General features: G+C 43.4%; 1 non-coding gene across 1 annotated transcript; it reads left to right on the forward strand.

The window, feature by feature from the left end:
• The first annotated feature begins 35,217 nt into the window (after window positions 1–35,217).
• Window positions 35,218–35,504, forward strand: LOC148685043 (signal recognition particle RNA). Its single transcript, XR_015951236.1, has one exon.
• The last annotated feature ends 108,675 nt before the right edge of the window (window positions 35,505–144,179 follow it).

Consider the following 144,179-nt stretch of genomic DNA (forward strand, 5'->3'; position numbering starts at 1 on the left):
GCACGTGGAGGGTATGGTAGGCTTGCTCTCTGATTCTCCAGGTGGCAGGACTAATGGGTGGGAACTGCAAGGAAGCTCAACATTGGAAGCAATTTCCTAACAACAGGAAGCTGCTCAACAGTGGAACAGACCGCCTTGGGAAGCGATGGAGATATTTAAGCACAGGTTGGATGGCAATTTGTTGGGAATGCTGTGGTTTCAGATTCTTGGATTCTCAGAAGAACATAAGAAAAGACCTGCTGGATCAGGTCAAAGAGCCCATCTTGTCCAGCACTCTTTTATCACAGTGACCAGCCAGATGTCCAGTCCTGGGGCAGGGGTATGTAAACCCATTAGTCTCTTCTGGTTCATTGGCTGTGTGGGATCTGGTTTAGGGTCCTTCTACCCTTGCTTTCCTTTGAAGAGGGCTCAGGTCTTATGTCTGGGCAGAGCAGGGCAGGGCAGAACCCTGGCAGCTAAAGACAGTGAAACTGGTTCTTGATGGTTCCCATTAACGTCTATGGGACATGATAGACAACTGCAATATGGGGCTTAGTTAAAAAGGGAAAAAACCTTTCCCCACTCTTTAGATATGTATGGCTCCCATGCATCCCCTTAACATAGCACTGCAAATGGGGGAGATGTGCAAGCTCACCAAAGCTTAACCTATTAATTTGGAAAGTATCCCAAATCTCTATGCTCCCAAAATGCAGTAAGGTAGAGTAATTTCTGTGAGCTAAACTGCTACTCTCTATTAGTTTGGAGGGGGCAGAATTCTGCAGGAGTGAAACCAGAGCATGCAGAGAGGAGCACCATGCCCTCTGTTCCTTGATTTTTGCCCTGCTTGCATTAGACCAGTTGCGTGGGTGTGCCTTGAAGGGGGTGAATCTAGTCATTATTCCCCAGCTAGGAATTTCATCTAAGCAGGAGAAGAATTTGGGCACTTGTGAAACATGCCCCTTATTTGAGACATGCTTTTATGAGCTCTTGAAGTTTTTTCCTTCGCCAGCATCTCTAGCAAAAACAAACAAAACAAAAGCCCTGCTGAATATCTCTGACACTGTGTTTTGTAGACTCCACTGACTGGGATCTTGGGGGGGGGGGAGATGAGAGACTACAGCAAATCCCTGTGTGCTCTGCAGAAATTGTAAAAACCCCACCCACTGCCAGTGGTATCCTGAAATGCACATGTCGTTTCTTCGTCCCCCATTCAACAACAAGCATTTCACTCCAATTGATGATATAGGCTTAAAATGAAATCCTAGACCCACTTATAACACACAGCTCACATAAAAACCAGTGGAGCTGCTGAACTCATTACACATATTTTAACAAATGAAATGAACATCAGGAGTAGCGTTAGTATTAAGGACTTGGATCAACCGGTAATCAGCTTGGGGTTTATTCTATCAATAAAGATCATGTTGTTGTTGTTGTTGTTTAGTCGTTTAGTTGTGTCTGACTCTTCATGACCCCATGGACCAGAGCACACCAGGCACTCCTGTCTTCCACTGCCTCTCGCAGTTTGGTCAAACTCATGTTCGTAGCTTCGCGAACACTGTCCAACCATCTCGTCCACTGTCGTCCCCTTCTCCTAGTGCCCTCATTCTTTCCCAACATCAGGGTCTTTTCCAAGGATTCTTCTCTTCTCATGAGGTGGCCAAAGTATTGGAGCCTCAGCTTCACGATCTGTCCTTCCAGTGAGCACTCAGGGCTGATTTCCTTAAGAATGGATAGGTTTGATCTTCTTGCAGTCCATGGGACTCTCAAGAGTCTCCTCCAGCACCATAATTCAAAAGCATCAATTCTTCGGCGATCAGCCTTCTTTATGGTCCAGCTCTCACTTCCATACATCACTACTGGGAAACCATAGCTTTAACTATACAGACCTTTGTCTCTGCTTTTTAAGATGCTGTCTTCGTTTGTCATTGCTTTTATCCCAAGAAGCAGGCATCTTTTAATTTCGTGACTGCTGTCACCATCTGCAGTGATCAAGAAGCCCAAGAAAGTAAAATCTCTCACTGCCTCCATTTCTTCCCCTTCTATTTGGCAGGAGGTGATGGGACCAGTGGCCATGATCTTGGTTTTTTTGATGTTGAGCTTCAGACCATATTTTGCGCTCTCCTCTTTCACCCTCATTAAAAGGTTCTTTAATTCCTCCTCACTTTCCCCCATGAAGGAGCAATAAAGATCATAAAGAGTGTAATTTCATGTGATCATTAAGTTCACACCAGGACAGAAATGTGTTTGTTGCCTGTGCTTAAAATAGACTCCTAACTCAATAGTGAAGGGACCACTGACACCTGCTGAACATCTCTGTTTGAATGAGTGGGTTGAGTAGGCATCAAAAGGGAACCGGTGGAAGCCCAAGATCAAAAAGTTGATGATAGTCCAATTTTATAAATGTAACTGAACAACAGCTCTCTGTGTATATGTATTATGTTTTCCCTTCCCCTGTTTCATCTCAATTTTCCTTCCCATTTCCTGAAAGCGCTTCCTGATTTCTCACCATAAACATCCTTTCCTTTTATTAGAGCATTTGACTAACTGTTCCTATGGTGTGAAGCCTTCCTCTGGCCTCTGCCAGAACTGTTGTACATTTCCCTACCTTTGATTATTTCTTCTCTTTGGCATCAGCAAGCTCGTAGCAGCTGCTTTTTAAACCTGTGCCAACCAGTAAGCGCTGTCAGTCATATTGCATATTAGGCAGGGATGGGTGAATCCATCCATTTTCTTTCTTTGCATTTTTCTTTTGTTTACCCTCGTAAGTTCAACATTAGTTTGTTGGGCTTTTTCTTTTCTTTCTCTCTTTCTTTCTTTCTTTTTGGTAAAATGTCCTCACTAAAATTCATTGGCATTTTACCATTCACATTTTTGCAAGCAATTTTTATTAATATAATGCATCTTTGCATGCTGCTGGCATGAATGTATGTGGTTTTACGCACATTTTGCCCTTATGCACATAGTCTCATTTGGTTTGCACTTTGTTTTGTGATGTGCAAATCCGGTAGGCTTGAATTAAGATGCAAAGTATCCCCGATATTTCAAAACCACAAGCAAGTTTTTTGTCCTCACGGGTGCTGGGCTGCATAAACCTCTTTCATGCAGGACATGACAGATGAGAAAATGCTGTGGGGCTGAGCTTGAAGAGTTTACCTTGGAAAGGAGGAGGAGGTCAGAAGCTTCCTCTTTCCCCTTGGAACAAGCATAGCTTCAGAAGGAGAATTTACAAGGCTCTCTATAGCATGGGGAGACCTCTATGCCTGAAGCTCCGGGTCTTTCAGAAGCATCCATCATCCCATGCTAGTTTTGGAACGGCCTGTGTGTCTCAGTGGCAGCACATTTCCCATGAAACTGCCTGCTAGAGATCCCTCTCTTCAAGGGGACCTTACAAAAATGTTGACACAGCTGTGGATGGGGCCAGGACAGTTTTCTAGGGGTGGCAAGGGGCAGTTGTCCAGGGCTTCCTGGCGTGTAGCTCTAGACAAAAGAACCAGTGGGGAGAAACAAGAGAATGAAAACGCGAAGGACCCAACTCAGAATCTTTATATTGAAAAGGTGCCATTACAGAAACATGGCAGGTGCAAAGCAAGAGCAGGCCTCCTTTACCCTTAGAAGGCAGCTCTATATAGGGAAGTCTTTAATGTTTGATGTTTCATTCAGTGGCGGAGAGCTGGGGGTGGGGCACACTGCCTGTGGGCAGGGGGCAGCCGCAATAGCACCCTACTGGGATCGCGCTGCCGGGGCAGTGTGCTCCCCCCTGCACTCCTCTTCCTCCGCCAGTGGTTTCATTATGTGTTTAGGGAAGCTTTTAATGCATATTAATGTAATCATTGTATTTTAATACTTCTGTTGGAAGCTGCCCAGAGTGGCTGGGGCAACCCAGTCAGTTGGGTGGGGTACAAATAATAAAATCAGTAGTTTTAGTAGTACTTGTGTAGGAGGGGCAATTTGGAGGTGATGCAGCCCACTGTGTATCCACTAACGGTGAGGTCTGCTATTTTTTGTGACAGATTAGCATGGAGTACATCAGAAAATGAGGAACATAATGGAGAAGGAGAAGAAGAGGAGGAGGAGGAGGAGGAGGAGGAGGAGGAGGAGGAGGAGGAGGAGGAGGAGGAATAGTTTGGATTTGATATCCCGCTTTATCACTACTCTAAGGAGTCTCAAAGCGGCTAACATTCTCCTTTCCCTTCCTCCCCCACAGCAAACACTCTGTGAGGTGAGTGAGGCTGAGAGACTTCAAAGAAGTGTGACTAGCCCAAGGTCACCCAGCAGCTGCATGTGGAGGAGCGGAGACGTGAACCCGGTTCACCAGATTACAAGACTACTGCTCTTAACCACTACACCATACTGGCTCTGCTTAACCAGCAGAGGCTGGTTAAGATATTTCTTTCCTTTGGTGGGGCTCCTACAACATGGCAGCTAGTACTACTGCAGCTGTTTAAATGGTAGCACTTCCTTGCAATATTTTTCTGCATTTCTAATTAATAAGGACAGGTTGCATTTCAGCTGTCTGAAGATTATATTTTATTTCTGAAGAAGCTGAACATGTTTACCAAGCTGAATAATCCTGTGGAATCAGGAGTAAGTACCACCGAGGCTAGTGGAACTTGCCGCCCAGTAACAATACATAGTCACACCACTGGGCTGATCAGGAATGTGAACCCAAGTCTCCCCAGCCCAATTCCAACATGCTAAGCCACCCTGTACAAGCCCACTATTCTATTATGGAATGTGCTAGTGCCCTTTGGGGGAAATACATAGCCATACACAGCCATACACAGTGCTCACTGGAAGGACAGATCGTGAAGCTGAGGCTCCAATACTTTGGCCACCTCATGAGAAGAGAAGACTCCCTGGAAAAGACCCTGATGTTGGGAAAGATTGAGGGCACTAGGAGAAGGGGATGACAGGGGACGAGATGGTTGGACAGTTTTCTTGAAGCTACCAACATGAGTTTGACCAAACTGCGGGAGACAGTGGAAGACAGGAGTGCCTGGCGTGCTCTGGTCCATGGGGTCACGAAGAGTCGGACACAACTAAACGACTAAACAACAACACACAGATAATGGATCAACACGTCTGCCTGCATCTCCCCACCCCCCGTAGGAACGTGGTTATGGCTTTAAAGAAGTTTATTTGAGCATGTTGGAAATCATCTCAAGATTATGAAAAATGTTTTCTGATGTCATGGTTGGCAGAGGAGAGAACATTTCTTTCAGCATATGGCAAAGCGAAGCAGGGAACACAAAAGAAGGGATAAGCAGAAGACCAAGGGGCTGCATTCTTTCTCCCCATGGTGACATCACTGTTAAATCCTCTACAAACCTCTTATTAAGATGGCACGATAAGGGAGCATTATTAAATTGTAATTAAATGACATCTCCTGGTATTAGTTAGTTCATTCCACTACGTTCCTTAGACTCTCATAACAGAAAGGTTTGTGGAAGAACTAAAATACCAGTTTCCCATGGAGGGCAAGCAAGGCCTGTGTCCGCCATACTTGGCACCATCTCAAAGGATCACGTTTTCATAGAAACTGAAAATATGAAATTGTCCTGATTGTTTTGTTACATTAAATTATTTTAGTCCGTTTTATTGCTGATGGGGTTTTTAGTTGTCAAATTGTTTTGAGGTGTTTAATAGGAAGGGAGTCATAAATGATTCCTGCATTGCAGGGGTTTGGACTAGATGACCCTCGTGGTCCCTTCCAACTCTACAATTCTACGATTCTATGAAATAGATGAATGTGTATGAAATAAACACACAATTTAGGAACACAGCAAGCTACCTTATGCAAAGCCAAACCATTGGTCCATCTAGCTCAGCGTTGTCATTGGGTGCTACACTTACCTGCGATTTATCCACATACTAAATCTTACAGATCTCCCGCAAAGTGAGAGACTCGCTCACCATCACAAACATTCAAAAATGACAAAGGTGACTTATAGGCCAGGAGGACTAATTTAATTCACTTTGTATTTAACAGCAAACCTATCAAATTTGCACTTTTCGACACAATATTCTGAAACCAAAATACAGACATCCTTGAAAATTCACACTTGCTGTGCAGTTCTCTAGCCAAGTAATGTGTGTAAAAATGCATGCACTAGGGTAAAATGCATAGAAAAGGGCATATTTTACTGAAAATAACATATGACCATGCATTATATTGCGAGAAACTGTTTCCAAGAATGCATTAAAATGCTGATGAATTTTCATGAGGATTTCTGATAGATGATAGATAGATAGATAGATAGATTTGTTGTTTAGTCGTTTAGTCGTGTCCGACTCTTTGTGACCCCATGGACCAGAGCACGCCAGGCATTCCCGCAGTTTGGTCAAACTCATGTTCGTTGCTTCAAGAACACTGTCCAACCATCTCGTCCTCTGTCGTCCCCTTCTCCTTGTGCCCTCAATCTTTCCTAACATCTGGGTCTTTTCCAGGGAGTCTTCTCTTCTCATGAGGTTGCCAAAGTATTCATAGATAGATAGATGATAGCATAGATATTGATAGCATAGATATTGATAGATAGATAGATGATAGCAAATTGATGCAGAAATGTGAAGAGGTGAATTTAAGATTGGGCAAATGAGAAACCTGAAAAACCAAAATTGGCAGATTTGCCCATCCCTAGCCAGGACAATATGTAACAGCAGAATCTTCCGTTTTAATGAAAATCTGCCCGTGGAATTTTCTCCTTGCTGTGCATTCTCACATATTCTGGTAAGGTTCTGGGGTGGGTGTATTAATAGTTGCTGTGTTTCACTGTTATGCTAACCTCCTGAGGATTTCAAGAATAGGCAAGTTAAAAATCTAGGTAAGAGAATGAATGAATGAATGAACAAATAATGTTGGCATAGCTAGTGAGTGATGGCCTCTCAACAACCCCCGTAGTGGAGGGTCTGTGTTGTAAAGGCACCACCAGGTATCAAACTGCATCTGCAATTAAAATCTTATGCTGACAAGGTTTGAATTGTGTATAAATATTTTGATAAGATAAGATCAGCAACTGGAGCAGCCATACTTCAAAGGGCTGTGCTTGGCCAAGAAAAAATTATGTCAAATGCTTAAGAAAATAAGTGGGAAATATCTTAGCCGACAATATATAAAGGTGTTTTTTCAAGGCAGAAGCAATCAAATGAAATGTATCAATGTCACCAGTTATTCTTTATGGTGAATTCTGAAGAGGCGAACCTTGGTGGCTCCTATAAGCCATAGTCTGCTGAAGGGAAGTAAGGCTACCTAATGGGGCACATTCACATAGCATAGCACAGCACAGGATTTGTCCAGATTAAGCTGAATCGATGATGATGACCATCAAAAGGTAAAGGTAAAGGGACCCCTGACTGTTAAGTCCGGTTCAGATGACTCTGGGGTTGTGGTGCTCATCCCGCTCTATAGGCCAAGGGAGCCGGCTTTTGTCTGCAGACAGCTTCCGGGCATGTGGCCAGCATGACTAAGCCGCTTTCTGGAGAACGAGACCAGAGCACAGAAACACTGTTTACCTTCCCGCCGGAGCGGTACCTATTTATCTACTTGCACTTTTGATGTTATTTGAACTGCTAGGTTGGCAGAAGCTGGACCGAAAAACGGGATTTGAACCGCCGACCTTCGATCGGCAAGCCCTAGGCTCTGTGGTTTACACCACAGTGCCACCCTTCTATGATGACCGTTAGTGAGCCACTAACTTTGGCTGTATGTTCCAAGTACGGAATGTAAGCTGTCACAGTTTGAAGGCTGAACCAGCCTATCTTCTTAAAAGGAGCTATTTTTCTTATCAACATTTTAATGGTGTTTTCAATCATAGAAGTACAGAATAATTTAAACAGGAGTGTCAACTTGAATAAAATATGGGGGGTAAGCCCCACCCACATAATTGATCACGTGATGTGTTACACACACACACACACACACACACACACACTATTTGAATGGCAATACCTATCAAATTTGGGGAGCCTGGACCCCTCAAAAAAATGAGGGCAGCGGTGAAGGGATCTTGGCCCCTAGGAGTTAGCTCCTATGCCTTTAAGAGAGTTTAGGCCAAACTATGTGACATTAAATGGGTCTTTGCTTTCAACATGCTGGGTTTTCTAAAATAAATAAATAAACAAACAAGGATGACATCAGTATAGGGAGCTGTTACTTAATAGCTTCAAATCAGGTGGTGTAATTTCAGCCTTTTTGCCTCCGCTGCGGTTCTGTGAGAAATTCCTATCTGAAGTAGGATTGGAATGAAATCCCCATTTAGCACCAGGGATTTCCCCAGAAAGCAATAGGGTTCAACCCTGCTCCATGCCTATACTGGTCACGTTAATTGACACAACTTCAGCCACCCCAGCTGATACAACTCATATACTTTGAAACCTTGCAAAGACATGCTTAATATCATATAAAAGTTTGGCGAGGGGGGGGGAATAAAATGGTGCAGATTAACTGAGGAAGTTAATATTATTTTAAAGGTTCTTTGGATGTTGTAGTTCTGCTTTACAGGCGTACATCCATAAGTTCCTTCCATAATGGCATTCATTCATTCGTTTGTTTGTTTGTTTGTTTGTTTATAGACAACAATCATCATGCAGGAAAGTCTGGTTCATGTGTTCGATGCATATACTGACATAGGCATAAGTTGCCCCCACACTTTGAATTTTCATTAATATACTTGCCTGTAATTTCGGGGGGGGGGACACAGGTGTGTGTGTGTGTGAGAGAGAAGAGAGAGAGAGAGAACACACACACACACACACACACACACACACACACACACACACACACACCTACCTATATTTCCAAACACGCAAGGCTAGTGTGTCATAGGGATGGACAAAATTTCACAAAAATGCAAAAACTTGACAGTTTCAGCAAGATTTCTCAACCACTTTATTGTAATAAAATCTCAAAGCAGTTTTCCAAAGAGAAAACAATAAAATTGCCAGTAAAAGTCCAGCCATTAAAACCAACTATTTTAATTTATTTAATAAGCATTCTAATCAGTGATAAACTAATCACCGGATTCCAACACATGTCAACCTTCTACATGTCCAGAATTCCACAATGTTACTTTCGGTGTCATTTGAAATTCAGAATCAACATCTGGCATCCACATTGAAGATGTGACCGCCTTGGTTTCCTACTGATTCAAGGAGATGAAAGATCACCAGATGCCAAACACTGGCGATGAAGTGACTAGCGAAGTACATGACCAATATGGTCAGGGAATTGTAGCACTTGAAGGAAAAGGAAGCCTTCCAGTTCAATACACTGATGCCCTCCATCAAATGAGCCCATGGTGTAAGTAGAAAGCAAGACATCTTGCTGGACCCAGCAATGTTCTCAAGGCCAGCAGACTACAGGCACCTTTGCAAACAAATACCTTCCCATTGTTGTCTTCCCATTACTGCAGCCTATGGCTTTTGACTCCAAAAGGCACTGGGAAAGTCAGCAGAATGGCTCAAAAGCACGTGAGCTGTCAATCCCGAATATCCTGGGATGACACGTTTAGTCAACTGATAAAGCTAGGTTGTGAGAACACAGTCGGCACATTAGCCAGGAAGCATCCCTAAATACTTTTCGTTTGCTATGAAACCATACCCTCTGTTCTTTCCCAGATGTTAAGCACATCTCTTTCCCTTGCCAGCTGTTTTAGCACATCTATGAATGCAGAAACCGTGTTAGGATACGTACGAGGCGCCTGATGCCAAAAGCATTATCTAATTTGTTAGTGTTTTATTATTCTCTCACAGCTTAAAAAAAGGAAACAAATGACCAATGGTTAGAAACAACAACAAAAAGATTAATTTTAGTAGCCAAAAATGACCATGTAATAGATATTTTATGTGCTGAGCATAACCTATGAGTCATAGTCCATATGGTGGTTTTGGAAGCAACATATATGTTGCTCTTAGAGCCTCTGGGATGAGTTCTCCAAGTTTTTCACATATAATCGATGGTGATTAGTAGAGGATATGAATCATCATGGCGCATAAGGGTGCCTGAGCTCATGTTTTAATGGTGAGGGATTCACACTTTTTTCCTAAATGTATTCTTTCAGGGCTCTGCAGCTTACAAGCAAATAAAAGGGCAAAATGGAAAGGGGAAAAAAGAATTACAACGCAGGGAGATTTGTTTCTATTTTAGATAGTAAAATGGGCACTCAATGCCTATTAATATGATTTAAATGGAGCACGACTAATGCAAATGAAGTCTGTTTCAGTATTTCCCTACAACATTAGGTGGCATTCAGTTGCATTTTTGCTCTAGCACAAGGAGATTTCACCTCCTCCTCTCCCAACGTGAGTCCTACACTCTCCCCAAATATGCTCTAGATGGTTGGGGGTGGGGAACCAGAACAGAATTAGGGGTGCACAGGGGGAGGAGAGGGGGAGCTTGTTCCATTGTGCAAGGAGAAATCATGGCAAGGAATGAACATTCTGCTTATTGCTACACTCAATACTAGTGGCACAAAACATATGCCCCTCAAACCACGTCCCCCTGCACCCCCATCCCCTCCACACAGGAACTAGGGTGGTGCTTATATACATGCCACACAAATGGAGATCCATTACAGATACTTCACAAAAATCAGATTCTTTGCAGTTTACAAGACAGAAGGTTTTTTAAATACATTATTCTAGAATAGTAGCTGAATAATGATGTAAGCATGTGGCAGCATGGCAACAAATTTGGGGAAAACTAACATCTATACATAGGGACCCAGGTGGCGCTGTGGGTTAAACCACAGAGTCTAGGGCTTGCTGATCAGAAGGTTGGCGGTTGGAATCCCTGCAATGGGGTGAGCTCCCGTTGCTCGGTCCCAGCTCCTGCCCACCTAGCAGTTCGAAAGCACGTCAAAGTGCAAGTAGATAAATAGGGACCACTCCGGTGGGAAGGTAAACGGCGTTTCCATGCGCTGCTCTGGTTCGCCAGAAGCAGCTTTGTCATGCTGGCCACATGACCCGGAAGCTGTCTGCGGACAAACACCGGCTCCCTCAGCCTATAGAGCGAGATGAGCGGCGCAACCCCAGAGTCGGACACGACTGGACCTGATGGTCAGGGGCCCCTTTACCTTTACTAACATCTATACAGAAATGCCCCTTCTTTTGGGTCTAATCTCGGCAAGGGGAAGGGACTCTTCTATGCATAGTTGTGTGCCCACGGGCGCTGCATTGGCAACATTTGTCATACAATAATGTTCCTTTAGCAAAGGTACATTTTCACTGTGAGAAATTTTCCCAAACATTTTTAACACCCCTGGGAATTATTACAAATGATCCATCTGAGCAAGACCTTCCAATATCACGTTAAGTCTCGCTTTGCCCAAAATTGATCACAGCTTCAGGTATATGAAGAGTCTCTTCCTTTAAATACCTGGGAGTCCATCTTAGTGAAGACCTAACTACAGCCCAGGTGGTTAGGAAGGCCCAACGGAGACTTCGTTTCCTTAGGGTCTTGTGAGAGAACAAGGTTGGACATCAACTGATTATTTCCTTCTATTGGTCCACGATAGAAAGTGTTCTCTCATACTGCATTACGGTGTGGTATGCTGGTTTGACAGCCGTGGATAGAGAGTCCCTATGGAGGGTGGTGAAGACAGCACACAATATCGTGGGCTGTCCCCTGAGTCCGCTAGATGTTATCATGGGAGACCGTTGCCTCAGAAGAGCGAGAAACATTCTCAGAGATGACTCACATTCTGGCCAGCACCTTTTTAATATCCTGCCCTCGGGCAGGAGATATAGAAGCATGATAAGCCGCACCAACAGGTTAAAGAACAGTTTCTACCCATGGGCCGTGAGGCTGCTGAATGGAAGACAGCAACATTGCAGCTGACATTCGGGGTTGGTGGTCGTACGACAGGACACAGAGTGTAACAAAGACTGAGAGATTGTGGGGGGGAGGGGGCTCGTTTAATCTCACTGTAAACAAGTGGTACAGTGACAATCTATTATAGCCACTAGCATATGAAAATACAAACACAAATGTGTGGTTACTGTCAACAATCTGTTGGGGAATTAGGCGCCTCCCAGTACATTTCCGAGCACAATTCAAAGTGTTGGTGCTGACCTTTAAAGCCCTAAACGGCCTCGGCCCAGTATACTTGAAGGAGCATCTCCACCCCCACCGTTCTGCCTGGACATTGAGGTCCAGTGCCGAGGGTCTTCTGGTGGTTCCCTCACTGCGAGATGTGAGGTTGCAGTGAACCAGACAGAGGGCCTTTTCGGTAGTGGCACCCACCCTGTGAAATGCCCTCCCATCAGACGTCAAGGAAATAAACAACTCTCTGACCTTTAGAAGACATCTGAAGGCAGCCCTGTTTGGGGAACTTTTTAATGTTTGATGTTTTATCGTGTTTTTATTATTCTGTTGGGAACCTCCCAGTGTGGCTGGGGAAACCCAGCCAGATTTATATTATAAATTATATAATAATAATAATAATAATAATAATAATAATAATAATAATAATATATAATATAATATATAATCATAATAATATATTATAATAATATATTATAATAATTTATAATAATTTATAAATAAATGATTCTTGGAGGCGCAGGTCAATTCTGTGTCCAGGGCAGCTGTTTATCAGCTCCATCTGGTACGCAGGCTGAGACCCTACCTGCCAGCGGACTGTCTCGCCAGAGTGCTGCATGCTCTAGTTATCTCCCGCTTTGACTACTGCAATGTGCTCTACGTGGGGCTACCTTTGAAGGGAGCGGCTGCCGAGACTATATAACACCGGTCTTGAAAGATCTACATTGGCTCCCAGTACGTTTCCAAGCACAATTCAAAGTGTTGGTGCTGACCTTTAAAGCCCTAAATGGTCTCAGTCCAGGATACCTGAAGGAGCGTCTCCACCCCCATCATTCTGCCCGGACACTGAGGTCCAGTGCCGAGGACCTTCTGGCGGTTCCCTCACTATGAGAAGCCAAGTTACAGGGAACCAGGCAGAGGGCCTTCTCGGTAGTGGCACCCGCCCTGTGGAATGCCCTCCCACCAGGTGTCAAAGAGAAAAACAACCAGCAGCCTTTTAGGAGACATCTGAAGGCAGCCCTGTTTTGGGAAGCTTTTAATATTTAATAGATCATTGTATTTTAATGTCTTGTTGGAAGCCGCTTAGAGTGGCTGGGGAAGCCCAGCCAGATGGGCGGGGTATAAATAATAAATTGTTGTTGTTGATGATGTTGTTATCTAGTATACCAGCATCAGTTGATAAGGTAGTACCATCTACTTGACACCAGTATGATGATTATTTATTGTTATATATTAAATTTGTTAGTGCTTTATTTTGCCCAAGGCAACCCAAAGTAACTTAAAAGTATCACTTCAACTGACTGGATGGGCAGCCGCAAGGTCAGGGCTGAAGGGTTGTACCAAAAGGACCACCAGGTTGGCTCCATAGGCATGTCTACATACCCCCCCACACACACACACACATACTTTGCCACCTCCCTGCCCCAACCCAGCCATCCAGGTAAGCTGTAGTGATGCTGTTATTGGGAGTGCAGCTCCACTCCACCATACCACTGGCGGCTGCATGACACCTGATCGACAGCACCATCTTTTGTCGAAACAGATGGTGTTTGAGTCTGGCGCAAATAAGGAGCTGTGATTTCCTTTTCTTGGTATAGGTTTCTTCCTACAGCAGCTACAGCGAGTATTAAATAGTTCCTAACCTCATACACTAGCTAAAGAGTTCCCGACCACTAAAAACAACACAAAACCTTGAGATTGACATTGGCGCACAAGCTATGTCTGTTGCAATGAAACCCCTGTCTGCTCTTTGACAGCATTGCACATGAAGAGAGCCAAGGGAAGTGCACAAGTCAACTGGGGGGGGGGGAGGGATTGTGAGGTTAACGTTTGAAACGAAGACAAACTTTTTATGATAATCATGTAAATGCACATGATGAAACAGTTGAAAAAGTAATTAGGCACAATGCTTTTAAAAACAAGAACCCGTTTTTACTAGTGTTGCAAAAGAAGAAGGAAACACATCTGAGTTTCAACTTGATATACATTATATAGGTTCACATAAGTTACCCAATGCAGATTGCTTAGATAATAAATTGCATGCAGTTAAAGAATCTGAATACTTTTTAAAAGCAATATGCTAGAAATTATATTAGAGAGTACACTAATCCTGTAAAAATTAGAAGCTGACCCCTCCCCTACTTTACATATGTCCTGGGTCTTCTCATATGCAGAAGTGGCTCACCAGGGGAATGGAACTTCTACACCACCTTCCTGGCAGCTGTGTCCCTGTTGCTTGCTGGGAGTGGGAGTGGCGAGGCAATGAAGAGTTCTCTGTGGTGCAAACCCACTGGCCATAGCTGCCAAGTACCCCGTTTTCTCCGGGAAAACCCCGATGTTACTTACCTTTTCCCGGTGGTCCCCCGTATCACTTCGTCTCCCGTTTTTCTCCGTTATTTTCTCCTGCCGGCGGCCATTTTTTTCTTTCCGATTTGCCCTTCTATGGGCACAAAAAATGGCCGCCGCCGGCTTCAAAAGTCACATCTACGCATGTCCGGAAGTGCATAGACACAACTTCTGGTGTCGGCGGCAGCCATTTTTTGTGCCCATAGATGGGCGGAGCGACACCGGAAGTTGCGTCGACGCACTTCCTGACATGCGTACAAGTGACTTTCGAAGCCGGCGGTGGCCATTTTTGGTCCCCATAGAAGGGCAAAGCGACACCGGAAGTTCCGTCGACGCAACTTCCGGTGTCACACGGCTGCCGGTCCCGGATTCTGCAGTCCGGGACTTGGAAGGTAAGCCACTGGCAGGAGCACTGAAGAAGCTCCACTGGTGCATTTGCACCATGCCAACCTCTCCACTACATCACCCCTCTCCTATCAGTAAGCAAGAGCCACCCAGCTACAAGGAAGATAGTGCAATGCTCATACGGCTCTATTTATTTGTAGATCTGAAAGTGCTTTACAAAACTAACATCTCAATTAGGGGTACTCAGAAAGTATTTCATGCTTTTTGTTTTTAATAATAATCAACTTTATGGGCTCCCATGGGAAGGAGGGCAGGATATAAAATGAAAGAATAAACAAATGACTTTTGTTTTACAAAGTGTTTCTCTGAAGATTTCAGCCTTGTGATACAGAACAGTTTTGTGCAATGTCACTGCATACCTTATGGTGGCAGCTGCCTACAGCCCCTTTCCCAGATGCAATGGGTTTTCATTGAGATTTTGATGAAGAAGGCATGCAACCATGTGCATCCCACTTGCATTTGGAAACAGTCTCTATTACACAGGACTCTGCCATGGTCCTTTCTTTATCTATTAATATGGCTGCAACATTTTGGCTTCTATCCAAAGCTGCAATTTCCACCAACTGGTATTCAGAAGCATCATAGCTGCCAAGTTCTCCCTTTTTTAAGGGAAATTCCATTATGCTGAATAGGCTTCCTCGCGAGAAAAGGGAAAACTTGGCAGCTATGAGAAGCATACTGTCTCCAATTGTGGTGGTGCAGCATAACCATGGATAATGACCACAGAGAGCCTTATCCTCCACAAATTTGTCTAATTCTCTTTAAAGCCATCCAAGCTGGTGACCATCTCTACCTCTTGTGGAAGCTATCTAGATGATGTCTGCAACCATGCCAGGAAGGCCATTCACCCTGTGACGTCTGTACGCCCACCACACACCCAACAATCTATGTTTCTAACAATCAAATCACCCACTACCAGAACTCCTCCACCCCTTGGAGACGTATCCTCAGCATGAAAGGATAGTTACTCATCCCCCAAGGATTGGGTTACTTCTAAGGGATTGTTCCCCTCTTCCTCAGAGTAGCTACAATTTCTTTTTTCCCATGAGGGATTTTCACCTTTGGGTACAGAACTATTCTGTAGGCTATTTTATTGCACGTGGTGTGCAAAATCAGCGAGCTTGCCAGAACTACAAACTAGGGCAGAACCTCAGGCCTGAAATCCAGATGTAGCCCTCTAGGCCTCTCTACCATTCACCCCAGGCCACATCTCTCATTGGCTCTGCTTCACATCCTGAGTGTTTTTGCATGGCAGGAATGTGTCCTTGAATTCAGACAATACCTCTTGTTTGCCAGAATGGAGGTTACGGGGGGATGTATGGAACTGGCATATTGTACAAAGGTTAAATTTACATTTGTTGCTCCACCCACTTGTGCCTCTGGCCCTGCCCACCAGTAGCATATCACCCTTGGAAGGTTTCCTAGAAGGTTTCCTTGGGCTGGAAAAGGTTCCTCACCCCGAGAGAAACCCTGGGACTGGGGAAGGCAAGCCCTTTCTCCTCACCTTCCCTAAATGGTGCCATTACAGAGTGGTTCAGGTTCTTGAGCTTTTACTGTACACTTATTTTTGGAAGTGTGTGTGTGTGTGTGTGTGTGTGTGTGTGTGTGTGTGTGTGTGTGAAGAATCAATTAAAGCTTTGACTGTAACTCTACACCATTATGTCATTGTTATGGAATCATTATATTCAAGAAGTCCTTCGTAACAGTTTGCTAACATGAAAGAGCAAGCCTCGGCTTGACGGTTCTTCTTTGCTGAACACCACCAAGCATCTGTTTGTTAACTCAGCCCTTTCTCCATGGGACTGGGAATTAGCTTAGGAGAGATCTGGAGCAAGGCAGGCCTTTTGCTTTGCATGGCCTGTCAGGCACCCCATGCTCCAAAGGAAGGATCGTCAGCTGCGCTGGAGAGCCGTGAGGAGAGCAGCCAAACTGAGTCTGCAGGCCTGTGAGGGACCCCCATGCCAAGAACAGCAATAAATAACCTGTTCCAAGCTGATCTCCAAGTAGCAAGATGATTTCCAAGCTCAGCAGGGGCCCTTTTCCTTCTTTGTCTGAAATAGTCCAACGGCCCTGGGATACCTCACGAGAAGAAGGGAGGGGGGGAAATCACCATACACTGAGCACAGCTGCCTGAACGGGATATTTAAAGCTGGCTCACTAATGACCTCAGTGTGAAAAAATACATTTCCATCAAAACAGCTCAAGAGTGTAATGCATGTCAGATTCTTTACACATTATAAAAGGCTCCAGCAATGGCAGGTTGTCCCTGATCATCTCCCCAATAACTGTTACAGCTCTATGCTGTGATTCGTGAATTTCTCCATCTGAAGAGGAAGAAAGAGAGAAAGAGAGAGGGGGGTTTTGGGGTTCCTGAAAACTTACAGGCCTCAAATGAACTTAAATACCAACATCTTTTGGCTCTCATTGTAACTCTGAGTATCAAGTTAGTTTCATATAAGCACTGTTCATTTCCCTTCCCTTTGCTGTCTCTCTACAGAGCTCTGGAATGACTGCCCGCCCTGGTCAATGATCTGCTCTGCACAGATCAAATTCTTACGCATGCATGAGGTCAGCAGCGGATGGTGTGGTGGAGCTGCTTCACTCACTTGATCGCTGTATGATGAAATCATTGCAGCATACCGTGATGGTGAAGAGGCAGAAGCAGTGGAGTGGGCACGGTGCAAACACGCCAACAGGAGTGCTGGGTCGGTGTGTTTGCACTGTGTACAATGTCACCACCACCAAGCTGCTTCCCCTCTTCATTCCAGGATGCTGCGAGTCGGCTGGACAGAGGTCAGGTGAGCAGCATAGTTCCACCATGCAGTCCACTGCTGATTTAGGGGAAATGAATGAACACATGGAGGAAGAGGGGCTGGCATTGCGCCCACTGTGGCCCTACCTTCAACTTCCATGCATTCATCCAAATAGCTGCTCAGAAGCATCACACGTATTATCTGCATAGTGTGTGCATGATTGTTGGTGTGTCTGCACCCCCTTGTACACAGGGAATAAGTTGACTGAATGTGCATATGCACCTATGCATACATACCCACATACATACATACTAGCCATGTGTTTATTCACTTTCCCTATAATGTCATCTCAACAGGGCTTCAGAGAATGGGGCTTTTCCATAGGGTTTCAGCAGTCATTTGCAGAACTCTGGAATGGTTTACTTCTGCCAATCATCATTTTTATGTGTAATTGAAGTATATTATGCTGATATACACACCATCAAACCAGCTCCAGAGCAGGTCCTGGGCTTCTCAAGGGCAGAGCTTGGTTGAAAATGAAATATCTTGTATTTTCAGTTACCAAAAATAATAATGATGATCCAGAAAAGACCATAATATAGCAATTGTGCACTTATTCAGAGCTAAGCTAAAAAGAAATGGAAGCAAATGAGTAATTGGTGAAAGGGAAATAAAGCCAAGATGAAATCTCTTCCAGGTGATCAGAGTCCCAGTGAACAGGTCAGCCAGCAGTTAGCACTAAATACTCAAGGAGTTTCCATCACAACTGAACATCACTTTCATAATCTAGGGTTCTGGCTGGAACCTAAAATGAAATATGACACACACACACACTGACACCGTGCCTTTAAAATAACACTTCTGTAATGCTTCTAATTTAAGCGCTGCTTGGAGAGAGTAAAAAATGGAAAATATCTTTATTTGATTCAGCTATTATGGCTTTTTTACATTATATATTGCATTCCCTGAAATAGACAATGAATTGCTTTCCATCTCATGGAATTGGATGGATACCAGTTGGTGAAATTAATTAAGTGCAACCCAGTGTATCCTATGGCATGATTCTTTCCTGCTGGTTCATTCATGGTGGAATATTCCTCCTTTTAAAAAACAGTACCCATAATATTTGCAGTGAAAACACCACTTTGCAGTATTATACTTTCAGCAGCTTTAATTTCAAGAGCTTGATCAATCCTTGTACCAAGTAAGCTGTAGCAGGTTTGAAGGGATGAATGGATCAGTCTAACTGCTATCTATGCCAATTCAACATGTGCTCATGTTTATTTCCATTCCATCCCAACTTACGTCCAAATAAACATGGTTAAAATCTGTCTCCAGAGGCTTCCGGTCCGTCGCGCCGGCGAAGAAGGATGCAGGGACTTCGAGCTCCAAAGTCCCTGGCCTCGTGGGGGGGGGGAAGTCCGCAGAGCGAGCGGACTCCCCACAAAAGCATCGGGAAGAGCGTTCTGGTGACTTAATTACCCAGCGGCCACTCCGATTGCGATTCCTCCACTGCCCGAGAGCTCAGTAGAGCGATCGAGAGCCAGCGGGAGTGGAGTCGCGGGAGCCATCTTGGGATCCATCTTACCTCCTTGAAGCGAAGCTCCGAGTCCTTACCCGGCAAGCGGCAGATTCTTCCAAGAAAACAAAAGATTTCTACAAAGTAAGTGAAATCTCCATTTGGACTTTTGGACTTTAAAAATATTAATCTGGAAAATAGGGAGAGATTCAAAGAAACGGAAGTCGATCTCTTCCTAATGGTTAATTAAGAGGCGCATTAAATATTCCAAAGCTGAAAGGAATACTTGTTTTTGTACCCAAAAGAAAGAATGACTTTTTACCCCTTCCTAAGCCCCGGAGCCGGCACCTGTTGAGGAACAGCAAGAGTGCAAAGGGAAAAAATTTTTGACAGCTGTCAAAGCTGTCAAAAGATAAGAAAAATTTATAAAAACTCATTGAAAGTTTAATTGGCTACAGGATTATATTAAAGGAGAAGCATTTGGACTTATGAGATGATTTGTTGTGGAAAAGTTAAAGACAATGGAAGGAGCAGCCAAGATGGAGGAGAGCGTTCGGTGAATGGAAATTTCTAGTGTGCTCTGTCCCCTAATCTCCTGCCTGCTTGTGGTCAAAAGAAGGAATGAAAACAATGTATTCACCAAGCTTCCAGGAGGCTGTGTTGAACTATTTGGAAATTTTGAAGGACATTCACAGGACACTGCAATACTCCAGTTCATCATGTACAGAGACTTGGGTTCAAGATCAGGACTTAGAGGATAATGCTGAAAGCCAGCTTGAGAGCAAAGAACAAGAAGTTGATATTGCCAAATCTGAGTTGGATTATAAAAAACAGGACCTGGAGGAAGCACAACAAGGACTTGGAAAGAGAAAAGACGCCATCAAGGAGCAACAAAATGAAATAAAGTTTCAAGAAAAGAAGAACCCTGGAAAGACTGAAATTTGGGGATGTGTAACAGAGGGAAAGGAAAGGCAGAAAGAGGGGGAGACAGAGGCCTGGACAGGCAAATGGGAAAGATGTGGGGTGGGATGAAAAATTTTAGTTAAGAGATATTCAGGTTGAATGAACAACTGTTTCTGAAATCTTGGCTTGTTAAAGGAAATGCTGATCCGATTGGGGGAAAGGCACCGGGGGAGGGAAGGGGGGGTAAGTAAAAGTAAAAGGTTAAGATGTAGATTAGAAAAAGGAGTAGATAGAATAATGAGGTTTTCTGGAGGAAGAGAAGAATGGCTGGGGAAAGGAATTTTAGATTTGTATTAAATGCTTATGGCTTGATAGGTGTCTGGGCAGAGAGCCACCTTTCTTCCTCTCTTTACTTGGAAGCACCTGGTGGCAGGGGGTGTTCTGAGGGGGGAGGAGGGGGGGAAGGGAAACCCAGACACAAAAATGGATCTCCTTTGGAAGGCCGCACCTCATGGATTCACCTCGTGGCAGGAGGGGATCCGTGGGGAGGGGGCACGAAAAAGGAGGAGGATAAGGTGAATATTTAAAGGAAAATATTTTAGTTATGAATAGAAAATACGCCATAATTATGTTAAGAAATTAGGAAGACCAGGAAGAAGAGATCTGAGGAACCCATAAGTATAATGTTAAGATATATGAATTGGTAAACTTATTTGTTTTTTTGTTTTAGTGTGTGTTTAAGGAACAGCTGGGGGGAATCCAAACCATGCCACTCTTCCACACCTGACCTCCTGGTGGCAGGGGGGGGCCGGGGGTGGAGGAGGGGTGGAGGACGAACTTAGCCTTAAAGTGGACCCCTTCGGCTCTCAACGCCTACTGGTCCTACTGGTGGCAGAAGTGGACCGGTGGGGGAAGGGAGGATGGAGGGACAGAAAATAGATATATTGTTGTATTTTATGTTTTGTTTGTCTTTATATAAAAAACCAATAAAAATATTTTTTTTAAAAAAAAAATCTGTCTCCAGAACTTTCATGAGACCTGAGTTGGGTGCTAACTCGGTGAGAAAATGCCTCTTAATGACACAAACAATAAATATGTCATACTTTCTTTGCACAATTAATTGCATCTATCAAAATAAACAGGGAGATGCGCCAAGGGCTTTAGCACTGAATTATCTGTCAACTTACATTTTGGGTCAGTTGGATTCACATTAGAACTGAGATGAATAAAAGCTCTTGGAGGTTGTCCCAGACTGAAAACCAGGATTTAAAACGTTTGTGCTGCTTTCTGCTTGGCTTTGCAGCCAAGGACCTAGAAATATTGGCCTCAACTAGTTTTATGACTTCAGCTGCAAGCCAAAAAGGGAAGAGACCAGAAAGCTACATTCACCCTGCAATTATTGCCATCTATTTACCCACAATAACCATTCACCATCCCAGTCCAAAGACAGTACTGGGCATTTTACAGGGCAATAAAAAATAAATGTCATGTCCTGATACTGGGCCCTGTTCTGGATCGGGCCACACAGTAGTGTCTTGCAAAAAAAAAGGCACCCCACTGGCTGCCATTTGCCCCCTTCCAACTCTACAATTCTATGTTTCTATGAAGTAGTGGCCAGTGTCCTCCACGGTGACCTTCATGGTTTCATGCAACCCTATATAAACAGGACTGCTGCTGCTCATCCAAATGTTGGGCTATGGGGATAATTATTAATGCCACAGCATGTTTGGATCATGTGCCTTTCTGAAATAGAGCCAACTTGATGGTGTAAGTTATGTCTTTCCACTCCATAACAAATGACACCCTTTGCTATGTGCAAATCTTCCCACTCACCAAGGGTGTTCCCTGAAAACATCAAGGATGACTTTGCTGTGTTGCTAGTGGCATAATTTAATGGAATAAGAATTTCCCCAGTTCATCCTGACTTCTATTCTTAGCTGTTTCTTTACTGCGGTCCCTATGTTTACTCAGAAGTAAATCCCACTCTTTAAAATGGTAACGGGGGATTTATGGGTATGTTTTGTTCTTGCTCTTCTTTTCATTATGTATTTTGTGTTTTTAGTTTGCATTGTTATGCTGTGAACCACCCTGAGGTCTTCACATGTACAAATTTAACAAATAAAGGAATAAATAAATATGTGCCCGAGCCCAGATGCTTAGGATTGCAGACCAAATGTGCAAAAAACAGAAACCTAATGTATAGTGGTAGTGATTTATATGGAAAGAAATCGTTGTGTTAGTTAGTTGCTTAACCTTGCCACTGATGTTTCTTAGCTTTTTTTAATGCAAATTATACAAGAAGTTCCTTCAAAGTTGTAATTCCACCATAGGTCAAAAGGGGATGCCTTGAAAGTTATCCTTAAAACTATGTTGCAATGGTTCCCAAAATTCTATTCTACCATAGTTATGTTATTTGGGCTGCCATAGTTGTGTATTCTTCCTAAATAGAAGACTAATTAATCTCTGTACCAGCACAGTAGCTGAGTCAGTGAGGAGCCCATTGCATCAGGCCAGTGGCCCATCTAGTCTAGCATCCTGTTCTCATAGTGGCCAACCAGATCTCCATGGGAAGCCTGCAAGCAGGGCATGAGAGCAACAGCACTACCGACAACCTTGTGATTCTCAGCAACTGGTATTATGAGAGAGGGAGTCAAACTTTTCCCTAACAACTTTCTCCACACTAGGCAGAACTTTATACACCTCCACCATGTCTCCTCTTACTTACCTTTCCTATAAACTTAAAGCCCTACTGCTAAATATCCCACAAACAGTGATGCCACTTGCATCTACCTTTCTCGCCATATAACAGTAATTTAGAAGAATAGCAAGGTGTATTACGTGTGAAAAACATGTCTCCTGTTTCTAGTTTAGAGCTTAGAGATGACCATGAATAAGCGATATACAAATTGCATTTTTTAAGGAAAAAAATCTCCATCATGTAATGAGAAAGAGAGTGTGCTGGTACCATCTTCAACATGACATCTTGCCCTGTCCCTTTAAAAGTTCCTTCAACATGTTAGTCGACATGTTGAAGGAAGGTCTGCCAGTAGGCTGTCTCCATGAGCTCCAACTCAAGGCATGGGCTACTTGTGTTTGGCAGGCTTCCACTTTGCAGACCTTCTCCCAACATGGTCAATGGTCAATGGTATGGAGGCAGAACAGAGATACACACGCAACCCCATTCACTCTCTCCAAGCAAATGAGATCACATGGAGAGAAACACCTGAAGAGGGGTTGTATGTCACACTCAGAACTGGGTGCCAGTTCCTGCGTCATATACAGTCATACCTCAGGTTACAGACGCTTCAGGTTGTGTGTTTTCGGGTTGCGCACCGCGCCAAACCCGGAAGTACCAGAACAGGTTACTTCCGGGTTTTGGCGCTCACGCATGCGCAGAAACACTAGATCGCGCTTTGCGCATGCGCAGAAGCGCCGAATTGTGACCTGCGCATGCGCCGACGTGGCACTGTGGGATGCAAACACTGCGGGTTGTGAACGTGCCTCCCGCACGGATCACGTTCACAACCCAAGCGACCACTGTATATATTTCATTTTATAGAAGATAAAATAAATGTAAACACGATAGTAATTATTAAAAGCCCACATTAGCTGGCAAAGGACCAGAGAAGAACAAAGTTTAGTGAAATTGTTTTAGGAAACAAGTGTGGCAAACAGCATTTTCTCCACCACCCTTTATTACCGAAGTTTTGTTTTGTTTTGTTCTAAAGAAAAGTTGTTGTTATTTTAATTATTATTTTAACTTTGCTAATCTACAATTTTCAGACCGTTATTAATAATGCTGCTGCTGCTGCTATTAGTTTAGCTTTGTTCTAGGGGAGAAAAGAAAAGGGATCTGTCAGGAAAGGCTTTTAAACTACAGCCATTTGAGGATTCATTTGCCCTGGCTAGAAAGAAATGATGGCATGCATGAAACTGTTGCCAGTGCCTACCACTGCGTCCCTTTGGGTGTCAATAAATTCATTCCAAGAGTTATACACTTAAGTGATTTACTGTACAGTATACACTTAAGTGCCATTCAAATAGCTCAGCATGAGATTTCAGGCTCCGGAGGTCTTCTGAGATTATAGTCATAATTGTTGGCTTTGGAGCCAGGTATTTCTCTGCCCTACTACAAGCAGGTTTCTTGTATGAAACGCATCAGCCCGTTGACTTGAGCAAAACTCAGGTTGAAGACAGTTTAATTTAAAGTGAATGAAAAAGGTTCAATCAGTCAAAGACCGCCAAATGCATACAAGGCTGTTATTACTATTAATAAACCTTCACAGTAAATTATAATATTTTATAGCGCTATTAAAAGTATGCTGGGTTCCCCCCACCCACCCACTCTCCACAGGAAAAAAAAAGTTTAAAAAGAGTATCCAGTGAAGACTTTTTTAGTTCATTTTGCTAGAGTGGTTTTCATTGCCTCCAGTCCCAAAAGCCTTTACACAAAGGACTATCCATACATATGTAAAAATTAAGGGCCCTCCCAGTACAAAATGGCCGACAGTTCCTGCACATTTCTGCATGAGGTCTTCCTATGCATCCCTCCAACCCAAAGAGTTCATGACAAATTCAGCAGAGGGATGGACATTTAGGCGTCACCGCTTATGGGAAGGCTGTTTCCAGCTACCCCAACCTCTGCCTTTTAGAGCCTAGATGCTATCTGAACTGGTAAAGCATTGGGGAAGTTGAGTCCTTGAGATTTGGTCAGACTGACTTGATTCCTGGCTAATTTGTAGTAGACTTAGAAGCAGTGGGCCACATTCAACTAAACCGTTGCACTCTTCTTCTTTCTTCTTCTTTGGCCATCACTCATAGCCGAGTAAGATTGTCTTCCATAAACACGATTTTAACAATGAGTCTGTAAGTGACTGTGGAGGCCAATTCTGGATCCACACGTCCTTCCACAGTGGGGACATTGGTTTCCAGGTGGGAGTTGATCACGGTGTGGATTTGCCAAGCGTGCCTTCCTCTTAGCACGTTTCACCCTTGCGTCCTGAGATCGAGTTTCTTCAAAGCCCATGACACCTTTGGTAAAGGCTGTTCTCCAACTGGAGCGCTCGCAGGCCAGTGTTTCCCAGTTGTCAGTATACTACATTTTTTTAGATTTGCCTTGAGACAGTCTTTAAACCTCTTTTGTTGACCACCAGCATTATGCTTTCCATTTTTAAGTTCGGAATAGAGTAGTTGCTTTGGAAGATGATCATCAGGCATCCGCACAACATGACCAGTCCAACGTTGTGCTAGTGGAAGCTAGTACAATGTTTCCCAATAGCACAATTGGACTTTCTCCCTTTCTCCTCCCCCTGTGTATCTCGCACCTTCCCTAACCTTCGGGGGGGGGGGTCCTGTCAAAAGAACAAGCTAGTTTGCAGAGGGAAAGATTTACATTTGTGCATCTACTTAAGGATTTGTCTTCTTTAATGAAAATAATTGACTCATTATGCAAAAATGAACTATCCAATCTACTCACTGGCTTGTCGTTTTCTTCTCAAGGACTGCAAGCCCACAATGGCTGTGGACTGTCTATCCATTTTTAAATAAAAATACTAACTACCATGTTGACAAAGCAGGCCTTTGCAGGACTTCAAAGCCCAGTTTTGTGTGTTTGCCTCTCTAGCCCACTCTCCCCCCTTGCACTTTGATATTTTGATAGCCAGTGAAATTATTATCTATTCAATCCAGCGTGTATTTATTTAGTTTAATTTATCTCTGTTATTTCTTCAGCAGTCAACAGCCAAGGAAGAGCCCTCCCTCTGATTATTGGCAGAAGCAGAAAGCAAGAATTGAAAGCGCAAGGACTTTTATCTCCAACAGCTGAAAGAAAACTCAGGCATTTGAACTCTTTCTTGCTGGGGCTCTAGTGGGACTTCCCCAGGCTCCTCCTCCCTTAATTTATGCCTTTCAAAACCCAGCCAAGATTCTTTATATAGGTTCCCCTGTGCCATAAGAGAGCAAAAAAGTCAAGAAGACAGTGTTCAATCGAAAGTATGATCTAGAAGTGTTTTTTCCCCTTTTGAAAAGGGAACTCTGTGTTAGAATATTTGGACGCGGTGAGAGAGAGAGAGAGAGAGAGAGAGAGAGAGAGAGAGAGAGAGATTTCTCCAGTCTTGTTTGTTCAATTCAGTCTACTAAACTGAGGGTATGCATAATCATGGGAGAAATATTTTATATGCATACACAGACGTTTCATATGATGCATAAATGAAATACACTGGGATAGGGCATACAGCAGACTGCCAGCTATAAAAATTAAGTGTGGTGTAATGGTTAGAGCATCAGACGAGGACCTGGGAGGAGCAAAGTTCTATTCCCCACAAAGCTCACTTGAGCTCATTGGAGGAAAAGGTGGGATATAAATGCAATAAATAACTAAGATGCTTTAAAAAAAAGACTTAGGATGCAGTTCTCTACAGGGAACAAGGCCCATTGAGCACAGTGTTATATGCTGACAAAATGTCACTTCTGTCAGCAATTGTGCTGCAGCATTCTGCACTAGCTGCAGTTTCCGGATCAAGCACAATAAAGCATTGCATAGAGTGCATAGCTACAAATCTTCTCACAGCTTAAGTACTTAAATCTGTTGGAGAATTACTGACTGTGTCTTCTGTGCTAAACTACATCCTATAAAGCTTTTTTCTTTTCTTCTTTAGTTTATTTTTCCCCAAACAGAAGTTCCATGTTCCTGAACTGAACTCATAATAGTTCAGCCATCAAAATGAGATGTATGCGTGTTTACATACTTCAAAAATCAACAATTTACTATCGAGATGTTCTGCTAGGAAGGATACCAGGTCCATAAAAGAAAGGGGGGGGGAGAGAGAGAACCTTCATAAAACTACATACAGTGCAAAAGGTGCAGGATTTAATTGCTACACTTGACATCCCTGCTGGTAACAGTGTCAACAGAAGTACAGTTTTTGAGCACTAAATATTCCTGAGTCATACTGCATGACTCACAGATCATATCCTCACATTTTGGGGCATATAAACACATTTTCCCTTTCTTCTTGGTTATTGTTTGCTCAAGAATTCTAATTAGCGAGGCCTTCAGTAAGCAGACTGTTGCTAAGTTGTTTGTTTTGCTCCTTCATCCACTGAGTGACTTCTACTCCGTGCATCACACCCAGCTTTGCTATAGTGCAGATATAACTTCCCACCAAGGCGCTTCCTATAAAGAGGAGTAGCAGGACATGAGCTAAAGTAATGGTCTTTGGGATGGGTTTCCCAGACTGATTGTGAAGATCAGCCATGGTGAAGAAGCTCCCCTTAAGCTTACCTGTGGTAAGCACCTGTGGGGGAGAGTTCTAGGGTGCACTCTCTGAATGAGGGGTGACAACAATGGAGCCCAATCAGAAGTGCTACCTGGTTGTCAGGGGCTGCCAGGCCTCCAATGAGTGGGCAGTAGAGGTAGCAGAGCCCGAGGCTGTTCCAGGGGAAGGGAGGAGCAATTTACGGGGTTTATTGCACCTCCCGTGAGGCAGGAGCCAGAGCTAGAGGATGGAGAGGGTATGGAGCGGTCAGAGACAGGGAAAGAGGTGCAGGAGCCGGAGGTGGAGGTGGAGGTGGACGGACAGGCTGTAGCAGGAGCTGAGGGAGAGACAGTGCCTGAAGGGAGGGAGCAGCAGAATCCCCTCCATCTCCTCCCTCTCCTGCTGTCCCCCAGGACCAGAAGGGGCTTGAAGAGGCAGGCACAGTGACAATGCCCATGTACCGTAGGAGAAGTCAAGGTTTAGCTTGCACTCATGCGGTCAGACAAGGATAATGAAGTCTGAGCCATCTGTTTCTCTGACGTTCCAGCTCAGAGCATAAACCCAGGGAGGGACACCAACAGCCTAGCCACCAGAAGTGTGTATGTGCTACAGGAGCTACAGTAAGTTCAATGGCAGACTTGGGTACTATGGCACCCTGTGTGAGGCCAAAGTTGCCCCCCCCCCTGCTTCACACTGCCTCCCCAAAAGTGGATAAGGAGACGCCCAGCTTTGGGAAGGAGGCTCGAGGGCTCTGGCAGTGTCCAAGATCCCTAGCGCCTCCTACCCAAAGCTGGGAAAGTACTAACTAGGCCAGTGTTTCTCAACCAGTGTGCCTCCAGATGTTTTGGGACTACAACTCCCACCATTCCTGACCACTGGTCTTGCTAGCTAGGGATGATGGGAGTTGTAGTCCCAAAACATCTGGAGGCACACTGGTTGAGAAACACTGAACTAGGCTTTGGTAAGGAGGAGAGAGGACTCTATGACCCTATCAGAGCCTCATACCTCCTTTCCAAAGCCCATCACCTCACTTACCGGGCTTTGAAATGTTGCCCCCTCGGCTCGGCACCCAGCCCTAAATCTGCCCCTGGTTAGTTTGTCCTTTGTCAATAAGTAATTAAACTACTGATCCCAACCCCACCCCACCCCAACGAGGTTGAATAAAGACACTTGACAACAGTATTTTAGGTTAATGGGCTAAAGAAAAACCACAACTTTATTGGTTACAGATTATGAGCGGTATTGGCTTAGGCATTGGACCTAACCAACTATATCTGACTCCCACCCATCTGCGCAGAGTCCAGGATGGGTTAACCACCATTAGGGGGAGTCCTGCTGATGCACATCAACTAGGAGCTCCCCCGGAGCCACCGATAGGGGTCGTGCTTTAGGCCCTAGCCTCCCCAGGTTTCGGACAGGGCCACGCCCCTGGAATCCTTTAACGGAACACCCTTCAATGTGTGTGGGAGGTGATGGCGCTACCTCCCCTCCTCTCTTCTCCAGCAATATTCCAATGCCTAACCGCCACCCGAGCCAAACAGCTCACCGCCAATACCCATATACCTGCAACCAATTCCTAATGCCATCTATTATATCAGCCAGCCAAACATCATTTCCCACATCGGAAAGAAGTACACCATCTTCGCAGTAGAGGGACACCTGGCCAATCTTGATGGTGGGGTTCTCAATCACCCTACTGGTCAGTGCTACCATTCTACAAGCCACTGATCAATCCAAGAGCTTCCTGGCTTTGTTTATCACAATAGGGCAATGACATTCACGCCACACATGCCTCTCCAGCAACGATGACCAAAATAGGGTCAGGTTTGGGAAAGAGGCAATCAGTTCATCAAAGTTCTTGTAAATGTTCCACATCAAGTCCATGCCCTTTCGATAGGCCAAGTCATTTTCTCCCAGCTGTATAACCAAGACATCAGGGGGACCATGCATGGAGACTCTAGCTTTCACTGCTGGCAGGAATTCAGCCCAACACATTCCCCTCCACGTGATCCAAGAAACTCTAACATTCACCGGTAGTCCCAGCCTGCACCCCAGGCCTCAATCAAAGGCACAAGCTTGAGCCCAGTGGACAATACTGTGTCCGATTATCCAAACGTGAACCCCTACATCACCTGAAATTAAAATGGAATGACAAGCCAGGTCAGCGGGATCACCATCACTCAGATGGTCATACAAACATAACTATTGTAGCAGCTAGAAGCGCGAAAAGGGGTGAGATTCCCACTGCGTCCTGCTTAAATCAAGCAGGCCACACCCCCAGAGCAATCGGCTTGGTTATCTGGGTAGTGATGCAGCCGGGAATCCCACCACCACCACGCAGGGCTGACCACACCCCTGCACACGTGACGGGATCGTGAGTGCCCGCAACTCCACCTCCTCCTAAGGCAGAAGTGGCTTTGTTTGTCCTTCGTGGGCTGGGTGTGCTCAGGACACTGGTGCCCATTGGGACTAATAGGGTGGAAGGCAGGGAGGTCAACAGCAGGTGGAGCCAACTAATTCTACTTTTGCTCTATCCTCCTCTGTGCTGAGCTCTACAGGGCAGCAAGGAGACTAAGGAGGAGGAAGCTGACAGTCAAGGCCATCCTCAGGACTGAGGTTGGTGGGGCAGCACCCTATTCATTGCAATGGAAGACTCTCCACTGTGAATGCCAGTTCCCACTTTAGGTTCTGGGAGGTCCTTGGGCATTGGTAATATATCTTCAGTGGCCTCCTCCCACTTCTATTCCTCCCAAGGATGATGGGCCTCCAATGTTTATATAAGAGTTTATGTAAGGTGTGTAGAGATAATCCTTGAGGTATTTCAGGAGGGAGGGAGGGAGAACTTTGAGGCGTTAAACATCATTTGAGGTATAAATTTGGCGCTTCATAGTTTCACTTTGCACTAGAACTTCTTTATGGTGAACCACCCAAAGTTGCAGACGCAGAAGGGGCAACATTGCTTGCCCAGGTTGCAACTTGCCTGTATCTCCCATACCCTCAGTGATCCATTGACTCTTTCTGACCAAAGCTGGAATAAGTGGTGTCCTTGATGCTGGCCTAGTTCCTAGTTCCTCATCTGTGCATCATGGGCCTCTGGAGCAACACTCCAATACAAGCCAGTCCCTGATAGGTTGTTCGCCTTTTTCCCTTCAACAACTCAATTCCCTATAAGTCAGCACTCACAGTCCTTTATAGTGATTTCAATTATTGTTGTTGTTGTTGTTTAGTCGTTTATTTGTGTCCGACTCTTCGTGACCCCATGGACCATAGCACGCCAGGCTACGCCTTAGTCTCCTTGCTGCCCTGTAGAGTCAGGCTTATTATTATTATTATTATTATTATTATTATTATTATTATTATTACCCCATCTCTGGGCGGCTTCCAACAGAATATTAAAATACAATAATCTATTGAGCATTAAAAGCTTCCCTAAACAGGGCTGCCTTCAGATGTCTTCAAGTCCTTGTCTGATTATGCATCACAAATAAGATGGACAAAAGGGCTAAGAAGTATTGTACTCTAGCAGTAGTAGTGGTGGTGGTGGTAGTTATATATCAAATTTCTATACTGCTCTTCATCCGAGGATCACAGGGTGGTTTACAATATAAAAACACAGAAGTGCATACAAAAACAATAACCCCCCCACAGACACTGTATTATTATAGTTGTGCTGTGATGCCTCCAGGCTTACAGCATCACTGGAATTGTACAGAATTTAAGCATTGCTATGTTGCCACAAATTACTTGTAAAAGTCATTTGGGACAAATGATCAAAAGTATAGCATGAAACTAATTTATTCCAAGAGCTCAAAACCCATCCCAATACAATTTCCTTCCAGCCCTCAAACTACTATTAATAAGGACAGGGCAATATCACTTCTTCCTCCTTCTCTCTCTCTCTCTCTGTGACCTCTGAAATGATAGCTTGCAGCTGGGCCACTATAAAAGCCATAACATAATATGTTGCTTTTCTCATAATGAGATGAAGACTGCCTTGGTTGTCTGTATGCCTAATGCCCTAATTACAACTGTACTCTCTCTACATCTCCACTAATCTGCACAGTGAGAGAATCTGTTGGCAGCTGTGCTCCAAGTTCATCTCTCCTTTGATGCTATTAACATCACGTCAAGGGAACTTCTAGCTAGCGTCAAGGGTAGGGATTTTTTCCCCTCCACCCCCACTTGTGTAAGCTGAAAAGTGGTCCTCTGTATGCTGGAGAACAAGGCTAGCAGTTCAAAGAGGTTGCCGTATGAAATAATACAAGGAAAGATCAGGCTTCAAGGGATTGTCTTAGAAGCATGAAACCAAATACACACCACCTCAAATAAATAATCACATTTGGGTTTTTCAAGTCAAGTTTGGCCAAAAGTAACTGTGTCTTCCTAACACAGTTAAATCATTCATAAAGGCCCATATATTTCTGCAAAGAGATTGTTGCACCCACTTTCTGTGGGTTTCTCCCACTCAACCCCACAGAATTCTTACTTTCGTTTCCAGTTTAACACTAGAGGAGGGGAAAACAAAACAGAACAGACTGAATCTCACAGGCAATGTTTTCCAGGTATATATACAAGGGCGTAGCCAGGATCAAAACTAGGGGGGGGCAAGCCATGATCATTCAGGGGCAGGGCCACAAAGTGGGAACGTGGGCGGGGCTACAGGGCCAGCTGGCCTGACGACATCGTGGTGGCGGCAGCGGCCACCTTGTGCTTCTGGGGCTGGCAACGGCGGCGGCTACCCTGCTTGGCTGGAGAGGACGGGAGGGTCGGGCAGGCAAGAGGGGGTGACAGGGTGGGCGAGGGCAAGGCAAGGCACGGCCGCAGTCACGACGGCTCCGAGGCGTTGCTGCATATCAGCATAATATTTCAACCATGTTGTGGGTTCAAGCCCCACCTTAGGAAAAAATTCCTGCATTGCAGGGGGTTGGACTAGTTGACCCTTGTGGTCCCTTCCGACTACAATTCTATGATTCTATTGATATATTGCCATAGCATATGCATCATTCTGCTTTCTTGAATTGTCCTAGGCATAGCAGCCAACTCCTAGAGGCCTAGGTGCCTCCCCCCCCCAAATACTAGTAAATACCGTATGTGAAAGAGTCATCCCCCCCCATGTTGATGGGCTTTCTATGTGGGGCTTATCTGCCCCCCCCATATTTTATTAAGAATGGAAGAGGGAGGGAAGGAAGGAAGAAATAGAGAGAGGGATAACTCATATTTGTGGGTGCCTCTGGGTGATGCTGTGAAGCTGGAACTCTGCAGCAAGAGGATGGGAGGGTCGGGCAGGAGAGGGGGTGGCAGGGCGGGTGAGGGCGAGGGAAGGCACGGCCGCAGTCACGACAGCTCCGAGGCGTTGCTGCATATCAGCATAATATTTCAACCATGTTGTGGGTTCAAGCCCCACCTTGGGGGGAAAATCCTGCATTGCAGGGGGTTGGACTAGATGACCCTTGTGGTCCCTTCCGACTACAATTCCATGATTCTATTGATATATTACCATAGCATATGCATGATTCTGCTTTCTTGAATTGTCCTAGGCATAGCAGCCAACTCCTAGAGGCCTAGGTGCCTCCCCCCCCCAAAAGAAATTACTGGTAAATACTGTATTTTAAAGAGTCCTCCCCCCCATGTTGATGGGCTTTCTATGTGGGGCTTATCTGCCCCCCCCCCAGTATTTTATTGAGGATGGAAGAGGGAGGAAAGGAAGGAAGAAATAGAGAGAGGGATAACTCACATTTGTGGGTGCCTCTGGGTGACGCTGTGATGCTAGAACTCTGCAGCAAGAGGAAAATACCGGTACACCTGTACAGGAGCCTTGTAAGCAGCTTTCTCTCTGCTTGATTTACAGCAGGCACGTCCAACAGGTAGATTGTGATCTACCAGTAGATCACTGGATGTCTGTGGTAGATCACTGCTAGATCACTGGCACCCCTAAAAAAAGCTCACCCAAATTTTTCCTCCTCCCTAAAAAAAGCTGAACTATGACCTGAAGCCCTAAACAAAAATGGGCCTCCCTCCCTCCTAAAAGAAGCTCAACAAGTTTGACCTAAACCCCCCAAAACAGGGCTTCCCTTCCTTAAAAAAACTCAACAGCTTTGACCTGAACCCCCCAAAAGGGGGTAGATCACTCCCAGTTTTTAACTCTGTGAGTAGATCAGAGTCTCTTGGGAGGTGGCCACCCCTGATTTACAGTATACAGATGCAGGAGGAGGGGCAGACTGGAACACCAATGCTTTTTATAAACATCACTGTGTCTATCAAAGCTACAGCCCCCCCCCTTCTTATTCACTTCCTTTTAGCCTTGCAGGGCCACCTTAGTCAAATTGAATCCTCTGCACCCTCATTAAATCGCCAATAGAACTGTTAATGCGATCCCTGAATGCCCATTAACAACTCCCACTGAATAACAATAGGGTGAATAGGGTGGACCTTGCCTGAAGGGATATTCTGCTCCATTGTCTTAACTGCTTAAGTACTGGTAGCCACTTTGCTTTATTTATTTGATGTGTTTTTGTTACAGCTGTGTTCCCGCCCCCAGCAAGTGGAGAGCTGCTCTTGCTAAAGCAAAGCCCTTTCCACTTCAGTTTTTGGAGGGGCAAAGTATTGGTTATGGTCTGTAAAATACAATAATTTTTTGCTTCTAGGGGGGGGGCAGCTGCCCCCTCCTGCCCCTCCCTGTCTACACCCATGTATATATATATATATTGAAAATTACTTCATTGGACTGGCACTATGAACACAGCCAGAAAATGATCTCTCCTACCGGTACTAGCCTTTCAGTTTTTCTTTGCACCTGATATTCTGGATACATTTTCTTTCTCTCTCTCTCTCTCTCTCTCTCTCTCTCTCTCCCCTTTTCAGCTCCAATGTTGAATGGAAGCAGGAGCTTTGATGCTGTTCCAAATGCAAATGCCAGAAGGACCTCAGCTTTCCAGCAAGTACTGCCAACTTCAGCGATCATTAATTTTATGTGCTAATTTTTCATTTGGCCGCCTTTGTTACTTGAACTCTAAAGGACAGCTTTATTCAAAATGTCAAATGTCTTTCAAATGTGGAAAGAAAAGAAAATGTTTTCTCTCTTTCTTGCAATGAGAAAAATAAAATCAAAAACTTCTATTGGTAGATACTAATCAGATTTTCAGTGAAAACACATTTCCGCTTTGTAGCCTCTGGAAATTTGGTTGAGTAACATATAGAATAATTGTTTTGACTCAATAAAGCATTAAAATGGTGAAAAAGAGAAACCTGTATTGTGAAACAAGCTGGAACAAACTTTTTTGGTTCCCCCCGCCCCACCGTTTTCTCCCTTTCTTCCACCACAGAACATTTACTACTAGAGAGCGTGTGATTTGTGTGCAGTGGAAGAAGGATTTTACAGATGTGAAAAATGCATTATTAAATGCATTAAATCCTTATTATAAGTAATGAGTACAGACAGTAATTATTACTTGTTGGATACAGTAAAGTTCAGGGGGCCATAAATGCAAACAACAAGAAAGGTTTCAATAAAACACAGAACAGCATTAATCTAGAAAATAAGCAGCAGCTAAAGCAAACCCCAAGCTTTGCTCATTTAACAGGACACTGTATATTAGGAATTATCACCAAAGTGCTATTTCCTTAATACTGACAACTTTGCTCTGATATATAGTACGGTGAATGTCTTTAATCATGAACAGGCATGGCATATGTTGTTAATGTTCCATTGGGAGTGTTTTCATAACCACCACAATTCATGACAGAAAGGGTACAAGCTAAGATTGCTGTGTTTAAGTCCCCCAAATCTTGGCAGCCTAATTAGCATGTTATGCTAATTATGCAAATCAAGGTGTGGGTTGGGGAACTGTTAAGAAACAGCCCCCAGCCAGTTTTCTGCTCCAAATTATATTTCCCAGTGCAGCATTGCAACAAGTAAATGGGTCACTGAACATGTCCACAAGTTGGCTTACAATCACAAGGTTGAGGAATATAATTATGCACTGTAGGGTCTAGTACTAGAGTAACCAGTGCTAGCGGGTCGTGATGACACGTGTCTGTAATCCAGATACTGCTGCAGACTAAGGCTGGTGGATTGCTTGAGCTCAGGAGTTTGGGGCTTTTGTGGGCTACGATGATCGGGTGTCCATATTAAGCACTAATATGGCAAGGGCTGGGGAGCTGAGGTGCACCAGGTTGCCCAGTGAGGGGTGAACTGGCCCAGGTCATAGGTGGAGCAGGTCAAAACTCCCTTTCATTGGTGGGACTGCACCATCAGAATAGCCACTGCAGACTTACCTGGGAAAGACAGCAAAACCCAGACACTTCTTTAATTCCTGCATTGCAGGGGGTTGGACTTGATGCAGCAGCGGAGGAAGCCTCTCAGGCACCTGGGGCGGAGTGCCCAGGGGCGGGGCAAACCGCCCATAGGGGCGGGCCGCAGCACACATAGGGACTGGGCGTGCAGCGCCCATAGGGACTAGATGCGGAGCGCAGCACCCATATGGACGGGATGTGTAGCGCCCGTACGGGATGGGGCACAGCACCCAAAGGGACGGGGCATGCAGCAGGACCTCAGCTGCCATACAGATGGAGGAAAGGCAGCGGGCGGACAGCGCGGAGCCTGCAGGCACCGAGACACGTGTCTCATGCGCACTGCAGGCCCCGCAGTGATGAGTGCCGCCTGCCATTTTGTCACCCCCCATCAGGGTGGCACCTGGGGTGGACCACACACCCCACACCCCCTTTGTGCACCCCTGACTTGATGACCCCCCCAGTTCCCTTCCAACTCTACAATTCTGTGATTCTATGGTGACCTCCAGTTCCCATCATCGTCGGTGTTGACTTGACCATTGGCCATGTTGGCTGGGGTTGACAGGAGCTGGCGCCTAACAACATCTGGGGGCACAACAACATCTGGCGGTTGCCACCTTGGCTATCCTTGGTCTAGTAAATTATCCCTCAACTCGCTTGCATTGGCTGCAGCATCCCTCATAAATCGTTTCTTCTTCTTATCATTAGCATGTTCAAAGATCTGTGGAAGTGGGAAATATCTTCACCAGCCCCTAGTGAAAATGAAAATTCTCTCCCTTGTATCCTTCTGATCTCCAGAGATGAAATACAGAGCTTATTATGGTAGTTTAATTATGAATCAGTAAGGATGGCCTTCGGTGAAATCCATAACCCCATAAACAGCGTTGATTCTTCTGCCATATTAGATTTCTTCCATTTCAATTGTAAAGACAGAGAGGCATGTGCTTTTCATTTCACTCTCTAGACCCCCTGCTAAACTTATAAACATAAAGGAATGGTAGCAAAGGGCAGGGATTAGCTTGAAATGAAAGAAAGAAAGAAAGAAAGAAAGAAAGAAAGAAAGAAAGAAAGAAAGAAAGAAAGAAAGAAAGAAAGAAAGAAAGAAAGAGCAACCTATAGGTCCTCCTCCTCCTCTTACAGGGATCACAAATGAAAAAGGAACACATTTGCCTTCCATCTTGTATTGTTATAAAGCAAAACAGCCATACTCCTTTGGCTGCTTCTCTTCTGCAGCAGAAACTGTGAGACATCTCGGGGGTGGGGAATGTTTGCACTCTGTAAGCAATTAAAAGGTTTCTTATTGTCCCTCTTTACCAAAGCTTGGAAAACTAGGAAAGAGGAACAAATTATCAGGCAATTTTGGTACTGTGTTTTTGAGAATAAGAATAAGAATACCATACAATCTATATTATACAGTAGCTACATTCCCATGCACACTATATTTCCCTTTTTCATTATTGTGCATTAGGGAAGCAACTAGTACTGCTTCCCAGCCTTCTAGAGTCCTAAGCACAGGCTGGGAATTTGTCATTTGCTAGCTGGTTCACACTACAGCAGAGTCGAAATTTCACAGGAGACTTTTTCTGAGTAACTTTCTGAGATTGTTTATTTTCCAGGGGCATCTTAGCCATTGAGGCTACTGGCGCAAGGCGCCACAGCGCCACGTTCTGGAGGGCACTTTGGAGGGCGCCTCCGCCATGCCGTGCCATGCCCAGAGCCTCCTCCTTGTGGGAGGAGTTGCCCTCAAGCCCTGCCGGCATCGCCGCTCCTGCCCGCCTCTCCTCGGGCTGTGGGCGCTGTTGTGGGGAAGCAGGCCACAAGCCTCCCATTGGCGCGGCAGCCAGGGCTCCCTGGGCGGCAGCGCCATGCAGCCACTTCGGCCGAGCAGGCGGAGGCGGAGCACAGGTGGCAGCGTACCTGCCTCCCTTTCTGCCGCCGCCGCCATTGCCGCCTCCGGCTCGGCGATCTTTGTAAAGCGGAGATGCCTCATCTGCCCGGGGGCGGAGGAGCCGTGGGAGGAGGAGCGGTGCGGTGGCCCTGTTTGCACTCCGGGCCAGGTAACCTCTCTAAGGAGTGGGGGGGGCTCCCCAAAGCAGGTGCACGAGCCCGTCTTTGGGGCCAGAGGGAAGAGACAGGGGCCTGATTCCCAGCCTGGGGACCTCCTCTTGCGCTCCATCGAGGCAGTGGAAGGGAGGGAAGGGCGGTGGGGGCGCCCAAGGGATCCCTGCACCACGGCGCCAGATAGGCTTAAGACGGCCCTGTTATTTTCTCAACCTCTCCCCCGCCTAGAGAAAAGAAGGTCACCTTGCAGAACCTTCTCAGGGTCTTCTCCACCATTTTGGGTGGTGAATGGCACTCACACACATGCACCCAGTGCCCCAGAATGATGCTAGGACTCATCATGGAGGACTCAAAATGGTGGTCAGCAACAAAAAGGAAATCTTAACCAAAAAATGTAAGAAGAAGTGCTACTGACAGGTTGAATGGTGAGTCCAGCCACTGAGAAAATGCAAGAAAATGGTGAAGAATGCTTTTATGCCCCTGAAGAAATCTAGTGAAATGAAATGAAATCAAACTCTGCAGGTGCAAGCACCAGCAATCAGCTAGAAGCAAACAATGATTGACATCAAATATAGTGTGAGTGGAATGTTATTGGCTAATCAACTATTCTGGATCTTAAGCCATTGACAGAAATCTGCCTATTGTCATATCTCATCTATTTAATAGCATCCACCACCACCACCCCAAAAAAAATCAGTTATTGAAAAAGCAGAAAGACAGATGGGACAGAAATAAGATGTAACAGATTGAAGCATTGATATTCACTTATGAGCCACATTTAGGGTCTCAGTAGAGGCAAACACAGAGCTTTATATGGTGTCTTTGTTATACTTAAGTTGTCTTTATGCTGTCTTAACCTTCTGCGATTACTGCTTGAATCTTTTTCACACAGTTTCATCTGTTCTCGTTTGGATTTTTATTAGAGGTGATTTGGCAACCAACTTATCCAAACACGCCATGGTTGTCAACAGAGCCCTCTAGCAACAAGTTTAGGCCAAGTGAGAAAACATGGAAAGGGCATGGGAAAATATGTGATATCAAATGATATTGGATGTTGAACTCCAATCATATTAGATGTTGAAACAAGACCACGATATAATAATAATGGGTTTATAAGACTAGCTCTAAATGCTTTGCTCAGTTACAAAATGGGATCCCTACTGTTTTCAAATCATTTCTCGCTCTTTGTGAGCAGATGTGAAAATAGCTGAAAATAGCCCAGGGAGGGGGGGGAGACTTTTATCTGGTACTAACATGCCCAGTTCTAGCAAAAAGCATGGCAATGCCCTAATTTGAGAGGGGGGATGAGGCAGAAGGGAGGTTTTCTCTTAAGGTGGCAATGGGATGAGTGTGACGTGGCAGTTGCATATGACACTACCTAACCCACATACAAACACACAAGAGACACACAATTCTTGGAACAGGGCTCCAAGACTGCAAGGGCATAGAAGTTCCAGATTGGAGATATGAGAAACATTCTTGGCCTGTTGGGTGGTATCTGGCTAACACATCCCATCAGTACAAGGATTTCTGCTTGCACAATGGAAGCGCCCCACTCCTTCCCCCATTCACTGCCTAAACTTGTTCTAGGGATTTAAGCTTAAGTAACTATAAGAAGGGCAGGACAGGGGCTTTGAAGTTGCCCTTCAACAGTTAGGTGGACAGCAGACTGAGTAGGCACAAAGGTTATTTGGTCACAGTCTTCCCCAGTACGGCAAGCCATTTCCTGGATCTGTGACCATATAATAAAATTTGTTGTGAATTATGGCAATTGTTTCTACATTTGCATTCACATATAAATTAGCATATGCAAATTGCAAACAATTTTGCCCACTTTTTTTTAAACTGCTTTGTCCTCTTCTTGCAGTTTATTTGCAAAATGCACACCACCCTCGTCATCTCAAGTGATGTCAGGACAAAAATTCAAAAATAAAAATACAAAAGGTAAAGGGTAAAGGGACTCCTGACCATTAGGTCCAGTCGTGACCGACTCTGGGGTTGCGGCGCTCATCTCGCATTATTGGCCGAGGGAGCCGGTGTACAGCTTCCCGGGCATGTGGCCAGCATGACAAAGCCGCTTCAGGCAAAACAGAGCAGCACACGGAAACGCCGTTTACCTTCCTGCTGTAGCGGTACCTATTTATCTACTTGCACTTTGACGTGCTTTCAAATTGCTAGGTTGGCTGGGACCGAGCAACGGGAGCTCATCCCGTCGTGGGGATTCAAACTGCCGACCTTCTGATCGGCAAGCCCTAGGCCAGGCATCTCCAAACTGCGGTCCTCCAGATGTTTTGGCCTACAACTCCCATGATCCCTAGCTAACAGGACCAGTGGTCAGGGATGATCCCGATGTTTGGGGATGCCTGCCCTAGGCTCTGTGGTTTACCCCACAGCGCCACCCATGTCGCTATATAAAAAAATACAAAAATACAAAAGCCATATAATAAAATCAGTTAATAAACCTATAAAACCACCTGAAATCTAAATCACTTCATCTGCTTCCTATAACAATACAAGATGGCTCAATAGTTCAACCTCCATACTGTGCAAAGGTTTAAAGGAAGATAAAGTTTTTCAGTCCATGCCGAAAGCTGGATAATGTCAATACTAGTGGCACTTGAAGGGGAAGAGCATTTCATAGCTAGGGTGCAACCACCAAGAAGACCTTGTCCTGAGCTAAAGTCTCTCAGGCTTCACTGGAGATGGAATGGCAAAGAGGGCCTCTTGGTTGGCTTATAGTGCAGGCTGTACACTGCCAAGGGAGGCACCACTTCAGAGAAGCAGGTAGCTGTAGGCTACAGAGCCGTAACTTAAGATGAAACCCCTGGATCAGGCCAAAGGCCCATCTAGTCCTACATCCTGTTCTTACAGCAGCCAGCCAGATGCCAATGGGATGCCCACAAGAAGAACCTGAGTGCCCACAGCACTTTCTCCACTAGTGATTCCCAGTGCAGATGGTTTTAGGGTAGCGTGGCCACTTCGGACGCACTGGGTGTTGGTGCTGCAGGGGTCACTTCAACAATGGTGCAGAATGGAGCATGAGAGGCAGGGAGCAAATTTTAGTGTTACACAGGGCATTGCTGAAATTTGAGAACCCAAAGACCACCACTGTTCCCAGCAGCTGATATTTAGACAGCGGGGTTAGAACATGGTCATCACAATGACTGGCCACTGGGATTAGCCTTATTGTCTAATCCCATTGAAAGCCAGGACTAAACCCACACTGAAAGAAAAGGTTCAGTGAGTTGCCGTGGCCCTCGGCCGTTGTCCCTGAAGCTCATATGACCAACCCTAGAAGCTCTTTTGCTTGCTTGTGCTGAAGAAATGTGACCTCAGCATGGGCCAGGCTTCTCTACTTTCTTAAGACTAAAAAAAGAAAAACAAATAGTAGGATCCAATGTGTAATTAGCTAACTAGGTGTAAGGTTACCTTGGAGGTTGTGTTACCCTGTAATAGGAAGACTGAAAATCAGAAGGATTATGTTAAACTAAATAAATAAAAGGATCTGGCGAAAGGCAGGGGAGGACCAACTGCTCAGAATCCTACTACTACATTTTCCATAAAAGCAAAGAAAGGAAATCATAAACAGGGAGAATGAGATATAGGGTTAGCAGTGCCCCCCTTCATTTCAGACATGATTCTTTGGAGATCAGATTTCGATAAGCAAATGAGCCATTAGGGAAGGTTTAATTCCAAAATGCCAGAGGGTCACTCATTTTGCACGAATGAAAATATAGGAACAAGGAACAGCCCTGGAGGAGGTAATGCAGTAACTAATGGATCTGACCTTCACACTTGAGGTGGAGTTGAGGACTGATACAGAATAATGAGGTAGACAGGAAAGCTTTGGGCAGATTCCTGGGTGGAATACCATGAACACCAGCAGTTGTGGGAATTTGTAATGGGAGAATGAATATCCCATAAAAGAATCAATGTTCTAGTGACAGGAATGGAAGGGATTACATAGCATGACATCTACAGTCCTAAAAATATATGGTGACAATGACATCACTGTGAGTTCCTTCCAAGTAACTGTATTGAAGCTTATAGCATTAGCATAATTCTGTTACCATGTTTCATTTTCACCCCATCTGAATATTTGTTATTAAACATAGTCCTTATCCTGTCCCATACTTGTGAGACACTCTAATCTGACTTGGACGAGCTATTTCAAACAAATAACTGTCATTGGTTTGGGGCACAGAATTTTCAACCCAGAATGAAGACACGAGACAGGAAATGGCGCTAAAGGACCACCACTTTATTTAACTTATAAGCAGCCGCTATATCTAACTTTGTCCACCAGTGTGGGCCGCCTGGCAATTTCGGGAGAGAGCTAGCAAGACTTCCCACTTTCTTCCTTTGTTTGGGTGACACATCCACCCCTTCCTTCATGTACTGAATTTGAAGTTCAGATGCATAAAACTTGGGAAAGCTTTCTGTTTAGTTGATTGTACAGGCAAGCCTTTCTTTCTGGTAGAAATAGCCATTTTAAAACTGTTTGTTTAATCACATTTAGCAAGAAATCAATTAAAGCTGCAACCCTATGTGGACTTTCCTGCAAGTATGCCCCACTGTAAACGTGCCTAGGCTGTGTGTGTTTGTTCTCTACATTCTTTTTTTATGTTATACATGTAATACAGTGTTGGGGAACCATTTATGGCTGGTAAGCCAGGTTTTAATCTCCCCAATGCCTAGGAGGCCAAATTTGACAGGTGGGCAGGGCTGCTCACCTGTCGTTCACCTGATATCAAACAGCCTCACATTACTCTTAAACCTCTGATTTTGGGGGCTTCAAAGAGTAATGCTGGGAGGGAACTGAAGGATGGATGGCCATGATTCCCTCAAAATGGCCTTGCAGGCCAAATGGTAAGGCCTGGTGGGCTACAACTGGCCTGCCACCCATTAATTCCCTGCCCTGCCCTGAGGCAGAGGATTCTTAAAAGTGTATTTGGAAAGGGATAGGCAAATAAATCGACTCTGTTCCTCTTCAGCTCAGCGCCCATGTTTCTGAGATGCATGATATTTCTATGGCAAAATGGCATCCTTGCCATAGCTGCCAAGTTTTCCCTTTTCTCGCGAGGAAGCCTATTCAGCATAAGGGAAAATCCCTTTAAAAAAGGGATAACTTGGCAGCTATGATCCTTGCAAGCAAAGACTTGAAATAAGAGCATGAAGTTTGTCATGAGGTAGTGATCCTGCAAGCAAGTACTGCTGGGTGGGGCTCCCCAGGCAGGTGGTAACAATTAGTCCCCAAAGTGGGAGCATGGGATGGGGCTGGCTGCTTGCCAGTAATCTCCAGTGCATATAAATCTTTGAGTTAACCTGCCAGGGGAGCGAGAGAACACACCATGTTTTAGACTTGCTGGTTGGTGTTCTGTAGCTGGTGCCAGAGAAGAAGCCAATAAGGCCTGGTAACCTATTCGGTGTCTGCATGTGATTGATTAGTAGCTTGGAGGCAGGACTCGGGAAAGCGACCCCCTCCTCAACAAAGTTAACATATGATTTGTAGTACATAAAATCACAGTCTTTCAATGTGTTCATGAAAACCCCACAGTTAAATAGAGGTGTGAGGTGGAAATGATGATATTGTTTTAGGTGCAAGAAGAGTTGCCCTCTGTAATATAAAGCAGAGCTGCCTATAAAAATGTATAGGACCAAAATTCAGAGTGTGTGGGTGCGCTGCCCGTTATCCTACCTAAAAGATTCAGGGTTTTACACACTGAAATTAGGATGCTTTGCATTCCTGCATAATGATGCTCTTCTGCAAACCTGCTTGCCACAGAGTTCTGTGCCAGGAGAGGGCTGTGAAACTGGAGGGGAAAATAACTAGAATGGATGCCAACCTCTTTACAGTGTGATTTTTCTGAAAAGTTCTGAGTGCAAAGGAAATTCTGCTGCAGGGCAGATCAGTTTAGTGCTTTTAGTTCATTAAGGAAATGAGTATTTTCTTTTCTGAGCTAAGAAGAGCATTTGCATGTCGTTTGCTATGATCCACACAACACAAACCACTTAAAGTTGCTTGACTTTCCTGGAAGCAGGCTAACCCTCATTGAAATTCAAGTAGTTTGACTGTAAGGAGTCTGGAAGATAAACCCTTAAGGCATAGCTGTCAAGTTTTCCCTTTTTTTTTAAGGGAAATTCCCTTATGCTGAATAGGCTTCCTCGCGAGAAAAGGGAAAACTTGGCAGCTATGCCTTAAGGACACATTTACAGGTGGTACAAAGAACACATCCTTTACCTCAACAGAGAGGAATTTAAGTTTTAAATGTAACACGTTTAATAAAGTTTCAAAAGTGTTACAAAAATAACAAGAATAGGAGAGATTACTGGGTGCAAATAATACATCTCATGCAGCATATTCACATTTGCAAATTCTTTTTTATCCTTCTCTGTCCGTCCAGATACAAGGATAGTCAATGTGAAGCCCTCCAGATGCATTTGACTACAACTCCCATCAGCCCCAGCCATTGTGGACACTAGTCAGGGATGACGATGCAAGTTGTATTCCACAACATATGGAGGCCATCAGGTTAGCCACCACTAGTCCAGAATGAGGTTTGGTGTTGCTGTGGTTTAGGAACACAGGAAACATCATTCACATGGAAGATAAAGGGATAGCATGCTGCACAGAAGTCATCAAGTTTGACCAGGTCACTTCCCCCCCCCCCAATAAGGCTGCATCACATATACAGGTGTACCATCTCTGCAAAAAAACCCAACACCAGATGCCTTGCAAATCTGTGCAAACTCTAAATGATCTGTGACCATCAAGATGATGATTAGCCTTTTATGAAGAATATATTTATGCTCACCAGAAAATAGCATTTCTAGTCTGGAATCAGTTTCAGTTGTTTGCGTAGTAATATGAGATATCTCACGAAATATCTTCCCCCAGAATCTTCACACATATGCGTATTCCCAGCATGTGTGCCAAATACATTCCATGAGTCTCACAGACCCACCAGCACAGAAGGGATGTCCCTCTGCTCATATGATTGTGCTTTGTGAGCATTAAATGTTCCCTGTGTGCGATCTGTAGAGCAGACTCTTGTATATATTTGCTGAAACAGAGCACAATAGTTACTGGCTCCAAAGTATGGGTTTCTAGAAAAGTGACTGTCCCCGCATGCTCAGGTCCATTTGTCCCCCACAAAAATTGGGAGCACATTTTTGTACTTTCAGAAGGGGGGTCAAATGCCAGTGATTTTTCAGAGGTTGGTACCTTGATGCACACCTTACTTACTATGGGGCCATCAGGCAGGAAAACTCGCCATTGGCTCCATTGTGGACTCAGAGCCTCACAGTAGGGGCAAAAGAAGAAACCTGCCTTTGGGTTGCAATGGAGGAGTGGAGAGGTACACCTCTCCTTCCCACATGCTGCCTTCACAGTGAGAATTGGACTCCCCTTCCCCTGCAATCAGTTAAGACCTGCCATGCATTTAAGCAGATGTTCACCCCTACTTCATGTTGGTCCGGGGGGGGGGGGAGTGGAGTATAGTAAGGAGAATTCCTGGATGTCATGATCTAAGTTTGAGAAAAACATGAATGGTACGCTTTGACCTTGAAACTATGAAACTACGTAGAGCTGATGAAGAATAAACCGAAACAGGGCCTTGTCCTGGATTTCTAAAAACTGGATTGCTACTGGAATTCGTCTTATTATTATTATCAACTTAAAACTTTCTAAAAATTATTCCTTTACCTGGCCAGAGCTCTTGGAATCTTTTCATTTGATGATCTAAGTTTGGAGCAACTACTCTTTGGTGAGAGAACCCTAGCAGAGATTTAAAGTCACAAAATATGCAGCAAAGTAAAGCATGGAAATATAGACTGTTAAAACTTTAATACATGCCCTTTCAAGTGAGTTCCAAAATGTCCCTTAAAAAAATTCTTTCCAAAGTTTGCCTCTTCCCCCAGCATAGAAAAGGACCACACGTTTGGTAAGTACAAGTAAACAAAGGTCAGATTCATGTGCTTCAGTAAGTTGCACTGGCAGTAAAACCTGGCTTAGTTACAAAGTGGTGAAAGGGTTGCCATATTTCAAAAAGTGAAAAACAGTACACCCCAAAAATTGTTGAGCTTTTTGATTGGCTTGTCTAATATTCAAAACAAAGTTCCACCTTTCAGAAATTCCCCCCAGACATCAATTCCGCCTTTGGAATCCTGGTAACGTCATATGGCAGCCCTTACTAAATTATTGGTATAGGATCTCAAGTGTGGCTTGTGAGAGCCATGGAGCTAAGCTCTTCACTCGTTGAGCATCTCGGGTAGACTGGAAGAAGGACAAAGACTTGATTACTTAGCTCCTCCCAAAGTTGAGGGGAAATGGACATTTCTGCTAAGCCTGGCAGGACAGCTTACTCTATAGTCTTAACCCCTTCATGCATTAATTAGACTTCAGCACATTGATTATATGACGGTGGCTATTCCACACTTTTTGGTCGATATGGGGTCCATAAAGTGAAGGGTTCCCCATCCTTTTCTGCCACCTAAGGCAAAATTGGAAGGGATCGCTGCCCCCCCCCCGCTGCTGCCCCCCTGCCAAAGTCTAATTTACAATGGCCATATAGCAGCAACTTGAAGTGAGATCTTGTGAGAGTTCCTCAAGATCTCACCAGAAGCCACTGCCACACAACCATGCCCATCTCATGCATAAAGTACTGAAGCTTATTTATGGGCTGGAAGGGGCCAGCCACCAACCTGATCTCACCTGTGCTGGTCCACAGAAAAATAATTCACCAACCAAAGACCACTGATGTCACTGAAAGACTTTCATGCACGTACTGCAGAACAAGAATAAATTTCTAAATGAGATACTGCTTTGAAAACTAAGCATTGTCAAATCTGGAAACAACCCTAGCATATCTTCAGCAGTTCAAGAATTATATCACTTCTAGTTTCACTGGAAGCTAAAGTAATTGGAAGGCAAGCAATAGCCTGTACAGAATTCCCAGTACCATAAACCAGGGTCCCAGTACCATAAACTCTGACTCCTATCAGTCCTAGCTAGCATGACCAATGGGATTATGGGAGTTGTAGTCCATCTGGAGGGCCATGGTTTCCCCACCCCTGCTGTAAACCTAGCACACTGAATAAGCATTTGGTAGAAACTCATGTGCTTGATGGGTGAAGCAAAAAGTGTTCAAAGCCTCTTTGGTATCCAAGTCTTTTTCAGAGGGATTTGAGTTTTTAAAGAAACACACCAGCAAAGGCAGAGCAGGTGGCACCATCTGTGCCCCTCAGATTCCAGCTAAAATAATCCCATCTCCAGCTGTGGAGGAGGGTAAATAATATGACAGTAATTCATGTGTGGTTAGAACACTGGGGTCTTTGTGGTGAAGAAATATTTGGTCATTAGGGTTGGTCAGCGTCTCTTGCCCTAAGCAATAAACACAAATATGTCTCCTGGCCTGGCAACATCCACCCGCAACCGTCTCAAGAACCTGTAAAAATTCTGGTGGGGGCTCTATGCCATTTTAAGCAAATGCCTGCAGCCTGCCAACTATTTTGAAGGGCACATTTGCTGAGAGCCTTTAAACTGAAACATTCTGCCACATAATTAAAAAACCTCCTTTGCATATTTGAGGGTTTCAAAATGCACCACTTGATTAGATTAAGGTTGCAATCCCATACTCACTTACCTCAGCACAACCTAAACTCAGAGAGTCTTACTTATTCAACTTTCTGCTCTGGGTATGAAGAAGAAGGCTCCTTTCAATGACCTCTAGACCCCCATCCACCACTGGCAGGTGGTGCCCAGAAAGTTCCCAGGAGGCAATGTGGGCCTCAGGCTGAAAGAAGTTCACCATCTCTGATTTGTGAAAACACATATTTTTATCATTTTTTGTCTTTGCTATACATTTTGTATTCAACGTGAACTACCATCAGAGTTTCCCAAACTTGGGTCTCCAGCTGCTTTGGGACTACAGTTCCCACCATCCCTGAGCACTGGTCCTGCTAGCTAGGGATGATGGGAGTTGTAGTCCCAAAACAGCTAGGGAAACAGGTATGGAAACCCTGAACTACGCATAAATACCTCACAACTTTTCCATCCAAAGAAAATTCACTAGTAATGGTTCAACCCTTTCCTAGTTGCTTCCTGTATTTTGAAGGAGTGAGTTGCCTTTCATAACCATTGCAACGTGTTGTTTTTTTCACTTGTATTGTTGACGACCAATTATTGTCTTTGGTACAAACTGGAGACAGAAACCTGACTCATTATTCCCCCTTCTCTCCCTTTTCTTCATCATCCAACACATGCAGATATGAGGAAGAAGTGAAGCATGGGCATTGTCAAACAACATAATTCCTCAACATGCAATATAGTGGATCTCTAGAAACATATATTCTCTTAAATTGCCCCTTGATCATGGCATAGAACATATTAAGAAATTAGCTATGTGCTTTTAGAACACATTCCAAAGGAATCTAAAACCACTAAAGGGTTTCTTTATACTGAAAAGAATCCTAGTTCAGATCTAATACAGTACTGGTCCAAAGATCCAAGCTGGCAATCTTATGTATTGAGGACTGTGTGAGAGAGAGAGCATGTATGCATGCCTGTGTGTGTAAACCTCAATGTTGTAATTAATGGTTTGAGGTTTCCATCATCTCTAGGGATCTACACCAGCCAATATGGTTTCCACGCTCAACTCTAAGTTGATACAAACCAGGCAGGCTCCAACAGTCATGCCCAAGTGATGGGTATGGCTGTTCTCTGGGTCATGCCCTTTTCATTTAGGTTATCTCTTCCCTGACTGTGAAAAAACGGTCCTCTTGGGAGAGTAAATGATGATTCCACTTCCAATATGCTAACAATATTCATGGTTATTTTATAATATAGCCTTCAATGCATCAGGGATACAGCAAATACATAGATGGAGAAATCACAGTGTGCACATAGAAGTAAATGCTCCATTATTAACTTGCATGAAGCCACCTGGGTCGCGGACTTAAATTTCATTATGTATTTTATAAACTCGGAGGTTTAGCAATAACAACTTGTATTGCCAGCTCAGCTCAGAATGCATTTCCATCATAAAGACTGTTGATCTCAAGGGAGTATGTTAAAGGCAATGTGAGTCATACTTCAAAGGCTGCATGTATCTCTGAAAAAGACTCCTCATAGCCATATTCAAACACTAACATTTGATAGAGGCTCATACTTACTTTGGCATTGCAGCCTTCCTTGGGATATCTAATGCTTGGGAGGGGGGCTTGGGTAGGGGGATTGCCTATGTGCTGAACATAGTGTGTGGGAACCCCGGCTGCTATTGGAAGAAGCATTTTATTTTCCATAGCAAACATGGTAAGCCAATGTTGTTAAGTGTGGGAATTTTACTGCTGTCTCTAGCTGGCCATTTATATTGAAGATAAAGGGTTGTCAGCACCTTCAGAAAGTTGATTCCTGAGAGTGTTTACATGTGGATTCATGGGCCCAGTGCTAGAAACTAATATGTGGAAGCAGCGTCATGCTAACCAAAACTTCCTGAAATATGAACGTCAACTCAAGAGTCAGATGAAACCATTTTGATTGTGGGACTTGCCAAACATTTTCTGGCCTGTCTTTTGAGCCTTTAATAGGTGTGTGGCAAAGAACAGCACTGGGTAAAGCTTTACTTAGGAAGAGCTTACTGGTGCTGCTGTGTTTCATATTTCCTGAGTCATAAATATAAAGCTCAATAGCCACAACAAGCAGCTCCCAACACTAGTTTTGTTCTTGCTTACCTGAGACAGGCTGAGGTGACAGTGAACTCAGGGCTGCAAGCATTGGTAGACCTACATTTGGGGGGGGCTCTGAAGCTTGCACTGTTATGGTGGCCCCTTCACAACCAGCAACAAGGTCTAGGAAACTTCAATGGGGTTGTTCCATGGCAGATTGCCACAGTCTTTTTAAAAATATTAACTACTACTTCTCAGACTTTGATTAAAATTGCTGTACTTGATTACCCCGCATGTCAAAGTCACTGGTGTGAATAAAAACTGGTGTCAATGTGCCTTATAGTTTTCTAGTTATTAACGGGGATTAAAATGTTGTATACATGCGCGGTGCACTTTTAAAAGCAATTGTTAAAGCAATGTGGACTAAGTTACTTCTGGCGCCTCTCTGGGATTAGGGGTCCTGGCGCTTAAGCTTCTTTAGTTTCTTAGTAGATACACCCCTGGCTGCAAGAATGCACCCACAGGATTGTAGCTTCCACCAGTACGCCCATGTGGCTCCACCTCACCCAGATAAGCAGCAGCAATGCCAATGTTTGGAGCAGTACCAGATGGTGCAATGGGTCGTACCACTTACTTGACATCCCTCTGGCCAAGTCATTGCTGCACACTAGGATGGGGCAGGGGGCCAAGGCATCAGCAAGGTCAGTGCAGACCCATCATGCCATCCACTACTGGCCGGAAGGATGGTTCTCTAGTTTCACACGCACACACTCCTGCCGGTACAGAAGTGTAAAGGCTGTGCATGTTTCCTGCTTGGGTGATTCACTTGCATGGGCGTGGCCTATATATCCATGCTATTCAGAAACCGTATTTGCACAATTTCTGTTTTTGCTTCATTGTTTTTGGGTGCTTTCAGTTGGTGTTCACTTCCTTTCATGGGGGACTGCTGTGACAAAGGTCTTTGTGGGGAGCAAGGCCTCATCGTCTCAGGCTGGGCTGCCCGGAGGAGTCCCCATGCAATTGCTTGTGGAACCTTAAGTTCAGACTTCTAGGGAAATTGAAGGTTTTGTTGCTTTCCTATGCACATGGAAACCTTAGAATACAGAGAAGCAGAAAGCTGCATCCTGTCCACTACTACCACCTAAAAGAACTGACCGAGATAACTTAATAGACAATTTAAAGGGTAACTGAGGTCAAGCTGTGTAATTGGGTATGTGCATCGCAAACAGGATGAGGAACATTTATAAGTATTTCAGACGATCAGAGAAAACTCCTATCACTTGATTGTCATCAGATAATCACTGTGGCAACAACGAGGCAAAAGTTCGGGTCACCTTCCTGCTCTTACTATTTCTCAGGCCAAGATTTGAGGGGAAAACACCGGAGTAATTTAATACAGGGGGCCATAACACAGATTGTTAATTTTAAGTATAGCAAAATCACAGCAGGCTTTGATTGAGGAGAGCCAAAATAAACAGGCAAAGTATGCGTGCCTCTTTGAAAAGGATATACCACATCCTCCATTTGGTAGCCAAAAAGTCCGGAGTTTTCATCACAAAATGCCATCAAAGAGATACCTTTCTCTAGGTGTGTACCCCAAAGGTGGAGTGGGAGAGGACAATTCTGAAAGGTGCAAGCAACCTTTTGGATGAGTCATTGTTTCCTTGTTGAACGCTTAGCTCAGACTCAAGAAGCAATAAAGACAAGGACCTTGAAATCTAAGGGTGACTTTGATTAATCGGGACCTGATTGTTTGATTAATAGTCACCCCGCAGAAAAAGCAGACAATGCAAGAACACCGCTGCCAACACGCATAAACACACAAATAGCATTTTAGAAATAATATAAAGACAAATTACAGTTCAAAGCTACTCCTATCGGAATGTCAGTTTAAGTGATAAAAACAAAGCTTTCTTGCTAGGGGTGATGGAAACCAGACCTTCAAAAGTGGTCCAGAGCCCTGACGATGAGAGAGAGCTCATTTTCCAGCCTAATTAACTTTTTTCTTCGATCATCCCTTCATTTTACAGCAATAAATCATGATCTCTCTTTTTTTAATGAGGAAAGTTAAACTTCCTCTCATTTTCAAGCTCATTATGACACATTCCCAAATCCCTGCATTACATAAGGGTCTGCACAGCTCTCTGAAAAACCACAAACCCTTTCTCTCTCTGTCTTAAGTAGCAAACAAAACAACACATTGTGGATTGCTCAACAGACCATCAAGTTTCTCCTGGATATGGATAGCGCCCAGTATGGTCCCAGTAGAAAACCAGAAGAGGACAAATCAATAAACTTGTCTTTCTAGAAACCTCACAGTCAAACAGCTGCCTACTAAACAAATGAGTTTCTTTCTGTTTTTTTCATGAGTTTTAATGAAAATTTTTCATAATACAATAAAAAAAACTAATCCAACTGGAAACAGAAACAATAAAGAAAGAGAAAAGAAAATACAAAGTCCTTTCTAAAGGTAGATCTTAACCAGGCATAGGCAAACTCAGCCCTCCAGATGTTTTGGGACTACAACTCCCATCACCCCTGACCACTGGTCCTGTTAGCTAGGGATGGTGGGAGTTGTAGTCCCAAAACATCTGGGGGGGGGGCGAGTCTGCCTATGCCTGATCTTAACCATAGGAGCCAATTCCTAGGGGCCGAGGTCCCTTTGGCTGCCCAATAAAATATATGAGGGGGGGGGGTCCCAAAGTTGAAAGACATTGCCATTCAGATGGTGTGTGTGTGCCACATCTTGTGATTGAATATGCTGAGCAGGGCTTACCTGCTCCACCCCCCCCCCCCATTTTTTAATCCAAGTTGGCACCCCTGATCTTAACCCTTGGAATATAGCCTGTTGAACAAAGGTTAGGATCACATCCATTTTTCCACACACTTGTGGTCTTTGGCTGCAACCCACAACTGACATGCAGGTTTGCCCACAAGGAGATTCAGTCTTTGGGCCGGGGGTGGGTGGGTGGGTGGATTTCCTACAAGCAAAATGCATTTGACTTCTCCATTCTGTGCTACAAACCTGGAAAAGTCTGAAGCTTAATTCTCAGTCTACATTCTTGCAAAATGTTTCAGATTAGCATTTACTGAAAAACCAATGGCTTTGGGTGGGGGGGGGGTTTAATTGTATTGCAACATGGTCTCTTTGTGTTTACTGATTTCACAACTCCAGCTGGCCTTCGTTTGGCAACATATTAGATTTTTACGAGAGGAGAAAAGTTATAAATCTGTTGTCACCAGAGGACACCATACACTATGTGGCATATTCATGATATCACCAGCATGCACTGCTTTTAACAGAGCCATTTGCCCATAAAACTGCCATCCAGGAAAATCACATATGAAACTAAAATGTGAACTCTGGAGCAGCAAAACATTCACTCTGAGAAATCTTCCTCTCCCTGCTGCCTCACAACTGTAAAAGCTTTTTTTTGGGGGGGGGAGAGAACATTTTTCATAATGAATATCTAAGAATTAAAGTGTAGCCAAATTTCCAGGATAGAATCAGCTGTCATTCACAACAATAATGAGTGAGAGGCGTCCTTCTCCCCAACCCTAATAGCCATGCCTACCTCTTTGCATGTGTGTAGAAATATAGAAAATTTTCAGGGGCTGTAGTCTGTGGCGGCAATTAAAATATTTCAAATATTGTAAAACTACATCTGTTGCATCCATAAAAAAAAAATTCAAAATTCGCCATTTTGAAATCCACATTATGGAAAAAACCTGATCTTTAAAAAATTGCATTCATATTTCAGCCAAAATTTGAGATAAGAATTTGAAATGCACATTTGATTGGTCAGCATGTCAGTCCTGTGCATGTTGTCTCACAGAAATAAGTACCAATGAGTTCATCTGGATTTAGTCCCAGGTAAGTGTGTGCCTGTGGGATAGCTCTGGAAGATTGTAATCAACAGAGCTGGCCCAGCCATTAGGCAGGGTGAGGCCATAGCTTTAGGCAGCTTGCTCATGGGTGCCCTGCCTGCCCCACCACCTCCCCCAGTGGCAGAGAAGCGCCACCACAATTGATGCCAATTTTGGGAAAGATTGTGTCTATTTGGGGTGAGGTTTTACCCAAAACTTATATTCACATTTCAACTGGGTGTTATGGTGCCTAAATTTCCCCCCAGCTTGGAAGGCAAGTGGGGGAAACAACATAAACATGTGATAAGCAATTCCACTTCACCCTCTTTCCTCCTGCCCACTTCACCTACCCATGGCTCTGGGTGACCTAGTCAGAACCCTCTTGACGTATCCTTTCTTACAATGGCTCTGAACAGACAGAAGTGGAACTGACAAGTGCTGTGAGGCTCTGGGTCATAGTAGGGTCACCCACATGAGAGAACAAAGTTAATGGAGTCCCATTTTTTCATCCTTTGGTTCTCTTAGTTCCCCTCACTGAAGATGGAGAATCAGCTCTTCACTGATCTAGCTCACAGATCTAGCTCACTGCAAAGCCTTTTCAAACACGATTAACAAAGTGGTGGTAGCAGCAGCCAGCATCTATGCATCACCAGGGAGTGCTACTGAAGCATCTCTCTTTCTGTTCTACTTCAGTTGCCCTGGCCTTTTTATCACCTTTGCAAGGCATGTTTTTTCCTAGCAGGATACAGAGGAAACAAGGAAGGCTCGCAAGGCCAAAACTGTGGCCCCAAGTTGATCAAGGACGCAGAAGCCTTCTGACACGGGCTATAGCAAATTGAACCAAAACACAAGGAATCACTTGGGGCTCAGAGTTCCATGAGGCAGAAAGATTTCTGTGTGTTTGTACCTGCAGACGGAATTCTGATTGTAGACAACCAGCCTCATGCCAAAAGCCTCTCGGCTAAGAGGTTTATAATTTATGCTTCAAGTAGGGCTGAGAGGTTCACAGGGAGGTTATATTTCTTCTCCCTCTTTATACTGTAACACTATATTTCTCCCCAGCAACATTAATTAGATAACTGATAATTGATTTCTTTTTTAAAAAAACAAAAACCCACATGCTTGTATCCCCCCCCAGTTATTTTTATTGTAAAGCATGCTTGTGTTCTTTCGATTTCTTGCATGCCTGTCTTCGTTTTTTAAAATTATCTTTTTATTGTAACAATGAAAAAGAGGTAAAAATAAATTTACACTCCTGGAAACATAGATGGAATAATAATATATGAAAGACAACAATGAGGGAACATATACAGCAATAGAAGTAATAAAGATGCAGGAGGTATTTTTTAAAAAACAAAACAAAGAGTTAGCAATATACCAGAACAGCAGTAAAAAATATACAAGGATACAGCATCCCACCATAATGACTCATGAGGTTTGGCAATATGTTGGCAAGCTGGGTGTTGATTGCCCTAAGACAGGTAATTATGTTCTCCAGATGCAGCTAGACTACAACTCCCATCATCCCTGACCATTGTCCACACTGGCTGGAGCTGATGGAAGCTGGAGTCCAACAACATCTAAAAGGGACTGCATTGGCTACCCCTGGCATAAAATATGAATGTGTACCAGTTCTTGGTGAAATCTTCTGTTCACATTTGCCCAGTGGAGACAAGCACATGATTGTATTCTTCATTTCACACAGTCAGTGGAAGGCGCAAATGTGGCACTCCTCCACCAATATCAGTGTGCCCACACCTGCCTGCAATTCTACAACAAGTTCAAGGGGGGGGGGCTCTGCCTGTCATTTCCTCTGGCTCCACCTACTGCCGGTTTCCCTGCTGCCCTTCCAGTCCCAAGGCACACAAGCCACCACTGCATAGCATGATTCCTATCCTGATCAGCAGTGGCTCTCCAGAGGTCTTTCACATCGCTTGCTACTTGATTGTTTTAACAGGAGATGCCAGGAGTTGCACCTGGGCTTTTCTGCATGTCAGCTCCTGTGCTGTGTGCGGGAACAGACTTTGGTCATCTTCCATAACATGGCGCACTGTGCGAGGCCAAAATAGGCATCCCCAAATGGAATTTTCTCAAAGACTGATCTTCTCAATTTGCCCTGTGTGGGGGATCCACTTGAACTGCCCCAAATCTGGTGCTGCTGTATAGATCCTCCCTTTCAGTCACAAGATAGGATCTCTGCAAGCTAGAGAGAGCCAGGCCCAAACCACAGAGAAGAAGTGTGCTATCAAAGGGTGCTTGGGATCATAGAAACAGTTTCCCCAGAGGCTTACGTAATTTTATATCTACAGTGCCCACATACAAGCAGAAATGGAATCACTCTCAAGAGAGACTAAGAACACCTGAAAATCTTGTTTCCATAAAGCGTATGTAGCACAGCGAGGCAGTCGTGTGTGTTCTGTATGAATATAGTTTTGCAAATATAAACTCAAAACACGCCTGAATAATTCTGAACTGAGCTGGCACAACCTGTCATGTTTCAATTTTTCATCACTCTGCCCTGCCCTTGCAAATGTCTTACTTGGTTTTTTCTGATTTCCATCCTGTGTATGAGTAACTCTATCCTATGAGAATTCTTGGAAAGCAATCTTGGATGGAGAACAAGAAAATAGTTGTGCTGGTGTAGCATATGATCCAAGTGTTTCTGAGATGTGTTAGTAGAACAAGCACTTCTACAAGGTCGCCCGAAGTGTTTGTTTTTATTTTATTTCTATTTTTTGGTATCTCAACCAAGCCAGGTAAAAATGCTTACACCGCCATTTTCCTCTTCAGGTTTGGTTCAAAACACACAAAACCACTTCAAATGAAAGGAAACATCTGAGAGATTTTTTTGATAAGCAGCTGTAGTGTTTTGAAATGTAAACTTCATGGGCCAGATACCCCAGCAAATCAAATTATGTTGCGGAACTCATGTAGGTGAGTAGAATGAATTTTAAGAGTAAAAGGAGCCAAGGTCAAATTCAAGCTTGATCGCCCAATCGTACAGGCTGGGAAAGTCTCTGAGAGAATGTTGGTACCAGCCTGTTTCCAGGATACATCACATCAGTTCCTGACTGAAGTCACTATTCAGTGCTCCACTTCTGGATTGCACTGGGGTGGGGTGGGGGGGAATACTTCTCTCTTTAAAGATGTTCTGCACAGTATCAGCATGACTGAAGGGAATGGACATTTTCATGGAACATCTGATCTGGTGGCTGGGAAAGCTCGACACTCCTGCTTGGAATGGAAACAGAGCCCTTCCTGGCTGGCAAACCTACGGCAGCGCTCTTGCAAACCTGCCAACTGGGGAGAGATTCATTTCAAGGAGCTAGAGAGAGGAAAGTCTGCCATTTGAATGAAAGCCCTCCATCTCCTCCCCTCTCCCTCCCCACCAACTGCAGTGAGCTATGGTTCTAGCAGCAAACAAACCCACCCAACTGCTCATGAATAAATGACTCTTGCTGGTGGTCTTTGCAAGGGCAAAGGAAATGGGGTTCCTGTGGTTGTGAAGAAGTGGAAATCTTAGCCTGTGCAGCCTTCCTTGGGTCACTTAGGTGGGCAGTCATCCAGATTTGTTTGCACAAAGCTTGCATGGAGGTTATATGATGGTCAGTGTTCATTCATTTAGATTTGTTCATAGGGAAGTTATATGATGCTATGTCAAGCAATAGTTACACAATACTTTCCAATAGTTTAGATTTCTGCAATGGGACTGACTCTGAAGGTGGTTTGGAAACTTCAGCTGGTGCAGAATTTGGTGGCCAGGTTGCTCACTGGGGCAAGACAGTTTGAGCATATGACACTGATCCTGATCCTGAGTGCACTGGCTCAGGACCACATTACCTCAAAGACCATCTGTTCCCAACATGGACCCTGCAATAAACATTGAGAGGCCCAGAGGGCGGCAGCACAAGAAAGGGCCTTTTCCGCGGTGGCTCCCTATTTGTGGAAAGCTCTCCCCAGAGAGGCTCACCAAGTGCCTTCAGTGCATATCTTTAAGCACCTTTTTAATACGTTTGTAAGAGTGGGGGATTTTTGGAAGTGGGTTTGCTAGAGAAGAGCACCAAATCTACTTTACTTGCACAGCCTTAATTTGACAGCACATCAACAAATCTCACCAGAAAAATATTGACAGTGCTGGTTCCAATACTAGTCTAGATGGGCCAATAGGTACTTTCTGATTCAGTATAATAAATAGACCCAGGAATCAGCTGGTGGTTGTTCCTGGTATTTACAATGCTGAGGGTGGGGTCTGTTTGTCAGCATGCAGTTTGGTTTCCAAAGTTTCTCTTTTATTCTTTTGATATCTTCAGGCGGTAAAAATAAATACCTTCTTTCCCCAAACCTTTATTAGGCATTACAGATATAGGCCATCTTAAAGCATCCATAAATGCTTTAAGCATCCACAAATAATAATAATTTAAACATAAATACCAAAAAGTTTTAGAAACCCATATTCTAGCCTTTTCATTTAATTTTTATAGAGCATTGTTGGAAGCATTTAACATTCAAGATTAAGTACGTGTCTGCAAAAACCCTAGGCAAGAATTATTAACCCTTATTGGCAAAGCCAAATTAGATTATTAGTAGTGATGAAAAGTTGCTTGCCAGCATTCTTCTAACAGACATAACAGCCCCGAAATCCTTTTCTTTGAGCCCTACCTGACCAAGTCAAGCCATACATATATATGTTCAACAGATCATAACTCAGCTAAATTCATACAGTTCTAATCAGGGCCAGCAGAAAACCTCAGTATTCAAGCTCCTGCCAAAACTCAAAAGTCTTTCTTCAAGTTAGAGAGGTGCTGAGCCTTTCAAATATAAAAAGGTCCAAGGAATATATGAAAATACACACACACACACACACACACACACACACACACATTTCACAAGGTTTTTCTTGGAAACCCTTTTGTTATGTGTGTGCTTGTTTTTTAAATGTCTATTTGCATTGTCTTTGCTATGTGCCATTGTTTTGAAAGTATAATTTGATTTCGGCAGCACAATCTGATCATGTTTACTTGGAAGCAAATCAATCTGAGTTTAATAGTGCTTACGCCAAGGATTGCAGCCTTAAACACTCATTCTCCCTAGTAGCCTTTCACCCTAAAATGAAACTGATCTGGAGGGCAAAATATATTCCACTGTGATTTTTGAAAACACAATTAGACAATTGTAAGCGACTGGATGCCACAGGCAGGGTCATCTGTATCTACACACCAGCCCCTCCTTAGACTGAAAATAACAGAAGGGTCCTGTTGCTCCTTGAAGCCATATGCCTAGAAATCCCTTGGTGCTTCAAGGAAACTCTAGTCAAATCAGTATCACTTGATGCAGCCAATGGAGATAAGGATTCATGGATTAGAAATGCTCTTAAAACTACTATTACCCAAAGATGTGGTGCTCCTTTATGAAGCTGGTAGACAATGAAGTCCTCACTGTTCTCTTAAAACAGATCTTCCAAGAGCAGTAATCATGAGATGGGCCATTGTCAAAAGCACCTAAACCCTAGAATACTAAAAAAAAAAAAAGAGGAACTGCTTTGGATCACTTTTGAACTATACTACTACTATGACGACACTGACTGTACGAGGAGCGCCTTAGTTCCGTCTGTGCAGAAAGTCCCAGGTTCAATCCCCAACATCTCCAGGTAGGTCTGGGGAAAACTCTTGCCTGACATTCTGGCAATCCACTGCCAGTGAGTGTAGACAATACTGTACTAAGCGAGACAGACCAATGGTCTGATTTGGAATAAAGCCAACTTCCTGTGCTCCTATTCATGGCAATAGTAGTGGGATCTCTCCCCAGTGGCTGCATACTCACGTGAAGCATCGTTTCCTACTGGCTGGTCTCTTCCCAAGTTCCTAGGAGCACCCTGATGCCTTATACCCTCTCCTCCATCCTCAAAGTAAGGCTTCTTTTGGCTTGACAAAGGAAGAGGGACAGACGACTAGGAGTGAAACAGCAGCTCCTTGAGGCTTTTGAGGGTTTGATATGAACTCTCCAAGAGCATTGGTAATTTTCCAAGTGAGCACAGTAAAGTAGTCATTCACCCCTCTTTCTTTTGAAAGTATAGTCACATGATAAAAGGGAGGGAGTTACAGCCACTGAGCATGACATTTTGGGGAGTATTTGTCCATAAACAATCAAGAAAGTCTTTGTTTTCTTTTTCTAACTGCTTAAACAGGCATCCCCAAACTTTGGCCCTCCAGATGTTTTGGACTACAATTCCCATCATCCCTGACCACTGGTCCTGTTAGCTAGGGATCATGGGAGTTGTAGGCCAAAACATCTGGAGGGCCACAGTTTGGGGATACCTGTGCTTAAAGATACCCCCAAACAACAATGTCTTGAGCCCCAACAAGTCCTGTGCCCCGTTAAAGACTAACGAATTTATTATATCATATGCTTCCATGGACTATATTCCACTTCATCAGATGCCATCCTGAATTGCAGGTGTGCAGAAGTGGGTGTGTATCTGGGGGAGTGTAAAGTGAGGTCAGGAAGTGATGAAAGGCAGAAAAGTATAGACTATGACAATTACCTTATTAAGATAGGCCATTTTCCACTTCCTGGCTCTGGGAGGGCAATTCATGCATGTAGCATGATAGCAATCTGCTGTGTCTAGTTAACAACTAGATGCCCCATGGGCCACATTTTGACCAAGCCATAATTTATAACTTCATGCATGTGTGGTATCACAATCTGCACCCCCAGTTTTGAGCTTCAAGTTCCCTGGGAGAATTGTGTGGCAAAAATTGACTCCAGAGGCACTTGATACTTAACTATAGTTTATGCATACAGGGCAAGAAAATGTTTCTGCTAAATGTACACAGAATGAATTAAAAAGTCATTTCCTTTTTTTGCAGCCGGTCAAATATGTGTCAGATGTCTTCGTCTCTCTCTTTTTTTGTACTCAAGCCCAATGAAGCTACAAATATGGAAATTTTGGCATTCCTAGTTAAGAATAATTTTAAAAAAGAAGAGATAAGACAATGCAGAGCTGCTTTTAGACTCAAAGTGTGCCTTACAAAGAAACACTATAATAACAGTTATAAGGAGATAACAAGCAAAGACAGTTTTATGACCCTGAACAATTATGATGTTATTTTCAATGTGAACATTGACTAAATGTTAAAACTGTTTGTGATTTGACTTCTTCAGACCTTGAGATAATGCTGAGCCAAGATCCCAACTTGCTGCCCATTTCACCACACTCTAGTTTAGCTAAACTCTTGGCCGCCTCTGCAAAACCTGCTTGCTCTTCATATCCTGTGGGTAAATAACCCATGTAGGAAAAACATCCTCAGTCACCAAGAACCATTAACATCTTTTATCTAGTCCCATCCAGCAACACTTTTAGGCAAATCGTGCTAAGTGGATTCATTTAAAGAAATCAAGATTGTCCAAAGCCATAACACCAGTGTGCATGTGTATCCTATTCACAACACTTATTCAACTACATTCTCCTTATCTCCATGCTCCTTCTTTTTTTATTGATCCAAATGGGCAGGCAGTGCAAGAAAGAACCCTGGTAGATTTCCGTGCTCTATGCTATGCCTAGCCTAATGATTTTATGAAATCATTCCTGCTGCTAAATTCCTGCTAATTGTTTTGAAGGACACAGGGAAAACATCACAACTGGTAATATTTAAAAAGCATGGAATAATGGAAGTGTGTTATTGTTGGCATGGCTGACAAAAACAGTATGTATGTATATGTGGGCTCACAATTGGTGCAGTAAGAGGGGGTATGGGGCCACCGTTTCCTTGTGCTTTAAAGAAATGGGGAAAGCGACCAATTTAATGTGAACACATCCCTTCCTCATTCTTAGCAAAAGAGGATAACAGATGGTGAAAGATAGCTACTTTCTGTAATAATCCCTGCTCCCCTGGGGCATGAGCAAAAGAAACAGATTTTCTGCTGTAGAAAGACAATCCAGAGTTTCTCCATATACCGCAGTATGACTTCTCATTAGTTAATATAACTTCATTCTCATCCACCCCACCGAAGCAGATTTCCATGGTTGTATCCTGAGCTAACACCGTATGCTCAATGGGGTTTACAGTCCAGCTCAGCAGAGAGGGCTGCCTGTAAAGAACTCCATTTTAAAAAGTTTTATCCTTTGTTAGCTTGGATGAGTTGTTCTGAAGGGGAGCTGGGGGGTGGATTTATTTCCACATCGTCCTTTACTTTTAAAAAATATATTAAATGAAACGAAGCTGGTTAAGCATTGCTTCCTAGGTAGAGCTATCTTTCATTGCATTGCCTCTTAATGAAATTCCTTGTCTTTATAAGTGGGCAGTCTGCATTGCTAAGAAACAAAACAGAAGATGTACTGATATTTGAGAGAAAAACAGGCTGTTGTCTTCTGCTGAGTATTGTACATTTTACTGTGGACAGCCTGGACTTGGGTGTTGGCAATGCAGATTGAACAAGATGATGGAGCAGATACTGCTTCACACGCTGCTTCCCAGCTTTCCAACTTTCATCTAGAGCCCCCTTTCAAACAAGAACACTTCCTAGAATCTTAGCAGTGATTCACTACACACAGACCAGCATATTTCAGGGCCAAACAAGACACAACATTATTCACGACTCTAGCCTTAGTGTGTCTGGTGTTTTTTAATAAAATAAAATAAAGAAACAACCAGGGCAGGGGGAAAAAGATTTAGCCCTTTTGTTCCATGAGTGGTTCTGATCCAAATCAGAGCCTTCCACTTGTTTTTTTGTAATGCGGTCTTTGCAAATTGTGGGCGATGGGATCAGAGCCATGGTGGGGGCAAAGAGTTAAAACCTTCACACATACACACACACACACACACACACACACACTATTTTTTCTCTTTGAAAAAACTGCACATGTCGCAGCTAGTGTTTATTTATTATTTGTATTTCTAGGCTGCTCTTCATCCCGCAGGATCCCAGGGTGGTGAGCAGAAGGAGATAAAACAATTCATTCGAAACATAATTGATTGTCCTCGGGTATGGCCCTCAGATAATCATCCAGATAATCTTTCTCTCTCAAAAAAAGGGGGGGTGGAGGGAGAAAACCTCTAAGGAAGCAGTCCACACACACCTTCAAGACTAACATCTATCGGTAGGTTTTACTGTTGTGAGGGGGGAGCAGGGAGGATGCAGGCAACTGCATCTAACAGGCTAGACTGTTAGAATGAGGTCTGGGTTCAACCACTTGTCCAGTCACTGGTTAGATCTGAACATATCACACTCTCCCAGCGTCTGTTCCACACTTGAATAGTGGAGATAGGATCATTCTGAGAACAAGTTCGTAACAGAGTAAGTGAGTTTCATGATTGGACCTGGCATTTGGGGCAACAGCAGCCCAAGCATGGCTTGTCTTGTCATGGCTCAAGGCTCAGGAAGAGCTGACTGCAGCAGATTCACTTAGCAGTAGGGCAGGGCTAGGACAGGCAAGGCAGGTTCACGACAGGACCCTGGACAGAGCACTGTGGAAGGTGCTTGCTGAAGCATCCTCACTCACACAAGGAAGAGCAGTTACCCCATGAAGGTGTAAAGGTCTTCTGGGGCTGCCTGGTCTGCTACAGCTGTTGGCTCTGCTTAGCCCCACCCCCATGAGCTGTTTGTGTTCTTAAAGGGCCATTGCCCAATTCCACAGTTATTGGCACATACAGCATTGGTAAGGACTGGACTTAACTGGGCGTGGGTGTTCCAAATCCAAAGAATCCAGTAAGGCTACATCTTCTGGCTTGGAAGGTCCTGAAATGTGAAACAATAGCTACATGTGGAGCATTTCCTTCCCTTCCATGCCTTCCTCTGAACATGTGAGGCTAGATAGCATGGCAGAAGATTTTTGATTCCCCAAGCACTTGTTTCCTCACACATGTTAATGGGTCTGTTTGCCCCGCTAATGAAAACTTACATCACAGTTCATATAGGACAGGCATCCCCAAACTTCGGCCCTCCAGATGTTTTGGACTACAATTCCCATCATCCCTAACCACTGGTCCTGTTAGCTAGGGATCATGGGAGTTGTAGGCCAAAACATCTGGAGGGCCACAGTTTGGGGATGCCTGATATAGGATATTCCTTTGACCAGATAGATGTTAAGTCCTGTCATGACAGCTGAGAATGGACATGTTGTTGTGACCCTCCACCATAATGCCAACCATAGTAACTTTTTATTTATAACCATGAATTTGCAGCAAGTCATGCCTACTGCTTTTATGGTTTTCCTTGTAATGTAACCATGATCGCTTCCTGGGTACAACACTAAACAAATACTTTGGGTGACATTCAACTTCACACTATTATAGACATCTGCATATCAGCTTGCCAGATGTGATAATCCATCTCCCTTCCCACACTCTTCTGAGCCATTGGAGGGGGGGAGGGTGCACAGGGGGAGGAGAGGGGATAAAGCCCCATTGTGGAGGCAGAAGCCGTTCTGCAGGGCTTCCACCGATGGTGTTTATCAGATGAATGCCACCCTTTGATTCCTCTCTACTCCTAGTTTAATGGTGGTCAGTTTGAATCTACTAACCCAGCTGTGGAGAACCTTTGACCCTCCAGTTGTTTGCTGAACTACAACTCCCATCTTTCCTAGCCATTGGTTGAGCTGATAGGAGTTGTAGTTCAGAAATATCTGGAGGACCAAATGTTGCCCAAACCTGCACTAATCCATCTCTCTAAGTGTTTGAAACTTCACTGGACACATTTCAACTGCATGAGGTTTTCATCCAGGTATAGAGCAGGCTTCAAGTCACTGTGAAAGATCACTGCTGCTTTGCAACTTAACTGATTTATTGACCTTTGAGGATCAGTCCCCACCCCCCACCCCGGCCCCTTCACAAAGCTGTCAAGCCTCTTGTTCTTGCATTCTCTTACTTGGCAGTGCTTTCAATGCACTGCAGATCTGTTAGATTACTTGCGTTACAAAGAATTTCAAAGTGGGATGAGATTTACAGCTAAGTGCACACGAAAACATCAATACTGCAGACATTTACTGGTAGGGGAAAGAATACTGCACATGAGTCAGGCAGCTTCACATTTCCACATGGACTCCCCCTGGTGGAAGGAGGGCGAGAAACAACTTTACACATGCAACTAAAAGGGGCTTTCGTATGTGTTTGACATTTAACAAACCATATTGAAAAAAGTATCCCTGCTACAAATGTCTTTGTTTTGCCAACAGACTGATACATGTAGAAGGCGAGAGGCCTGAGACTTCTTAAAATCAAGCTTTATGCATTATGGCATGACTTTTCATAAATATGACTGCAGTCCATCAAATCCATAGACAGAACATAAAAACTTGCCTTATATCACATTGGTATTTTCTAGCCTGGTATTTTCTACATTTCTCTGACATCTCACCAGAGGTTTTTTTTTGTAGTCCAAGATCCTTTCAGCCAGAGATCCTGGAAATTGACTATGATCCCTCTCCACAGAGAAGCTGAATGAATGAATACAGGGAGACAATAAATGTGTACATGGGAAGCCTGTCTCTAGATCTCAACTCAGCTATGATTGGGCATTGGGCAAGACTTTGGTCCCTTTAATGAAAAGGGAATAGAACGAAGCTACCCCACAGGGCTTCTGGAGCTGGCTGCTAGATAACAGCAGAAAATGTGGAAGAACTGCATGGCAATGAACAAAGTTTCCTCTCTTCTGTGCAACGTTAATCGAGCAGTGATATCTCTACCTTGCCATATATGCAACCAATCCTTAAAAATCCAAATGATAATCTCTGTAATCAGTATTTGATTGCCAAATACATAAACTCAATTTTGTTAATACTTTATTGAAAAGCTATATGGTTCCACTGCCATATTTAAATAACTGGCAGCGCACTCATGTCTGTGAGTCTACTGGGAAGTAAGCCCCACAGGGTTCAATGGAGCTTAGCCCCCTAGCAAGTATACATTTTTAATTGCAGCCCAAGAGTCCAATATGGTAAAGAATAGTTCCTCTCCATAAGTATATTTGTCACCATTAAAGTCCTTATTGAGCTTTTCCTCCCATTGACTTTTGAATAGACAATGGCCAGGTATCAACAGTTGTGAAGCACCTCTCATTTCACATGTGGCATGCCTCTGAATATCAATTGCTGGGACATACAAGTAGGGACAGTTCAGTTGCACTCAGATCTTGATTGCACAGTTGCCACAAGCATCTGGTTGACCATTGTGAGAAGAGCATGCTGGACTAAATGGACCTTTGGTCTTATCCAGCCAGTTATTGTTATGTTCTAATGATACATGCATGGACCTCTCCTATTCCAGGGGACTGTTATTTTCCATGAGAAGAGGCAGCACTCTTCATGCATAGTGTGCTGGGAGGGCATGTGATTGTGAGTAAATAATCTCCCATCCTAGAAAAGAATGGGGAGCCACTATATACATAAAAATCAGAGGTCCATGGTCATGATTTATTAAAGGCTTTGAACCTTCATGGTCTTTTGTCTCTCTGCCAACATCCAAGCTGTGCAGTGCCATGCAGCATTGGCCGCACAATTGTAAATCACTACACTACTGCAGTATCCCGAGTACTTAGTACAATGGCATGGTGTATGATACTGTTCCAAATGCTCGCCCAATCCTATTTCTGACTTCTTTGTGCCACAGGCCGCAGGATCGGTCCTTGAGCGTTTCTAACAGGCTCTAAATGCTTGCTATTTGTAACACTTCAGTGATGTCCTTGAAAGGCTCACATCACATCAATGTTTGTAATGTTCAGCTGGCGAAGTGGGCCAAGAGCATGGGCTTAGTTTGCACAGTGAGCCTCGTGGAACCCGTGAAGTGGCTTGACTCCAAGTAACTGTTTTGCAGCTCAGATTGATGCTGTGTTAAGATCTCCTGTAGTACGGGAGTTTGGTCTCACTAAGAGGTGCTAGAGCACTGGCATGGGTGTGCTGCCCAATTGTATAAATTATGTATGGAGATTTAACATCTGTATAAATAACCTCTGATGTACCCTTCATAAAACAACATTGCACAAGCTAATCTGCGGATTGGCAGCGTGACAGCATTAATTTGGGGTGGGGACCCACGGCAAGACAGTTCATGAAAACATGTTATGTTGAGCAAGTTATAACCAAACACTCGTCCTCTAAATCCTTGAGACGCAGCTGGAGGAAGCAAGTCCTAGGGTGCTACGAATTCCATTGCTTTGAAGGCAGAGTACCTTATGAGCAGATTAAAAGAAAGCTGTTTCTCCACTTCAAGGCTCTTTCAGATGTTACAGTTTGTACATGGAATTTATTCCCCAGTCATCAGTCACCTTGCATGCATATTTTGCAGATAAAAGCTCTAATTTACACACGTGTCATTTAGAAATGGGACGAAGGGGGGGGGGGAATGGAATATATTAAAGTCGTCCACAAGCTAGATGTTACAGAGTGCATGGCTGCCATACAAAGAAGCAGTTCTAGGTGTTCCCTTCTCTTTCCTCTAGGGATGGAGGAAAAACATTATTCACTTTTCATTTTAATGAGGAAACTCTCTGTTTTGCACTTCTTGAACCAATCCACAATGCAAAAGACAATCAGAGTCAAACTACCCTGAATTCTGCAATGTTGTTCTACAACCAAACGCTGAGTGCAATAACGCATGTATATCCAGGGAACGTGTGTGTAGAATTGTATAAGTTATAAATTTTATGAACTAAAAGTAACATAATATATGTGTAAATTAAAACTAAAAGGCCTCAAAGCAGTTTCTAAAAAGAATAAACAAAGAAATTATCATCAACAGAAAGCATTTTTTAAAAAAACTATTTAAAACACCCCCAAATAATTAAAATAAAAAAATAATATTAAAAAACAGATTAAAACACCTGTCATATCTGAATGGGGTTGCCTAAACAACAATGTTTTTAACAGGCTCTGGAAAGAGTACAATAAAGGCATCTGCCTGATGGCAGTAGGCAAGGAGTTTCAAAGTGTAGATGCTGTCACATTGAATGATCAATTCCTTGCAAATGTGAAACAAGCATTATACGGCACTTGTAACAGTGTCGGTTTTGATGACTGAAGCAATCAAGTGGGCATATATGGGGCATGGTGATGTCACAGGCAAATTGTTCCTAAGTTGCTAAGAACAGTTACTGACTGAAAATCGAGGGATGCCAACACCACCACATCCATCTCACCAACCTCTCCACATTTCCAACTTCCATATAGCCTTCAGGTGGCCCCCTGCCTTTCTCACTCCCTTTTATTGTCAAATGAGGCTTTTATGATATCAGACGTAAATTATCCTGCAGGAAATTTTTGCAGCTCCATTGGCTGTACTAGGATAAAGTGATGCACTTCTCCTCTGCCCCAACAACAACAACAACACAGAGAGTTGAAGGCCATCCCTTCCTCTGATTCTTATTAAAAGATCAGAGAAGACAGCTTTTGTTTTCATGTAATTGAGGACAGTAGAACCAAAAATTGTTTCACTTAGGAGAGGCCATATTTTCTGCTGGGCTGTTTGAAAATTCTGCGTACACTGCAGATACGTATCAGTGTTAATTTGGTCAAAGCAATAAAGTTTGCATGCTAAGTCATGATGGAGGGAGTGGAGAGGAGCGGATAGCAGAAGCAAGTCATACCCTACGAAGAAGAAACAGCTGCTTAAGGATGCTCATGGATCTTTTTAGTTTTGATCTGCTTTGGATCTTTGAGACAAGCTGTTTCTTTTACTCTTCACTGTAACCATTTGTATCTCTTAAGAATCAGGAAAAATTAAATGCCATCACAACTATTTAAAAACTAGCACATTGCTGTATTTTCAAGAGGTTCCATTTCATGAGGATATGAAGCTTTCTCCAAATTTCACTCCATATTCTGTAGAAAGTCACACCATAAATGGGGACGACCAAACAGAGAGATTTAGACTACAGGCCAAGAGGACAATCTGAGACATGATCAATATGAGAGATGTCCTGGGAGCCCCACCTAAGACCTCTTCAGTGTTTAACCAATAGGGTTAGATATTTAAGAGCATCGCCAACCTTATACACTTTTCATTCATGAGTTTTAAGGATGGGCTTAACTTTCTCATTGACATTATTGTAATCAGTGGGGCTTCCATGGGAAGTCAGTAGCAGTTTGTGCTCATGGTCATTGTTTTACTGGTCTCCGGTATGTTGTGCAAGATGTATTTATTTCAGTGAGCTCAATTCTAAGGGGGAAACCTGTTGCGACTTGCCCTGTAAGAGGTCCTTCTGTACCTCTTCACAGTCTACAATGAGTTAATTGACCTAAGTGAATATCACCCTCTCAAAACAGAGGGAGAAAGACACATCTGCTTTTTATTTTCTGAGTCCGAGACTTTCCGCACATTGTAGATTAAATGTCTGCATTCTTTCTAAACAGAAAGAAGCTCCCATGGGATGACTCAAACAATACTACCCCTGCTTCCAGACAAGCGTTCCTAACCTCCTTCAAGTCTGAATTCATGTGGAAAAATGCAATGTGTGAATGGGAAGATCTCGGGTATAGTCAGCATCAATTCTTATGACCCAGGGGCCAATTCTTCCAGTTGCTGCCTTGACAGGAATTGCTCCTGACTATATCATTGATCTGCTGGTTTACACATTGCACATGCCACACAGGCAAGGTCCAGGCTGCTCACACAGAGTGTTTGTTGCATCTGTCGCGCTCTTGAACACCAGGTGGCAGGCAGCTGATGATGCCCTAAAGCCCATTCAAATATTTCTCACCCAATGGTCCTCCTCCCCAAGTGGAAATGGAGTCTGGGTCCCCATTAGAATAGACAGAAGGAAGAACTGAGGGCAGTGGAGAGATGACAGTACTTAGATTTGGATTGGGAAGTCAGATGTCCCTAGTTATGGGGACACAGTTCCAGTCATTGTACCACCACCAGCTACCAGTCTCTAGAGCCTGGTCTCACCACCTAGGCACAAGAGTGGAACCACAGCTCAGAATGTGCCTTGCCTGGGGAAGAATTTGGGAACAAGGTTGCCCAACTCATAATGAAAATGAGTATTACTAAAAAGGGCAATTCATCTTGTAAAGCCTCATCAGCATCACTAAACTTTCACACCATAGTGGCAAATTGATCTATGATGAATGAAAGACTGGTGTGGTTTTAGAGGTCATGCTAGAGCAAGCAGCCTGCTGACATAAGTTCAGCATGCAAGGAGTCTTATAGTGCTCCTGTTCTCATCCAACTGGTATTAATCTGGGATAAGCTCACTCTGTGAACAAGAATCTCCTCTCTGGAATTCCAAGAGATTCAAGTTCAGCTGTTTGGTCATTTTTTGGGTAGGGTGGGGGGTAGAATCAGTTCAATAAAATACAACACTTACATTGGGGAAACTTATTTTGGTACACTATTAATTGCTTCAGTGATCTATAATATTAATGACTACAATAAGGATTTCATGGAGATTATATTTCAAATATTATTTACCTGTAACAGAATGCCATTTGTTAATAATTACCAGATTTACGAACTGCTGTGGAATAAAATAGACACACCCTGGGGAGCCTCTTTTAGTATCATAAATATCCACAAATGTATATATACATTATTCATTCTAGCCAAATGTAAAATAATAACACAAGGGAACATTACATTTCAGTAGATTTCAGTTTTCCTCTCTGTTTCTTGAATCTGGAGTTAGGAGCACCTGAATCCCACGGGAACTAAAGCAATGTTAGCAGAGCTGATTGTTCCTAAAGGGTGAAACTTCTCTAGAAAGTAACACACACAACACTGTGTGCTGCTTTCTTCTAAGATGCATTTGTATTACCCCTAAATGCAGGATAGTATAACAATTCCCATTCATCCCAATGGGACTTCCACCAAGTTCGCAGCAGACTGGGTACCTACTTACGGAATTCTAGGGATTCAATAATTCTGCAAAAGACTTACTCAGTTCAGAAGAATGTATTTCAAACTGCACTCATTCCCTACCAGATCACTTTTCTGTTGCTCTTGCACCATGACCTTCTTCCTACAAACTCAGGGTGCAACTTTCGTTTCATATCATAACAACCCTTTGAGGTTGGTTATGCTAGTAATAAAGTCTCTATCCAAGGCCAGCCTCTCCAGGGCCAAGCATGAATTCAAACCGGACTTCCCCACATCAAATTTCACATTGAATTAATGAACATAAGAAACTGGCTGTTATGAGGCCATGGGGTTAAGTGGGGTATGGGTGAGCACAATGATGTCTACATGTTCTGGGTGCTTCTCCAACACTCCAAAGCATACTTGGGGGGGGGGCACTAGGAGCATGATGGGGAGGAAAGGGGGGAAAGTCCCTCCCCCAAACATTCCCTCCTTTGCCCCTGTGTTAAAAGATGCTTCTCACCACCTTTCCTTTACTGATGGGACAAGAGTTCATACCGTATATACATTCTGTAAGTTTTTATGTTAAAAAGTTTAATATAGATATTTTGAAAAGTGTGTGTAACAGGATTGGGGAACCTGCAGCAACTCCATACAGCATGGTCAATGGTCAGGGGTGATGGGAGTTGCAGATCATCACCATTTGATGGGTGACAGGTTCCATGCACAGGATAACAGTCTTACTTTCTGTTGTGACGTGGGGTTCGTGATTTTAGCTCTCTTGACATAATATGCTGGAGACAGTTCTCTAGTTGTTGTTGTTTAGTCGTTTAGTCATGTCCGACTCTTTGTGACCCCATGGACCAGAGCACGCCAGGCACTCCTGTCTTCCATTGCCTCCCGCAGTTTGGTCAAACTCATGTCCGTAGCTTCAAGAACACTGTCCAACCATCTCGTCCTCTGCCGCCCCCTTCCCCTTGTGCCCTCAATCTTTCCCAACATCAGGGTCTTTTCCAAGGATTCTTCTCTTCTCAGGAGATGGCCAAAGTATTGGAGCCTCAGCTTCATGGATCAATGCCTTGTCGTGGCGAAGGGGCTTGAATAACTCAGAGAAGCTATGAGCTATGCCATGTAGGGCCACCCAAGATGGACAGGTCATAGTGGAGAGTTTTGACTAAACGTGATCCACCTGGAGAAGGAACTGGCAAGCCACTCCAGTATCCCTGCCAAGAAAACTCCATGGACAAAGACAACAGGCATATAGTTCTCTAGTAACACTTCTTAAAGCAAACAAGACTGAGCTCTGAGGAGAGGAAAGCTACATTTATAGGGACAGGGGACTAGCTAAAAAGGGATACATTTTGGAGGGAACAATATCAGGCAATCACAGTGCTGCCTTTTGGAGGAAACCAATAAGACAGAGGATCCAAATACAGCAGCTTAGATGAATCAATAGTAGCTGTACCTTCTGGAACCAAAAGGAAGTTACTTTACCCTAATGCAAATACAGACAATAGTAATACAGATATAAAATCCTTTGACTCAATACACAACACTTTCTCCCTTAGATACTGCTGTCAATGAACATTCAAATGTACATAGTCCTCTCTAAATTGCACATGTATCCACATATCCTTTCTCCCACTGAATTCCTTAAAGGTTTCTCCAGTGTTACACAGTGTACTGTAGTAAACAATCTTTTCCACCTGCTACTAGACACTGCAGCAATGCAGCATGGCATCTTGTGTCAGTGGCCTGCTACATTGTTTGATCCCCCAGTCCCGCCCTGTTCCTGCTGGCCTTAACCTGCAGTCATGAAGCACCATTAAAAAAAGTGTTTAGCTCGTTGTATACCCTGGAGATGTACAAGGTATACCCTGTTGTATACCCTGGAGATGTACAGCACGTGGTACTAAATGAATGAATAAATCTGGAGAAAACAGCAGGTTTCATCTACTTGCATTTCTTAGAATGCAAATATTTCAGGCTTGCCTCTAAACCATTTAGATAAATAAATTTTTAATCATCAATTTAGCTTGCAGATTTGTGGATTTGAGGCTGTCTTCTAGATCTGAGTTATGAACAGAGCAGCTGGGCAGACGGAAGGCAGAAGCGGACTACCAGAACCAAGTGAATGTATTCTAACATCCATTCCTGATAAATACATTACTCTGCACAGTGCAAATCCTGGGGAATATCCGTGCCTTCTGTTTTTGACACCATGTGAAAACTGTGATTGCAGATAATACCTATAAGGTAAAACAGATAATAAGGTTGTAGAAGGAAGCAAACAGCTGTTTTCCAGCTGCTACATCATGGCTGGAAAGTGGTTTATTTGAGTAGACACAGATCAGATCTGGGATTATTTTGATAGGGCACAATCCTTTCTCATTTTTGATTCAATTTATGGGCTCCAAGTCTCTACACAGCTGGGGCAATTTACAAAATCAGAGCAAAAGTCCTGAGTAGTGTACATACTTCATTCCAGACTGGTAAGCTTATAAGGCCTCTGACTGCAGCCCCTCCTAACACATGGTTGGAACTGACTAAATGCTCTTTTCCTCGTCTATTGATAAGGGTGCATAAATTTGAAGAAAACCCATGTTTGTTGCTCGAAATAAATTATATCTGCTTATTTATTCAAAGGATTTATTTCAGCGCACACCGCCCTCCCATGGCAGTTTACCAAAAATGGTTTTCTATGTATGGAAATACATAAATTAAAATATTGGCCGTTTCAAGCAAATGACTACCTTTAAATCATTAAATTAATTTAGATCAGCTGTGCTGTGTGGTGGAATTTCACATGGGAAACTGAGCTGTGCCACACCTGACATCACATGTAACATCAGAAGTGGGTGTGGTTTGAGGGAAGTGGCTTTATAGGCCAAACTGGGAGGATCCTCGGCCATGATCTGCATTTCTGCTCATGTCATCTCTAAAAAAAGAAAGGAATAAAAGAATACAGCAGAAATAGAAAGGCACATCAAGAAGATCCATCATCAAGCTACTGGGTGAATTAGCTAAAGAAAGAAAAAACAAGTGCCTTTTCACATGGCTTTGCAAAATCTTCCATGGGGACATCAACAAGATTCAGAAAAGGGAAGGTCTTAGAGACAATCACTTTGCAAAAAGCTTATTTGGAAACACAGAATGGAGTTATCAAAGATGGGGAAGCATCATCTCTTGATCTCCCTTTCTCTGGAACTGACAATTACCAGGCTGCTCACCCAGAGACCACATCTGTTTCTTTAGCCACTCTGAGGAAATGAGGTTATGCGGGTCTAGTGTCTCCTCCCTGTGTTGCAGCACCCAAAAGCAATTTTTTGTATATAGTTTTCATTAAATTTTCTGTTTTGCAGTTTAGGATATGCATTTAAACATCTTTAAAATATCAATAACTTCCCTTCTTCTCCTTCATGGTTCATTTTGCATATCATAAATCCCCTGCATATTTTACATAAACTAAACCATTCAGTATTCCATTATTACATCCATCAAGACGTATTTACACTGTTGAATCTAACTTAATGCTGCCAATGTTTTCAAATGTACACAATCCCCCCCCCATATATTCAGTAAACATTTTCCAATCTTCTTTAAACGTATGTTCTTCTTGTTCTCTTATTCTATATGTTAACTCTGTAAGTTGTGCATATTCCATCAGCTTATTTGCCATTCTTCTTTAGTTGGGACCTCGCTCGTTTTCCATTTTGGGGCTGACAAAACACAGGCCGCACTAGTGGCATACATAAATAACCTTTTCTGACACATGGGAATTTCCATCTGAATTATCCTGAACAGAAAGGACTCTGGTTTGTTTGTTTTTGGAAAAGCACTTTTAAGCATTTTTTTTCAATTCATTATGAATTATTTCCCAATACTCTCTTACCCTTTTACAGGTCCACCACATATGAAAGAACGTTCCCTCAACCTCATTGCATCTCCAGCACTTATCTGATTCAGCCTTATACTGTACAGCAAAAGCAATTTCCTTCTGAAGTCCAGCTGCTGGAAACTGAAGCAGAGGAGAGCACTGTTGTACTCAAGTACCTGATGGACCACTGGGAGGTTGTTGGATTAGAAGAATCATAGAATCATAGAGTTGGAAGAGGCCACAAGGGCCATCCAGTCCAACCCCCTGCCAAGCAGGAAACACCATCAAAGCATTCTTGACATATGCCTGTCAAGCCTCTGCTTAAAGACCTCCAAAGAAGGAGACTCCACCACACTCCTTGGTAGCAAATTCCACTGCCGAACAGCTCTTACTGTCAGGAAGTTCTTCCTAATGTTTAGGTGGAATCTTCTTTCTTGTACCCTGTTTCTCATATTTTAAGACATACCCATAAAATAAGCCATAGCAGGATTTTTAAGCATTCAAGGAATATAAGCCATACCCCGAAAATAAGACATAGTGATAGGTGCAGCAGCAATGCCGGCCGCGGCAGGACGAGGAGGAAAAAAATAAGACATCCCTTGAAAATAAGCCATAGTGTGTTTTTTTGAGGAAAAAATAAATATAAGACGTGTCTTATAATATGAGAAACACGGTAGTTTGAATCCATTGCTCCGTGTCCGCTTTTCTGGAGCAGCAGAAAACAATCTTTCTCCCTCCTCCATATGACATCCTTTGATATATTTGAAGAGCCACATGTCTGATCCAGCAGGCTCTTCTCGTGCTCTTATATAGTCTACCTGTTCTGGGTCAAAACCTCATGACAGCAAGCAAAGTGATTGAGGCGGGGGGGGGGGGCTGAAGACATTGTCCACACACAACGTCTCAACGCCCTGGAGCTGTTCAGCAAGTGTGCACAGCTCTCCCTGAATCAGAAATGAGACCTCCTGCACACTTATCACTAGTAATTAATCGATGAAAAGTGAATAGGGAGAGGGTTTTTTCTTCCGAAATTTAAAAAATGGAGGGCATCCAACCAAATGACAAGACAGTCTGTGCAGGAAAAAAAAAATCTCTGTGAGGAAATATAGCTAAAAACAGAAATCCATTCATTCACCTAGCCAAGACAGACACTGCTGGGCAGGCCTCATGCATAAAGCCTAACAGATGGTTGGCCTCCATATGGCACTCTGAAATACTCTGCTCCAAAACCAGCTGCCAAACCTAAGATCTTTTTGGGTGCCACCCACTAAAGAAAGGGTGGTTCTGTTAAAGCTACTTAGTGGAATATCCAGGAGTCTCACAGCTATTGAATAAGCCCAGCCAGATATGTGGCAGTTCCCATATCCTTAAATATCATTAACCAATTGGCTCAACAACACCAGCCTATACCTTACTCTCCTTAAGTCAGACACAGCTAAAAAGCACACACCCTTCATTTGTAAAGATTTAAAGCAAAGGAAAGTCATCTCTTCTAAGCCGAGACCAATTGAATGTTATGGTTCTTGAAAGCAGTGCCTCTAATTACAAATATATGGGGATTAATGAGTTTGGCAATGGCAGCATCTTAAGGAAAATGGCAGACAGCCATTTAACTACTTTCTGGGTAACAAGAGATGACTGATGATTTTACTACCTATGTTCAAATAGTGAGATCAACATGAATTCCCCAAAGCAACGCCTTCATTTAAATACCATGACCTTTTCACATCACCAAGTGGCTGCGAATGGAAGATAGTGGGGCTTTGTGGGGGGGAAAGGCATTATCCCACTTTTGCAGTTTTTCCAAACCACTACTCAGTTCACCAAGTGCATGAAATTTGACAAGCTTACCATGATCCTCGACTCATTTCATCTAAGGATTTAAAAGTTTCTCATCTGATCAGTCATCTGATAACTATATTGTTATGCCACGATCCGAGAACTGGAAGCTGAAACCTGAACAAGTGAGATGAAATGGTGGGATTTTACAACGCAAAGGAAGAGTCATTAAAAATAACCATTTCTACTTACTATTCATTAGAGATCTGCAGTGGCTTTGGATTAATCCTGAATCCCTGACAGAACCAGGATTCTTTGGAGGGATTGTGGTTTTATCTGAGGTGAAGCACGATCAGGACAAGGTGCACAAAGTCAAAACTGGGACACACAAAATCCAAGGATCTTGTGGTGACTTAGCAACCTGGATGCTCCCACCCACCCTAAAGTGTGTCTGCTGACTGTAAAAGTGTTGTTTCTAACTTTACCATCTAAGCAAAACATCAGGGGGGGGGCAAAAAAGAAGATAGCACAAATGCCAAGATGGGGTGATGAAGGAGGGAGGGCTCCATTGTGACTGACAGCAGGTCAAGCTTTTAATCACGGTGAATAATATTACCCAGGCTGGCCAATCCCAGGGCTTCAGAGGAAGAAAGAGAGTACATTTTAGTTTTCTCACCCCACCCCAGCCATGCAATCAACTCTTAAGATGCCTGGTATGAAAACCTCTGACAAATTTATCTGCAGTTTGGCAAGTTTCTTACCTAGGAACACTGGGTGGGTGGGGGTGGAAACACTGCATTTTTCTTTTAAAGATCAGACACCATTTCTCTTATCTCTGATAAGAGATCCTGGGGCCACAGAGATCCTCCTCACACTTCAGATAAGCTTCTGCTGCTGCCTTTTATCGTCAAAAAGCGAGCAGGTTTTTCGCTCCAATCTTAGTGCTATCAGATGTGGTTTTTGCAAAATGTTGTAAAGACTGCCTTTATGGATAAACCACTTTATGGGTAAACCTTCTGAAATCTAGCAGGATTCATCCTCCAGAAGGGACAGCATGCCTGCAAATTTCATCCAATTATGCCAAACAAAATTTACTTCTTTTTTAACAAATAAATCCAAACTTTAAAGACAGCACATAAACCCCTGGATGTCAGGTTCTGAATCAAATATCATGGTCAATACTTTACTCTCAATCTTCTTTCTATCCTAGATGATTTGAAACATTCTCTTATTGACCAAGATTCAAGTGACCATAATCTCAGTGCCACCTGCCTCATCAAGGGCTTCTTTTTGTTGATTCTACCCCTTACTCATGGCTGCCATTGTCTATCTATGGCTGAGAAGACCCATAGCTCCGTGGAAATTTACATGCTTTGCATGTATGAGCTTCATTTCCCAGCATCTCAAGTTAATGGTTCTCAAGCAGCAAGCTGGAAATCATTCCTGCCCAAGGGTCCCTGCCAGTCATGGTAAACAGTGTTGAGTCAGATGGTCCAAAGGTCTGTCTGAAGGCAACTTCCTGTGTTCAGCGACTATGTTACTGACTGAAGATGAAGTGAAGCCAACTTTCCAGCTGGCATTATCTTTATTGACTGGGATGTTGAAGTCAACAAGCAGCATAAGTGCACTAAAGAGGCATGTATTTCCAGCTACACCATTAGATCTACTAGGAATGCCAGTGATTATAGTCTCATTCAGATGTTCCATCCTCACACAACTGCATGATGGGGGAAATGGGGCTGCTCTTCCTGACTCTGGCCCTCTCTGTTGTGCTTCTGTTGGCTGTGCTCTGTGGTCCTCCACGTGTGGGAGGAGAAGGTAAGGAAAAAGGGAGCCTGCTCTATACGCAAAGATTCCCAAAGTAATTTAGCCTATTGGAGAGTTCTAAGTCATGTAGTCTCCCCCACTTCAAACCTTCCCTCCAATATGTGGAGAACAACAGAGCCAAGCTAACGGGAAAAGCCAGCCAATGAGGTCCCTTAAATTACTGAATAGGGCTGACGCTGCTATGCTTTCAAACTTTGTATCAGGTAGCTAACACTGTGTTTTCCACATGTTGTAGACTACAACTCCCACCCACCCACCCCCCCGATTGTTGGCCATACTGGCAAAGGCTCATGGGAGTTCCAGTCCACAACATTGGCTACCCCTGCTTTGCATGAATAGCACCATGCATAACCATCGTTTTGTATATTGCTGGGACACATTAATATGATTGTTAAATGTTCACCGCTGAATGTGCCCCTTTTAAAGGCTTAGCTTACACAGAGCTTTTCTTTTACATCGCAACACTTATAGCATTTTTAAATAGGTTATGAGGATGTTCACAGCTAAATTTTTCTTACAATTCCCTCCACAAAAAACACCCGTCTTTTTGAACTGAAAAAAGTGGACCATGTTCTGTAGTAAATTAAATGTAATTTGTGTGACATTTCTTCATGAGCAGTCTGTTGGCGTTACTATGGATTATGAAACAAGCTCTGTTCAAGTCCTGTATTAGCCTTATGTTCCATTTTTGGACTCAGTCTGTTTTTGTTGCATTTTCATTTAGGATCAACAGGGGAGCCTTTCTCCTCCTAATTTAACACCTGTGAATTCCCACAGGTGCCGGAGAAGAGGAGGGATCAAATTAGTCCCTCGTGGGGATTCTCTGGTCATCTCCAATTTGCACCAAATGTGAAGGGCAGCCTGAGGCAATAGTTGCATTTTATTTCATGGTGAATTGAAGCTCTGATTATGTTTTAATTTAATGATACTAGCATTAATAGGAAGAGATTTATGGGGGCCAAACTTTCTACCTCAGGTCTTTCATCATCCTTTGAAAGGACCATAGCGCAAAAGAGATGGCTTTGGAATTTCATTCCCAAATTTGGGGGGGGGGGAATGCTTGCTTTCTATCTTGAATGGAAATGCCACTATGGATAATGAATCAATAAAGGTGTTGGCTATATAATTCCACTGTTTAAAATTAAACCAGGAGTGGGGAACCTCAGTCCTGTGACCCTCTGGTGTGGTTCTCTTGGTCTGTCCCTCAGAACTCTCCCTCAGCGACAACCCTCATTGGCTCTCTTCCATACTCCCAGGTGTTTTTGCCTGCCTATGATGTGTCCTTGAAGTGAAACCCCTCTCACTTGTCTTGATGAAGACATGTACATGTAAAAACTACCCTAGTGTACAAAGGTACATTTGCTGCTCTGCTCACTTTGGCGCTGCCAGCCACTGATATGGGGCCCTCAAAATGTTGCCCAGAAGGGAAAGTGGCACTCAGACTGTAAAATGTACCCCCATCCCTAACTTAAATCGAGCCTTGTGTCAAGACCTATTGAGATCTGTGGACAATTGAAATTGTGAACCTCCCAAATACAAATGGTAGCTTAGAGTCCTAGGATAACTTTCGTTAAGGAAGATCATGGACGGAAAAATTATGGTCCCTACTTCCCCCTGCAACCATTTTCACCTCTTGAGTAGATTCCCCTGAGGGCTGTGCATGTAGGCTCCCCATATGGTTTTGAACCTTATGCAAATGGGGTTCTAAACTCTGCAGGAAGTCTACATGTCTAAATCCAACTTTCTGTTTCAGGCCTTCTTCTCCAACACATGGATCTTGGGACCAGTGAGCACAGCCCAAGACTTCCTGTCATATGATAGTAATTGGGCAAGGGAAGACAAGGGCTTTTATATACAAAGAAATGCTTTTCTCCATATGGCTGGAATTTTCACAATTCACAAGTAGGGTTGCCAGACTCAATAGTGAACAGGACTTCTGTGCCTTTAATTGCCTTGCTCTCTTTCGAATCTAGAAACCTTAAAGAGAAACCAACAGACCCTTTGTTTAATTTCCAAGCAAAGGGTCTGCTGGTTTCTCTTTAAGGTTTCCAGACTCAAAAGAGAGCAGGGCAATTAAAGGCACAGAAGTCCTGTCCACTACTGAGTCTGGCAACCCTATTCACAAGGTAAAAACAAGGGCCACAAACCTTGGAAAAGTCCGTTAATTCTCAGTGAATTCGAATAAAATCAAAACTTGGTGAAAACACGCAGCTGAAAACTTAACCAAATGCTACAACTTCACATCCAGAGTGATCCTATGCATGTCTACTCAGAATTAAGTTTAATTGGCCTTACTTTCAGGTGATGGAGCCCTGAAGTTGGTATATCTTTTAAAGTTATTTTCAGCTGATGGAGGATGAGGTGGCTAGATTCTGCTACATTTTTCCAAGAAATGCATAAATGGATACGAAAAACATAAGTTTTCTTAATTTGACTTACAAAGACAAATCTTTACGGTGACCAAGCAGATGGCAAGCACTTCCCCCCCCCTTACGCTTTCGCTTACCACATCAAAGGCAGACTTTATTTTGTGGGCCTTTTTCCTGCTGTCTCTTAAGACACGTCTGCCATCCCACTGCTCCTACTTTGTTGTGGCAGGAATAGGCGGCAGGAGAGACATGAAAAGTAGCAGCAGAATGTGGTGCTTCATTGCCGAGTGTGGCAGGGCACAGATATGAAACTGGTCCATAAACCTCTCCAAACAAAGCTTTCTGGAAGCAATTTCCAGAGACACAGTCTCCTTTCCAGGTACACTGAACTTTCTGGAAGTGTCTTTGTACACTATTGTATTTCATTTCCTTTGCTGGAAAATTGCTCAGATTCAATCACAATAGCAATATGGAGGGAGCCTCAGTTGTGTCAACTTGGGCTTCCTACGAAAGCTCAGCCTTTATTCATCTGTTTCCTAACCCTCTCCTAAATTTAGTTCTGCCATTTTTATCATGTGTGTTCAGTTCTTTGGAACTGATTCAGAGATTAAATATTCCTAGATTTCCAGGTGTGAGGGAGGATCCCATGCATGGAAAATGCAAAGTGCAAAAACTGCATTTATGTAAATTGCTTCTTTATTAACCCTTGATCCTAAGACTCGTGTCCGGAAACGAAAGATGCACATATTCATGGAGAAGAAATACATATCAATAAAACGATCCTCAAACGTGACACCACCTTTGGAACTCCCTGCTTACTGACGCTAGGCAGGTGCCCTCGCTATATTATTTTAGATGCAAGCATTTCTATTAGGCAAGCTTATCCAGACATATAATTTAGGGTGCAATCCAAACTTGCCACCACAGTGGTTCTGTGGAGTGGCACTGCCAGCCCTACATCTTCAGCCCCGTGTTTGTTGGAGGCTACAACAGAAGGTTGGAGGCTTAGGTCCTTCATGCCTGATCCCCACATAACAGCTGTGAAACCCACATTTTGGTGTACACCAAAAAATTAGCATGTGTGAATGAGGTAGGTGTCTGTTTTGATGTGCCTCTATCAGATGTGCTTCCTATGAAGTGTGGGCTTAGTGAGAAACCTGGTATATATGGAAGTGCGCTTGATTCTCTTTAGATATTTTCACTTTAGGAATTTGAAAAGGGAATATAAAGGTGCCCTTACTTTGTGGCATCAGAAAAGGGTAAGTGGTGAGTTCCCAGAAAACAAAAGTGTGGGATTCATAAGAGAGAATATATGTTTTGCAGTGGTCATTTGAATTGTAAATTGTATGTTGTATAACAGGAATGAAAGCCTGAGGGCTAGGAACAGGCAAATCTTTCAGTTTCTCTCAGTTTCTCAATTTTTCCAGTCTTAGTTCAATTATCCACATAAGTTCGTGATTTTTTAAAAACAAACCTCATGAAAATTCATCAGTGTTTTAGTGTGAATTTGTACCCAAAAGTGTGCACTTTATTGCACATTTCTTGGCTAGAGAACTCCCTCGCAAAGTTCAAAGTGCAAATTTCTAAGGATGTGTTGAATTGTTTTGGAAAGCACAAATTTTGTATGTTCATCTTTAAAGGTGAACTGAATTACATTTCTCCCCCAACTATACTGGAGGCAACTGTTGATTGCAATACTCAGTCTTCTTACTCTAGAGAAGTGCCATTGGCAAAGCAAGGTTAAACTCTGAATTAGCTACACAGCTTTCATTTTTTTAAAAAAAAGCTTTGTGCCACCTGGGGCCATGAATTCTGTTTCAGTTGTTATAAGACACAATGGTAACTTGAGTTGTGTTCACCTTAAATTAAAACATGCTGCAGAAAGAGGCCCCAGCACTAGCTGTGATGGAGACAAGATGGATGGTTTGAGCTGGGGAGTGAAATCCAAGTAATTAAGTAGTTGGCGCAAGACACCTGAAAACCAGTAACCCTTTGTTGTCTGTAACAGCAGTTTATTCTGCCAGTTGCATAGCACTGCGAATGTGTGAATAATATAGAGGAAAATGAAAACATCCCCCCTCCAAAAAGGCAAAGGTGCAAATTTAACTCCCAATCACTCTCAAATAGTCAAAATGCACATTTGCAGAAGCAAATAATAGCAATTACGAACAAGAGAAAAAAACATATCCTCAAGGTGTAACCAATGAGAAAGAATACTAAATTATTGTTTTTAAGTCAATGATTAGAAAACATGAGAGGTCTAAATTGTGTTTGCATTACAGGAGAAAAAGGAAGATGGCAAATTTTTATTCAACTAGGTCTTTACTGAACATTTGTTCTGATTTGTTTACAGGGCAGTTATATGACAAAACACTCTCTTATAGAGTGTTTAAATTATTGTGATGGTTTTGTTTATTATTATTTATTAGTTATGTCTTCATTTGTTCCTCCCACACTTTTCAATGCATTTCCACCATCACTTTCCAAACCACAAAAAATCTATGTGTGTGTTTTTAAATGTTACACTAGGGCAACAGATTTTTACTTTAACTGCACAACTCTAAAAGTATTGAAATCCGCTTGAATCTCTCCTGCAAAATACTGAGTGTCTGGAGGCACCCTTAAGGTTCAAACCCTGAAAATGTTGCAAGTAGAGTCTGTGGTGAGGCACATGCTTAGCGTGCAGTCTGTCCCAAGTTGGGGGTGGACAACTCCCTTGTCTAAAACCCTGAAGAGTGAAGAATCAACGGCAAATCAAGGTGAGCAATATTGAGCTAGGTAGTCTGACCTGGTATAAGACAGCTTCCTATATTCTTGCAATGTGACATGGTTTTAGTTGCCAGCCAGGCCTTCCCAGGGAATTAGGCGCATGTCTTGTGAATCTTTTCCTCATGCCATATTCTTACAATATTTTCATATGCAGGTCACTTTCATTCTCAATTGAGCAAAGATGAATGAGCATAATAATGCCTTTAGAAGAAGAAGAAGAAGAAGAAGAAGAAGAAGAAGAAGAAGAAGAAGAAGAAGAAGAAGAAGAAGAAGAAATGAAAGAAACTTTCAGGAATGCTGCCAACAGCAAGAGAGTAAGTAACAAGGTCATGAAGAGAGAAAGAAATGAGAATGGATTTTTGAAACATAGGTTTTCCTTACATTTTTTTTAACTGTTAAGCACTGCTATATACTTTTAAAAGCATTTTTAATATGGCCATAACTCTGTTTAATACAGAAGGGGGACTGTTGACTCCCTGTGGTTTTCATCAATTTTCATATTGATATAATTCAGACAATAGGATAACTCCACTCGATATCATTTCCTGGCTACAGCAGAACTAGAGGTAATTGAGTGTTCATATTTTATTGGCTGGGGGGGCGGCGCAGCAGCACCTGACTTGCCTATACCGAAGCCCCAGAAATGCGGCATGAACAGAGAACAGCCCAATGGATACAGAAACAGCGAGTGGTAATGCATTCCATGCGCATATGCAGGTGGCTGAGCACACCATGGCATAAGCACCATGAAAGCATCTTTGGCAAGAGTTAGTACTGGGCTCAGGAAAGCCAATGTACACATAGGTGAATGGGACTATTTGTTTAAATTCTTGTGCCAATTAGGCTACAAGCCAATACATACTTTTAACTCAATATGTCTTGCTTCTGAGTAGGGATGTATAGCTTTGCGCCGGAACCCTTGAATTATTCAACGTCTATGCATCGTGATGACAATGATGGTGGCGAATTCATTTTTGAATGACAACGAAAAAGTACCACCAGATTCTTAACGGCAATAAATTGCATACACCACATCACTTGCATGTGACATTTCCCTCAAAATTTGATGGAATTTTTGGAGTAGGTTTTCAGTTGCTGTTCACCCTGTCCCAGAAGGGCCTCTGACTTTGTCACAGTTGCAAAGAGTTTCCCCAAGGAGGGTTGCATCCATCTCTCCTGGGTTCCCCAGCTATGCTGCTCTTCTCTGGGCATTCCCGCCTGCATCTGGGCCCACACCATCCTCAACCCACTTTCTACTTCAGATTGACAGCAACATTAAGGGAAGAGCTAACCAGCAACTGTTCATGGATGGAACCAAGCATATCAAAAAGGGAAGGGTGGAATGCCTCAAGTGAGTTGCGATATAAGTGTTTTAGATATGTTGTTGTATCCACAAGGTTCCTGGGACTGGTAGTCTTGAAAATAAATGGTTTTATAAAAAGAAAAGCAGTAAAGCCTGGAACTAGGGCATGGGTAGGCAAACATAGGCCCAGGGGCCGGATCTGACTCAATCACTTTCTAAATCCGGCCCACGGACGGTCTGTGAATCAGCGTGTTTTTAGTAGAATGTGTCCTTTTATTTAGTAGAATGTGTCCTTTTATTTAAAATGCATCTCTGGGTTATTTGTGGGGGATAGGAATTTGTTCTTTTTTCAAAATATAGTCCGGCCCCCCACAAGGTCTGAGGGACAGTGGACCGGCCCTCTGATGAAAAGGTTTGCTGACCCCTGAACTAGGGATTCACAAACAAACTCTGCAAGTTTTGTTCAATACACCTAATGTTGTTGTTTTGTCATTTGGCTGGGTTCGTCTGCAGCTCTTCTTGAGTGGCAAACCCAGGTTTCTGCTATGTAGACTTTTTACGACCACAGAAATTGCTTGACGCATCTAGGTATCTCTTAATAATAATAAATGTGTCCTCCAGGCACAACTAGCATGGTGCATCTTGTGCAATCTTTCCCCCAAGGGCTGAGTGCAGCGCATAATCATCCCTGTGAGAAAGGCTGCTAAAGAAGAGCAAGACATGAACTGCATATCACTGGTGCTGATGCCCTTTTATCCCTATGCATTAAATCCATACTATGCATATCTGCTTCCTGCACCTTTTTTCTACTGGCAAGAAATGTAAAGCAATAACGTGAAAGTCAGTCCATCAGTCAAAAGTGATCTAGAGCAGAGATGCGTCTCGGTCTATTCTGCTGGAAGCATAGATACCTTATGGGATCCTGGAGTTATCTTGCTTATTAATACCACTGGCATTGACACATCTGTTTCAGATTCATTCCTTGGAGCTGGTCTTGATAATAAGTACATTCTGTGTTGAACGCTAGCATTTACGTTGCCTGCCGAGATTCATATCCTTGAAACAATTTACTCATTGCTAAGACTATTCGGTGATTTTATCTAACCAGCCAGGTATGAAATACAAAGCATTACACACACACACACACACACACACACACACACACACACACACTATTCCTAAAACTTTTACAAGCCCAGACCTACTTTAAGAAAAGTAAAATCGGTTGTGATTGTCTACAAGATTCCAATTTATTCAAGGTGTGTTCAGACATTCAACTATGCACTCAGACATCCAAAGTGTGGACAGAGGCAGAGGCATATGCACAAGTGTCCCATCTGCACCCCTCTTTCCCCCATCACCTGTTATGCACAGTAGGGGCTTCTACTCACATTTGATTGGATGTGAGTACAGCCTTCCATGTGATCAGGCACCTTGATAAAGCAAGAAGGAGTCTACTCACATTCAAGCAAATGGGAGCAGAAGCCCCGTACAGACTTTGCCCACATACCATGGGGAAGGTTGGGGACTAAGGTGGGGGAGACATTTGTGAGAGAGAGGACACTGAAGGGCTTGCCTGCCTGCACACTCCCACCCCACCCCCACCCCACAATCCCATCCACAATTTGAGTGTTCACACAGACGCCTAGCAAGTTTGTTCAAGGTGAATGCAAAACATGGCATGCGTTCTTTTACAAAGCACGGCACGTGGCCCAATTTTATTTCAAACTCTAAAAATGGACACATTTGTCCTCAAAAGGGAACCAAGTTCACGGGGCAGCCAGGTAGGCTATGAATATGGTATATTTGTTTTTATTTATTTTATACATGTGCTGTTAATCATCTTGAGTGAGACAAAAGTTTGCAATGAAGAGGAGGAATAGAAAAGCAGAAAGTAAAGAGACAAATACTGTTGCATATACACTATAACTTTCAAGTACATTTGAAGCACTTTTACCACAGCGCCCCTCAAAAAATTCTGGGCACTATAGTTTGTTATGGACTGCTTGGAAGTGCAACTCTGTGAGGGGTAAACGACAGTGCCTAGAGTTCTTTGAATGTGCCTTAGAGGTATAGAATATGCAGAGTCTAAGAACCTAAGGATGCTGGGAAATAAGAGGGTGGGAGACTAGGCAGGAAGGGATCAGAAATGACACAGGCATAGTGGGTGTGGAAGAGGGAGCATATAGAACAGGAAAGATTAATCTGTGGCCCTCCAGAAGTTGCTTGTCTACCGCTTCCACCACCCCAAACCATTAGCCATGCTGACTGGGGCTAAAGGGAGTTCAACCATTTTTCAGGGCTGGGAGGTGGGGGAGTCACAGGTTCATTACATCATATCTCTGTATCTCTCTAAATAAAAAGAGAGCATGGGGTACTAAGCTGGACCATTTCTTCAGGGAACCTTCAACTCAAGCCACATTTCTGCCTTTAATAAAAGAGAGGAAGGTGTGGGGGGGCAATACAAATTTAGTATATTGTAACTGGCACCTGAAATTAATTAAAGTTTCCACTTTGGAGCCATTCGCTTCATTTGGCCTTTGTTAGCCATGACAACCCTGCTTTTAAATTAAAAAGGGCTTTGCATCAGACTCTCCGGTCAACTCGACCTGCCCAAATTTGACAGAAATGAGTTTCATTGTGAATATTCAGCTGAGCTCTACAAATAAGCAAAGTTTTCACTGGCTGCTTTGACTAAGCTATTAATATCCTTCTGTGCTTTGATGCAAGTACTTTTCTCTAGAAAGCTGTTGCTGTTCAAATATGTTAAAATAATCAAATATGTTGGCTTCTGGCAAACAATGGGGGGAAATCACTTCCCTACTTCTGGGAGTTGCTATGCATTTTTAAAGCATTTCTAAAATATGCGTGTGTTGCAGTTTTGGGACTTGGAAAGCCAACATATCCACAAATGGATGAAAATGATGGTGCTGTTGTGTTGATTTGCATCTTATTTAGAGGTGAGAATGAGGACAATGATGCTAAAACACTGAATATTTATTTATTTAATTATTTATTTGGCCACCAAGAAATTTTACAAATCAGCATGAGCCTACGGTTTTATTTTTAATTTTCCACTAGCACTGTCCTTAAGCTCAGAGTGTTTGAGAAGGAACCATTTTAAATCAGACCATACACAAAGACTGCAATTCTATGCGTATTTCTACCTTAGGAACCTATGCCACTGAAATGAAGGGGACTTCATGCCAGGTAACATACATGCCAGGCCTGGAGGCAAACAGCCATTCCAGCAAGCTGAGCAGAATTTAAGCATCAACCAAAAGCCAGCCTGGAGTCAGCTAAGCCACATAGAACCATGAGCCAAATACTGAGCCAAACAGAACCATGTTGGCTCATTTCGCTTAAGAACATAAACACCCTACTGGATTAGACCAAAGGAGCAATCTCATCCTATTTCCCACAATGGCCAGCCAGGTGCAAGGCATGAAGGTGACAGCTGTCTTCTGTTGCTGCCTCCCAGCAGCTGGTACTGAGATGCATCCTCTGTCGGATCCTGGAGGTCCCATGTAGCCAATCTCACTAGCAGCCATTTATCCTCTGCCTATTACCCTTTAAAAGCAACAGACACACTAATGGACATCATCACTAATTCCACAAATTAATTACACCCTGTGTGAAGAGCTTCTGGTTCCTGGCGAGCTGGGAGCTAAACTGCCGATTTATAGTGGCATTGCAGCATAGCAGAGATGCTGGCCGGAAGCCCTTTCTTCCTCCAAGCTGCCACAGTGCCGTGGAAAGTGTAATGCTCAGGCAATTAGCTGCTGTTGAGGTGCTGGTTCCAGGCTGCCGGAAGGCTAAGATGAAATCTGAAACTGAGGACAGGCAATTAGAGGGGTGGATGTGTGGAAGTCAAGTGTGCCATCATCACTATCACCACCCCCAGCTGATGTGCACACCAAGCTATCTCAACACTATTGTCACTATTATCTGCTTTGCAGTTAATAAGTTGAGGTAGTTCTCATTTCCTATGGCATTCACTCTGTACAAACAATGAAGATTGCTCGCTCTATCCCCCTTCCAACAGACCAGCCAAGAGAATTTACACTGGCTCCCCCAGTCCCACCACATTCGCAGCATCGTGTCGTAAATACGATCACAAGCAATCTGATGATGCATGAAGGTATTTCACCGTCCGCTCGGGGGTTTGCGATCTCTCCTCTGGGCAAGATTTTTCAGGCAGAGGCTGCCTCATCTTTCACGGAAACTAAGCAGGCCCATAAATTATTTCCAGAATCCCTGCGACTCGGTCTCAGTAGCCTCCCACCCCTGGCGCCTGCTGGTTTGTTGTTGTCGATGATGCTGAAACTGGCCGTTCTGAGTGTGGGGAATGTGTGATGTATCGGGAGAGCAGCAAGACCTCTTAACTCATCAGTGTAAAGGTCGCCAATAGGAAGAAAATGCCATTTCTGAGGATATTTAGCATTATATAGGTCCTCCGGTTAGTGCCACACTTTACTTTGTCATTCTCGGCATCCCGCTTAGAGAGCACTGCTCCACTTCATCATCATAAACATGTCAACAATCAGCCCCAGTGGAGGGTCCGGCTGTTTGTTCTGCAGCCTCGCATGGAAAAGTGTGCCCCCCACAGCAGTTCACAGCACTTATGCTCTGTGCCCGGTGGGGCCAGACTTGGAACATTTTCATTTTGTTTGCCTAGATTCTTGATCTCCTTCCCCTGCTTTATTTTATTCTTCCCAGGAATGAAAATTATGCATGTGAGAAATGCTGTTAGAAATTTGCCTGGGAAGACCTCCTTAACAGTTGCTGTCTGAAGGCACAAATGCAATAACTTTGTTGTTCCACTCCTATAATGTGATTTTTTGGAACGCTGCAGAAGCTCACACTTGCATGGAAATCATACCCTTTGCCCTAAAAAACAACAACCCTGAGCCTATAATCTCCAGTAGGTGGGAACTATTCCTAATTTCCTTTTAACCCATACTTAGGGCCCACCCACACTGTCCCTTAAGTCTGTACATCTTTGCCCCGTTTTTAATTTGGTCTGAGGCTGGGCGTTCCCACTTGTGATCTTTGCCTCAGATTTTACTTGGGGAAAGACTCCTGAAGCCCTGTGTTTTCCCATTCATTTTTTCTATAATCAATAACCCGCTTCTTGTGTTGTCTCCACCTTCAGCTCTGCCCACCCGTGGCAGAATGTCAGAGAATCAGAAAACAGGATAACCAGAGAATCATTTAACATATAAAAAAGGAGCCAGAAGTCTTCCAATATGTATTATTAAAGACAGAGAATATATTTAAAAATAAAATAAATTGTCCAGCAGCACCTTAGAGACCAACTAAGTTTGTTCTTGGTGTAAGCTTTCATGTACATGCAAACTTCTTCAGATGCAATGTGCATGCACAAGAAAGCTTAACCAAGAACAAACTTAGTTGGTCTCTAAGGTGCTACTGGACAATTTTTTAATTTTATTTTTATTTCGACTGCGTCAGACCAACACAGCTACCTACCTGAATCTAAAGACAGAAAATAAAGCTGTGATTTGGAACCATCACAACCGATCAAAACAAATGAATGGGAGCAAGCATATATATCATTTGGTCACAATTTTAGCTATTAGAGCTAAACAGAGAAAACTAAAATAAATAAAAATTTAAGCAGGCCAATGAAACTGGAATTATGCTGCTCGAAGCTGGAGAGACAGCTTTGATTTAACAGTAAACAGTGGGTTTTCCCAGGGGAAGCGGCGGGACAAAAAAACAACTTCTTGAACCCATGATAATAGATATGAAACATTAGAAATCATAGTGTAGATGGGCCCTTACTCTTTTCTGGGCCTTGGTGGCACCCAGCTGAAATATACCATCCGTAACAAGTATTCATAATTGTGACTCCAGTTGCCTAATCCAGAACTTTTTTTTTACCATTTAGAGAAAGGATGGTGAACCTACAATGGTTGCTGGGCTGTAACTCCTCTTGGCTCAACCAGTGTGGCCCACAGGGAGGGGAGCTGTAGTGCAGCAATCCTGGTTTAGAGGGCGCCAAGCTGTTGTGTGAAACCTTGGAGCAGGAAGAATCTTGTTACATGATTCTATAGGAAATGCTCTTATGTTCTTTTGGTCTTTTGGGTCACTGCTTTTCTGCAGTGGTTTTTTTGCTGGTTTCTATGGGTCCTGCTAGGAATGGAGCACATTACCTGGTTGACAAGACTTAAAGGCTGCTTTGCAGATGGTTACCTATCATACATATGTTACAGTAAATGTCTGTACAGTGTATATGAAAATTTGCTCTGATTTGTAGCTGGTTTGGGGCTCACTGCTATCCACATGCTCTGATGCTGTTCAATATCCTGGAAATTGTTTGCCTGTTAGCACATTCTTCTGATTATCTGAGATCACTTTATTTCAACTCCTGCACAGAGATGTTTAATGTAACACTGGTTATATGGCCCCCTGTATAACATTCTTTAAATGCAACATAGGAAAACAAAAGAAAAACTTTTTTTTTTCGTTTTATGGCATAGTTTTACAATACAGTGCACTTTTTACAACTTATGCCCCAGAGAGCATTTTAATAGCCCACTTAATTACCCTTGCAAGAGAGGACTCTATAACAGAAACTCTGGCAGATCCTTAACTAGAAATTACAATCACCTACATTATAAAAATGACCAATTAGAATGATGTTTGGCTATAAGAGAGGATGCCGAACGTCCTGGGTGTTAAAAGCAGGCAGCAATAACAAAAGGCTGCCAAAACCAAAGCTTATTACATCCTCCAGTTGACTTCAGTGGGAAGTTTGTTTGCTGGTTTTGAATGGCATGGGCTGCACTGCAAAACCAAGATGACAGGAGGCACAAATACATAGAAAGCAGCAAGTGGGGGGGGGCGTTACTTGTGCTTCCTATCTAATATGCAAAGTGGGAAAGGTTAGGATTTTTCACCTCAAAAAACACATTGCCCACCTTTTGCCTCCATCTGTAATGGCAATGATTTCTGGTAAGGGTATAATGGAGATGTGTCAAAGCATCTTCACTCTACAGCCTTTACCATATGCTGAAGTTACCTCTCTTTAACATGGTCTTTGAAAATTAAGGTACCTTGTTTGATTGGACCCACCTCTTGTGGGTCAGTTCCATTTGAAACAGTTTTATTTGTTTTATAAGAACCTGTTTTATAGTTGTATATTCTGTTGTTGAACCCCACCTGGGTTTGAGAAGGTTTTGAAAACCCAATCAAATAATTAGGGCTGTGCAAAGTTCCTAATTTAGTCAGGCCAGGCCAGATCAGGCCCCAAGCAGAATGAGGGAGCGTACACAACCCTATTTCAAACTTCTACTCCAGCCAGAACTGTTTTGTCTATGTGAACAAGAGTAGATCCCCATTCCATTGCTTCCCAAAGGCTCCAGGAAGCAGAGACGTTGCTTGGCATGTCCTGAGCCCAATTTAACTGCGTCTGATCCTTCTTGTGGCCAATGTTCTCCTGTCCATAAAAACATGTGTAAGCCATTCCTAGATACTGGTCTGAGATGTTGTTTTCAAAAGGGCCCATTAATTAGGACTTTATAGGGCACAGGTTAGTGTGTTTGCAGTGAAAGGTTAAAGTCTAATGGCTTCCACATGTTTTAATACTTGACACAGGAACGGCGATTAGCTGGAGGGCTTTTCCTTTCCATGTGTTATTCTTCCACCGTGGCTGAGGAGCAGCTTTAAACTCTTTGCAGAATCACAACAATGTTTCGCTCCTCGGATCCTGTGGCATCCGACTGCTTGGGTCACTTGAAACTTGGCTGCAAGAACACACTGCAGGGAGCAATGCTGAACAGGCAGGGAACGAGGTAAGATGACCTAATGGGCTTTTTCTATCTTTAATGTATATGGTTCCATCATTTCCAATAAACCACAAAACTATTCCAAGAACTAGCTTGCACCCCTAGAGTGTGTGCAGCTGGCTGCTAGGGCAGCAGACGTTCGTTAAAAGCATCTCTGGAGAGACCTTTTGTTTGGAATACCTTCAAAAACCAATATAGTTGTTTTTTATGATGTAACAGAACATGCCAAGGCAAGAGAAGACGGAAAGGAATCTGGAATAGAGGAAAGTTCACTCATCTGACATAAGACCAAGGACTCGGTGAAAATCAGGGTGAGAATACACAGATGGGAAATGGCATTGCAAGGTGCAAAGAGCTCTGTAATTTTTCTGGGGTTATTCACTTTTATAAAGACACACAACACAACTCCCTGCTCACCAGGCAAGGTTTGGGCTAGGAGGACTGGAGAGAGGCCGGTTGAGCAGCATAGCTCCAACGCACTGTCTGCTACTGCCTGGTGCCTTCCAGGCGTTTCAGATGACAACTCCCATCAGCGCCAGTCAGTATGGGCAATGGATAAGGATGGTGGGAGTTATACTCCAAAATATATGAAGGCCACCACATGGTCTAGGTAGTTTTTTGAGAGGCTTAGGATCCAGGGGACTCCAGTGTCATGTTTCAACCCTGCCCAGACCTTGAACCTGAAGTCTCCTTGGATGAGGAGCAATGGGAGCAGGACCCTCCAGAATATCTCTGCAATGCTAGTTCCCAGGACAGGATGTGCCTACAATGGTTTTTTTGGATTCCTGGCCAACATCCCATCCCACTTTATCTCATCCAGGGCCAGAGAAGCAGAGGAGATAACCAGACACACAGGGACTTTCAAGCTGCTGCTGAAGTGTCTAGCTAGCAGCATGCGAGTAGTGGAGGACCATGGAAACACCTGTTCAGATCAGGGCCACACTGAGAGCCAGGAAGGGGTGGAGACACTAGCTCCTACAGAAGCTGCTAGTCTGAGATGCTTCATTTTACCAAAGCAATGACTCCCCTCCCAGCCCCAGTCTTTCTGACCTGGGGAAAGTATACAAAGAGGTCTCCAGGTTAAATTTTCACCTAAGACCAGTCCTATGTCCAAATCTTGATCTACAACACCAAGGTCACATGCTCCAATGGTTGACTGTGATCACAACGCACCCCTTTCTTTGACCTTTTCAAACTCTCCCATAAAAGAGGTCAACGTTAATTTTGCGAAATCGTTTTCTGATCTTCACTTAAAATTCAGAAGGGAAGGTGAGAGGTTACAAGCCAGCCACTATGAGGTTCCTTCTCCATTACTTTGTGAGAATTGAATTTCCTCCAGTTCCTTGGAGATGGTGTTCCAAAGGTCAATGTTGCAAAATAAATGTTCCTTGGTGAAGCTTTTAGCTTGCTGTCCCATCTTGCCTGGTTCAGCAGCTGTGTCCTTTGTTGATTGACATATCTTAATACACTTGCTTAGAGCGTTGCACACTCTCTTTATCACTAGCATGATACTACAGGGAAGAAGATGACCGTCCATGGAACGAGGAATCAAAAGACACTCCCTCCTCTGATGTTTCTGCTGAAGAATAAAGTCAGACACATAATGGGAATAATGGATCACTTTACATCATTTTCTCTCTCTTTTAGCATCAACTTCAGATTACAGATAATGAATTCAAACTTCAGATTGCATAGCATTGCATACAAATTGCACAATATGTTTCATGGTTAGAAGAGATTCTGGTATTAAAACATTATCACTACCCGCAAAGGAATTAAAGTCTTAGGTTAGTGCTCCAGTTTCCTGAACTCACAAATTTTGATTTGTATATTCTTTTGAAAAAAAAATATTCATTTTTTATTTGTTTACAATATCTCTACACCACCCCATCAGGAAGGTTCATTAGGTTGTTTACATACAGCCAAGCTGGAATCCAGTCAGAATCCAGGAGTACTTCCAAACTACAAACCTCTATCTATCGGGTGGAGTGCAACCCTTACCAAAACAGTGTGCACCTAATTCCCAGACATGGGAACCACCACCCACCACTTCCATCTTATCAGGATTCACCCTCAACTTATTGACCCCCATCCAGTCTACCACTGCCTCCAGATACCCATCCAGCACCTTCACAATGCAATCCTAAACAGAAGACATCAGGAAAAAGTCCTTTGGGATCAGCCCAAGGGCCCATCTAGTCCAACAACTTGCTGTCACAGCAGCAAAGCAGAAGCCCATGGGAAGCCCACAAGCTGCAACAACACTCTCCCCACTTGCTACTCCCAGCAACTGGCGTTCAAAGACATACGGCTTCCGATGGTGGATTTTAGGTAATCCGGCCATGCCAGATTTTTCTCATTTGCTCAATTTGCTTTTTGTTTGTTTGTTTGTTCTTTCCTTTTAAAAACTCACTCTTAAAATTCATCAGCATTTAAGTGAAAATTCCTCCTGATATACACATTTTTGAATGCAATTTTGCCCAATATACACATTTTTTCAAAGCATACGCCCCCCTAATAATTATAATTTCCCTAATGCAATGCATTTTTTGTTATCTAATTTCCACTAATACAGGCATCCCCAAACTTCGGCCCTCCAGATGTTTTGGACTACAATTCCCATCTTCCCCGACCACTGGTCCTGTTAGCTAGGGATCATGGGAGTTGTAGGCCAAAACATCTGGAGGGCCGCAGTTTGGGGATGCCTGCACTAATAAATACATTTGTAATCACACTTTGCCCCAGTGTATGTGTTTTTGTACTTGGCTAGAGAACTGCATTGCAAAATTCAGAGAAGATGTGCACAGCTTGATAGATGTTTCAGTTTGCATATCGTTCCAGAAACTGAATTAGTCACATTTCCCTTTAAATGTGAACTGAATCAAATTTCTGCCCCATCCCTGATGATCAGTGGTGTGGTTTATTTCACTATTGTTTTTCTGAGCACTCTTCTCCACCTGGATTGTGACAACCTTTCCCCTTTTGCATTCAGTCATCAAAACTGCAATTCACCCACAAAAGCTTGGTTCAGTTTCTCCCATATCTCCATTTTCCTTCAATGGAAATAGCCCTTCTGTTTGGTTACCAACTCTGGTAGAGATAAATACCATTGCTGCGTTGCTATTATTTTTTATTAAATTTGTATACCGCCCGCCCTTCATCTGAAGATCCCAGGGTGGTTCACAACAGAAAAATATAAAATGAGAATACAAAATGCACCATAATTAAAAAACAAAAACAAATATCTCCCCCTCCCATTAGGCTGCTTTCTACAAGCTTGATAAGATTTGAGCCAAATTACAGCAGAGAGACCTAGAGAGGAGGGGCATGCGGGGGGAAGCTTTTGGCAAAAGGAGTTAGATTTTATCCATAATGACAGTTCCAGCTCAACTGAGGCAGCAGGGAACAGGCCCTCCCTCCTCCAGCGCACCTTAAGGTCAGGAGAGGTCACTGTGAGCACCTCAGCTTGGCTGTGACCTTGTGGGAGATCTTGCAAAGCGCATCTGGAATGTATTTTGGCTTCATGATGGATAAATGAAAACACTGAGCACAACAGGATCGGGGCAATGTTGTTTGAAAGAAAAGGTAATATTTTGACCCTTTCTCGGCCTGCAACATGTCTGGTTCTTCCACCAAGGGCCAGGGAAGTGCAGCTTGTTTTGTTTGAAAGCCTGATAAGCTCTTTGGCTGTTTTCAAAGAACAGCTTTTGGGAAGATTTTCTCACACGTAGGCTTTGAGAAGCAGCACTGGTTGCGCACAAATAAAGGTAGGGAGAGCAGGGCTGTGGAAAAGGCAAATGAGCATTGTGATTTCAGACCACGAAATGGAAAATAAATGAATCTGACAAAATTAAGAAAACATATATATCAATATTATCTTTTTTACCTGTTCACCTTGGTAGGGTAGTCTCTATATTGTGTCTCTGTGTAGTTAAGATACTTTAAAAATTAGTTGAAAAGTTAGGCTGTGAATAGCCAAAAGCTCTATGACAATCTTGTAGATGATCAAAACTACAGTGGTACCTCGGTTTATGAACACAATTGGTTCCGGAAGTCTGTTCATAAACTGAAGCGTTCATAAACTGAAGCAAACTTTCCCATTGAAAGTAATGGAAAGTGGATTAATCCGTTCCAAACGGGTCCGTGGAGTACTCAACCTGAAGCGTACTTAACCCGAAATATGGGTGTAATTGGTTCCGGAAGTCTGTTCATAAACTGAAGTGTTCATAAACTGAAGCGAACTTTCCCATTGAAAGTAATGGAAAGTGAATTAATCCGTTCCAGATGGGTCTGCGGCGTTCGTAAACCGAAAATTCATAAACCGAGGTGTTCATAAACCGAGGTTCCACTGTACTTTTTAATACAGGTCTGAAGATGGTTGGAACAACTTTGGGAAGGGGCAAGTTAAACTAGAGGAGCAGTGAATGGGATGTTTCTCTGCCAGCCATTTCATTCCTCTAACTCCATCCCCTCAGTTTATCATCTCATATACCAAATACTTAGTTTAGTTACGTGCATCATATATACCTTGGAAGTCGATCAGAATCCGTTCCGGAAGTCCGTTCAACTTCCAAAACATTCGGAAACCAAAGCGTGGCTTCTGATTTGCTACAGGAAGTTCCTGCAGCCTATCGGAAGCTGGGGAAGCCCTGTTGGACGTTTGGGTTCCAAAGAACGTTTGCAAACCGGAACACTCCCTTCTGGGTTTGCGGTGTTGAGGACCCAAAACGTTCAAGTCGCAAGGCATTCGGGATCCAAGGTACAACTGTACATGTAATATTTAATTAGGCTCTCATAATTCCTATCTTGATGACCCTTTTCACAATCAACTTGGAAGCGTTTCACACTAACAGAAGCTTGCAGCCTTCTTAGCATTAGACACCACTAGCTTTTTTTTAATAAAAAAAATCTTGTAGATACAGTAGAACCTCGGTTTATGAACACCTCGGTTTATGAATTTTCGGTTTATGAACGCCGCGGACCCATCTGGAACGGATTAATTAATTTTCCATTACTTTCAATGGGAAAGTTTGCTTCAGTTTATGAACGCTTCAGTTTATGAACAGACTTCCGGAACCAATTACACCCATGCTTCAGTTTATGAACGCTTCAGTTTAAGTACTCCGCGGACCCGTCTGGAATGGATTAATCCACTTTCCATTACTTTCAATGAGAATGTTTGCTTCAGTTTATGAACGCTTACTCCGCGGACCGTCTGGAACGGATTAATTCACTTTCCATTACTTTCAATGGGAAAGTTCGCTTCAGTTTATGAACGCTTCAGTTTATGAACAGACTTCCAGAACCAATTGAGTTCATAAACCGAGGTACCACTGTATACCACACAGACACTTTACATTTCACATTATTTCTTAAGGGCGTTCCTTTGACCTCCCGCCTTTCATTTTGGCCTCATAACTGCTCTTGCTTAAGTAATATGATTTCCCCTCAGAATAGGCTGCTGAAGGCCTGACTGACATCTCTGGGTCGTTCGTGAACCCAGCAGTCCTGCTGAATAAGCAAAGCGAACAACAGAAGAACACTGGGTGGATTAAAATGGAAAGAAAACCAAATAACTTCTCCTGCTGCTGCTGCTGCTGCTCATACCCTTTTCCTCTTAATTCCTCCAGGACCCCCCAAGGCTGGTGGAAGAAAGAGATCTGGTTGCTTTGTACTGAATATTGACACAGCAAGAGTGTGTTTCTATAAGTGTCTGCATCGCTTGGCTTACCTCAGTGAGTACAGTGAATTAAGCCAAAAAAAAGAAAACCCGCCACTTTTGGAAGCATAGGGCGGGTGGGGGGGGGAGACACACGGACAGACACAGGGTTATTACAATGTGCTCAAGCTGTTTTGAGACATGAGTGCTACCCAAATGCTCCTTCAATGGAGAGGGCCAATCCAATACGTTTTGCTACCAGGGGCAAACTAAATCATTAATCATGACAACCAAATCTGCCCCCTGAAGCCAGCGCTTCACTCTGGCTACGCGTAGGACTGGCCCAGTTCATGTGAGTGGAGACTGAGATCAGATATGGCTTTGTGCATATATTGTACAAAGCAGGGAAAGGTTGTGGAACAGAAGTGGACAGCAACTAAACAGGAGCCTGAATTGGAGGGGGGGTGCAAGTCTTGTTGCCTAGAACCAGGAACAGGTTTGCAGTCCTGACATTTACACAAGACAAGTGAGTCTCACAATTGAACACACCGCACCTCAGACTGAAAAGCTTGGTGGGATTGGTATGGAAACATTTTGGGACATCTCTGTTGCTTCCAGCCAGTTTTGAACTTCTTGCCCTGCTCCAGGATTCCTGAACCATTACTCCTGAACTCTGTGTCTGCTGCTGAGCCTGTACTGCTTGCCTGAATAGAGATGTATTTCCTACTTACAAGGAACACCCTCGGCTTGAGTGTTTTAGAGTGGCGCCTGTTAAGCAAGGCTGCTTCCGCTTGCGTTTCTCCATTGTTTAATCCTTACATTTTTACCCCGCTTTCCCCCTTCCAGCAGCGGAACTCAAAGTAGCTAACCAAATACTGTAGTTTGTGGGTTTCTGAAAAGTGAATTCCAAGCCAAAGATCTAAAAGCAATTAAGGAGTTGGTGATTTAGCTTCCCGACATGGCCATCAATGAGCCCTTTCAGGTTAAATACGCTTAACAATAAAAACACATTTAGTAACTGAGAAGGTAAAAAAAGAAAAGAAAAGAACTCCTGGCCTTTAGAAACACTTAAAAAGAAAAGAATTTCTCTTGAGAGTAAGAGACAAACCACATGAACAAAGATGGAAGATTTCTATGCCCACATAGCTGAGGACTAGTCCCCCCCCCAAAAAAAGGAAGGATGTAACTATTTAAAAATAATAATGATTTTATAAAGGGAGGAGATACAGAACTGAAGAAATTATACTGTTGCCCAGTGGCCAACAACGCCCACCTCCCAAATTCCGTTGTCTAAGGTTGCTCCAATTTTGTCTACACATAAGAGAACTGGTTGGGCAACTGGAGACCATTTGAGCTGCGGTGCCCTTCCATGTCTGCCATTTTCCTAACATGAACGCCACACCTGGAAAACACGCCACACCCCCAACCCCGATTCCCTGTCTGCCCTCCAACTACTCTTACACTCGGGATGAGGAAACAGAGATGTGGTTAGGGATCTCTTCCCTCTCTTAGCTAGTTTGACCCTCGGGCACCTCATCCTTCGGCAGAGGCGCCGGCTTCTCCAGACAACTGAGGTGGCCTGGTGCAACATCCTGAAGTCAAGCATGTGATGTTGTGCGTGTGGCCCTCTGAACTCTGAGGGGACCTGGCCCCCTAAAAATGATACACACACACCCCCAGTGCCTTGGCTCCCTTGGCAACTTAGTAGTAGACCCTTTTATTGTTCTCTGCTACCACCTACTGACTTGTCAAGGAATTCCACACCTCAGTTTGGAGCTCCATGGATGGAACTCCCAGTGCAATTTTCTGCTTCAGGGAGCAGCCATGAGATAAGAGCGATTGAGGTTGGGGCCATATCAGGCAGAGAGGGGAGGATTCAGTCTTATGCCCATGTGCTGACTCCACAACTTTAAATCGCCTCGGAAGCTACTATAGGTGAGTAAACAGACAGCAGATTAATTCACATGTGCACACCCCTAACTACAGTCACTTGAGGAGAGTCATAGCTCAACAGGGATTCAGGCCTAAGCCTCTCTGATTGAAATCCTGATCACTATAATTCACTGGCTTTCCACAATATATTTCCCCACTGATTGATGCCAATTTGCAGGTTGTCAGGAAGGGAATTCAGGAAAGAAGGCATTCCAGATGGGGCGGTAAAGGCTGTTTGTACATGTGGGCATGCATGAGGATGATACAGAACCCTGGATTATTTGTTTGTTTGTTTGTTTGTTTGTTTAGAAATGTTGCATATTTTCAAGATTTATCTTCATGACAATGAGGACTAGAAACTTTTATACATATATAAAAAGTGGTGATGACAATTATCTGGAATCTGAAACAAGTATAGTTATATATTCAAAAAGATCTCAGAAACATGCCACGTAGATTATCAGGGCTATATACTGTATGTGATGTGTAAATAAAATTACTGTGATTCAAAACAAAAAATGGTAGAAATTGCTTAAATGTAGGAGTTTGTTGTTGTTGACTGTTTTATCATCTGCTATGTTTGTTTTTACCTGCTGCTGGCACAGATCTTGTTGCCATTATAATTAGTTTTGCAATATTTGTAGTTTCTGCTTGTTGTTATAATAATAATAATAATAATAATTTATTATTTATACCCTGCCCATCCCCAGCTACTCTGGGTGGCTCCCAACTGAATATAATATGGGCTCCCATAGGGGGAAGGGAAGGGATGTAAGAACGAATGAACAACTGACTCGTTGCTTTCTGCTAAAGAAAATACTTTAAAAGAAAGACTCACAAAAAAAACTCCGTTTTAAAATCTTGAAACTTTTAACCAAACTTCACTCCCTGGAACAGGAACACTATAGGTTGCTTTAAGGGTTACCTAACATAAACACAGCATAGAAATTAAAGATAGAAAGATATGAGATCAGCTTCTTCTTTCATGGCAATTTAACGCGGATTGCTAAATCCTGGTGTTAAATGGTCTATGGAACAGAACCTCCATAACTCCCTGTGGAGACTTCTCCACAGTCTGGTTCCTCTTCACATCAGCAGATTCTTTTAATCCCTCACCTTCATTTTCCATTCCCTAGGATTCATCCCATTAGCAATAGTAACACTCTTTTTAAAAAATATTCTTTATTTAAACCATAACGATTTTACAAAAATAAAATAAAATAAATTATCTCAAATCAAATACATACAAATCATATAAATCATGTAAATCGTATAAATCATATATATACAGCATATAAAAAGAAAATAATAATAATGATAACAATAATAACATAAACAGAAAAACACAAAAAAGGAGAGAGAAAAGAAGAAGAAAACCACCCTCCACCCTGTGATGACTTCCAGCCATTTCTCTATTTCGGTTTCTGTATCCAGAATTCTCTGTATACCTTTTTACATATTTTTTTTCATTTTTGTTTAAATCTCTTGGGCCCTTCACCTGTCTGCCAAGGGGTTAGCATTTTCCACATGTTCTGCCATATAATTATTAAATTTACTCCAATCTTTTCCAATTTAGCAATAGTAACACTCTTGTTGCGGAGTGGCGGGTGCCTGGTGCTGTTACTACTATAGGGCTGTAAACTCTTTGAATTCCTGCTGTCAGAGCTGGACCTGAGCAGCGGCAGCCATTTTGTGCCTCTCTGTTACTAGGAGGACTACTTGCTTGTTTTGCAGATTCCCATCTTTAAAAGCCTATGCAGAATATGGTCTGTAGTTTTTAAAGCGTGTTAGAAAGAGATGATAGAAGTAGCTTGCTAATTGGGGCAGAGCTACTTTGGCAGCTCCATGGCAGGTGGGTAGTTGCTCAAGAGGAGTAGAAGAGGCAAAGTCAGCATGGTGCAAACACACCGGCAGAGCCAATCTGCTGTTCCTGCAGGTGCATTTGTGTTGCACCAACCTCCCTGTCACCTCACCCCTCTGCCTCCTAGTCAACAGCAGCGACCACCCTGCCAGGAAGTTAGCAAAGTGGCTTTGCCCTTCCCAGCGAGCTGCTTCTGAGTGAAGCTGAGCCAAACACTTCGAATATTGACTTTTCAGTCCAATTCATACAGCAGAGGCAGATTTAGGGCAGCACAACCAGTTCCATCGCATGGGACATCGCAAGGCATCACAACTTTGATGTAGTGCATTGAGCGGAATGGAAGGTCAGAGGCAGGGGTGCAATATTTTGGCCTCACACAGGGCGCTGCTGAAATTTGAGAGACCAAGGTCTGCTCTGCATAGGGGAAGGGCATAAAGGAAGCTAGAACCAGAGGCATTATGGACATTATGGACATTATGGACAGGGAGTTCAGGCTGTACCTTCCAAGGTAATGTCTAGACGCATCAGTACCACAACTTCTCCTGGCACCACTGGCACTGTTTTCCTTAGGGTAAGACTATGTATAGGACATTTGACATCTGGCAGGGGGAATGCCAAAGAAAGCTCTGTCACTGTTTATCCTCCTGAGCCCTAAACATCCCCTTCCCCTTATCAAAATGGTTTATTTAATTTCACCGCCCAAATGTGCCATGGTTACTAACGGCACATTTGTTGTCACATGTTGCTGGGCCTTGAGCTGTATGGCTTATCCTCCCCTCCTGCACCAGCATGTTTTGAATGATCACACTTTGTCCCTTGCCACGGGTCACCCAAGTTATGGTGGCATTGGCAGGCTCTTAGCACTCTCTCTAGATTAAGCCGCCTAGATCAGGCATCCCCAAACTGCGGCCCTCCAGATGTTTTGGCCTACAACTCCCATGATCCTTAGCTAAGGGATCCCACAGCAGAGAGCATTATTGGCTGCTCACTCTTCACCTTAGAACAAATCTACACCACCAGGTGCCATAGAAAAGCACTAGACATATCAAGAAATCCAACACACCCTGGTCACCATTTCTTTCAGCTCCTGCCATCGGGACGGAGATATAGAACTATGCAGGCAAGAACGAGCTGTGTCAGGAACAGTTTCTTCTCTAGAGCGATTTTGGCCTTAAATGGAAAGCCTGAACTTTGAAGTCATCTTATTTTGTTATTTACATTATATTTACTGTTTTTAATTAGGTTTTGTAATTTTGGATTATGCGGAATGCTTTATCTGAGTGGATGTAGCAACCGAGTAATTTCGTTGTTCCCGCAAGGGGACAATGACAATAAAGATATCTTATAACAGGACCAGTGGTCAGGGAAGATGGGAATTGTAGTCCAAAACATCTGGAGGGCCGAAGTTTGGGGATGCCTGGCCTAGATCAAAGCATGCCACAAGCAAGCACCGGGAGTGAGCACCAGAAAAGTGCTTTAAAACATAATTCCCATGGGTAGGTGACAACTGCCAAGAAGGGGTGGTGCAAGAATCACATTTTTTTGATTTACTTCTTCAGGATATTTGGGGTGTTATCTTGCCAAGAAGTCCCAGCGGCGGAAGGGCGCAATGCATTTTTCAATTAGCTTCATAGGATGAGTAGGCCAAAAGGTTGTTTGCTCTAATCTATTAAATAGGGACAAAATAGTTTTGAAATATGTATCTAAAAGGGGAAAGATCTTGCAATAGCTTTTTCTAGGTCTTTTCCTGTGGAGGGTAAACTGGGAACCTCCCAAGAGGACCTGGAAAGGAAATGGGAATGCAAAGTGAATTGCAAACAAACAGCTATTTTTAGTGGCGAGGGGAAGGGGAGATACTTGCAATATTTGACAAACAATACTAGGAAGCTGCAGATACTGACGGCAAGAGAGAGCTGATACCCCTTGTGGCTGACACACCTAGTCTGGACACAAGGGTGCTGGCATGTTCTCAGGCTTCTCACTCAAACTTTTAAGGTTTTGTCCGGTGCATGAATTCATCTACCAGACATTGTCACTTCTAGCCTCTTGCCTAAAACCCCAGGTTAGAATCTGCTTAGTTGGGAGAAGGGAAAGGTCGATCTCTCCATTTCAGTTCCTCTCCATTTCTCATTTGTCCAATCTGAAGTTCAGCTCCCCACACTTCTACACCCATGTGTGGTTTTTCTAACCCAGGCTTCCTCAACCTCGGCCCTCCGGATGTTTTGAGACTACAATTCCCAGCATCCCTGACCACTGGTCCTGCTAGCTAGGGATCTGGGGAGTTGTAGGCCAAAAACATCTGGAGGGCCGAGGTTGAGGCAGCCTGTTCTAACCCAAATCCACCTGGATTTCTCCTAATATACACATTTTATACGCATGTTTGCCTAATATACATATTTTTACAAGCAATTTCCTCTAACCTGGTGCGGTTTTTGCACATGATTTTCACCCACATGTGAATTTATGTGCACTGCCTCCGAGTGCATTGCATTTCTGTATGTGTTATTTGGGGAAGAACTGCATCACAAAAGTGTGAATCTTGAAGGAGGGCGTTGTTTAGCTTTGCATGTTCTTTCAGGAAGTGGAAATGAGACAGATTTGCCTTTAAATGCCATCTCTCTCTCTCTCTCTCTCTCTCTCTCTCTCTCTCTGTGTGTGTGTGTGTGTGTGCGTAAGTGTAAGTGTAAGTGTAAGTGTAAGTGTAGACAAGGGTACATGGCCCAAACATACTGTCAGTGTTATATATGATGTCTTCAGTAGTACCTGTGACAATTATGTTCTGATATTGCAGAAGTAGCCTCATGGGAAAACCAGCATCTGACATGGCACATCCACTGGTGGTGTTGGGGCAAGACTTTGAGGGAGAAGTAAAGCACCCCCAGAAGGCCCTCAACACCTCAAAGCTGGCTCATTGCAGTTTGAAGTATGTAAAGTAATACCCATTACCATCTAAACAGGGGGTGGACGGATAAGAGCATTAAATCCAGAGTCTAAAATTGCTTAACTGTACCACAGGTTATTATTAATTAAATGTGATTTACTTCCACATAGGTGTGTGGTTAGGGATTTCTGCTTTGATTGTGCATATTAACTGCTTTATACATTACATGCATATTTTACTCATTCGTCTACTACTTTCAAGTGTTGGAGTGACTGAAGGGGAAATCATTTCCTCTTTATGAAGTCTTAGTCTGGGGCCCTTTTTCATTCCACTTCAGAATAAGTCTCGAAGGAAATAAGCTTTTTTTAAAATAAAAATAATAAAAAGGACAAGCAGCATCAATTTCTCCGGCCCAGGGAATGGTGTGAAAGCGCATAATACTGTTCAGCTCCTGAAATAGAGGTCTAATCCCAGGCGATAGCTGGATGGAAGACCACCTGCAAATCATGTATAAACTACTTGGAGTTCCTTGGAAGAAGAGTGGCTTATGCAGCGCATTAGCAGTGCAATCTGAAGCGTGTTTACTTAGAAAGTCCTACTGAGATCAATGGGAGGAGGAAGCAGATATTCAAATGAGGCCCTTGTGATGCTGTGCAAGCATCGCAAGGACATAAAATGGGCCTGCTGGATCAGGCCTGTGGCTGAGCAGATGCCTCTGGAAAGGCCTGCAATCAGGACGTTAGCACAACAGCACTCTGCCCCTCTGCAATTCCCAGCAGCTGGTATTCAGAGGCATAATGCCTCTGGAAGTGGAGATAGAACACAGCCATCGTGGCTAGTAGCCGTTTGCACGAATGCCTGCTAGGAACTATAACCATGGCCGATTCCCCATCTGCAGAAGTGCATGTCACATGGGAGATTTGGGTGACACTCAGTTCATGGGTTTTCAAAGTGGAGAGTCAGCCACTGATATGCACCGTGGAAATGCAGCCCCCATGTCTTCAGCTTCTGCTCCCAAAGTTCCCAAATCTCACCCAAAATGCGCTGTTCATCATCTAGCTAGCCCAAAGGTAGCCAATGTAGTACCTTCCAGATGTTTTGGGCTACGGCTCCCTTCCACCTTGGCCATTGGCCATTCTGCCTAGGCTGATGTGAGTTGTAGTTCCCAACATCTGGAGGGCATCACATCACCCACCTCTGATCTAGCCTGATGAACACTTCTGGATAACTCAAAAAGCTTCCACACTTTTGTGATACTTTGGTTAGCATAATAAAGGTATTAACTTACCGTAATATGGATAATGGATCATAGTTTCTGTTAGTTCTGTTAGTTCTTTAAGCACTGTGTGGGTTCTGTTAATAATTCACTGGTGCTCTCGATTCTGAAGAACATTCAGTTACCGGGTATGGTGCTATATTTAGGGCAGGATGTGTCCCAACCTAGATTTAGAGTTGCTTCATTTGAACACGGTACTTTTACCGTCCAAGTTTACATTGGCAATGCTGTGAATCAACAAAGAGGTAAAAATAAGCAAGTGTTTATTATTTATATTCCCCTATATCAAAACACACACGTGTGCAACTTCTTCCTATTGAGTCAGTGACCGGAGATGGAAGTTCGCTTCAGAAGTGCAAACAGTAGAAACAATTTCTTTGGACACTTAAGAGCTTCCCCCTCTTAAATAAATAAATATTTTGTAAAAGGCGACTCAGCAGTTGTAAGGAAGTTCCATCTCCGTTTGCTTTGCTTCCTCAGAAACAAATTGAGGATTAAACAAATGTAGAGCCTCTGGTCTTCCAGAAATGCTGTCTGTACATGTGCCAATGGAGGAGACCAGGCACACCAACTCTAGGGGGCTGGGGTGTCTTCAGACCCCTCAATATTTGTTGGAAGCAGGCCAGGCCCCCTCCATGTTGAGGCGGCCCGGTGTGTGGTGCCTATGTGTGACATCACACACAATGCAGCTTCAGTGGCTGGCTCCTCCAGACAACACACACGCATCGCCCATATGACACCACCCACCTGCGACACATGTCACACACCCTCAATCTTGGGGGCAACCTGGTACCTCTGGAGGAGACCAACACACTGTCAAAACCTGAGGCTGGCCAGAGGCTCTGACTGGAATGAAGACCCAGATTCAGGTCACCATCAGGAAGAGTTGGAATGTGATAGAAAAGACACATACATCTGCTAAAACATTAATTGAACAATTCAGTTCTACGTTGGATGACTTCATGAATAATAACACAGTGGAAGGTAGCTTTCTGCACACGTAAGTTAACTAGAAAAATAACTTATGTTGATGCAAGAAGCAAACAACAGAGAACATTTGGCAGAACTTGAAGAGACATATATCCAAAAATGGATCTGAGACACTGCTAAAGAACCCACCCTATACTTGTGACTAGAGCAGGGGTCCCCAGACTACGGCCCGCGGGCCGTAGGCGGCCCAATTGGCCTCCCAATCCGGCCTGCGACGACCCCCGCCGCCCGCTGCCACCGCCCGCTCTTACGGCGCGCTGCACGGTGGCGCACTTCCAGATCTGAAAAAACGCCGAAAATCGTTTCTGCACATGCATATGGGCCTCTCCCGAACCAGAAGAGGTCATTTCCGGTGCACCTCCGGGTCAGGGGAGGTGCACTTCCGGGTCGGGGAGGCCCATACGCATGCGCACAAACAATTTTTGGCGTTTTTCCGGCCTGGAAGCGTGCCACCGCGCCAGTAAATGTGTGTGTGCATGCGCACGGGCACGCACTCCCCCACCCTCCGGCCCGCCACGCGATCGGCGCGGCGGGCACCGGCCCAAAGGCGGGTAAGTCTGGGGACCCCTGGACTAGAGGTTCTTTTAAACTTTTTTGAATGTTGCATTTTAAATTGCGGCCTTGGGGTAAAGGGCAAGTAATGAAATTTTAATTCTACAAAAGTGATGAATGGTCAAAGTACAGCTGACTCATGAAGTGATACAACTGATTTGGGAGCAATACTGTGGACCTCTTTTTTCACATTCACAAAACATTGTTGGATGGGAAGCACTCCAATATCATCCATTCTTTTTTTGGAAATATGCAGCATTAGGTAGAAGTATGTCTCAAACTGTTCAGAGACTAAGACTTTCTGTACTTTTGAGCAAACACTGGAGAGCTATACTTAACTTCCTGTCATTTCAGAAAGCACATTTATCTTCCCTAATTGCTGGTGAAGGGGAGAATTATCTTGCATGTACGTATGACAAATTGGGAAGGGAACGGTGGAAGAGGTTGAGATCAAATCACTCAAACCCGTAATCCAAATTCTGGAGTCTAAGCCAGGCTTGAAAATTTAAAATAAGATAGACAATTGTATCTGAAATATCATGCCTTTTAATGCAAGGATAACAAACATTCAGTTCCATTTAATTTTTTTTTATTTCCTTCTGAGAATCAGTTTGTGTGTCTTCATCTTGTACAGTGGTACCTCGGTTTATGAACACAATTGGTTCCGGAAGTCTGTTCATAAACTGAAACGTTCATAAACTGAAGTGAACTTTCCCATTGAAAGTAATGGAAAGTGGATTAATCCGTTCCAGACGGGTCCGCGGATTACTCAACCTGAAGCGTACTTAACCCGAAGTATGAGTATAATTGGTTCCGGAAGTCTGTTCATAAACTGAAGCGTTCATAAACTGAAGCGAACTTTCCCATTGAAAGTAATGGAAAGTGAATTAATCCGTTCCAGATGGGTCCGCGGCGTTCGTAAACCGAAAATTCGTAAACCGAGGTGTTCATAAACTGAGGTTCCACTGTACTATTAAGAACAAAAGAAAAGACCTTCAGGATTAGACCAAAACCCTAAGTAGTCCAACATCATGTTTCCCAAGCAGCCAACAGGTTGGGGCATATTTATGATACAAGTGCTGACCTCATCTTAGATGAGTCAAGGTCTTGTGCTGGGCTCTGATATTGCTTCAGCTACAGGCACCCTCAGACTAAGCCCTATCTAGGAGCAGCAGTTCTTTCTCAGTGGCAAGCTCCAATTTTACTGAAAGGAGCCTCACCAGTTACAAGGACCCAGACCACTTCAGCAACAGTGTTTTACTCAGATGGAGCAGGGGAAACTGGTTGTACTAAGGCATCTGTGATGGATGCCTTTGAGCCAGAAGACAGCAGTGCAACTTCCTTAAGCCAAAAGGATAGTGCTTACCATGGGCTCATCTTGCAGATGTGTTTCTATGAAAGGACTTATCCCAGAGTCTTGGCAGGCCAGGGAGAACTAGCCCTCTCTCCCATTGTTGTTCTCCAGCAACTACCGTAATAGTAACCTGTGGCAGCTCTCAGGTGTTGGGGCAGAGTTACAACAGTGGCATCACTGCTGCCGACCTGAACAAGGCTCAGGTGGCAACAGTGCTGGAGGTGTCATGGACGCAGTGGTGGCAACAGGAGTCCCACCAGTTCAGTCACATGATCCCCACCTCACTGTCCCATCCCCCCACCAGGTGCCCAAATAGCCAGCAACAACCCTGATGTTGGAAGGGCAGCCCTACCACTTTTCTTTATTTATGCCCACATTTGAACATCTTTAAGACATAGTCTCAGTGGGCATGGAGAAATCAATCAAAAGCTTTAATGGAAAATGTACAATTAAGATCAGCTATTTACCCATCAGAAAACCCAGTTACGTAGGAGCTCATCCCTAACTATTAAAAGCCAATCCAAATAAAAGCAGAGTCAGGGGAGTATTACTCACCATCCCATTTCAGCACAGAGGTTGTCCATATTAGTCATGTAACTCTTATTGCCACATGGGCCTGCAGCACAGAACTGTTTTCTTATATCAGCTTCTTCATCCATGCTATGTGCTGCCATACAGATTTTGTGTTTTGTTTTCTGGTTTGGGGTTCCATCTCCATACTAGAAAATGTAATGTATGAAAGAGTTGTAATGATGCTTTTTAAAAACCAAAAGAAAAGAAAAAAGGAGTTATGGGACCATACTCAATTTACATGTCCTTGCAATCTGACCTTGGCAAATAGCTGGTACAGTAGAGAGGAAATTCCCTCTCCATCCCAGAGTCAGCCTAGTGTCCATTATCTATTTTCTCGGGCAAACCATTTCCAGGTGGCCTCTTCTGCAGCAACATATAGCTGGCTTCTCAGATGGGGGCTGATGAATGAAATTCAGCTCTGAAATGTCATCATGTCTAGGGCTGCCAAATCAGAAATGTCCAAAAAAAGGAATATGCTGCAGTTGAAAGAATAAGCATTATTTCTGTTCAATGTTTGTGCGAAGCAGGGAAATGATCTATTAAGGGGCATCCAGCAATCATTTCACCTACTAGTCACAGCCCTGGATCTTGCACTGCTTGTGTCTGGAGAAAAATGTGTGTGTTTTAAAAAGTACCCTTGTTTTGACAGAATGTCCAGCAGTAACCCCATGTCTTACATAAATGATGTGTTAAAACTGCACAATAATAAATGTCTAAATAACCATCTGCTTTGTTGGCAATGTCGGTCTGCAGGCTTCACACGCTCCATGGCTGATTTGGGGCACAGAACTCGCAGGGGCTCCTGCCTTGAATTTCATGACACTCTTGCTGCTGTGAGAATAATGCCCCAAAAATTAAAGTTTAGTCTTTTGCTCAAATGCCACCAAGTGATAGCTGTTGGGACACTTTTTTAAATAATAATAAAAAAGCATGGAATGCCTCGTACAGCTTTTACTACAAAGTATGTGTGCGTAAAGCAACAAACACTCACGCACAACCCTTGAGTCATCCCCGAGCTGCCACACAATGCTGAAATCTCCAGGAAGCAAATGTTCTTTATGCATATTTTGTTAACCGCTCAGTGCGTTACATAAACTCCCAATGGGTACAACCATTGCAAAGGGTTTTGAAAGGACATATTTATTGCAGCTTGTAATACTGGCATTTTAACCATCTGACAGCTGCTGCAGACAAATATGCGTGTGGGGGGGAGCAGCAGCAATTCAAAACTGATGTTACAGAGGACGGAACTCAGTGGAATTATGGAAAACTAGAAAAAGAGAGAGTGGAGGGATCTATATCTAATATTTTGTGTGTGCTGTTTGGTATTCAGTCTGTGTTTCTAAGTACTTTAACCCATATTCATCCACTTGGTAAAGAGGCTAGGATGTATTAACGTTTTCTAACAATACAATTAGGGACCCAGTTGGTGCTGTGGGTTAAACCACAGAGTCTAGGGCTTGCTGATCAGAAGGTCGGCAGTTCGAATCCCTGCAACGGGGTGAGCTCCCGTTGCTCGGTCCCAGATCCTGCCCACCTAGCAGTTCGAAAGCAGATCAGAGTGCAAGTAGATAAATAGGGACCGCTCCGGCAGGAAGGTAAACGCCGTTTCCGTGCGCTACTCTGGTTCGCCAGAAGCAGCTTTGTCATGCTGGCCACATGACCCGGAAGCTGTCTGCGGACAAATGCCGGCTCCCTCAGCCTATAGAGCGAGATGAGCGCCGCAATCCCAGAGTTGGACACGACTGGACCTGATGGTCAGGAGCCTCATTACCTTTACCTAACAATACAAGGGCCATTCTCACTAAGTACTGGGCAACTGTGCTGGTTTTGATGATTTTGTGCATCTAAATGCTCATTCAACGACTTAAATCGCCCACATCACCATACAGTGCCCCCAAGTATACCCATAAGAGAAGTCCTTTACCTATTCTTGTTATTTTAAGAACAGCTTATCAAGGAAAAACAAGCAACGATACAATAAGACCACATACACCTTGACATTTGGTTACAGCAAATGTAAGAGCAAAACAAGTAGACAGCAGAAAATCTCTCGCAAATATAGCATACATGACAAATAAAGACGTCCACCACTTTTGAACAACTCCACACCATGTTTGTTCTCTTTCCCCCCCCCCCATACTTCTGGGTCTGGGGAGGCATGAATGTCCTCTATGGTCCCCAATGCTGGGATAGTACAAGGGCTCTCCATGGAAAATATAGAACCATAGAGTTGGAAGGGGGCTTGTAAGCACCCAGTTAAATCCCTTGCTTAATGCAGGAAATCCAGAGCTACCGTATAACATCCAGCTGATGGCTGACCAGCCTCAGCTAGAAGATCTCCAGTGAGGTCTCCACCACACCTCTGAGTAATTGGTAATTGGTTCTGTTGCTGAGTGTCCTAAAGTTCAGCTGAAATCTACCTTCTTGTAACTTTATCTCAATGGGTCTAATACCTTGGGCTGCAGGAAAGATATTCTCTTGCTGTGGAATTTGGAACTGTGACTGAGATGGGTGAAGTTTGGAGAAGCCCTGGTTCAGGGAGGGAGGGAGGGAGGGAGGGAGAAGGACCCATCCCATGAGTATCCTGGGTTAGCACGTGAAGTTATGGATTCTGCAGAAAGTTTGACTCATGGAGGGCTGAACTCTCCATTGTCTCTACAGTTGTTCAGCTTTCACTATGCATGGAGAAAGCCACTGACAGTATTACAATAGAACAAGGTTTTTAAATGTGATGATTATGGTGTAAAAAGAGTGGAAGTCTAACACCATAGAATGGTTGAGTCGGAAGGAACCACGAGGGTCATCTAGTCTAGTCCAACCCCTGTAATGCAATAACAATTTGCCCAACGTGGGGCTCAAACTCAAAACCCTGAGATTTCGTGCTCTACCAATTGAGCTATCCCAGGTCACTTCAGTGCTAGCACTTACATCTAGCAGTTCTAGATTGCAACACATGTTTGTGTAGATGGTGACATTAGATAGTTTAGATGCTGGGCATCACAGAACTTTTTTCTATAAGGGCAGAGCAATGAGTTTCCTACTGCTGCTTTGCTCTTATTTAAGAGAGACAATTAAGTTCATATATTGCTTCCTGATGGCTGTGTCCTATAGAACTTCCACTGACGAAGTGGTATGACTCTGAATATCAACTGATGGAAATCACAAGCAAGGGGGATGCTGTTTGGCTTCCCAGCTTCCCAGGGGTATCTGGTTGGCCGCTGTGAGAACAGGATGCTGAATTAAAGCAGTCTTTGGCTTGATCCAACAACAAGGCTTTTCTTGTGTTTGTGACGGTGCTGTACATTTAATGCAGTAGGAGGTGAGGCAGTTGTCGATTCTCCCAACCTCCCTGCTATCCGACCTGCCCTATAATTAAGTCAAGGGCAGTTGTGGCACACACAGCAGCTGGGGATGGGAGGAGGAAGAAATGGGCAATAAGTCCAGAAAAGAAATTGGCTAGGGGCCAGAAATCGGTGGCTCTTGCTACCCTGAAGAAAGTAAAATAAAAAATAAAAAAAAATAAAAAACATTGCAGGTTTCTGGTCTGCAACCTGGCAACCTTAAATTTAAATCAAATGCAGATCTTATTCAGATTTTCTTCCCCATTCCATAGCAGTTAAGCCAGAATTTGGTTCTGCATCATCCGCAGAAATATCTTGCACATGTTTACAATAGCTTTCGTCTATAAACTACAAACTCCTTTCTGACATTTGAAGCCAGAATTTCACTTGGGGCAAATCACTGAAATGCTGAGAAGAGGGACTGGATTGCAAAGCTTGCCAGGACATCTGTGATGAGGTGGAGAGTGGGGCATTTGCAGAGTTATTTTATAACCCTTTAGAGAGGGGGGGAGGGGAGAGATGCAGTTTTATCGGTAATGCTATGTTACGGTACCTCTCAGCAACCTGTGGAGAATAAAGTATGTTGCACAAGATGTCTTACTGTTCCCAGCTGAGGTTGCCAACTGTCACGATTTCTGCTGACTCAGTTAAAAGAAAACACACAGATGTTTTCCTCGGGATAATCTCATTTGCAAACAGAAGAAGCATTTGGTAAGAGAAGACATTCTCTTTTTGTGTTCTGGATAGGGGGCTCCCCTATCTTGGACTGTTTCACATGAGATTCAGTGATACAGGAATGCTTCTTCTGTGTATGAAACCTGCATGTGATGAAAGGGAAAACATATATCCCATCAATTTAGGCACACTTACACATGGCAGTTTTCTCATGGGACCTCATCATATGGAATCAAATCACAGCACACACAAAAAGCACACGTGCACCCATCACACAGGACAAACTGCATGTAATAAACCACCATTTCTCACATGTAAGCAACTTCTCTTTGGGAAAAGCTGCTTCTGTGGAGCAGTCTTTAAGCTGGTGCAGCATTTATAAGGAACTTTATAAATGAGGTAGATGAAAAATGGCAGTTAACGAAACCGCCGTAAAGGTTCACAAACTAGTTGGGATTGGTGTAGGATAAAAATAAATGAGAGGTGTGGGATTTCATGTTTGAGCATGCCTGTATATTAATTTTAAAAAAAAACAGAAACAGAATCTCCTCACACTTGGAACTCTGGTGTGGATACAGGTGTATGGCAGAACACATCTGCAGTGTTAGGTCTACATCAGGCATCCCCAAACTGCGGCCCTCCAGATGTTTTGGCCTACAACTCCCATGATCCCTAGCTAACAGGACCAGTGGTTAGGAAAGATGGGAATTGTAGTCCAAAACACCTGGAGGGCCGAAGTTTGGGGATGCCTGGTCTACATAAACCTGTATCATCAGTAAGGTTTGGGAAGCCTTTTTCCACATCAGCTGCATTTTGTGTCACTCTAGCGACCTTTTGGGGAAGCAATCACTTGGGTCAAGCGACTGGCAAGGTTACTTCCCTTGCTAATGTCACCCCCTCCCCTAGAGACTCCTGTAAGCAAAAGAACGGGGTGGAGCTCCCAACCTACTATTTTGGAGTAATTGTTCTATGACAAACCAGACCTTTCTTTCTGTCAAAAATCTTCCTTGCTTCTTTGCCGTTTTCCTTCTGTTCTTAATAAACTCATTTTCCTATGTTGCATTATTATTATTATTTAACCCAGCACAAATACACAATAAACCCTGAGGTAATTTTCCTAAAACATTTTCTTCTGAAACTTTTTTTTCAAAAGACCATGTATGAACTTCAGTCATTTGGAAATGGGTTTTGAAACCAAACACTGGAAAAGTTAAAGAAGTGAGTGCTGATAAATACTTCCATATGATTTATTTAATATAATATTTTTCCACTTTAAAATAAACTTCTGAGTATAGGGAAAAAAATTGCATGGGAACCCAAGAAACATGTTGAAGCTTCATAGAATTTTTAGGTGCACACACCGATTCAAAGAGAATAACCGCCCCAGAATGGATGGACACCATAAAGCAGATAATAGACAAGGTATACCGTAGTCTTTCCTCAACTAAAAATATTACACCATTCTTGGAGAATAAACTAGCAAGAATTTTACCAGGAAAAAAAGAAATCTGTCAAGGCAGGTTAATAAATAGTTTTATTTTTCCATAAGCATATTAAACACTCCCCTTAAATTTCAGAACAATCACCATTCTATGATGCCGCAAATCTTTCAAAACCTTTTAACACTGTAGATTGTATTAACTTTCTCTGCATTAAGTCTTTCATAGATCTTCTAATGAGACCTCCCTGCCTTTAATTTGCCACATGGCAAATTACCACACACCCAGGCAGTTTCAACTTCCCACTGGTGAAGATCCTTTCATAAATATAAAGGCCTGAAATTTATAACACCCCATGTTTCAAAGGCAATAATATGCATATGGCTGCTTAGGAGTTATCAAAACACATATATTAACACAACAATCATTACAATAACCCTGTAAGATGGAACAGTGTCCTTAAATTGCAGACAGGGGCAGGTGTCTCCCAGAATGCCCCCAATGTTGTGATCAGTACAAGGCATTCTGGGAGAAATAGGGCAGCCACTGGGGAAAGAGCACCATTTTTGTGGCAGCTACCATTTTGAACCCACAGTTCCCAGAATAATTCAACCTCTGGGACATGCGGGGGAAGAGAACCCAAGAGAGCCATCAAAGTTAGTTTTGCTGCCACTGTATAGACAAAGGCCAATAATAATTGCAGGGGACAGAATGAGGAAAAAAAAACCCGAATGGGATGTAAAGGATCAAATATGATGGTTGTGAACAGATAATGAAACTAATGAGGATTTCAATAACAAAAATAAAATAAAGGAGTACTAAGTACTAGGGTTTTTTTATACGAACTTGCTGAAAACCACCTGCTGAGTTTATGGGTAGGGTGAAAAGCGAACAAGGGGCTTTCTGGTTTATAGCTCAGTCTCTTAACACCTTGCGTAGTTCTGTGGAAGGATTCTCTATAGCATGCTTAACATTTCTAACAGTTACTGCGCAAGATATATTCATAAGGTCCTTGGGGGAATGACAGTGTAGTGAATGCTCTGTGTTAATATGATACATGATGGGTTGTTTCTGTTAAGGTTGGAATAGAATACCACCCTTCTAGCCAAAGTTAAGTGTCTCTAATCCCCGCTGATTTCATGGGAGGATTATGCATGTGCTTGGCTCTCCTGCAGAAACCAAAGAGGCTTAAAAGAGCTGTATGGTGACACTTCTGCTTAAAAATGGCCTTGGATACTCAGTATAATTGCCTACCAATGGAGACTCAATAGACTTTATCTTTATCCTCTTCAGGCTGTATCTAAAGATTAACTGGCATTGCAAGTTGCTGGTCGGATTCATTAGGAAGGGATCTTTAACAATATTGTGCTTCAGCCTGAAGGAGATAAAGGGCTGAGCTTATTTTTTAAAAAAACCAAAAAGAATAATTTGAGAAATCCTATGATAATTTTTGGAGGGTGCTCCCCTCAAACATGGAAAACCACATGTATTCTTCTCTACCACCTTTGCCTCCTTTCCCTTTAGGCTTTCTGGTTCACAAGCTCCATACATTGTCTGAAACATCCGTAGCTCTTCTGTTTCCTATTTGATTATTTTCTGTCACATCAACAGCTGGCACGTCCACAAATTCCCACTACTTGAAGGCACTCCAGGACAAGGTTAATTGCAAATCAGATCCTCCACTCTGGAAGAGCATAACCACTGGTTTGTTTATTCCTTTCTAAACTCTTTCCCACAATGCAGGGCGGGCTTTATGTCTCTGGTTTATAAAATAATATGTCTGAAATAGGCAAACTAATGAAGCCCTAGTTCCTCCCACCACCACCACCCATCTACACAGAATACATCAGGACACAGCGTACAACCTCTGGTCCAGTGGCCCTCGAGTTGTGTCCTTGCTTCATAGAATTACGCTCAGATTACTATTTCTATTTTTCAAAGGAAAATAGGCTGTGGATACCATTATAAGGATGGACAAACTTGTCCATTTCAATTTCTCTCAGTTACTCATTTTTCCAGTTGTAACTTCAGTTCACCATATTTCCACAACCGTTTGCAAATTTGTTTAAGTCCTTGTGAAAATTCAAGAGCATTTTGTTATTTCTTTCTCATAATAAACACATTTGTATGCAATGTTACCTAAAACTCACATCTTGGCGAGTATTTTCCCATAAGGTAATGTACATTTGTAAACCATTTCCATCCATATATGCATTACAGTGGAACCTCAGTTTATGAACACCTCAGTTTATGAATTTTTGATTTATGAACACCGCACACCCATCTGGAACGGATTAATTCACTTTCCATTACTTTCAATGGGAAAGTTCGCTTCAGTTTATGAACACTTCAGTTTAAGTACTCCACGGACCGTCTGGAATGGATTAATCCACTTTCCATTACTTTCAATAAGAAAGTTCGCTTCAGTTTATGAACGCTTCAGTTTATGAACAGACTTCCGGAACCAATTGTGTTCATAAACCGAGGTACCACTGTACACACATTTTTGGGTTGGAGAACTGCATTGCAAAATTCAGAGAAGTCTCAATTCTGAAGGATGTCTGCATCAGTTTGAATACTGTTGTGGGAATTACAAATTAGGTAGGTTCGCATTAAAATGCAAATGGAACGAAATTTATCCCCGCCCTTTTATCCTTCAAATCCAATAGCACACTCCCAATTTCATCAATAGAAGTGATTAATTAAATCATAGAAATATTTCTAGCTTGTCTTTCAATGTGGATTCTCAAGCTAACCACCCACCCTCCCCAAAGCCCCTCCCACATCCATTGCATGACAAGGTAATTTTATTACAACAGGAGCTACTTTAATGCTTAGAACAAAACTCTGGTTTTTTAGGGACGTTATTGTAGGGATGGGGAAATGGTGGCCATACAGACATTGTTGGACTACAACTCCCATCAGTCCCAGCAAGCATGGTCAAAGGTCGGAATGAAGGGAGCTAAATCAGGAGTACCAAGGGCACCCCACCCCTGCTGTGGAGGATCTAGGCCAGGAATAGCTAACCCACAATTCAGGGACCTAATGATGCCCTCCAAGCAAATGTTTGTCCTCCCCCCACCAAAAACCAATCACATTTGGGAGTGGCAGCAAATATATATATACCACAAAAAAGGAAACATAACACTGAGGTGGGCAGAAAGGTTTAAGCCCACCGCATAGCCCAATGCAAATCTCCCCACTTCATAGTCACCAGATCAAACATTCATTGAGCAGGGGTGTGCAATAACTCTCCGCATCAGGTGATTTGTGTATGCACATGAGACAGTGTGGAGTGGCCATACCCACCACTGGGATGTGACCTCTGGAAGGTTGGCGAAGGGTAAATGTGGCCCTTAGGAAGGAAAAGCTAGCCACTTCTGCTCTAGGCCCACTGTGGGATTCCAGGCTCCTGGCCAGACTTTGGTAATCTTTCATAATATGGCACCCTGTGCGAGGCCAAAATTTGGCACCCCAAATGGATTTTCTCAATTATGAATCTTCTCAATCGTTGCCCCTCAACTCAGCACCCTGTGCGAAGGAATCACCTGCACTACCCTAAAAACAGCGCTGCCACATTTCAACAGAGAGGATCACCTGAGTAGAGCTCCACTGGGAAGGTCTGTTTGCGTAGTGAGCAGAAACCCTGTGTTTCCGTTTAGGAGTTTGAGGGTCTCCATCAAGGCTGTGAAAGAAGATAGTTTTCCTCGAAGAGACAAAGCATGCAGACACAGACTGGGTGTATTTGTTTTGAGCAGGCCACAGTGCAAATTCTTGTATCATCTGTCACCAGTGGGTAAAACTGTACCCGCTGTTATCTTTAGAAAATTTAAATAAGTCTTGTTTTGATTTGCAGCTGGGAGAGTTTGTTCAAGAATCTTAATTACAAGGGAAATGATTTGCAGGGCATATTTACATTATTCTGTAGCATAAAGGGGAGGGGTGTGCAATTCACTTATGTCTCAAGGAGATTTTGATGCTGTTGAGTTCTCTCTCTTTTTATCCCAGTGGCCTGTTTGTGCAAACAGCACCGAATGCCGTTTGTGCAAAGGGCTTGAGGAGACTTTTCCGATGGAACAAGCATAAAGCCGTGCATCAAAGCCTGCCAGCCACAAAACAGTTAATGCAAAGAAAAACACCACAAGTCGTGCTCTTCTCAAAGGGATATTTATTTAGTTTTAAAGAACTTCTTCATGCAAAGAAAATGAAAGCTGGAAGCAGAAAAGAAACATCTGCCTTCTACAAAGTTATGAGAAACTAGGTTTCACATTCCTAACCCTTCCTTTTTCCTTTTGGCTCCAAATCAAGTACTTTTAAAAGAAGGTAACATAACATACACACATCTGGATAACTGGACAAACTATATATATATATATATATATATATATATATATATATATATATATATATAATGTTGTAAAACAAAAACATAAATTGAAGCAACCAAATGGGGCGGGAGAGAAATAGCATATTCACTTTTTACCTGGAAAAAAAGCACATTCTTTTGTGGAATGTTTCTCTGGATCAACTCCCATTACAGTGGAGAAAGTGTTTGGCATTCCGCTTAGTGTTAGAATTCAGGATACACACTTTCCATTCCAATAGCATTAGACCCCAAACAAGCTAAAGTTGCTTGTTCCATGGATTAAGCCCTTTTCATACACAGGACCGGTCACATGGGAGTTCCTGCTCTTGGTGTGAACCCACACTGCTGCAGCGAAGCCTTGGTAAATTAACTGATCAGGTGCTCACAGATTACCATAGAGTTGGAAGTGGGTCATCAAACCCCCTGCAATTCAGAAATCTTTTGCCCAACATGAGGCTCAAACTCACAACCCTGATATCATGAGTCTTGTGGATCACATGGGCCTTTCCCAATGAAGCACCACCTCACCACACAGGAGGGTGCTGACTACATAATTTAAAAGACCCATGTGATTGACTTTACCCATGCAATTGCAATATACTGTATACACATATTTCCTTGCAGGCTTGTTGCTGGTGTGTGAGAGAGAGAGGAGGAGAGAGAGAGGTGCCCTAACCCTTCTGATGAGTAATTACCCAGGCATACAGAGAGTCCCCCAGACACAGGGCCGGCCCTAAGGCAAGGCTGGGTGGCGCAATGCGGCAGGGCACCGGGCCTCCAGGGGGGCGCCATGCTGCAGTGCCCACGAAAGCCGTGCTGTGCCCACCAGACAGCCGCGTTCGGAAACGGGGGTGGGGCGCCGGAGGGATAGTTCGCACCATGGCGCCAGATATGCTTAAGACGGCCCTGCCCAGACACCAGCACTGAAGTCCCTGGTATACCAGGGGGCACTCCACTGGCCTACCTCCAGAGGATGCCATGGAAGAACCCTTTGGGTAGATTCCTGACCCACCTCTGAAATGCCCTCAAGAGCTTCAGCTCCAGAAGGTCCAAGTCCAGAAGTGCATGTCTGAGAGCCCAATGACACTGCATGTCTCTTGACTAAAGGACTCCTTATGAGTAATAACACCCCCTCAATAGTAAAAGACATCTGCTGCATACTCTGGGCTATCAGCTGGATTTTTCCAGTTGCTAGAAGCAATGCATGTCATTCAGCTCCCATCTCTGAACCAGACTCCTTGCCTTGGCCTCTTCAGGACCACCTTAGTTGGCGACCTCCTGGCTCCTGTTTATTGATGCTGTCCCCAGATTATGTTTGGACTCAGATTGGAGCTAATGTAGTTGAGGACCAGAGGATACTTCATATCTCCCTTTCTAACAGAGAGCAAGAGAGCCTAAACATCAGGGAGGCAGATCCAGTGTCAAATACTTCCTTATAGCCACCAACAAGACATCCATGGCCCAAAGGACCAAAAAGGAGAGTGTTGGGGGTGGAGGATGGAGGATGTCAAGGGATGGCCAAGAACAGGCTTGAACCTGAAGGACTCAAAGACTTCTTAGCCACCCAACATGCTCTCAAGCCCAGGGAAAATATCCACTGGCTCAATAATTTGTCAAGGACATTCAGTTATGAGTGCATAGGCCATACCGTAAATCAAGAGGCAACAACATACATATTGTTCACACAAATCCACAAATATTTTTAGTTACCAGCTCATAAAGGGAGAAAGAAGCAGAGAGTAAATATACAGGAAGAAGCAAGTGTTTGATTGCTTGTTGGTTGTGATAAAAGGGACAAGAAGATATTTCCAGTGTGTTCTCCCATTTTCAATCTTCTTTCCAAGCATGTGTACGTATATGATGGGGACATATGTATGTGTGAAAAAGTTTTTCATTTTGGTTTCTTCTTTCGTTTTCTGCCTCCCTGTGGGCAGTTATTCCCCCCCCCCTGCTTGAAGCAGATACCTGTTCATGGCAACCAAGTCATTCAAACTGTTGGTTATGATGACATTTAGAAAGATTGCTGTGATGCATAAAATGGCAGGTATATTTAAAAAAAAAAGCTGGCTCCTCGGGTCTGCTGCTTGCAGCCTTAAGAAGAAAAGTGTGCCGCGTATGTGATCAATCATTCAATTCAAGAGGTAGTTAAAAAGCCATCTGTAAAAGGAGCCAATATCAAGGAAGGAGAGGTTTCAGTAATTCCTGCTTAATCATAAACTCATTATACTTACATACAATAACTACATCACCATTAGTACTACAAATATATTTAAGTTATAAGGTTAAAAGCACTAAAGCTAGAGACCAGGCATGTAGCTTGAGGACCAGAAGCAAGGCAGCAAATAATCAATACTTAGGAATAGGATATGCCACTTGAATGCTCCAAAGCTCTGCTCACTGATCTTTCACTTGTTGTTGGGCAGATGGGTGTCACATTATGCAAGGGAAACCATGCTTTCTTGTAGACAACGTGGCAACAAGACAGATAGAGCTTCCTATCGTAACATTAACTGGACTAAGTTAACTAAAGGGATGAGACAGAGGAGTAATCAGGAAATTACATCACTGAATGTCGACCAATTAGGCACAATGGGCTGGAGAGGAGTAGGAAACAGAGAAGGGTTGGGGACTAATGAGAAGTGAAGGAACTGCCTGGTAGGGTGAGGAACTGAAACAAGACAAGGCATGGGGACTGTGCTGCCTATAGGAAGCACATTGTTGCATAGCGGACACCATTTCAGAGTATACTATGAGGAAGGGAGCAAGCTTCAAAGACCCACTTCTGGATATATTGAAGACTGCATTATTAGAGCATTGTGCTTGAAGAGCATTTGTTGTAGTTACTTCTACATATTATATAATAAACAAATATATGAGTGCTCCTCAAGAAACATCAAATGTGGTCTGAAGACAGTGAATATTGGCCCTAGAAGATGTATGCAGCCAACCTATCTTCCAACAACCTAAACACACATCCAGTCTAACCAAATTGTTAGGAATTTGCTAACTTTTATTTCATTTCAGTGTTCATAGGGTCTCTCACCATCTCCTCTAAGCTCTCTCACATTTTCTCTCAATGGCTCAATATAGTCTTTGAAGATACAGTGCACTCCACTTCTCATGTCTTTCTGAATCCTGGCACCTATTCTCTCAAAATTACCAGAAAACCTTTTCATACTTATTTGCTACAAGCCTTTTGTTTTAACAAAAAATACCCACCATACTGATTACAAAAATCTACCGGTAGTGGTGCCATTATCAAATTAACCTGCTGTGCCCAATCAGCAAGCTGTACAAATAATTAATATCAAACAAAACTTTCAAACATTCCTTCAAGCTCTCCATTTTTGGCTTCTTCCTATTAAACAACATATTTTTTAATATTCATATTGGTTCTGAAATACATGGCCATTTGTATTCATATATGTCGTCATGAGTGCCTTGGCATGAAATTTGCTGGTCGAGAAATGTGCTTTCTAAATCACAATCCAAGCTGTAATTAAATATTATACAATATCGCAATTATGCATAGCACTTATGAGATGATAAAATTAACATCCATGTAGAGTTAATTACTAACAGGTATGTTTGGCTTGTGGTTAGGCGACTGCTAGCTGTTTCCAGGGCCTGTTTCTCACACTATGGTTCCACTTTCTGAGGCATTTGCAAAGTCTGCTGATCCATAAAATGTACTATTGAAAAGGTTTGTCTTGGCAAAAGGTTTAATTTTGTTCAGCGTCGTAATGGTGTCCGTTAACACACCATTACATACACCATTAACATATTTGGCAACTGGGATTTCCTTTTAAGGGAGAAAAAAAAGAATGTGAGCGTAAATCATAATTATAGTCCACCTAGCACAATCAATCAGCACATAATGCGTCTGCACTCCTTCTTGGCCCACCCTGAAATGGTTCCATCTGAATGCATCTCCCGTGTAAATGGAACCCCATGTGTCACTTTAACAGGAAGTCACTAGTCAAGCGCTACCTGAGGTTAAGTTATATGGTCCCATTCAAGAATGTGGATTCGGTGAGATTCGGTGAGCAATCTGTTACTAACAACATTTCAACACTTGAAGGATGGGAGAAGACTTTCAAAACATGGCCATCCACTCCTAGAAGTGTTAAGCAAATAAATGAATAGAAGCAGATCTCCTTCCCAAACCACAGAGATATCTATATGTCCAAAAGGCCATATACTGCATCTTTCTCCCTTTCTGAGCTATTTCAGTCTTTACTTGTCCCTTTCGAAATTCATGTTTCTGTATACTTCAGTCCTCCATGGCTACAGTTGCCCATTTGTGTTAAACCAGAAATTGGACAAAGTTCGGAGAAAGCACAGCTTCCTTTCTTTATGGCTTTTGTCGGTCCATCTGTGTCCTCTCTGTCTGATGTGGTCATGCAAGGCGATGAATGTAGGCCAATGCTGCCAGCACATCTGGCCTTGGGGAATTGAAGTAATAGACATTTTAAACATGCTCCCCAGCCCCTCACTCTTTGTAATGGTGTTGTTGCGGCTACTCTCGAGTAAAGATGCCTTGTCTTTAACGGCTTTATTGTGCATAATGTTTATAGTGCAGAGATAGCAGAAAACATGACCTCCTAGTCACTCACAAAATCTGGGAGTGGACGTTTCCTGTTGCGTGACCAGCATAAGAGCTTAGGCACCCCGAAATGCCTCCTCCCGACCTTATGTTTAGTGGCGCGCCTTAATTCAGGCGCTGGAAGGGGCTGCCTGTTCCCCTCCACCTGTTGGTCAAGGCGGCACAAGGACTCTCCCACACCACTGAGCCTTGCCTCCTCCATCCCGCTAACTTCCTCATTCCTCCCTCCTGACCCGCTGCTGCTGCTCTCACTGAGCGAAGTGCTGGTCCACAGGATGAGGGGAAGTTCCCTGTAGGGAGGTCCCCTGATACTCTTCTTCCAAGCGCCATGCTTTCAACACCAAAATCTGGCAAGGCAAGGACGTGGGGCAAACAGGTGTTTGATGGGTGGCAGGCGGGCAGAAGCCAGAAATCAATCCGTTGCTACAGAGGCATAGGAAGAAATTGGCCATTTCACACTGAAGTCAGGCACTGGCAGGCAGCTGTTCATGGTATGAGCCCTTCAAACAACCCACCATGTATCTTGAAGCTAATCCCTGAGGACAGAGCTCCAAGGCAATGCCAAATCAAGGCCACAGAGGAATTTTGGAGAAATTGAAATGTCATGTGCCAGCAGCAGATCTCTAGACCAGGAGCTCTGTTGTTGTTGTTGATTTGCTGTGCCTGCCAACCCCCACCAAGGTAAGGAAAAGGGTGCACCACCACCAAGAGGGCCATCTACTGAGGTCTCTGCCACCACTGCTGAGGGGTCCACCTGGAGGATGCCAGCACTGGTGCCATTCCTGACCAAGACTGAAGGAACACTACAGAGCTTGGGAGTATTACATCAAAAAGCTGTATGGACCTGGCTTTCTGGTTATCACCTGATTCAGTACTCCCAATTTAAGGCATACTGAGCTTAATACCAGGTAACTACAGGCAACCTACACAGGATTATCTCATTTTATCTTCATAACAACCCAGTCAGGTGTATCTGATTGAATGATTAAGACTTCCCCAAGGCTACCCAGTGAACTTGGGTATTTAAATCTAAATCCTCCCCATTCCACCATTTACCCACTATTCCACAGTGGCTCTCCACACACCACTCACATACCCTCCAACAGGTTGAGTCCCGGAACCAGTATGCCCATCTTCCCGTCCATGGCCCTGCGCAAGTCATGTGACCCACATGAGATCACAGAGTCCAAAAGACACACTTTTGGGTGGCCGTGCTCTCATGTCATCATCATCACAATATTGGTGCATATCCCCCCCCCATATGCGCACAAACACACATGCATATTTAATCCAGATTTTCCTTTTCCATGGAAAATATGACTTTAAAAAAACCTGATGCCAATATCCCATTTGCAATTCCGAATGACTTGTTTTGCAATATTAAGCCCACCATCTGGAAGCGTCTCCTGAAGTAGGCAGCTATACTAGGAATCATTGCTAATAACAGTGTGGAGGAATGTGCTGGATTTTCTTCACTTTATTCCCTGGGGTTAGGCACAAATATTGCTGGATCCGAGATCTGCAACACAACCCCTGTTCATTCAGAAGAAAAACAAATGGAATCAAATGGGACGTAAAAACAAATACGATGTTCAGAATAACCAAAGTCACTTGTGTCTGTTAGTCCTGGATGCGGGGGGGGGGGGGCACCTGCCTTCCCTGTTACAGGGGCAATCATTGTTGGCACCCATCTGTCTCGAGAGACAATGGAGTGTTCCTCCAGGGGTGAAGTCAAACCACTGCACTAGCTGCACCGAAGTGACCTCCACAGGGTGCAAGCCTGGGCAGTGTGTATGGAGGTCCTGGTCTGCCCAGGTGACAAGTCCCCCCTCTAGGCCTTGCTGATGTGGTACAAATGAAAGGAAAGCAATACGTTTGACACCAGATTGGCTGTAGGAGTTGCCAGAAGGAGACGCACAAGGCACCACCCAACCATTTTCAGGACTCCACTCCAGATTTGTATAGGATTTACTCCTCAGCTTTTTCTTCTCCCGGAGATATCCTGCAAGGCAGGTTTAGGATCAGAGATTTCCTTCTACCTTCCCAGGTTGATGACTCCCTTCTGCCCCCCACTTCTCTCTACAGCATGTGCAGAAACTGCCTTCTTGACCGTTGGACCCACTACAGTATTGTTCTTGTCTGCACAATCTCTCAGACTCAGAGCCTGTCTCACTGAGGGTTTGAGACCTGGTTTAGCCTGCCAGTTGAAGCCATTCCAAGGGTGTGGCTGCTGTCATATGCTGACAGCTTCTAGGAGCTACTTGTGAGAGCTGAGCGCAGAGGGAGAACCAAAAGGTAGATGAGGACCAAAAGCGAAGAGTGAGGACCAAAAGGTGGATGAGGGAGCATATTGTGAGCCCCACCAGTGGTACTGCCACTCCCCTAACATCCCATACACCCTATTGTGTTGGCAATCAGTAATTTGCCAATGCCCTCAGGTAAGCACCCTTCTACTCTCTTTTCCTGATAGCAAGGGATTCTCTAAATGAAACAGAATTAGGTTTGATAAATTCATACACAAAAATGTTTTTTTGATTGTCTGACTCTCATTTCTGCTGATTTTGGGTAGAAATGCCATTTCTCAACAGCCCTCTCCTTTCTGCAGTTTTGCTACCAAAAATTCCCTACCTCCAAGTTAGGGATTCCCTATCTCCAAGTTGCTATTTGGAAGAAGAAGAAGAAGAAGAAGAAGAAGAAGAAGAAGAAGAAGAAGAAGAAGAAGAAGAGGAAGAAGAAGAAGAGGAAGAAGAAGAAGAAGAAGAAGAAGAAGAAGAAGAAGAAGAAGAAGAAGAAGAAGAAGAAGAAGAAGAAGAAGAAGAAGAACCAAATAGCAGCTTCACAGAGTAGGCCTTATGAGTGGAGAAAATGGTGAAGTGATGCTTAACATCCCTCATCTTGATCCCCCAAAACACACACATATGACTCCTTTTGGAAAACAAATGGGTGTGGCCTATGCATATACACATGAGAGAGCTTGTGTGTTCAGAATAAATCCATGGAGTCCATAAATGAGCCAAAACTGAAATCTCCTTGGTATAATTCCAACATTATATTCTGGACCACACTAGCTCAGATGCAAACATATTGGATGCAACTTTGGTGAGGAACAAAATAAATGGCAAGGGTAATGTAATCAGCCTTTTTTATGGAGCCTCATATGGATTTGTGGGGGTTGGGCGGAGAGCAGACGTTTTTGACAATTACAGTACCCACTATTAAAACCAGATTTTAAAACATCATCATCGCCATAATATTTCTCATTTACATAGTGTTTCATTTTTCATTTCCCAAAACCCATTTCCTACCAAATGAAAAAAGCCCTTCCAACTAATAAATATGAACCAGCATTATTCTTGTAACTATTAAAGCAATATTACTTAACATTTATGAAGCAGGTTTTCACTAATCCTCACAACATCCCAATGAGGCATGTAGATCTGTGCACATTAACATCCCCATGGTTCTGATATAACTAAATACCAACTCATGAGTTCTTATTGAGGCAAAACATGTTCAAAGCAATAGTGAAACAATAAATGTCGACATTATACACCTAGATGGATTATACACCCAGAGCAATTTTTATTATTATTATTAAAATGTAGCAGATTATCTGAGGCCCTTCTTCGTGTGCCTCCTCCATGAGAGTTCCAGAGGGTGGCAACATGAGAACAGACCTTTTCTGCGGTGGTGCCCCACTTGTGGAATGCTCTCCCCAGGGAGGCTCACCTGCCACCTTTATTACATATATTTAGGTGCCAGGCAAAAACATTCCTCTTCTCTCAAGCCTTTGGCCAATTAAACGCTGTATGGCCTTATAAACTGGGGGTAATTGTTTTTGTTTATTACTATGTTATGTATTTTTGTGGTTTTATACTATGCTGTGATCCTCAGATGATGGGCAGTATAGAAATGCAATTAACAACAATGTAACAGAGGCTGCTCACCACCCTCTGTACCCCTCCATTTTTCTTCCTCCACTCTTCTCTTCCTCCCACTCCTTACGTGGCACTTGGGGTTCTGCTATAAATCACTCGCACAAGGCATCATTGGAGACGCAATTTCTCCAGTTTCTCTCTTTCTGTCCTTCCTCTTCTCTTTCCCTTCCTTCAGAATGAAGCATAGCTGCCAAGTTCCGGCCTGAGAAATAAGGGACTGGACCGGAAGTAGCAGACCGGAAGTAGCGCTGCCGCCATTTTGGAACTGGGCGGAGCATGCTCAGAAGCTACTTTTGATGCTGCTCTACCCTGTTCCAAAATGGCCACCACACCAGAACTGCAGCCATTTTGGAACTGGGCAAAGCAGCATCAAAAGTCGCTTCTGAGCATGCTCCGCCCAGTTACAAAATGGCCGCCACGCCAGAATAAACCGGGGGGAAACAAAAAAAAACGTTTTTTCGGCTGGGAACAGCTGGAAAAACGGGGGTTTCCCGGGGAATACGGGAGACTTGGCAGCTATGGAATGAAGTTTAACTGAGTGCTAGGAAAGGAGGGGAGATAAAGAGAGGTGCCCTGGCTGCTAGGGAAACAGTTGTAGTGCCATTTAAAACGTGGAGGAAGGTAGCCTGATAGGCCTACCTTTCCCTAACAGCCATTGCTGCTGCTGCCCAGTTCTCCTCCAGCTCAGTTTTCAGTCTGAAACAGAGGAAAAACAAGGCGGTGAGAATGGGCTCAGCTTACAATAAAGGCACACATTATTTGTACCTTCTGTAAGTGCAGCAAATTTATACTAGATATACTAGATCATTCAAGACTCAACAATACCAGCCCAATTTGGAACTCATCCCTTCAGTGGCAGTAAGCTAGGGAGCAATAGCAAGAGGGGGCTGTTTCCCTCATGGCCTCCTTGTGGGTTCAGATTCCCAAGAGGCATCTGACTGTCCATTTTGTAAAACAGGATGTTGGACTCAACTGACCTTTGGTCTGACTCAGTGGTGCTCTTCTTGAGTTCTTACGTAGTATGGTATCCAGGCAAACTCCCTCAAGGCACTGTTTTTGATCTAAGAACTTCTCATTTTTCCCCCCAGCAATCAAATGGAAAGATTTGGTCAAGTCATAAAACGTCTTCTCCTCACAGCTAGCACATCCACTGTTGTTGCAAGTGCTTTCTGGAATTTAGTTGTGTGTCATGGCCCATTATTACCACAAGCAACAAGCAAGGGTAAGTGAAGGACTGCTGCTACAAGTTGCCCACTGGAAAAGGGGCTTAGGAAACAGGATAAACATGTATGAAGCCCAGAAATGAATATCATTTACTTGTTAAAGCAACATTTACAAATTCCTTGTATGCTCTCCATTTTCTTCTTTCCATTTTTGTTTTGTTCTCCAACTTAGCCAGGATACTGCAAACATGTTTCTGCCTCCACGAAAAAGACACCGTTTTGATCAAGGCTTTGGCATTTCTCACATGCCTGAAGCGATGGTTCAGCCTGCAAACAACCAAGAACATTATCTTCAAAGACAGACCAAGCACTCTCACACAGAACAAACCTTGTTGTTGCATCCAGTCCCTAAACCAATGGCTGCAAGCAGTGTTTCAGATTGGTCATAAGGTTGACGGCAGCACAAAGATTGTTTTCCACAAGCTCTTGGTGTATTCGGCTTCTCAGTGGACCGTCAACATGTTTGGACCTCTGCCTGGTTCCCTGTAGAATCATAGTGTTGGAAGAGACCACAAGGGCCATCCAGTCCAACCCCCTGCCAAGCAGGAAACACCATCAAAGCATTCTTGACATATGGCTGTCAAGCCTCCGCTTAAAGACCTCCAAAGACCACACTCCTTGGCAGCAAATTCCACTGTCGAACAGCTCTTACTGTCAGGAAGTTCTTCCTAATGTTTAGGTGGAATCTTCTTTCTTGTAGCTTGAATCCACTGCTCCATGTCCACTTCTCTGGAGCAGCAGAAAACCCATTTTTTTTCAGTGGGCTTAAGCCTGCCTAACTCTGCCTAGGCTGAGGCTGCACATATCAGATCTGAGTGTTTTTATCATCTTATTCAGGGAGACATAACCAAGCTGACAGCTTTGGGCTAGATTAGAGTAGTTTCAAGGCTTTCAGAAAGTCTGGAGTCAATTTTCCAGGCTCATAAATCACAACAAAAAAAGTGTTTCATTATTCTGTCCAAGCAGAGTGGAATATCTGAGCTATATATCCTCACTTGAAATTTCCTTTTCAGAGCCCTTATGATGTCAGGAAACATTTCAGGGTGAAAAACTTTGAATTCATTTTTCAATCTATTCTTCTTAAAAGAAGGCTTTCAAATGTTGCATGGAGCTACCCAAGGTGGGGCAACAGTTCCTTGAGCACTATGCCCTTTACTTGGGGAATTACAAACCCTTTTCCGTTCCCCCTTTTCTGTTACCCCCTTTTTTGCAAGTTGATTGAGCAGCTCCACATCATCTTGTAGGCTCATAAACTTCTGAGTATTGAGATCAACTTCTGAGTTCTTGTTCGTCAGTCCACCGGTAAGAGTTGGCATATCAAGAGCAGGACCTTCTTAGTGGTGACCCCCCACACACACACACCCCTTTGGAATTCCTCAGGGAAATACATATGGCTTACTCTCTTGTTGCTTTTTTAAAAACCTCAATACATAATTATCCCTGTCTGTGCTTGATTAATCAATATGCTGTGATTGAAATTTTTTAGCTGCTGGTGGTTTAAAATTAATGGTTTCTTTGGATTTTTGTTTTTATGAGTTTAAAGCTTTATGTCAGGGTAGCCAACGTTGTGCCCTCCAGATGTTGTTGGACAATAGCTCCTGCCAGCACTAGTTAGTAGGGCTAAAGATCAGGGATAGTAGGAGTTATAGCCAACAACATCTTGAAGGTGCCCCTGCTTTATGCAATCCACCTTGTGAGGACAGTGTGGCCTGAAAAGTGGGCTATAAATCGTCAGATGAATGTTAATTATCTAGATCCTTTTCAATCTGTCTTCTGCCTAAAACTGCCTTGGTTGCCCTTAATGATAACCGTCTGTAGGAAATACAGGGTTATGTGATGTTGTGGGTTCTCCTGGACTTCTCAGTGGCTTTCGATGTCATTAGCCATGGTATCCCTTCGAATAGAAAGTCAAGTCTTACATCACTGGGAGATTCCAAGAAGAGGTGCAGGGAATGAGGCTGCTCTCTTGTAGGTATATATTTTCTCTCTCACACGGTTTTTCACATCACATTCACATAGAATACCTGTGAAAAGTCACCCAGAATTTTGGGCTGCCATTAGTAAGCTACTGGTGTCCAGTTCTACTTCTCCTTTCCATCTGAACCAGGTGTTGCGGTGTCATCCTTGAATGACTTCCAGAGGACAGGAACAGACTGAATGAGAGCGAATAAATTGAAAGATACAAGCTCTCTTCAAGTGTTAATCAAATGAAGGGGCTAACCCATCAAAAGGGAGAGTGGGACCACATCACTGGCCTGAAACCGTGGTTCTGCAGATTCATTGGTCCACACATTGAGCATGAATAGAGCTGGATTTCGAAGGGGCAGAGGAACCAGATACCAAATAGCAAACATGCACTGGATTATGGAGAAAGCTAGAGAGTTCCAGAAAAACATCTACTTCTGCTTCATTGACTATGCAAAAGCCTTTGACTGTGCCGACCACAGTAAACTACGGCAAGTTCTTAAAGAAATGGGAGTGCCTGATCACCTCACCTGTCTCCTGAGAAATCTCTATGTGGGACAAGAAGCTACAGTTAGACCTGGATATGGAACAACTGATTGGTTCAAAATTGGGAAAGGAGTACGACAAGGTTGTATATTGTCTTCCTGCTTATTTAACTTATATGCAGAATTCATCATGCGAAAGGCTGGACTAGATGAATCCCAAGCCGGAATTAAGATTGCCGGAAGAAATATCAACAACCTCAGGTATGCAGATGACACAACCTTGATGGCAGAAAGTGAGGAGGAATTAAAGAACCTTTTAATGAGGGTGAAAGAGGAGAGCGCAAAATATGGTCTGAAGCTCAACATCAAAAAAACCAAGATCATGGCCACTGGTCCCATCACCTCCTGGCAAATAGAAGGTGAAGAAATGGAGGCAGTGAGAGATTTCACCTTCTTGGGCTCCTTGATCACTGCACATGGTAACAGCAGTCACAAAATTAAAAGACGCCTGCTTCTTGGGAGAAAAGCAATGACAAACCTAAACAGCATCTTAAAAAGCAGAGACATCACGGACCTTGCCAACAAAGGTCCATATAGTTAAAGCTATGGTTTTCCCAGTAGTGATGTATGGAAGTGAGAGCTGGACCATAAAGAAGGCTGATCGCCGAAGAATTGATTCTTTTGAATTATGGTGCTGGAGGAGACTCTTGAGAGTCCCATGGACTGCAAGAAGATCAAACCTATCCATTCTGAAGGAAATCAGCCCCGACTGCTCACTGGAAGGACAGATCCTGAAGCTGAGGCTCCAATACTTTGGCCACCTCATGAGAAGAGAAGACTCCCCGGAAAAAGACCCTGATGTTGGGAAAGATTGAGGGCACAAGGAGAAGGGAACAACAGAGAACGAGATACTTGGACAGAAGCTACGAACATGAGTTTGTCCAAACTGCGAGAGGCAGTGGAAGACAGGAGTGTCTGGTGTGCTCTGGTCCATGGGGTCACGAAGAGTCGGACATGACTAAACAACTAAACAGCAACAGAGCTGGGGAAGCTATGAGGCCTCTACACTCATACACTTCCACAGGACCTGGAACCCTGGGTGCTTAAGGGATCTTTGTAGTCTGTGCCTCAACGGGGTCTGGTGCAAAACCCCAGTTTTTATACATATAAACCACTTGGAATCCGATTATGGCATTAAGTGGCATATAAATTATGAAATAATAATGAAATAATAACAACAGCTAGAAGAGCATTTTTGGTGTCCCTTGCTTTCTGAGACTCACCATGTCCAAGCACTCAAGCCTACTGAGGCAAGTTGTCAGAACTTTTTCGTCCAGGCAAGCATTTCATGAGGAGCACAATGAGGGTTTGCCTGAGCTGTGTGTTGCTCCTCCTGCTAGTTGAATGAAGAAGGCTTTTGCATTGTTGTTGTTATGTTTTGTTCATTGCTGTTTTGATGCCTTAATTGTTTTTACACTGCCTGAAATTGTTCTCCATTTGGAGAATTCTTAGTAACTGAGCTGTAGATGCTTTTACATTTTAATTCAAAACAAAACGAAACAAAAATGCATCTCTCCCTACCCACCATCCCATGAGTTAGGAATCTGCCTAAGTTGCTGTTTTCACACACTACACAAAAAAGGAAAGAAGAGAATACGCTCTTGTACGTTCTCCTTCAGAGCTTCTTTGTGGATGTGCAAAGCTGCTCCCATTTAACTCTGGGCTTGCTTCGTCCTGTTCACTGAGCATGCTCCTTTGGCTGTGAGCCTGGCTAATTATTTCTGTCTGTGAACTGTGTTCTGAACTGCCTTTGCTCTTTCTGCTTTTTGCCAGCTCTGCAGAAACACACTGCACATGCTATAGCACAGATTTAATGCTTGACTTCAGCTGCTAACATTGAAAGCTGACTTTAGAAATTTTAACACTATAAAGGAACTGGGATCTTGGATTTCCATTTGTTGCTTCCAGACCCTATAATGGTAAGACCAGGACCAACATAAACACCCTGGTTACAGCATCTAGGCAAGATTATTATCATTATTTATTAAATTTGTATACTGTCCTACATCCGTAGATCTCAGGATCCACTGGTAACATCATCCCAGGGAATTGTGGGTCTGCAAGTCTGCCATTTTAATTTCCCATAATGCTCTAGGCTTATACTATGTCAGCCACTCTTGGAAATGTAAATCAGAAACCCATAGCCACTGCCACCAGATATGTCAGGAAACTCACCAACATAGGAAGATAGTCATGGTGGGCATTACATAGCTGTCCCTATATAGGGCATTTTTTGAATAAAACTAAACTCTCTGATTTCAGTGGGTCTATTTGACTGATGTTGGATGCTGAGACTACCTTTTCCATATAACAATCAGCAAAGGTCAAAAGAAGGGAAACCCAGAGTAAAGAGAGAGAAAATGAGAGCCCCTTCTCTCTCTGATGCCTCTGGGTGAATTTTTCACTGGATTATCTTTTTTTAAAAAAAACAACAACTTATTTCTTGAGCAAATGGGTTTTAATGTTTCTCTATTGCAAAAAGGAATTAAGAGCACTGATCTAATAAGTTTGTGCTTCAGAGTGCTCTGCCGCAGATACGCTGACCAGTTTTTATGACTTCTTGGGCTTAGGAATAGTCTGCAATGGATTTCACTTGCTTGGGCCGTGTATTCCCCATTTGTTAAATGGAATAATATGTTGCAAATATATCCTGTGTGTGCATGTTACACACTACGAGTTAAGTGACATGTGTATTTCTGGCTTCAACACCCACCCAAAAATCCTAACCATTTGGAGCCTTATACATCTCCATCCTCATTTCTATGGGAGAGGAACCTGAAGACTGTCTTACAGTTGCTGTCCTTTCATCTGAGATAATTTCTATGACATTTGTGGCTGCATCACAGACAGGTGCTAATGCCCAGTGGTCGGTGGATAGATCCCTTTAGAAACCTGTCTAGCCAATATACTAGGATAATTTAATGCTTCCAAAATCCATGGCAGGCAGTCCATTACACAACCAAGAATACACGGGTATAAAATTATGTTGCTGAGCTGCCATTGGATAAAATGGGAATTTCTAATGTCAAACTAGTTCTTTGTTCAATAATATGTTTGAAGAAGAAAAAAGAAAGATGACAATGTGTGTTTACTTGGTACTGACTCAAAACTAGGGGGAAATCCTCTTGGTTTGTTTTCTGCTCTGGAAAGTTCCTGCACAAAACATCCCATAATCCTTTTTTTCTTTTGCCTGTGTGAATTTAGTCCTGGAGACACCTTCCCAAGCCCCCAGCTCTCTGTAATAGTTCAACTCTAAAGTGTGTGGGAAGTTCTGAACGTTTTTCAAAACATAACATTTTCCCTCGAAGTTTTGGCCTTTGGTAACCATGGGGAAATGGCGAAATCATAAGAAACATGTTATCAACTGTCCTCATTTCCTTCATTGACACTTGCTTTGATGAATGATACCCACATTGCACTCTGCAGGAGAGCAGCATTCAAAAGAGCTCATTTGCAAGAAACAAAGAGTTCTCACAATGAATGGAACTTGTCACACAAAACGTCATACTGAGTTATAATCAGCTCTTCTTATTTTCTTTAGCTATATTTCTCTGATGTTTATCTCTGATGTTTATCAGAATGAAATGCTAGACCCGAGATGCTGCCAGGACAAAATGCATCATTTCCAAATCATGGTATCTAGGCTTGGCAAGGTGAATTTTGAATATAAAGTCAAGAAAACCACGTCATAAGCCGTGGAAACCAGGATAAAGGCAAAGGCCTTTTTTGTGTATGAAATTTTCTCTCTCTCTCTCTCTCTCTCTCTCTCTCTCAAACATTTATCAAACTAATATCATGGGCAAAGACAGATACTGGGCAAAGGACCTCATGAGTTCTCATTTTCTCCTCACTGCTCTAAGGAGGTGCGTTGACCTAAGTTAACACTGTGACAAGATTTTTCAGATACTGGAAAGGTCTGCACTTGTGACCTACCAAGCTGAATCAACAATCAAGTCCAACAAAGACTCAGCATGTGCCCTGTTATGATGCCTGCCTAGGAGTGTAGAAGAAGGTGATTGTAAAGTACCCTATAGTCCAGGCATGTCCAACAGGTAGATCGTGATCTACTGGTAGATCACTGGACGTCTGCGGTAGATCACTGGTAGATCATTGGCTCCCCGCAAAGAAGCTGAACAACTGTGGCTCCCCTTTAAAAAGCTCAACATTTTACCTCCTCCCTGAAAAAGCTCAACAACTTTGATCCAACTACCCCAAAATGGGCCTTCCTCCTTCCTAAAAAAAAGCTCAACAACTTTGACCTGAACCCCAAAAAAGGGGGTAGATCACTGCCAGTTTTTAACTCTGTGAGTAGATTGCAGTCTCTTGGGAGTTGGACACCCCTGCTATAGTCCTACCAGGTTTTGTTAGGCTAGTAAGCAGATGCCAGCTTGGTGAATAGTGCAAGCCTGTTGGCATCCATCTGTCTTGAGAGACAATGAAGTATGCCTCCTGGGGTGAAGTCAAACCGCTGTGTTGGGGCACCAAGGTGACCTCCTCAGGGCACAAGCCTGGGCAGTGTGTGTGGAGGACCTGAGCTGCCCAGAAGACAAGGCCGCCAACCCCAACCTCACCCCACCCAGCCTTGCTGATGTGGCCCACAGGAAAGCAGAGCAATACATCTGACACCAGATTGCCTGCAGGAGTTGCCGGAAGGAGGCGTACAAGGCACCTTCCAACCATCTTAGAGACTCCACTCTGAATGTGTGTAGGGTTTGCTCCTTAGCCTTTTCTTCTCCAAAAGATATCCTGCAAGGCAGCGTAGGTTTAGGACAGGCATCCCCAAACTTCGGCCCTCCAGATGTTTTGGACTACAATTCCCATCTTCCCTGACCACTGGTCTTGTTAGCTAGGGATCATGGGAGTTGTAGGCCAAAACATCTGGAGGGCCGCATATTGGGGGTGCCTGGTTTAGGATCAGTTTCCTTCTCCTAGGTTGCCTACCTTCCCAGGTTGACGAGTCCCATTTGCCCCTTTGTTAAGTATGCTATAGTTAGTATAGAAGTCTTTTGTAGCACTGTATGCTCTTCCCCCACCTGCTCTTTCCTAAAACTCCTGCTGTTCTCATGCCCTATTTCCTGAAGAATAAGCTCAAGAGGCTGTTACTGATCCTGCTCCCCGAACACGCACGCACCAAGGAACCCAGCAAACAGCTTTGTGCTGACTGAGACCATTGCTCCATCTTTCTTGGGATTGTCAACACTGACTTAGCAGCGGCTCTCCAATGTGTTAAGCAGGGATTTTCCATAGCCCTGCTTTGATATGTCAGGGATTGAACTTGGGTCCTTCCACATGCGAAGCCCTGGACTTATTTCAGGTGAGTTGGACCATACATGCCACTTGTTCTATGGGAAGATTAGCAATTCAAGGGCAAATGTCCATGCCAGTGGACACATTTCATGCGGTTAAACCACAAGCCTCAGCTTAAAAAAAAAAAGCCGTTTTCCTTTAAACGTTTCATACGTTTTATTCATAACAAGGGCGGCGGCGCTTTTTCCATTTACAAATGCTGCATGAGTCTTCATAATTCGCTTGCCTACAAATGGAATCAAGATGCACTTTCTAAATCAATATTGTAAGGGCTACTTGTGCCCCCTCCCGCCACCTCTCCTATGTATTCAGCAGTGATCGCAGCAGCTTAGGCCGTACCACTTGCTGGTTTATAGCTCCTGACGTAATTTGAGTCAAAAATTCATAAGCATGAAGCCACTGGGCAGCGTTTGTGCCAATTCCACCTCTCATTAACCTGAGTCCTGCCCTCCTCCCCCCCCCCCTTGAACTCCAAAGTGTAAAAGTCAACAGGATGTGAGGGAATTCACCATAAGCCGCAGCCGTGGCAGATAGCTGTGACACAGTAGCGTAGCAGTAGTCGTGTCAAAGCTGAGTGCCAATGAAGTCATTTCAAGGACCTGTTTCTTGTCCCCCTCCAGGGCAAACTTGCATTTTGACAGGCCAGGAAAGATGGTTTGGTAACACAAATGGACTTGTGCAGCTGAGGAGAAAGCTGATTTACTAAAGTCACACCAGAGTCATCCTAAAGGCCTTAAGTGAATCATAATAACTTGATGAGTTGGTCCCAAAGGATATTGTATGACTGCTGATTTAACTTCCACTGGGACTAATTAATCATTAAGCCCTTTCTTTCTTTCTTTCTAGCAGCCTTAGCAAAGGTTGGTTAAGCCTCTATCCACTAGCTATTTTTTCTGCTCAAAATTTCCTGCTCTTAACTCTTGACCAAAACCAAAGGGTGCTCATCAATGGCTCCTCTTCATCCTGGAGAGAATGACTAGTGGGGTGCCACAGGGTTCTGTCTTGGGCCCAGTCTTATTCAACATCTTTATCAATGACTTGTATGATGGGCTTCAGGGGATCCTGAGCAAGTCTGCAGATGACACCAAATTGGGAGGGGTGGCTAATACCCCAGAGGACAGAATCACACTTCAGAATGACCTTAACAGATTAGACAACTGGGCCAAAGCAAACAAGATGAATTTTAACAGGGAGAAATGTAAAGTACTACACTTGGGCAAAATAATAATAATGAAAGGCACAAATACAGGATGGGTGACACCTGGCTTGAGAGCAGTACATGTGAAAAGGATCTAGGAGTCTTGGTAGACCACAAACTTGACATGAGGCAACAGTGTGATGCAGCAGCTAAAAAAGCCAATGCAATTCTGGGCTGCATCAATAGGAGTATAGCATCTAGATCAAGGGAAGTAATAGTACCACTGTATTCTGCTCTGGTCAGACCTCACCTGGAGTACTGTGTCCAGTTCTGGGCACCACAGTTCAAGAAGGATACTGACAAGCTGGAACGCAACCAAAATGGTCAAAGGCCTGGAAATGATGCCTTATGAGGAACAGCTTAGGGAGCTGGGCATGTTTAGCCTGGAGAAGAGCAAGTTAAGGGGTGATATGATAACCATGTTCAAATATATTAAAAGATGCCATATAGAGGAGGGAGAAAGGTTGTTTTCTGGTGGTCCAGAGAAGCAGACACAGAGCAATGGATTCAAACTACAAGAAAGAAGATTCCACCTAAACATTAGGAAGAACTTCCTGACAGTAAGAGCTATTCGACAGTGGAATTTGCTGCCAAGGAGTGTGGTGGAGTCTCCTTTTTTGAAGGTTTTTAAGCAGAGGCTTGACAGCCATCTGTCAGGAATGCTTTGATGGTGTTTCCTGCTTGGCAGGGGGTTGGACTGGATGGCCCTTGTGGTCTCTTCCAACTCTATGATTCTATGATTAACTCTTTTTCTTTGCCTCAGGGTTCCGGCTGTATGGTTATTAGGCCACACCCCCACCAGTTTGCAAGGTGCCATAATCTATTAAGTTTATTATGCCACTCTTTGCATCTGTCTGCAATTCCTAAATTCCAATTCTACTAAATTATCTTGGTAAAGAACATGAAATCCTACCGGTAGAACTAAAAGACTGCAAAAGAGCTGCAGAAGGACACAAAGCTGACCTGACCTTATAGGACTCGAGAGCTTCTCCATTTCTCTGGAGCTCAAAGTCAAGCTAGCTCTGGCAAGCAGGTTGCCAGTAACACAACCCTTTAATTCTAGAAGGGACACACAATGTTGTATTAGATCCACTGCATCCTTAAATCAAACAGAAACTTGGTGAACAGAATGAAGATATTCACAGAAGCATGAGTCTAGTGCAATTAAGTAGATTTACTCAGAAGTAAGTCCCACTGAATGCCATGGACGAATAAAGCATTGGACTTACATTTGGTATAGCTCTTTAATGGATGCTTTTGTTCATAAAACATTCTGGAAGAGAGACAATTCAAAGTGCGCAGCTATTCTTTCTCACAAGTCCTACCCTGCAAATTTTATTTCATTGTCCTTCACAGGGATTTTAAGGAGTTACTTGAAAAGCAGACACTTTACTGGCTTATAAAGCACAATTATGAATATGCAAAGATCAAACTAGGTAAAATGCTTTTTCAAAATGAAAAAAGGTCCAAACAGGAATAACTTTGTAAACAAAAAGAACAATCGACCATATCTACCTCATAAGCTTCATGTAGGCCAAGCAGAAGGAGAGCAACAAACATTTCACAAATATGCCAAGCAGGTCATTTTCACAGACTCCTTAAGGTCATGAATGACAACTGCCCCATGTGTGACCCTTCAGGAACACCAGTTTTAACTGGGAGGATGTTAGGACAACATGCATTTATGGACATTTTCTAAAACAGGTTGGCAACAACCCACTTAACCTGCTCTGCTGAAAAGCCTCACAGTTGGCTGCTAGCTACTTTCAGTGAGTAAAATGAAACAGCAAATTGAACACCGGTCCGTAATTTGTCACTGTGTGACATATATAGAAATGGGGACATAGGTCAATGTTCGGTTATGTGAGTTCAGATCAATTGAAAATTGATGACCATTTTGTGGGGGGGGCTCCATTCCTAGACCCTGCGCGCATCAGCAGAGCATGCATAAACATGCCCCTCCCCAACCCCCCCCCGCCCGTTCTTCCCTTCTCCAGTCCAAAAGAACCCATGCATCAGCGATCACACGTCATTTGGACGCGCCTAAAATGGTTGCTGCCTGTACATCAAATTCGAATCTGATCTTGTAATGGGTATGTATTTTTGTATAGCTTTGAACAAGTCTCAATAAATAAGTTTAAAAATAAAATAAAAATAAAATCTGAATTAGAATCCCAGTGCCCACAATTTAGGAAACATTGGAGTTCCAGTGTTGATTGTGGAGCAACATTTATACAGTATATGCATCTATTCTAGGGCATGAACCTCTGAGGAGTTCTCCACCACACTCCATTGAAATGAATGGGAGTGGCTCCAGAGCACCACCATTCTTAATCAACATTCATAATGTTCTGTATTTATTTAAGATACTAGATAAGAGGGCAGGAAAACTGTGATTGGACTCCCATGTTGTTGCTTTTTAAAAAAGAAGAAGAAGAAGAAGAAGAAGAAGAAGAAGAAGAAGAAGAAGAAGAAGAAGAAGAAGAAGAAGAAGAAGAAGAAGAAGAAGCAGCAGCTACAGGGGTGTAATCAGGCCGTGCTACTTGTGGAGGAGTTAAATTCCCCTGCCCCATACTATTTTGCAAGTCTATATCATCTCAAAGCTGCTATTTGTTGTGGAAGGGGGAAGAACATGCAGGTATCAAATATACAGGCACCAGCCCTCCCCTAGCACTGTAGATTTCACAGATGCACACCCATACACGCCATAGTTTTAATAAACTGCTTTGAAGGTTTTCTTTACAACCACGCAGTGTGTAAGATTTATGAAATAAGTCAATAAGTCACCTTACATAGTTACTGCTTAAAAACAGGCGGCCCAACCGTAGATGTCATACTATCTTTTATAGCTTCATGTTGGGGGTCTATAAAGCTGAACACAAGGTATTTTTGCATAGTGTTCGATGCGATATAATAAGAGGCATGATTGTTTGTGGTGTGCCAAAAACCCGCTTCTGTCTCCGGTGAGCAGGCTTTGTAAAGGTAACGGGACCCCTGACCGTTAGGTCCAGTCGCAGATGACTCTGGGGTTGTGGCGCTCATCTCGCTCTATAGGCCGAGGGAGCCGGCATTGGTCCGCAGACAGCTTCTGGGTCATGTGGCCAGCATGACTAAGCCACTTCTGGTGAACCAGAGAAGCACACGGAAATGCTGTTTACCTTCCCGCCAGAGCGGTACCTACATATCTACTTGCACTTTGACATGCTTTCAAACTGCTAGGTTGGCAGGAGCTGGGACCGAGCAACGGGAGCTCACCCCGTCACGGGGATTCGAACCGCCAACCTTCTGATCGGCAAGCCCTAGGCTCTGTGGTTTAACTCACAGCACCAACAGGCTTTGTAGCACTTCCCAAATCTGTGCATGCTGTGCAAGGAATGAGGGGCATCCCATTTACTCCAATATAAAACTGCTTACTCTCATGTCACCCACTAAAGAACTCTACTGAAAAGCTTTGGTGTAACTGATCTGTAGACTGCAACAATCACATTACTTCTGAGTAATTTCAACTTGTTCCATGGTGACAGAGAGAGAAAGGGCAATGTTAACATTTGTTTTGTTCCACTTTATGCAAGTATTTGCACACAGACTAACCCAAGCTGGAAGGAGGTCGCTGAAGTAATGTCCTCGAATGACTTCATGATTAGGAATGGGGGGAGGTGTCCATTTATGGATAATCAGGTTTCCAACGCTATGCCTCTCCTCTTCTTTCCATCCTAGTTCTCTGTAATACAAGAAATCTTTCAGCAAAGTAATGCAGAAAGCCAGAATTGAAATGGGTCAGGGGCACTCTAACTTCAGCTGAGAACGGACACTGTGTCTGCATTATTTCAATGAGTCAGTGTGTCACTGATAAGAAAGTTTAAGCAGAGTCCAAAGAGCTGTAATTTATTTGAGGGCATTTCCCATCATTAGCACTACGAGACTTCTAAAATCAGGCAAAGAGCAACTGAGAGACTTAGCATGCTGACTATTCATTTTCAAAACAGAAGAGGCCTATTTCTTTCTGTCTTTTATTTATTTGCAAGCTTTCTATTTTATTTTATTTTATTTTATTTTATTTATTAAATTTCTATACTGCCCTTCATCTGAGGATCACAGGGCAGTTTACTATATAAAAACACAAAACATACTAACACAACATATAACATACTAACAAACAAAAACAGTACACCCCCCAAAAAACACAGAGTTTATAAGGTCAAAAATTGTATGGATGGATGGATGTGGGACGTGGGTGGCTCTGTGGGTTAAACCACAGAGCCTAGGGCTTGTCGATCAGAAGGTAGGCGGTTCGAATCCCTGGGACGGGGTGAGCTCCCGTTCCTCGGTCCCTGCTCCTGTCCCCGTTCCTCGGTCCCTAGCAGTTTGAAAGCACATCAAAGTGCAAGTAGATAAATAGGTACCGCACTGACGAGAAAGTAAACGACGTTTCTGTGTGCTGCTCTGGTTCGCCAGAAGCGGCTTAGTCATGCTGGCCACATGACCGGGAAGCTGTACACCGGCTCCCTCGGCCAATAAAGCGAGATGAGCGCCGCAACCCCAGAGTCATCCGCAACTGGACCTAATGGGCAGGGGCCCCTTTACCTTTACCTTATGTATGTATGTATGTATGTATGTATGTTAATTAGCCAAAGGCCTGGAAGAAAAGCAATGTTTTTGCCTGACACCTAACGAAGGTGCCCATCCAAGCAAAGCTTTTTATGATGTTGCAAGAGCACATGCTGGCCTACAGGGCTGTGTTCAAAGGATCAGTGCACTTTTAAGACAGTTATTTTGCTCCTAAGCTACAAGAAACTGCAGTCTTCTTTACTGGAGAATCAGGGTCAATCATGGGGATTGGCTCGAACATCCTATTAGCATAAAAGTGCTGAACAAAAAAGTCACATATAAGAATGGATTTAACTAGTTGAATTTACTACTTTTCAGCATTTTTTATTCCAAAGGTGGACAGCAGCATATTTTCTGTTTCATATTTTAAACCTTAAAGAATTCAGATATTCAAAACTGTTTAATGTACAGGATTGTTTTTAAACAATGTTCTGGCTTTTTATTGTGTAGCGTCTGTCCTGAAACCACAAAATATCAATGGCTTTCCTTTTCTTCTTGGCAAAAAAAAAATAAATCTAACCTGGCTCTACAACAACCATGTAATTGGAACAATGTGAGCCAATTGGATGAGTCAAAACATATCTATCCAGACGAATATTGATCTTGTACAGGTGTTTGGGATTGGGATTTGGGATAGAGAGAAGAATGCATTCTCCTCCACTGAATGGGATGTTTTGCACATCCAGGGTGACCCAATTTTAGAAAAATTCTCCTCTCCCCCTACCACCAAAAAAAAGCAGCAGTTTTTTTGCATTCATGTTTTAATGCTATCTATTGAGATAGTTAGCTCTAGCTAAACTTCTTCTGACTAAACAGCTGCATCAGACCAGGGCTGCAATTTGAGACTGTACTGCTGTTGCCAAAGGTCTAATTTGAAGTGTTTTAACTAACCATGATTAAGTAAACATGAGTCTCAAAGTGGAGCAGCTAGGATTTAAATGTCTCTCTTTAATAGAGTCTTCTCTGTAAACTGGGTTAGATCAGTTAATCTGCCTGCAGATAATGGGGATTAAAGGCATACAATCTAGTTTCGGGCCTGTCCCCAACACTACATCTGTACATGGTTCCTCCAGGAAAATCTTGCAACTCCCACATCATAACCCTCAGACGGTCACTGGCAAACGGAGTCTAGTTTATTTAAAGCTGCAGGCTGTGTATAGGAACACAATAGAACCAGCTGGCCATGGGATTTCAAATTATTTCCCCATGGCTACCATGTGACCAGTGTTGTGTGTTTATGACAGAATCTATTTATTTGATCTTATACCCTGCCCTGCCTGAAGGCTCCATGTGGATATCAACATCATACCCTCCAACATTTCTCTGATGAAAAATAGGGACGTCCTATTCCATAAGAGAGCCAGTGTGGTGTAGTGGTTAAGAGCGGTAGACTCATAATCTGGGGAACCGGGTTCGCGTCTCTGCTCCTCCACATGCAGCTGCTGGGTGACATTGGGCTAGTCACACTTCTCTGAAGTCTCTCAGCCCCACCCACCTCACAGAGTGTTTGTTGTGGGGGAGGAAGGGAAAAGGAGATTGTTAGCCGCTTTGAGACTCCTTCCGGTAGTGATAAAGCGGGATATCAAATCCAAACTCCTCTTCTTCATAACAACAGTAATAGTGCTTTTATTATTTATACCCCACCCATCTGACTGCGTTGCCCCAGTCACTCTGGGTGGCTTCCAACATATTTAAAAACATAATAAAACATTAAACTACTTCCCTATACAGGGCTGCCTTCAGATGTCTTCTAAAGCTTGTATAATTACTTATGTCCTTGGCTTGGGTGTCGCATAACTCCATACGTTCCAAGATTTCGCCAATGAAAATAGGGATGTCCTAAGGAAAAGCAGGGCATTCCAGGGTCAAAGCAGAAACCAGTACAGCTTCTGAAGAACCGGAACTGTCCTTGGAAAACAGAGACACCTGGAGGGTCTGCAATGTGATTAGCAAAATACAGTAATAAGAACAACAACCACCTTATTTGATTCACGAGCAGTTCCCGTTCCCAACACATACCATTTTAGGCTGCAATCCTAAACCCATTGACCTGAGAGTAAGCCCACTGAGTTCAGTGGAATTTACATCTGAGTAGACATAATTAGGATTGCAGCCTTAGCAACTAAATGTTTGTCCAAATGTAAAGATCCTCTGGTGTTTCTCAAATGTGTTCCCAGGGAATCTCATGCAGAAGAGTTTTCTACATGTGGGCAACTACTGAAAATGCCTCTTCACATTTCCATGATGTTCAATCGTCTTTTTGTGAGGCCACTGGATATTGCCTCA

The sequence above is a fragment of the Zootoca vivipara genome, chromosome 7 (assembly GCF_965207765.1).
Source record: "Zootoca vivipara chromosome 7, rZooViv2.hap1.1, whole genome shotgun sequence".
NCBI lineage: Eukaryota > Metazoa > Chordata > Lepidosauria > Squamata > Lacertidae > Zootoca > Zootoca vivipara.